General features: G+C 37.6%; 1 protein-coding gene across 5 annotated transcripts; it reads right to left on the minus strand.

Annotated features, from left to right (window-relative positions):
* Positions 1 to 509: 509 nt before the first annotated feature.
* On the minus strand, positions 510 to 114,139 carry TPP2 (tripeptidyl peptidase 2). 5 transcript variants are annotated; one of them, XM_024578811.4, is made up of 30 exons: positions 113,898 to 114,139; positions 108,534 to 108,662; positions 102,529 to 102,624; positions 100,631 to 100,735; positions 97,931 to 98,055; positions 90,396 to 90,559; positions 82,133 to 82,287; positions 81,438 to 81,514; positions 79,284 to 79,411; positions 77,109 to 77,208; positions 74,598 to 74,746; positions 71,045 to 71,160; positions 57,963 to 58,131; positions 57,119 to 57,276; positions 56,741 to 56,817; positions 54,374 to 54,480; positions 33,286 to 33,440; positions 31,994 to 32,110; positions 31,639 to 31,739; positions 30,945 to 31,041; positions 29,560 to 29,697; positions 27,958 to 28,202; positions 27,628 to 27,706; positions 25,754 to 25,792; positions 18,997 to 19,148; positions 8,730 to 8,826; positions 7,602 to 7,732; positions 5,148 to 5,355; positions 3,035 to 3,154; positions 510 to 1,030 (listed from the first exon to the last, which is right to left on the minus strand). In XM_024578811.4, exons 1-30 carry the CDS (start codon positions 114,060 to 114,062, stop codon positions 941 to 943), a joined length of 3,789 nt encoding a protein of 1,262 aa, XP_024434579.2. In that variant the 5' UTR covers positions 114,063 to 114,139; the 3' UTR covers positions 510 to 940. The 5 variants fall into 5 exon arrangements, 3 of the variants coding, with proteins under 3 accessions (XP_024434579.2, XP_024434580.2, XP_053772406.1); XR_011650737.1 differs by lacking the exon at positions 25,754 to 25,792 and having other exon boundaries at positions 7,591 to 7,732; XM_024578812.4 differs by lacking the exon at positions 25,754 to 25,792.
* Positions 114,140 to 144,179: the final 30,040 nt, after the last annotated feature.

The following is a 144,179-nucleotide window of genomic DNA, read 5'->3' on the forward strand; positions in this document are numbered from 1 at the left end:
TCACATTGAATTTTTTGTCTATGGATTTAATATTACTTTTGTTGTACTTCCAAATTTTATTTATGAAAAATTAAGACCAACTTTAAGAAGCTTCAATATTCACTTTTATTATTTATAAAAAAATTAAGGTATCAGAGTGTATATGATTTACTGTGATCTTGGTTTTGCACATTTATTCACGTGTTTACATCATTTCAACTTTAATAAACATACCATATGTGTGTCTTTACAATACTTGATAAAGATTTAGCAATCTGGCACTTATACATGTATTATTAGTTCATTGTGATGTTCTGCTCACCAAGACGACATTAAAAATGATTTGCTTGAAATTACTTTCAAAGATTTATTAAAGCAGTTATGCTTCAGCAACTGCCACGGATTTATTTGTGCCCCTTTAAGTTTTCCCCCTTAATTGAATGTAAATGTTTGCCAAAAAAAAAAAAAAAGAGAGAGAGAGAGAAAAAGAAAATCTGGAAGTGAAGTTCTGTTACTTTTTGTCCAATAAATAATTTAGCTACACTTAATGTAGCTTTTTTAAGGCCTTCATACAACTGAAAAAGAAAATAAAGTCAAGCATGTTAAAACTGTTAATTTATAAAATAAGAAATAGAATATTACAGGTTTGCAGTTAAAAGTTACTGTTCAAAACCTATCATGCATGTAATAGCTGCAACCCAAACGAAGTCCCTGGTGCTAGCAGTCAGGGCACAGCCCACTGCCAGCAATATGAGGCATTAGAAAAACACGATGATGTCAGAAGTCTAGATTTACATGTATGAAGCCACAAGCCAGCAAAGTCTCTGATAAATACACATCATTTTAATCTGTGTTTGATAGTGGATGAAAACATGCAATAGGCTAAAAATGCCACAAATTTGTTTTTATATCCATTCACTATAAAATTTTCTTTTTTTAATTTAAAGTCTTTGTTTCCACTTTAGAATACACAATAATCAGGAGGATACATGATGGGGAGCCAGTTTTCAGTAAAAGACGCACAATGGGTCCATCCAAGTAACTTCATCAGCTGTAACAAAACACGGTCATATATTAAGAACAGATTTTCAAGTTCAGTATTTAAGGTAAATCCTGCATTAAATATTTGGTAATAAAGTGGTAGCATGTAGAACTCTCCTTCCATCTAACCTACCATCAATCTGCCCACCTGAACTTTTCTACCAGCCAGCTTATCCTGGTGATTATTAGCATCCCTGCCAACCTTCCTTCTTTCCCTCCTTCCTACTCGCCTTTCTGTTTTCCTTACCAATTAACTTACTTGCTCCCTTCCTTCCGACCAATCTAGTTTCCCTTCATTCATTTTTTTCTGAGTGCCCACTCTAAGTCAAACAGTATTCTAGGCACTGAGAAAACAGCACTGAACGAACTCACTTCTCATTTTTAGAAAATTTATGTTCTACCCAGGAAAACCAAATAATAAAGCAGCAAATTAATATATGAATAAATAAGTAAATAATTAAGATATATATCAGGTATACAGTGAAAATAAATACATAATACAACGTGACTGGGAAATTAACTGGTCAAGAAAGGGATTGCTCAGGAGGTAACATTTAAGTTGAAACCCGAACAATAAAAAGAAATGTACTCTGTGTAAATCTGGGGAAGAGCTTTCCATATAGCTGGAATACCTTTAGTTAGGTACTCCTGTGGGAAAGGGCATGGCTATGTTAAGCCTAGCTGAAAGGAGGCTAGTGTGGCAGAAGTAGAGTGAATGGGAGAAGTGTATTCTGAAACACGGCTTGAAAGGAAGGTAGGAGCCAGATCACACAAGGCCTTATAGGTCACAGTAAGGAGTTTAGATATGATTTGATTTTTAAAGAGTTTATTTATTTAGTTTTAGAGAGAGGGGAAGGCCGTGAGAAAGAGAGGGAGAGAAACATGGATCAGGTGCCTCTCACATGCTTCCAACTGGGGACCTGGCCTGCAAGCCAGGCATGTGCCCTGACTGGGAATTGAACCAGTGACCCTTCTATTCACAGGCTGGTGCTCAGTCCACTGGGCCACATCAGCCAGGGCTCAATTATATTTTAAATGTGATGGAGATTCACCAGTTAGTGTCTAAAGACATCATTTCTGATTGCTGGTTAGAAAATAGGGGAGGAGAGTGGAGGAGAGACAAGTTACAAAACGTCCATGAGGTGAATGCCTAGGTGGTTCACTGGCTTTACAAATGTAAGAGTTCGCAGATTAGAGCCTACAGGACGAAACTGGACTTATTAATGATTCCAGAGTTTTCTTAACCTATTCAAGGATCTGAAGGAGCTAATTTAAAATGTCATATAACTTAAAGTGACTGGTGAAAGTACAAAAAGAGGGTCTAAAGTAAAGATAACCTATAGTTTAATAAAAAATTTTCGCAGGAACCTACTGGTCAGTTTTACATCCAAAGAATACCTTAAATATAAAGAGCAGACCCTTGGCTGCATTTGGCAGAACCAACATTTCCCAAGCTCCCAATATCCTTTAGACATAAATAAATTATGCATGTACAAAGACAAGGTGAAGCTAGAATAATTTCTGGGCAATTTAGTTTTTATACTTGACAATTAGCTTCTGCAAAAAGGATAACTACAGAATTTCTCTGCATATAATACAATATATGATAAAATCACATAATGGCCTATCATCTCAAATGAAGAATAAAATCAAATATAAAACTCTAAAAGTTCAACCATTTTAGAATTAAGCCAATATGTATTTAAAGGAATCACTTGTTTCCTTCATAAAGGAAAACTTCATCTTCTTTCTGTACAAAATTCATAATGCATTGTGCCTATGTTGAAAACACCTGAAGCTAAAGACAGGTTTTCTTGAAAGGAGTGCAAAATTTAAATAACTACTGACTGTTTTTTCATGCATTTATTTTACAGTTCAAATTACATTAATCAGTGTAAAAATAAGTAATGATCAAGTCAGTACTGTTATACCACTACCAGGAGGCTTTTTAACTATCTTGTTACTATGCAGTACTGCATTGACCCTTAATGGTGACAATTTAAACATCACTTACTTGAATGCAATTTTTCCAGTTTTCTTTTGTTGGTTTTTCTTCCACAAGTTTAGTTGCAAATTTAAGGCCTCTCCCATACATTTTATTTACTAATGCATGCTTGTAAGCAAATGTCAAAACCTATAATGTAAAATAAGATAAAGCTTATCTATGAAATATTTACATTGTAAGGCATATAGCTTTAATAATGAAAGGGTTAAAGCTTTTACAGAAGTATAATTAAAAAAATAAATGTTATATTAAGTAAATTTCAAAAAAAATTTAAAAGAACAATTTATGTCTTCAAAAGAGGTGGGTATTCCACAGAACAGATAATTTATCTCGGGGAAGAAAATTATAATAATAAATCACTAGCTGTTAAAATCCATGCCAAAATACCTCTTCATGAAAAAGGATGCAGGGCTAACCTAAATGATCGCAAAAATGTAAATTATAGTAGAAATACAAACTACAGTCATTATAAATTACCAAAATTACAAAAGAGGATAAAAGTTAAAAAAAATATATATATATCAAATTTCATAAACCTTCCACTACTTCATTTTATATAAGTTTTGTACCTTTAACTATTGTGTCTATCAAATATACTTGTGGCCATTTATTTATATTTTTGTCCTCCACTTTTAGAATGTGGAGAATGTTCTCAAAGAAAGAAATCCCATCACATTTATTGTTCTAGAGCCAAGCAAAGTGTTCAACAATTGTTGCTATAAATATAAACAGACAGGTCACTAATATAGTAATATTATGGAAAAAAATAGAATTGTTTAGAACAATTTTATTATGTTCATCAACTTTCTGTTGGACCAGGATCTTATTGGTCTTTTTTCAGCACCAATCTTTTTCTAGAGTTTGTTATAAACTAGACATGCGATAATTATTTGTAAGAACAGCAAACATTGTTGAGGTTCTCCCATATACTTAATACTCATTCATAAAAGGTTATGACAAGTAGTGTCACTGACTATCCTCACTCAACAGATAAGAAACTGAGGCATCAGAATGAGATCACATAGGTAAAGGTGGCAGAAGCAGGATTCAAACACCAGTGGTCTGATTTCAAATTCTTCACCTCTGGTGCAGCTTCCTGAATATAACCGAGTTTCCCCTACATATACGCTACTGTATTGTGGTAGAAAAATGCGAAGCACACAGGAAGAATTTTCCCCCTAATTCCAGAGTTCTTTCCTAGAAATTACCATAGTTCATCCTAAAAACAAGCATCTCTCTATTAAAACAATTGTTTATGCCAGATGAGGAGAATTCCACTGATTTCACTTACCTTTTTTTAACCTCCAGAAGAAAGAAAGATGGACAAAAACTTGTAGTTATATAATCTCTACTTTAAGAGTTATGGTAGAGAGCTAAAAGGATTCTAAAATGTTTTTAGTCCTGGCTGGGTAGCTCAGTTAGTTGGAACGTTGTTGTGTGTATCGGAAGGTTGCAAGTTCAATCCCTGGTTGGGTGTGGATGAGAGGCAACCAATCGATGTTTCTCTTTCACATCGATGGTTCCCTCTCTCTCTTTCTTTAAAATCAATGGAAATATCCTCAGGTGAAGATTAAAAAAAATGTTTTTATAACCAGAATCCAAACATTTATCAATATTAGTTTTTCCAAACTGAGTTTTAAAATTGATCAGTTGTAAATTAAGATTTTAATTATTTAGAAATCAGAGTTTTGTGAAAAATACCTAGAGTAACCAGGATGTCACCTCTCCCTGCCCCTGAGAAATTAGCACATAAATATATGTGAGAAGGCATGAAGACAATTTCTAGAAGATGTTCTTAATTTTAGTTTCATACATAATTGGCTGGCTTAGCAACCAAAAGACTACTACATACATACTCAAACTGTTTTCTACATTAGTGTGGCTAAATAGCCACTGTGCAGGCAGATTAAAATAACAGTAAAAAATAGTTTTAAAACAGGTATGACAAATATAAGTTATCACTAACATGTCTTCTTCAGAACCAAGATTAGCCTCTTCACATTTATTCTCTTCTTCTTCTGGCCAGTAAGTAGGAACAGTAAACAGTAGGCAACAGGGCAGAAGAGAAGTTTGTAAAGTAACCGCCAAAAACTGTCCAAAAAATAAGAAGCAGAAAGGTTACCTTAGTGTCAAAAAGATCAGTCCATTTTGTAGTTTCCCAAAAAGTTTCTGTTAGAGAATCCAAAGTACTTTCTCCTTCCTCCTCTCTTCCTTCTGCATCACTTGAAACAGCCCCGTCTTGATCCTGTGCTTGAAGAAGATGGTCAGCCAGGGCACATCCTTTTCTACAAAGGGCATCTACGAGGGTAGATTTTTGTTTGTCCATGTCACTGTACACCAAGTCAAAAAAATTTCACAGATCAGTAACATTTCTTTAAAAGTACAGCCTTATCTGAAATTAAATGCATGCATTCTTTTGCTTAATATTTACAACTGCAGATATCTTATGCATATATATATACATATATATATATTTTATTGTACATCAAATAAATTTCCTTATTTCTAATAAACATCAAATGAGCCACTATTTTTACACAGATTACATGAGTTAGGACAGCTGGATATTGTTGAAACAGAATGCCATAAGCAATAGAGCTGAAAATTAGTTGGTTCTAGTTTCTGTCAACTACATAACTCTTAATCAGAACAGTATTTTGTGTTTGGATTTTTGATAAATAGAAGTTATTATGTATTTGTGTCTGTACAGTTGCACAGAGGTTCTTCTAGTCATGAACTTGCATGTACAGGGCAAACAAATATAATGCTTACTCTGAGCATGCCAGGAGTAACTGTTTTACCATTTTAAAATATTAACTCACTTATACTCAAAACAATTCTATGAGTAAGATACTATTAATTATCTCCTTTTGCAAAGGAGGAAACTGAGGCACAAAGAGATTAAGCAATTTGTTCAAGATCGACAGTTAGAAAGTGGCAGATCCAGGATTCTAAGCTACTTAGTCTGTTTCTGGAATCCCTGCTCTTAATCACTGTAAACTGCCTTATTCCAGGGAAGGTATCTTTATTTTCTTCTAATGTATTCTAAAGGCCAGAACAATGCCTGGCACAAAACAGACAAGTCACTGCTGAATGAAATGTAATAACAACCTATAATCCAGGGGGCACTGTTTATCTCTAGAATGCTTGCTTATTTGAGCCATTATGCCCAACTCATGTCAGATGCTTGGGAAGACTGAGTCTGTGAGAAAAGAATGAGGCATTGTAACTGTTTCAAGATTAGGATAGGAATATTAGGAGTTGCTTATCAAGAAATGAAAGGGCACAGGCTGGGGAGAGAGATCCTCCTTTGAATACTGGCTTTGCCACTACCTAGTACTGTTGTCATAAGCAAGGCATTTAATCTCTCAGAGCATCAGTTTCTTCTTCTATAAAAATGGGGTAAATATGTCCCTACTTTACATGTCGTTTAGAGGATTATGTTTAAGTGAGACACTGTATTTCATATGTCCCAGTAATCCCTTATACCTTATTGGTACTTCATGAATAGTGGCTACACTCTTCCCTATTATTGTTATTAACAATAACAATGACAGTAACAATGACAATTTTCAAAGACTGTTCTTTTGGAAAGTGTGAAAGGGTGCTGACAATGGCCAACAACCAACTTTGAATAAATTTTATTCCCTTTGAAAAATATTATTTGTGAGATTCATAAGATCCCATAATATCAGTATAAACAATGTAATGCTAAGATTTCTAGCGGTTTAGAATGCCAGTATTCCATAAAGAAAAAAATTTCTGATGGAAGCTAATGCAAGCTTTAAGGGAAATTACAGTACTATTAGGAAGCCTGAACAGTTTCAGTTTATTAGTTATAATAACTATGAGACATTAAGGTTATCTACCCTTATAAGTCAATGACCCCCTAAGTTGAAAATAAACCAAAGTGATAGAGAAAAAACTGATATTGGGAGAATCACTATGAAGTGATAGTAAGAGTTCATGGAAGGGTGAAAGTGAAAGAATTGTTGGACTACTGGACCAACATTTGGAAACCCACTCTCATATGGAAGGAATCATACCTCTCACTAATACACCTAGCTCAGCTTCTCTTTTATCTATCACATTAGGGTGCATAAAGGCAAACTATAAACTCTCTCCTTCCCTTCTCCCCAGGTAGTACTGTAAGTCCAGTTTCATAAAAACTGAAGTTGCTAGATAATGGATTTACTCTAATTTTAATTTTCATCATTTACTTTACTAGGCATTAGAAAATAAATATGGGTTTTTTCATACTATTAGCCAATAAACAGTTTGAAAATTAATTTTATAGGGTGCTATGTGTTTGCCCTCTCCACAAAGCCAGTTCATATAAATCCCCAAGTAGCTGCATTGGTTGATCACAGCTACTCTAATCTCTCCACCAGGATAGCACCTGATGGTGAAGAAAATTATTACAAAGTATCTAAGGAAGGAGTATCTAAATATTGATAACTCTAATTATGAGGATATAACAAATACCAGGAAAAATGTTCTCAATAATATCAATCCCTAGTTTTAAAAAAGTAACTAAGAAATGAGATGCAAGAAAGATTATTTACTGGTTAGGTACTTTTTAATAGCAGCTGCATCGGGTCTGGGGTCAGTCTTCATTGCAATATAAACTGCTAGGGCTGTTTGATCTATGTGAGAAATAACAGCATTTGCAGCTTCAACAATTTCATTGAGCCTTTTCATTCGTTCCTGGAGAGGAAAGAAGGAAATAAAAAAAAAAAAAGGGTATATCAATGAGTACAATGAAGCATTTCATTTCTGTTGTCACACTGTCTCAGTGTGAGGGGGACTAGCTCAGGCAGCCCTGCGCTATTTCCTTCTATGACCTTTATAACTGTCAGCAATTCTATAAAAGCTGAGCTTAGACAGGAAAATACCTAATTCACATCCCCCACTGGCATTAAATGGTGAGAGTAAACAAAAGATAGATTTCATGAAAATGTGAAGTGTTTTCTACAAAGGCAACTCCTGTTCTGGCTATCTTTAAAAAAGATTTTGGAGACTGGCTATGTTACTTCAGTACCATGCCACGAGCCACATGAAAACATAATTAAGATCAGTATTTGTTGATGAAACAAATTCTAGTTATTATTAAAAATACAAAGATGAGAATAAACAAGGATATAACTAACAAATTCTATGATTTTCATGGTATTTGTGGTATTCTCAGCAATTTGCTTCTCTCTTGTTCAAATCTTTTAGAGGTAGGTTTCCTTTCAACATTTTCTAGTTCACTCTAAACCCTTGATAATTTTCAATTGATTATGGCTAGCACACTCCTGCTACCATGATTACTAATGAGAGCTGGTCCATGCTAAGAAAGTCTAGAACTATAGCTAATTCTTAAAAGTAAGAATCTTTAACAAATTAATGCAAAGTAGGGGTTCTTCTTTTCCCAAAGGTGTTTAGATTTGTAGCAGTCCGGCACCACCTCCTTCTGCTCCTTGCTCTGTAGGTCAATGTCAGAAAAACAACCCTTAGGTTACCTTAACTACTACTCCTCCTAGTGACCAAAGGGCAAGAATCTTAAACTTATAGTAATGACCAGGTTCCTTAATTGGCATAAATAAAAATAGCTCAATGGAACAGTTAGTCAAATATAACTTTGTTTTTTAATTCAAAATACAACTTTATCAAATATTACAAACAAAATAAGATATTCATATTAAAAATGATCACAGCCAACCTTTTCAGCATCCAACTGATGAAGTCGTGCAACATATAAAGGAAGATAATTAGGATATGTTTCTTTCAATTCATTATAAATGTCACTAGAATCCAGCCTATGTATAAGAAATAGAAAAAATTATTTTATTTCTTTTAGAAAGAAAATTTCCATCTTTCCTATTATTTAACATTGTTTTAAAGTTCCAGTCGATAACATAAGGCTTCAATTTGAAATATAAGTATACCTAATGACCAGAATTATCACTATTTGCAGGGAGCATAAATACGCTTACCTAGAAAACCAATAAGATAAAAAATGAATATTGTATCAAGTAAGAGTTCAATAGGATGGAAGATAAAACTAAGCATCAATAACTTTCCTATAAAGAGGAAAAACATTCATAAATGGCAAGAAAAAATAAAGACCTAGAAATGTCCAAGGTATAGAAGAAAAATTTAAATTTTCATGAAAAAAGCCTAAAGTCTTAAATAAATTAATGTTGGGAACTGACATGCCTGGTTTCAGAAGCTGTAACCCTGCCGACAGGCAAGAAGGCCCTCGAGACCTTGGGACCATAAGCCACTAAGGAGACAAAATTTATTCTCCCAACAGGGGCACAGCCTCTGCCCCCTTTTAGTTCACCCCGCTTGGCCCCTGGAGGATGGCTGTATAGTCAATGACAGGTAAGATTACTCAAGGAAGGAACAACCTAAGACAGACACAGTCACGAAGGCGTCATCAGGGAAGGACTTAGGGGATTGAGGAGAAGGGACAAAAAACCCTCACCCCTAGGCTTTATCATAGCCTGAGTCCTCAGTCTATCTGTCTCATAATCTCTTGGCTGCCTTGCTTCCCCCCACCTGATTCAGGTCCGAAACAATGCCAAAGGCGGGTGTAGCCCTATGCCCGAACAGGTGGTTCCCAGCAGGGGGCGATCAGGCCTAAGAAAGGATGCATACAGTCCTGCGAAACCTGCTTTGCTAAGAATGTCCTCAATTTAAATGTTAAGGGTCCAAGCACAAAGTAAGTTTGTTTCCCAATTGGTGTCACCCTGTCTACCAGACCCTGACTCAAAAGGACCCCCGTGATCCCAGAATGTTATCTGTGAACCATACCTCCTTTCTTTGATATGCATCCCTATGCAAGCTAAACTCAATAAAAGCCCATTGAGAGAGAAGCTAAACACCTTTCTCCTCTGAGAGATTGGCCAGACTTACTTCCCCAAGCAAATCATGTCTTGGTAGACTTATTCTCATTCATGGTGGCCAGTGGAATTCTATGGATAGAGCCCCCCACAAAATGAAGAGACATTCCATGTTCCTAGATGGGGAAACTGAATAAAACTAAATCGGTTCTTCCTGAATGTGTGGAATGGAAACAGTAACCCGTAGTCTTCTCGGCTTGCCTTGCCTGACATGAAACCACTGCCTCCTGAGCTGGGGCAGGGGTGAACAAGGGGGGTCTCAGCAGTGCCACAACTGAGGCAGATAAGTAGGGGCTGAGCACAGGAAAAGAGCCCCCACTTCCTGATCACATTTGCCTGGAACTTAGCCTCACGAACAGCAGCTGGGCTAATGAGAAAAGGTGAAATCCCATTCCTCCTAGGAAGAAAGTCCTCTGACTGGGAGCTGAGGGGAACCAACCTGGAATACAGTTTCTGCATCACTGTCATGCCAGAAATCAATCTCTGCAATCTCACTTTTGAATGATTTACATTGTATTTTCAACTGTTTATAACATCCTATGATCAGCCAGATACTGACCTAAAGACTTTAACTCCTGGTGGAGATGCAACCTAGTAATTTTAAGTGGCAAAGTCAGTCTGAATATGAACTGACATTATAATGGGAATTATTTTCAAAGTAAGATGTCTGCTCTCTCTGTAAGACTTCCTGACTGCAGAGGTGCACACATATTAAACTATGAGGATTCCAACAGAAAATCAGTGGTAAAATAAATATTGTATAACACAAATGGAAAAAGCAATCAATTTGACTACATAGAATAAATTTCTATGTAATAAGCAAGCTAAAGTCAAGAATAAGCTGGGAGAAAATTCTGTGACAAGTACCACAGAGCATTAACATCTTTTATATTAAAAGAAAAATCTGATGTGCCAGTGGTGAAATGGGCAAAGAACATGGTTCGACTGCCAGAAGCTATACAAAGAATGAAATAACAACATTCAAAAAGCTCAGACTGAGAGACAGCAGCAAGATGGTGGTGGAATAGGACAGTTTATCTTGCACTGCCTACCAGAACCACACTTAGAATAAAAGTAAAGAGGGGAATAGTCACCTGAAATAAACAACTGAGGACTACCTGAGGAGCAGATACTTAACCAAGGATGGGTGGAAACCACTTTGTGACTGGCAGAAAGGGCAGGGACTCGAAAGGGGCTGGCACTGCTTTTACAGGCAGTAGTTGGCACCAATTTCCCAGGTGATATGGCCCAGGAGACTGCATGGCTGAGGGATCTTCCCCTGCAAAGGAGTGAGGCCCAGACCTCAGACTGGGCTCCTAAGCACAGAGTGACAGTGTTAGGATCACTTACTCACATAGAAAGGCCATAGGATTTTTAATTTCGCCCACCAGAGAAAGATGAAGCCTGCTGAAGACAAAGTGATCCTTTTTTTCCCTTTTCTTTTGATATATGGGGCCAACACAAAGGTTTCATGTTCCTGGCCACTCACCTTTGGCTCAGTTGAAGGGTGGGAAGCATGATCTGCAGTTGTGGGAGGAAAGACAGGAGTGGAAGTCTTGGGGGAGAGGCAGGAGGGAATGGCTACTGGGTTCCTGGTGCTGGGATATATAATACCATACCAGAGCAAGCTCCTCCCAGGGCAAAAACAATAACCCCACCCTGTGGGAAAACCATTCCCTGCCCAGCCTCTGAAAGCCTCCTAGCTCCATACTCTAGAATCCCACCTGCCAACCCTTTGAAATCCTGCTTGCCCCACATAGAATCTTTCTTACTTTCCCCCAATGTGCATCTTATCCCCAGCCAGTAGACAGCAACACAGGCATATTCAGGGATGTTAGAGGCTGGCTTTAGGGCATTCCATACACTTTCCCAGGAATGAGACCAACACTTCGCCCTCACAGGAGAGCTTGGGAACCCCATCACACCCAAACACTGGGCTCTGCCTCAGAAAGTAGATGCCTCTACTATCCTACTAGAGGCGTCACCCTACTGAGTTCACGAATATAATCTGGGACCCACTCAGATGTGTGAATGCACCCACCATCTTCCCTGAAGTCTGAATAGTACTTCCAACAAGAGATTCCAGGGGTCCCATCCTCTCAATTCCACCAGAAGCCCTCTCAGAAACAGAAGGATCAGGAGTTAGCCTAATGACAACAGGCAAGTGGAGGCAGTATCTGAGGTGCTTTCAGCCACTAGTTGATTCAACAAAGGGCCTTGTGCTGATAAAAAGCCAGCAGTACAGAGTAGCAAGGACCACCCCAGATGCAGCCAAGCCTGAAGGAGAAACCCACAGACTGTGGATTGCTAATAGCTTCAAACAGGCTGCCTAGAGCTAGATGGGGAGAGCACACAACACTGGCTTACACAAGCTTCAGAACACCAGAGGCATATCCAGAAGGAGAAGCCAGCAGGCAAGCACTAAACTCTGCTGAGATGAATTCCACCTTGATCTTTTTATTATTTGTGTTATTTTTTCTTTCACATAGCTTTTGAAACATTTTTCTTCAATTTTGTTCCTATTTTCCACTATTTTTAAATTTCAAGTCTCATATTTTACTCTTCCTTTTCTTACTCCATTTTACCTTCTTCCTTCTCTCTTATTTGCATTTTAAATTTTATTTTTTCCCTTTCTTTGCCTTGTTTCTATTCCTTACTCTTATTTCTCCTCTCTCTAGCCTCTGAAAATTATTTTTCTTTCCTATAGTCATTTCATGCTGTTTTTTCCTTTGTTATAAATAAATTTCTTCTTCTCTTTCTACCTTCATTAATCTTTGTTCATTTGTCATTGATATTGCTATAGTTATTGAGGGACATTTTTGCTGGTGTGAGTTTTGCTTTCCATGTAGTTTTGTTCTGTTAGTATCTGTACAACATCATAGAATACATGGTGGGGGTTGAGACTCTCAGTCAGCCAGCTGGAGGGGAGAATATACCACCAATAAACGAGCCAACAATAAAAACCCAAATACAATGGGAGAGCACATAAACTGAATAAAGGGCATCCTTAAAGCACCCAGCTCAGGAGATCAAGGAGACTTCACCACTGAGTCCCACAGTACTCCTACCACAGAAGGCCACCCATGAAGACAGGCAGTCAAAGCAGATCAATCTAATATGTAGAAACAAACAAAGAGTCACCTAAAATGGGGAGACAAAAAACAACCCCGAATCAAAAGGAAAGGAGGAAACCCGAGAAAAAGAGCTAAATGAAATTGAGGCAAGCAATTTACCAGACCTAGAGTTCAAAGTACTGGTTGTAAGGATGCTCAAGGAACTTAGAACTACAAGGAACTTTGTGGGAGCTACAGGGAACTTAGTGGGCACTATATCAACATGAAAAAGGACATAGAAACTATGAATAAGACCCAAGTGAAAAGAAAGAATACAATACACTAGAAGGAATTAGAAGCAGGCTAAATGAAGCAGACGATTGAATCAGTGAGTTGGAACACAAGGTAGAAAAGAACACCTAGTCAGAGCAACAAAATGAAAAAAGAAAAAAAAACGAGGGTAGTTTAACGGAGCTGCAGGACAACATGAAATATAACAATATTCATATTGTAGGGATACCAGAAGGAGAAGAAAGGGATAGAAAATCTGTCTAAAATAATAATGACAGAAAACTGCCCTGCCTTGGCAAAAAAAAAAGTTGTTCAAGTTCAGGAAGCAGAGAGGCCAATCAAGATGAACCCAAAGAGGCCTACTCCAAGACACATCACAACTAAAATGGCAAAATTTAAAGACAAAGAGAGAATACTAAAGACAGGAAGGGAGAAACAGCTAGTAACATACAAGGGTGCACTGATAAAGCTATCAGCCAATTTCTCAACAAAAACACTATAAGCCAGAAGGAAATGGCATGAAATAGACCAAGTGACATAAAGCATCTACCTGCAACGGAGATTACTCTATCCATCAAGGCTCTCATTTAAAATGGAAGGCGAAATAAAGAGCTGCCAGAAATAAAAAAGGGGTTAAAAGAGTACATCTCCACCAAACCAGCATGGTAAGAGATACTAAAGGGACAACTTTAAGAAGAATATGAAATAGAGACAGGAACAAATGTACAGGAGAAAAAATGTCAATGAATAAGTACCTATAATTAATAACCTTAAATATAAATGATGTAAATCCTCCCATCAAAAGACATAGAGTAGCTGAATAATAATAAAATTGCATATATGCAGCCTACAACAGAACCACCTCAGAACAAAAGATTTACACAGGCTGAAGTGAAGGATAGAAAAAATATTCCATGCAAATGGATATTAAAAAAAAAGCTGGGATAGCAATACTTATATCAGACAAAACAAATTTCAAAACAGAAGCCGTAACCAGAGACAAAGAAAGTTACTACATACCTAAGGAAGTAGTCCAACAAGAGGCTATAACCCTTATAAACATATAAGCACCCAATATAGGAGCATGTAAATATATGAAGAAAATATTAGAGGATTTTAAGAGACTGATAGCAACACAATCATTGTAGGGCATTTTAACACCCTAGTGTCAACAATGGATAGATCTTCTAAACATAAAAAAATAAAAAAGGATATCGTGGCATTAAATGACACTCTACATCAAATGGACTTAATTGATATTTATAGAACATTTCACCCCAAAGAAACAAATACACACACTTCTCAAATGCACATGGGTCACTTTCAATGACAGACCACATGGCAGGACACAAAATATGCCTCACCAAACCCAAGAAAATTGAAATCATATCATGCATGTGCTCAGATCACAATGTCTTGAAACGAGAAACAAACATCAAGGGAAAAACTCAAAAACATTCAAATAATGGAAGCTGAATAACATGTTATTAAATAATGACTGGGTTAGCAATGAGATCAAGGAAGAAATCAAAAAGTATATGGAAACAAATGAAAAATGAACACACAACAACCCCAAACTATTGGGACATAGCGAAAATAGTCCTGAAAGGGAAATTCATACCATTACAGGACTAAATAAAGAAGACAGAAAAACCCCAAATAAGCAACCTCACCCTGTATGTGAAAGAACTAGAGGAACAACAATAAACAAAGCCCAGAGTGAGAAGAAGGAAGGAAATAATCAAGATCAGAGCAGAATTAATTGATATATAGATTAAAAACAAAACAACCCAACAATTGATCAATGAATCCAGGAGCTGGTTCTTTGAAATGATAATAAAATGTGATAAACCTTAATAAGACTCATCAAGGAAAAAGACAGGATCCAAATAAATAAAATCAGAAATGAAAGATGAGAAGTAACAACTGATACCACAGAAATACAAAGGATTGTAAGAAATTACTATAAACAACTATATGCCAAGAAATTGGACAACCTGGGTGAAATGGATAAATTTCTGGAAACACACAATCTTCCAAAACTGAATCAGAAAGAAGCAGAAAACCTGACTAGACCGATAACAACTATTAAAATTGAAGCAGTAATCAAAAAACTCCTGACACACAAAAGCTCTGGACCAGATGGCTTCAGAGTGGAATTTTACCAAACATTCAAAGAAGAGGTAAATCCTATCCTTCTCAAACTATTCAGTGAAATTCAGAAGTGTAAAGACTCCCCAACTCTTTTAATGAGGCCAGTAATATCCTAATTTCAAAACCAGGTAAAGACACAAGAAAGAAAGAAAATACAGGCCAATTTCATAGATGAACACAGATGACAAAGTCCTCAAAAAAAATATTAGCAAACTGATCCAGCAATATATTAAAAAGCTCTTATACCATGATCAGCGCAAATTATTCCAGGGATGCAAGGATGGTACAATATTGAAAATGTAAGACAAAAATCACATGATCATAACAATACATGCAGAAAAAGCCTTTGATAAAAATCCAACACCCATTTATGATAAAAACTCTCAGCAAAGTGGGAATAGAGGGAGCATACCTCAACATAACAAAGGCAGTATATGACAAACCCATTGCCAACATCATATTCAATGAGTAAAAACTAGAATTTTTCCCCTTAAGATCAGGAATAAGACAAGGGTGTCTGCTCTCACCACTCTTATTCAACATAGTACTGGAAGTTCTAGCCACAGCAATCAGACAAGAAAAAGAAATAAAAGGCATCCATATTGGAAAGGAGGAAGTAAAACTGTCATTGTTCGTAGACAACATGATAGTGTAATAGAAGCCCTAGAAGCTCCACCAAAAAACTACTTGACCTAATAAGTGAACTCAGCAAAGTAGCAGAATACAAAGTCAATATTCAGAAATCAATGGAATTTTTGTACACTAGCAATGAACTATCGAAACCAAGAAAAAAATATCCTATTTACTAAAGCAACAAGAAAAATGAAATACCTAGGAACAAATTTAACCAAGGGCTTATAAAAGATCTATACTCAGAAAACTATAGGACATCGAAGAAAGAAATTCAGAAAGATACAAATAAATGGAAGCATATACTGTGTTCATGGATAAGAAGAATTAACATTGTTAAAAGGTCCATACTTCCCAAAGCAATCTATTGATTCAATGCAATTCCTATTAAAATCTGAATTTCATAGATCTAGAACAAATACTCCAAAAAGTTACAGGGAACCAAAAAAGACCCTGTATAGTCTCAGCAATCCTGAGAAAGAAGAACAAAGTTGGAAGGATCACAATGCTGATATGTGAGTATACTACAAGGCTGCTATGATCAAAACAGTCTGGTACTGGCATAAGTAAAGCCACATATATCAACAGAATAGAACCTGAAAATAAAACCATGTCTCTATGGTCAATTAATATTTTAGAAAGGTGGCATGAGCATACAATGGAGTAAAAATAGTCTTAGACTTGGCACATGCCAAAAAATGAAACTAGACAATCAGCTTATACAATAAACCAAAATAACTCAAAATGGATATAAGACATAAATATAAATCATAACATTATAAAAGTCCTAGCAGAAAACACAGGCAGTAAAATTTCAGATAATATTTTTTGCCAATATATCTCCTAGAGCAAGGGAAATAAAGGAAAAATAAAAGCATTTACATTAAATTAAAAAGCACTGCACAGCTAAAGAAAACATCAAAATGAAGAGAACCAACTATATGGGAGAACATTTGCCAATGATACGCTGGACAAGGGTTTAATCCCCCAAATATATAAAGAGCTCAACACCAGGAAGACAAACAATTAAGTTAAAAAATGGGTAAAGGACCTAATAGACACCTCTCTAAGGAGGACCATAGACACATGAAAAACGTTCAACATCACTAGCCATCAGAGAAATGCAAAATAAAACCTTAATGAGATATCACTTCACATGTGACAAAATGATTATCATTAATAAATCAATAAACAACAAGTAGAGGCAAGGATGTAGAGAAAAGGGAACCCTGGTGCACTGTTGGTGGGAATGCAGACTGGTACAGCCACTGTGGAAAACAGTATGGAACTTCCTCAAAAAACTAAAAATGGAACTACCTTTTGACCCAGCAATTCTACTGCTGGGAATATACCCTAAGAATACCAAAAGATCAATTCAAAAGAATTCATGCACCTCTGTCTTCATAGCAGCGTTATTACAATAGCCAAGAGCTGGAAACAGCCTAAGTGACCATTAATAGATGAATGGATTAAAAAACTAGTATGTTTCCACAATGGAATACTACACTGCCAAATTAAAAAAAGAAGAAGAAGAAGGAATTCCTACCTTTTGTGACAGCATGGATGGAACTGGAGATAATTATGCTAAGTGAAATAAGTCAGTCAGTGAAAGACAAATACCATATGCTCTCACTTAGTAGAGAAATCTAAGGAACAAAATAAACTAATGAGGAAGAGAACCAGAAGCACAAATTCATGAAATAGACTGACAGTGGTAAGAAGGGAAGAAGGAACTGGGGACTTGTTTGAAAGGTGAAAGAATTCTAAAAGAACATATATGAAGAATCCATGGAAATCGACTCTGGTGTGCAGACTGAGTACAGAAGTGGGGTTGAGGGCCAGCTGGGTGGAGGGTGGTGAAGGGAGAAAAGTTGGGACAATTGTAATAGCATAAACAATAAAACATTATAAAATAAAAATAAAAATCTTGAATTTAACAACTAAAGAAATGCAATAATGGCCTTTTCAGTTTTTGCACCCAATAGTGTAGCAAGGCTTTATTTATTTATTTATTTATTTATTTATTTATTTATTTTTATTTTGTTTAAAAGAGGGGAAGTGAAACATCAATGTGTGGCTGGCTCTTGCACACCTTTCACTGAGGACATGGCCTGCAACCCAGGCATGTGCCCTGACTGGGAATTAACAGGTGACGCTTTGGTTCGCAGGACTGCACTCAATTCACCGAGCCACACCAGCCAGTGTGAGCAAGGCTTTATTTTTAATTAAATGACTCACAGTTAGCAAAGGTACAAGAAATAACACAGGCCCCACTGTACACTGCTCAATGTATATATTGTTATATTCACTCTAGAAAGCAATTTGGCAAAACACAAGATGATTTTTAAAAATTAATTTCTGATTCAATAATTGTACTTTAATGATGCTATCTGATGGAAATTTAAAATTAAACCTCCAAGTAAAAAATACCCATGGTGTATTACAAAGAAAAACTCTAAGTGTATGTATGAAATGGAGGACTTAAATAGGTTATATTTCATCCACAGGACTATTTACTACATAGTTATTAAAAATGGCATTTAAAGGACTGTTTAGATGATAGAAAATACTCATAATCAAACAGTAATTGGAAAACTAGGATACAATATCAGTACCATTCACACTGCTACATTTATAAATACAGAGATAAATAATAATAGCACAATGATTATCTTCGGAGAGTAGGCAAAGTGATTTTTTTTCTTTATACCTCCCAATAAAATTATCTTCTAACAGTAAATCAGAATAATTATTAACATAAAACTTGTAAAAATTCTTATCACAAAAGGGAATTCAAAAATAAATATAGTTAGAAGAAAATTTAAAAGCACCCATAATCCTATCACCTACAGGTAACGTTTTTGAATATAGCCAGTGCATATATACACAATATTGTTGTAAATGGGAAAATGAAAGTAAACTCTTAGAGGATTACAATCCATTAAAAACTTACTTTGTCATCCACTGAATTTTAAGATCTCGTAATGCTTCAGTAAACTCTTCTTTAAAATCTTTCTCTTTTTCTAAATCTTTTTCTTTATCTTTGCTGCCATTCTTAGTCTTTGTTGGTGGAGGTATTAGGTAGTAATGAACAGGGATTACATCCTATGAATGTGGACAGACAGTCTTAGATTAATTAGCATGCTTAACTTTACGTATTTTAAAGTCATCTTTAATAGCTGAATAAGGCATCACAATACATAAAAAAATTCCAGTCTGCAATCAAAGTAATTTTCTCCCCAACTTTAAAGCACCATTGCTTCTACTATCTCCTTTAAAATAAGGGAGAAAAGAATAAACTTTGTGTGTATTTGGTAGTCTTAGTTTTACTTGATAGACTAATTACAAAAGTATATTGAGTGTTCCACATTTTATATCTTAGAAAGGGAGAAAATAAGTCAGAACAACAAAAAAATATCCTCTTTTCTAAGTACATTTAATGAGAAATTTATTTCTTCATTAGTCAACAGGACTCATTGAGCTCCTAGATATGCCAGGTAATGCTCTGAGAGTTGAAGAACAAAGCAGACAAGGCCCTTTCTTGCTCTCAGGGAGTCTATATTATAGTGGGGGAAGACAGAAAACAAACAAATAAATAAATAAAATCATATATTGACGCATTACAAAGAAAATAAGACTGCAAGGTAAGGTAGGGGAATCACTGTAGACAAAGTCATTATGGAAAACCAATCTAAAGAGGTATCAACCAATCTAAATGAACCTAAATGACCTAAAAATACAAACTGCAAATAAATGAAGTGAAGAAGTGTTTGAAGGTAGAAGATGAGCTTGTGCAAAAACCTGAGCTTCGGTGCATAGAGAGCTCAGCATGGAGAGTACTGAGCAAATGGAGAGCAACCATATTAGGCTGAGTTTGATAAAATATGGTAAGTAATATATAGATTTCATTCTAAGTGCAATAGGAAGTCCACCAGAAGAGTTTTATGCAAGGCAGTGACATGATTTTGCTTTTTGTTTAATGAATGCTATATGAATTAAAAGTTTTGGTTTGTTTTTAGACGGCAAAAGTAGGAAAAAAAAAAGAAAAACAAGTTAGACAACAACCCTAGGCATCCCCATACTGCCTTGAACTAATATGCTGTAGAAAAAATGCTTGGATTTAAGATATCCTGTGGCAGTAGAGCCAATAGTGCTTGCTGATGACATTTAAAACTAGGGGGTGAGTAAGACTTGGTAGGGATGGGGGATGGGGAAGAGTAGGCCCAGGACTCGGACCAAAGCATTCTATCGTGTTGTCTAAAAAGTCCATTTAGTTTTTTCAGTAAAATAAAAGACACATTTTTCATTTCCACCAATAACTGTATTGATTTGGATATTTTGAGTATATTGACTATCTCCTATGTTGGACATTATAATGCTGATTGTTCTCAGCAATTAATGTCTTGATTTGATTGCTATCAACTTCAACTGGTCTACCCAACCATGGAGCATCATCCAGCAAGAAATCTCTGGCACAAAAGTTAGCAAACCACTTATGACATATTCAATCACCTTCTCCAGTGCAATATTCAAGTCACAATACCTTCTCCATACACTGCACAAATCTTTTATGCATTTCAGGTGCATTTTTACCTTTCTTGAAACAATAAAGTGTAATATGCTGAAAATGGTGCGTATTTTCTTCCATCTTCACTATTAAAAATGGCTGCACAAAAAATCACCAATTTTGATGTTTTTTTTAAATGCACACTTATATGCATTTAAAAAAACAATACAATCACAATACTGTCACAATACAATCTAACAAAATTGTTTCAAATGAAGTTAGACAACTATGCCCTACTACAGCCATCTTATGGAAAAAAACAAACAAACTTTTTGACCAACCCAATACTTTCTAGTTGCTCTGTGACTGAAGGAGACAGAATCCAGAGAAAATCTGATGTCACAGCAGCCCTGAGAAAAGCCAGTGTGAAGAAAGAGGGAGAGGTCAAGTGAGGACTGTAGCTTAGAGGTGATATAAGACAGGAGAATGAAATAACTGGAAAGCCTGGCAGCAATGGCTGCTCATCACTATGACAGGACCAGTTAAGCCTGACTAAGAAAAAGATAGAGATAAAATAAACAAGCATGAGATAGGTCTTTTGAAAAGTTTTGCTTTGTAGAGAGAAGAGAAATGTGCAATTATATCTAATTACATCTATTTCCATCTATTTTATTAAAGCACATATGTCTTTACTTATGAAAAGTAATGCATTATCTGGGAAATAAAATCATATGTTATAATTACTAGTTGTTTTTAGCACAATAACTAGGGGCCCTTAATTAAATCATTATATATTAAGTCAATTTCTCAAATTCTATCTTCAGGTTTATATTAAAAGTGCAATTAAATTAAATTCTTAAATTTGTTTTAATTTTGAAAGTTTCTAAAAAGGGAACAAATTTTGTTATCAAATAGACTTTTATACTCTAATTACAGTGAAACCAGAAAAACCTCTACACACATGGAGTTAAAAAATAGTATTACAAGCCCTTGCCTTCTCCAAAATAGGATTTTTAGTTGTAAATAACATATAACAAGCCCATTTAAAAATTTTCACAATTAAACTTTATTTTGGGGTATAGTTATAATAGTAAATATAAGGAACTACTGTTAGAGTTATGCTAATAGTATTTCAACATAAAATAATTACTATTTCAATATGATTCATTTTAAGGACAGAAAGCCACTGATGCAAAATAACCACACAAACACATTTTTAGCCATTTAGGTGTCTCTTTCTCTCTCAGGTCAGGGAGCCAGAGCCTGCAAGCAAAGATCTTGATCTTATGTGTAGTGTGAGACTGGGAAAAGAAAACAGGTATTTTGCTTGTTCTAGCTCCTCTGGACTCTACTACCCACCCTTTTCTCTTTCTTGAGGTTCATTCTCCTAGGTGGGTACTGCCTTGGGCAAAACCAAGTTAAAGTGTTTGCAAAATCTGAGCTGATAATTTACCACCCAGTTCTTACCTAAACAGACTACTCAGTGTAATTTGTATAGGATAGATAACATCACTAGGAATTGAAGGTATAAATGGTCTCCAACTATTACTCTCCCATTCTCTCTGGAATCATGGTTCTGAACTATCCAATATGCTAAAATATAAATGACACTTGCCTGGAAAAGGAAAGTTGGCAGGCCACATTGATTCTAACCTAATGTGAGCCTCCCTTAGTTTTCCATCCTTCTTGCCTGATTAAGAAGAGAGACAAACTTCCAGATGGTAAGCCTCTGTTGTGGGCCAATTCTTCCTCTGAAGTTCAGGGGTAAGTCCAGGAAGCACAGAGAGTCCCAAACAAATTGGACACAAAAAGGACCACTCGAAGACACATCATAATTAAAATGCCAGAGGTTAAAGATAAAGAGAGAATCTTAAAAGCAACAAGAGAAAAGCAGTTACCTACAGAGGAGTTCCCATAAAACTGTCAGCTGGTTTCTCAAAAGAAACTTTGCAGGATAGAAGGGACTGGCAAGAAGTATTCAAAGTGATGAAAAGCAAGACCTACAACTTAGATTACTCTATCTGGCAGAGCTATCATTAGAACTGAAGGGCAGACAAAGGGCTTCCCAGACAAGGTTAAGCTAAAGGAGTTCATCATCACCAAGTCATTATTATATGAAATGTCAAAGGGACTTATTTAAGGAAAAGTAAAGACTGACATTATGAACATTAAAATGACAATAAATTCACAACTATCAACAACTGAATCTAAAAAACAAACTAAGTAAACAAGGAAAACAGAAAAAGAATCATAGATATGGAGATCATTTGGGTGGTTACCAGTTGGTAGGGGGGTGGAAGGAAATCGGGGAAAAGGTGTAGGAATTAAGAAGTACAAATTGGCAGTTACAGAATAGGCAGGGGGATGTAAAGCATAGTATAGGAAATGGAGAAACCAAAGAACTTAGATAAATGATTTATGGACATGAACTAAGGGGTGACGATTGCTGGAGGGAATTGGAGGTGCTGAGTGGAGGCAGGCAAAGGGGAAAAATTGGGACAACTGTAATAGCATAATCAATAAAATATATTAAACATAAATTGTAAATGTTAATGTAATCCCATAATGTATATCTGGACAATAATTTTTTATTACTAAGAATTATAAGCATGGTAGTTTTAATTCCTAATCTAAATAAAAATGAAGTTATTTTTCATTTGCTTTATTATGGTCATCTGTCCTTTTGGACAATAAGCATTTTTACAACTGACTTCTAAGGTCTCAGCATAGGATCAATTTAATAGAAATGGTTTTGTACCAGTAAATCTTGAGAAATTTTGATTATGATTTTAAAGCATAGTCAAGAATAATCTTCAGAGCAGAAATGCTAAGTTTATCTATACTTACAAGTTTTTTTTAACATACTATTCCTGCTACTCGCAAAGTATCTCAACAGTGTATGCAATGAACAGTATTATTTAGAAAGTCAAATATACCCAAATAATCAGTAATGAACTATTCTTTGAGTGATATAAAATAACATCATTGAAATTTTGGTTTAAAAAACAATTTCCTTAGTTTTTAATTTTTTAACTAAATTTAAAACTGTAATACCTTCACAGAAACTAAAGTAGCTATTTGATTAATATCATATTTGAATGCTATTTATGGTCTGTTAAAAGTAACTTCTTTTCATATTACAATGAGTTAAAAAAAGGTGTAACACATTGTCAAATAAAAAGTCACTGAAACCCAAAGAACAAACCTACAGAAAAATCTAGTTGGTATTTTATTCAGGCAATTAATTAATATATTTCTGTAATGTGACTATAAAATTATAATAGTTATTATTTTTAAAATAAGAGCTTCACATGTACCTGCACTGAAGAGAAAGAGAGCAATGGGAAGAGGTAGATTTTTTTTTTTTTTTAGGTTTTGTTTTTATTGTATTTTTCCATTACCATTTACCTCCTTTACACCATCCACCCACCTCACAATCACTACACTCTTGCCCATGTCTGTGAGTCCTTTTTCCTTTTGCTCTATATCCCTCCATTTCCACCCCCTCACCATAGCTGCCATCCTGCTCTCTTTTCTGCTTGTTAGTTCAGTTTGTTCATTGGATTATTCCATATAAGTGAAATCATATGGTAAGTTCTTAAAACAAAGCTTTACTAACCATCAATAATCTTCCTATCCATTTGGAAGTTTTCTATCTCATACAACCTTATGCAAACAAAATCCACCAAAACTCCCAAAAGATCAACCAAAATATATAATAGGAAGAAAAAGCCCAGCTATGCCTTTGTGATATGCATCTTCAATTTCTTAAAGTGATTTTATTTATTTATTTTTTTAGAGAGAGGGGAAAGGAAGAAGAAAGGGAGAGAAACATCAGTGTGTGTTTGCCTCTCACGTGCCCCATACTGTACTGGGGACCTGTCCCACAACCCAGGCATGTGCCCTAAATGGGAACTGAACTGAAGCCCTCTTGGTTTGCAGACCAGCTCTCAATCCACTGAGCCATGCCAGCCAAGGCTGCAACTTCTATTTCTAATGGGCTCCTAGAATACCTTTTCCTCATTCTCTTGAGCAGTGGCTTGCAAGTTATGTTCACACTGACCCAAAGACAAACAATCTATAGATAAAATGAAAGCACAGTTTTATGAGTCTGGAGAATGAACATTTCTTACTTTCTTCTGTTTTCGTTTTAATTCTGGTTATGCTTCATTAAATGAATGTACATAGCATATCCCACAAATGGATCAAGAAGCTCAGCTGAAAAATACTGTTCATCAGAGAAGCAGATTTTTTTTTTTAACACGGGAAGGTGATTATCAGTGGTGTAATCTCTTTGAACACAGTATTTGTCTTTACATAATAATATACACATTTCAGAGGACTTTTTAATAAAGGAATTTAACCTATTATAAAATAGTGAGCCCCAGTTTTATATCACTATGAATTAAGAAACAAAAAGGTATCTTTTATTTATACCTTATATTACTAATTCCCCCACTGCAATGCTTCCTGCTTGAACACGAAAAATCACTAAACGCTAAATGATGCCAGATTTTCACCAGACAGCTCACTGATTATGTATCCATTTCTCTAAAGTACATCTGCAATAGAATTTTTCTTTTTTGAGTTAACTCTGGCTATAGTAGTCAATCAGAGATTATCAAATAAGTTGCAGGAAAATAGATCAATTACTTACTAGTTATGCTCTGAAAAATTTGTTTATGCTCTTAGTGTAAGTTTTAATTTGGGTTCAACAGTCCTTATTTCTGGCCTTGCTTTTGTCCATTGCTCTGCTTGTCTCTGCCCTTGAAGAACTATGAAGACGCAAGAGCAAGGAATAAACTTCACTTGTAATAATTTAAAAATAGTTTTTAATCAATCATCCAATTTAAAAATGTTTTTAGACTTTAAAAATAATTCTTTCACCTATATAGCTGAAAATAAATCACATTCCCTCTATAGGATTTTAGATATAAAAAATTTAGAATATTATTACTTATCTGTAGTTAAGATGAATAGCATTAAAATTTTTTATACACATATAAAACAGGGGTGCTTCAGCAATTTATGGTAAGAAAAGAAGCTTTATGTCAACATTGATAAGATAAGAGCACTATTCTGGAGAACTTAAAAGAAACTAAGGGAGAGGTTTTTTAAAAAAAGATTTATAATAGTTACAGAAAAAAAATTAATATGCAAATAAGGCTTTAAGACATCTTTTTTAAGAACCGACAATCAGTACCTGTTTAAATTTTCCTTGTCGTTTTGCTGCAGACTGCCCCTGGGAGTTAGAATGACATTCTGTAAGAAAACATGCATAATCTACACAGGATGGAGACACCACCTCCATCTAATTTTCTCCTGGTTTATGTTCCACCTATATGTGTCAGGGTACTTAGAAGGGTCAGGTCTGTGATCAATTTGGCAGGCTTTAAGAAAGCAACAATGCCACTTTCACTGAAATGTTATTCCTAAGAGTGAATGTTTTCAACTGTTTATTTCAAAAATTTAGTAGAGAAAAATTTTTTATCAAAACACTTTTGGAAACATTAAATTGAGCTGACAGTCTACAGAATCTGATTTTTGAGGACATCACAACAATCACATGTACCTATGCTCTCTTAGAAAAGGCATCATTCAAGTCTAAGAGAAGTAAAATTAACCTTCCCAACTACCAAAATAATAAGAAATATAATATTACTGAGGTAAGATTAAATAAACAATGTGTTGGGGATTATAATTAACTCTATAGTTTTAGGTTTTTGCTTGTCCTCAACAAAATCTATCCTGATTAAGTAATTACTGATTACAGTAATCCTACATGTTTGTAATTTCACAACTGCCTCTAAAAGAATGCAGCCAGGATGTAGTAACTATCTCTGAATTGCTAAAAGCATACTTTTAATAACATGCTTTTCTGTCACACACATGACAAGGAAGTAGACACTTCAGAAGGGTTACATGGTTGTGAACCTCTTAACTGAAGCCTTATTGCTGAAGCCCCACAGAGGAAGAAGCCATTCTACCCAAGAAACGAAGTCTACAAAAAAAGACTACTGAGACTTCTTAAACCAGTGCATCCATTAATCCAATACAATTAACTATTCATTCACTTCAAATCACACTAAAGGATATGTAAATAAATAGTATAGACTGAAATGAGACTCAAGAAATGGCAGGGGCAAACAACTTTTTCTAAGCACAAAATTCCTAAGTGATGCTTCTGTGATAGCAAATAAATCATTTTTGGTTCAATAGAAGAAATAAGTGTACTGGTTAAGATGTATGAGATCTACTCATTTTGATAACAGCATTTATTAATTGAAGCATTGGTGGTAGCTTAGTTTCTAAGAATTAATATTAAAGAGAAATACAAAATTGTAAGAATGACAACTTGTACTGGCATTGAGTGAAAATGATATGACAAAAGGTAATAGAGCTATATAGAGCTATATAAACACTATTCTTATAATAAATTGGTAATGAAAATAGATGGAAAAGTTAAAACAGGTACTTATAAATACTGAGCTCTAAAATATAACAACCAGAAACATGATTTTAATAAAAAACCCCAATAATTTTGAAACTCCAAAATAAAATGCATTACTAAAAGAAATCTCTTGTAATTATCAATATAGTTAGGTAAAACTCCAACAAGAAATTGTACAATGTGGAAAATTTTGTTTGTTAGTAATAATTGTTCTGACTAGTTTTTAGAGGTAACCCCTAAATATCCACTGTTATGTTGGTTAAAATTCTATAAAATGTTCTAATTTTAAACATCCCATTCATTTAAGCCAACCTTAATTTAGATGTATGTTTCACAGGAAATTCAATTATATTAGTCATGCAAGACAGGACAGGTTCAGGGCCACAGTAAGTTACACTTGGACAAATATAATACTCAATATTTTAAAATACAACTGAATATTAACTGACCTATGGTAGTAGTGGGAAAAATATATAATTAAAAAAATATTTTTTGCTAGCCAGATCTTCTCTTTTACCCATCCTGAAATGTAGAATTAATTCCCATCCTTAAAGAAAAGGACATTTTATAATAGGTAATTTCAGTGTAAAAATAAAAAAAACAAAAAATAAAAAACTAGTACTTACAGCTTTCTTCCCAAGTTCAGTCTTTGATAATGTTAAAGATCCTGCAAGGTAGCATCCAGGTCCTGCCCCTTTAGGTATTCTAGTAAGAAGATTCAAAAGAGAAAAAGAACAAAAGAGAAAGCTTCACAGAGATAATTAGGGGGGAAAACAAAACAACTACATTCTAAAATAATTCCTACAGCTAAGATTTCAAAAATCTTAGGGAGAAATAATTTCTGCATAAAATGGTAAATGACAACATACTACAAAATTAGCCTAATGTCATGAACTACCATTAACATGCTACAGTGTATAAGACAGGTATTAAGTGTAAGCAATGTTATCACTTACTTGTCATCAGGTAAGGAAGTAACAAAGAATGGCTGGTTATATTTGGGTGGTAGTGTTAAACTACTAGATTTCTTCTTTCCTAGAAGTGCAAGGCTATGATTTTCATGAATATCTAAGCTCAAGGTATTAGACAACCTATGAGAAACAATAAATGGAAGATCTTTGAGACGTTCCAAATCACTGATTTGCTCATGACGAATCTGTAGTCGAATTGTATAATCTCCTTTCTCCAGTTTCAAAGAATACTAAAAAGAGAAAACAACATTTAGAAAAAGTAAAGTTTAGCCAAGTATACAGAAATTACAGTAAGAGGGTAAACAGAAAGTTCCAACTTAGGGCTTACAATATATGAGGTACAGCGCAAGTTACTACACACACCTTTACATACACACAAAATCCCAATACTGCAGATGAGTAAGCAGGACCAGACACATCAGTGAACTGTCCAAGGTCACATACAGAGTAGTAAAGGGCAAAGGAGCTCAAGGCAGGTCTGACTCCCAAGCCCTCATTCTTCCCACAACTACAGGCTACTCCCATACTCTCAGCTACATCAGTCTATTCCAGACTGAGAAAAACTATGATTTCCTAGCTTATGGTTACTTAAGACATGCATAAAACAACATCCAAAATAGTAAAACTGAGGTGCTGTATAATATCTAAAAAGGATATACACAAATGTGTCTAAACATGACTGGAAATCTTTCTATTATAATCAATATGTCACATCCCTTTATTGCTGACAGGAAAAATAGGAAGGCAAGAGTGATCAAGGAATACAAGTCTACTATGCTCCATCTAGTTTAGTTTAGTTAGCCTGCTAGAGAGGATGGGATGCTCTTTCTGCATTGGCAGTTTCTTCTGATGAGATTTTAAAAGCAACCAAAGTAATGGCTCTACAGTAATTCAGCCTGTACTGGGGACATGTGACTGGGGCTTGCTCTGAGAATGAAAGGAAATCATTCCTTGAAAGACTAATCAAAAAAACGTCCATAATTTTTTTTCATTATTTCAATAAAATTACAAATGTTGTAGGTTTACCTTATTTCCTTGTAACAATATTCAATCAGGGATAAAATTTCTGTAAATTATGATTAAAAGTTTTTTTTCTTCAATACAACAGTGACAAGCACACTTCTTGGCATATAGGAAGGGCTCAATACACAGTTGTCCAATGAAAAAATAAATCAGAAAATTCTAATAAACGGAAGACACTGGGCACTGCTGCAGTACTCTTTATACAGTTAAGACCTAGGATCATTTCCAGGTGCTCATATACATTAGATGATTTGTTTTCAACCTTCAGATGAGAGAAAGCAGTGGGTGGAAAAGAGAAATACTAAAAATAAAAAGCTATGCTGGGCAGTGCTTATGTCATCCTTGCCCTCCTCTACTTCAGCATTTAATTCAGCTAAACTGCATGGCTGAAAAGCTGTCCCAGTCTGTTCTACAACAGACAATTGAGCTACCAGTGATGTGTCAAAGTATTAAATGTAAAACTATGATATTAAAAAAACCCAAATATTTCCATAACAAGAAATCAGGAATTAATTATTTCAAAAAACAGGTTATGCTAATTCTAAAAATCTGCCAATTTCATACCTGATGTGGATAGGCATCGCCTGAACCCATCTGTCTTTTATTCTGGTCAAATATGATCCACAGTTGGCTGTCAAATTCTGATTCATATAATAATTCACAAAGTAGTGGGCAGCTTGGAGTTACTTCCCCACTCTTAGGCTATAAAAAAAATAAGAATAATTACTTGACATGGTTTACATGATTTCTAATGTAGATTTATAATATTGTTATTGATAAGACTTTTACATTAAAAGTATTAAAATATTTTCTGGTGGCAGACTATTTTAGAAATGTAGAAATCATCTCCAGTATTTTGGCACTAGCAACAGGTACTTCTCTTTTACAATTTAAAAATACACACCCTGGCTGGTGTGGCTCAGTGGTTTGAATGCTAGCCTGTGAACCAGAAGGTTGCAAGCACAATTCCCGGTCAGGGCACATCCCTGGGTTTTGGGCCAGGTCCCGGGTTGGGTGTGTGTGACAGGCAATAGGTTGATATATCTCTCACATATCAATGTTTCTCTCCCTCTCTCTGCATCTCTCTAAAAATAAATAAACAAAATCTTAAACAAACAAACCTAGCCACTTATACTCATTAATAAACCAATACATATTTTCTTTTTTTAAGATTTAATTTTCATTCAAGAGAGTGGGGAAGGGGAGAAGAGAGAGAGAGAGAGACATATGAAAGAAAAACATTGATTGGTTGCCTCTGCTGGCACCCTGACTGGGGATCAAACCTGCAACCTAGGCCTGTGCCGACCAGGGAATCAAACTTGCGAACTTTCACAGCTACGGGATGCACCAACCAACTGAGCCACACTGGCCAGGGCAGCAATACATATTTTCTTTATAAAACTGAAATTTTACAATTCACTGAAATCAATCATCTCCTGAACATTATTACCAAATATTATGCTTTAATAAGATTTTACTGAAATCTTGTGGATCCTACATAAACTCTTTGTTCCAACACTTACCATTCATTCAACCTAGAAATTATTCTAATGTCTCATTGCTTTGATGCATGCTTTTCAGAAAATAATTATGCCAACTAGTATTGTAATCAGAAGGCATCAGGCATTCATGAGACACCTAACCAGTGGACAAGTAATACTGGATAGGTACCACTGAATAGATTCAGCAATTACAACAACTAAGGCTCAAAGGCCAGTTCACCACAAAGCAGAATTTGTAACTTCACACTTGAATGGTACTTAGATCACTGCAAATCGTAATTTTTCCAAAGAATAGTTTCAAATCAACCACTGTTGATTGGTAATCAACACTGACTCTATTTCATATACATATACACTGAATATACCATCCTTCTATTTAAAATTTTATGATTCAAAAACAAAACACAAAAGCTCATTGTAAAAGTATACTTTATTATAGACACTTACTTGATGAAAGTTATAGGTAAGGATCATCTCATAAAGTTGACGATTATTTGGCAAAATATCTCTTGATCCTAAAGGTTTTGTTTTTGCACTCAGTGGGCTGTAATTAGACAACTGCATAAATGATTTGACTCAAGAGTTCATTTAATGAGATAAACTATAATCAACAAAATCTGTAACATATCACAAATGACAAACAAGCATTCCTAAACACTGTCCTTTTCAGTGTATTTTATATTTTAATCATTAACTTAACTAATTGTTTCCTCACTTGACCACAGCAATAAATATAGTTTAAATTTTGCAATATTACAAAAGTAATCTTTTTATGATAAAAACATTTTCAAATGTCAACTAATAGTTGTTAATATAATCAGATCCCAATGCCAGGGCAACAATCACTAACAGTGTTGAAGGACAGGTTTTGACTGCAGATGGTGCTCGCTTCTCACAGCATGGGTCCTGCCAGGTGCACTGAGAATTTTATATCCATGTTATTTAATGCTTAGAAGCCACTGCTGGGCTTGCCTCTCAGAGACCTGCCAGGATTCCTAGGCTTGACTATCATATGCTGATTTTTCACTTCCAACATTTAGATGGGTTTAAGAAAATGACTTTCTCTTCAGGGTGTAAGAGATCTTCCCGCCCCCACCACATGAATACCCAACATTCATAGCCCTAAAACATTTAATGATACCGTAGTGTTTGCACCCAGCTCTTCAAAGTTATGCAGGGAGCCAGATCTTCATATTTCAAGGAGGATTGAACATCAAAACGGTTGATTCCTTCTGATGCATGCTATGAAGGACATTCATCAAATTAGTTTTTCAAACTTAATAGAAAATGAACTATTTTAAAACAATATATGGACCTAAAATAAACATCTAATGTGACGTTTATAAGCATCCATGAACAGGACTACTTTTAAGTTACCTGTGGTTATTTTTAGAACGAGAGGTAATTTCCCCAATGAAGTTTAAATCCAACAAGTGAGATTACTTTTCAAAAACACAAGTAACTGATATTAAAAATAATGAATCTGTGGTACTCACAATGTTTAACTGAGGAGCAGTACACACTATCCCATGGAAAGAAATGGTGTAATCAATATTGACATCACTAAGACTTGCCCACCAACGAGCAATGCAAAATTCAATTGCTTTCCCACTCTGCAAAGAAAATTATGTATGTGTAAATAATCTTTGTTCTCATTTTCTTTCAAATTATAGAATAAAAATAATAGGTGTGTCAAAGCGCTTCTATGCTTTCAAACGTTTCCTATTTGTACAGCAAGAAAATGCAAATAAATAACTTTTATCGGCTATGCTTGGAGTTATGCAAATTACAGCTGCATGGATACAGTGTAAGTATTTAAATATACAGTTATTTACTCATAATCCTACATTACTTGTCATAAAAGATCTGAGGCAGCTTTTGGAAACATACACAATAAATAATGGTGAGAACAAATTGGAGTAATAACCTAGGACCAAAGGAAAAACAATTAAGAACAATGACAGGAGAAAAGGTATCACAACTTTATAAGGCATATTCAATAGTCACAGCTGAGTTTCAGACTCAGAGATGCCTGGCAACCATAGCAAAATGATATTATGGTCACTTAAAGCTTTCTCCCCATTAAAATAATGAAAAACAAAAACTGTTCCTAGTGTTCAGTTTTATATTAAGTTTTCTAGAAATCAGTACATTAGAAAGTTTAAAGGTGAATCATAACACTGATACATACATGAACAGATGTGAAAGTACTCAGAATCATAAGATGTAGGAAAGATCATATGACCAACTGAAAATATAGCATAACGAGTTTAAGAAAGAACATCAGTACATTCACCTTCTCTGGGGGAAGGTCTAATCATTATTGTTAACACTACAGGTAAGAATGGAGATCTGCCATATTTAAAGTGATTTCTGTAGGAAACAGGAGCAGTTTCACCTATAAAGTAAATTATCCTCATGGATTCTTTACAACAAAGCAGTAATAAAATAACTTAAGTAACATGTAGAACCATCTTAAATAAGAAAATATTCTACTGTGGGATGAGGAAACAATACCAATCAGGCTACAAGGCACCAGTATCTATCAGACTAGAACTTTATTTTGACTAAATTATTTAAGAATTAAGAAGAGATTAATATTTACCTTGGACTTGGTCTCAAGTACCCTAATAGACTACCTATCTTCCCACTTCATTTGTTTGACATTAACAAAATATATAGAACCAATTAACTCTGAATATAAACTATAAAATCATATTCAAATACATAGTCCATACCAAAAACCAAAAAATTGTTTTAGGATTTTGAGTTGTTAATTAAAACTTACTAGGACAGGAAAAGCTTCAGTCAGTGTTCCTTTTTCTGGAAGGGAACAAAACTTATAAAATTCATGGCTTCGATACGCTCTTTGCTTCACAAGCTGTACTGCATGAAGAACAAACTTGGCCGACACCTCTGAAGAACATGAACACACTGTAACTTCTACAATAAAAAAGAAGCAAAATTTTAAACTTGTAAGATTTAAAATGGACATAAAGTGGTTTTAAGAATGCCTACTTATCAGGGAATAATATATCAATAATAAAATGATATATTCAAATGAAATCTGCATATTTCCTTAAAAACAAAGTATCAGTAGAGTATCAATAAAGCTGAGGATGAGAGATGGTGGCGAGGTGGGTGGGAGCAGAGCCCACTTCCCCCTGCACACAGCTAGAACACCTAGCTGATCGTCTGAGGAACAGAGTGAATAGCCAATGGAATCCCAGCTTATATGAATTTTTGAGGCCAAAACTGTAGAGGATGTTGAAAACCAGACAGTAAGGAGATTGTATTGGGACAGTAAGGTCCCTGGGACCAGCTCGGGGACCAAGGCTGCTGCGACACCTGCACTGAGGTTGGTGGTGGCTGCGGGAACTTTGGAGGAGAACTGGATCAGCAGCTCCCTCCCCTACCAAAGCAGGGAAGACAGCATGGCTCTAGGAGAGAGGCCTAGATGCTTGAAGTCGCTGGGGGGAATAAAGATGAAGTGGGAGATGCCCAGGGGTGGTGTTTACCCACTGGGAGTAGGATGCCGGCTGGGTCATTACCAGAGAAATTGGGGTGCTGGGTAACACCTGGAGAAGGGAGAAGAGTTGGGCCATGACGGACCCTGACTCAGATAGTCTCCAGTCTGGTTAGAAAGTTGGGCTGTGTGAAAACCTGGCTGCTTGTTAAGAACAGCAGGCTTAAACAAGAGGATTTTACTCAAAAAAAGGCTTTCAGCCACTATTTAAGGAATTCTTGTGAAGTGGCTGGCTCCCATGGCAGTGGGGTTGTGTGGCTGCAGGCTTGCATGGCAGCTGGCTACTGAAGAGGAAGGAGGCAGCAAGGCATATGGTCTGTTCAGAGGAGGGCAGCAGGGCTCAGGGAGATAGCAGTCCCCAGAGAGACTTAATTCAATGTGGGAGCTGAACGGCCCTTAAGAAACTTTGAGAGTAAGCAGACCCAGGCCAGCAAAGAAGGAGGTGTGTGAGACGCCCCTAATCAGTGCACCCCACAGGTGGCACAAGTGGTGGATTAAAGGCACTGGCCTGGCACAGATGGTCAGTGGGGGCCCAGCAGCCCAAGCAGCACATAGAGGACCTGGGCTGGAGGCTGGGTAACAGTGAATATTGCGGCCCAGGCCCCCATACTCACAAAACCACAAGAAGGGAGAAAAGCAAAGCCTAGCTGCGCTATGCCTGCAGCATCCAGGAACACCAGCAGAACTCCCTTGGCCAGTTCAAAGTAAGCAGGAGGCTTCCCTCCACCCACCCCCTGACCTTTTTTCCCAAGTGAGACAAATAAGACCTGGAGCTGTGAAAAGCCCAGAGACAGATCCAGAGAGGCAACACAAGGCTAATCTCAACAACTGAGAAACTGAGACAAATTTCACTTTGCTTGGTATTATTACTATTTTTTCATTATTTTTACTTCTTTTATTAGTATTTTTTATTTCTCTTCTTTCTGTTTAAAATCTCTTTGTTTTGTTTCTTTAATTGCATCGTTTGGTTTTCCTTGTTCTTTCATATTGTATTTTAATTGTCCTTCTTTCACTTCACTCTTGTTCCAATTACACACTACTCTTGGTCCTGTACTTCCTATTCTTCTTATTCAGATCATATATTTCTTGTCATATTATTGTTGTTCCAGTATTATTATAAATAGTTGTTCCATACAATTGTAAATACTACACAGTATCCTTCCCTGGTATTAGCCCATCTCACTATCTTCCTGAGCTTTATTACTGTTGTGGTTAACTCTATCTCTAACACTATGCCTGCCTTCTATCCTTTACACTCACCTTATCTCATCATCAAACTTTCCACAAGCGTGGTTTTCTGGATCCAGCTCACAATCCTTCTCCCCTCTAACAAGAGTCTTATCTCTTTACTTTTTATAAAAAGTGGCTAGTTGGTGAAATATCATGGTTAATGCTATATTTATCCAAAGGATCTCCTATCTCTTCCCTACTTGTTGGTACTTTAAATCCCATAGAATACTCTCCCACTGCCTTAACCCATTTTGCCTTCCCCTGCCACTGATCACATACAAGATTGGTGGGAGCTGTGAACACCAATACACCTGTTGATGGAGAGAACCCACCAACAAAGGAACCACCAAATGGTACAAACCTAATTACAACAAGAGAGCCCACACAAATAAGAAAAGGCGACCCTAGAGTATCCAGACAAGGAGATCAAAGAGACCACACCACTGAACCCCACAGGACTCCTACCACTGAAGTTCACCCTAAGAAGACAGCTATCAAAGCAGAACATGAGAAAGCACAGAAACAAACAAAGTCACCTGAAATGGGGAGACAAAAAAGAACCTGCAATCAAAAGAAGTGCAAGACTCCCCAGTAGATGGAGGTAAGCAAACTATCAGATATTGAATTCAAAATAATGGTTATAAGGATGCTCAAGGAATTCACAGACAACTACAAGGAATTGAGTGAGAACTACGACAGTATGAAAAAGGAAACAAAAACTTTAAACAAAAACCATGAAGAAATGAAAAATACAATTTCTGAAATAAAAAACACACTAGAAAAAGTTACATGCAGGCTGGATGAAGCAGAGGACTGAATTAGTGGTCTGGAAGACAAGGTGGAAAGAAACACCCAGGTAGAGCAGCTACAGGAAAAATGACTCAAAAAATATGAAGACACATTAAGGGAACTCCAAGATAACACAAAATTCAACATCATTTTGAATCATAAGAATACCAGAAGGAGAAGAAAAGGAACAAGGGATAGAAACCCTGTTTGAAAAAATAATGACAGGAAACTTTCCAAACCTGCTAAGGGAAAAAGCCATGTAAGTTCAGGAAGCACAGCAGGTCCCACTCAAGATGAACCCAAAGAGGCCTACATCAAGATCCATCATAACTAAAACGCCAAGTTTTAAAGACAAGAGAGAGAATCCTAAAAGCAGCAAGGGAGAACCAAGAAGTGAAATAAAGAGGGGCTCTGATAAGGCTAGCAGCTGACTTCTCAAAGAAACATTACAAGCCAGGAGAAAACAGCAAGAAATATTCCAAAAAGTGAAAAACAAAGGCCTGCAACCAAGACTACTCTATCTAGCAAGGCTCCCAATTAAAGGGGAAGGCCAAATAAAGAGTTTCCCAGCAAAAGAAGGCTGAAAGAATACACCTCCACCAACCTAGCACTGCAAGATATGCTGAAGGGACTGCTTTAGAAAGGAAGAAAAAGAATGAGAGAGAGGAACACAGGTACAAAGTGGGAAAAATGAATAAATACCTATCAACAACAACCTTAAATGTAAATGGATTAAATGCTCCAATCAAAAGACATAGGGTAGCTGAATGGATAAGAAATCATGACCCACACATATGCTGCTTACAAGAGACCCACCTCAGAAAAAAAGACCTACACAGACTGGAAGTGAAGGGTTGGAAAAATGTATTCAAAGCATGGACAGGAAAAAAAAGCTGGAGTAGCAATACTTATATCAGATAAAATAGACTTCAACACAAAAGCCATAAAAAGAGACACTGAAGGACACTTCACAATATTCAAGTGAAGAATCCATCAGGAAGACATGAGCATTGTAAATATATATGCACCCAACAGAGGAGCACCCAAATACATAGGGAAATTCCTGGAGGACTGCAAGAAAGATATAGATGGCAACACAATTATAAGAGGGGATTTTAATACCCCATTTTCAAAAATGGACAGATCTTCCAAACATAATATCAACAAAGATATTGCAGCATAGAACAATGCCCTACAACAAATGGACTTTAACAGATATATACAGAACCTTTCATCCCAAAGAAGCAAAGTACTCATTCTTTTCAAATGCCCATGGAATATTTTCAAAGACAGACCACATAATAGGACACAAAACAAGCTTCAACAAATTCAAGAAAACTGAAATCATATCAAGAATTTTCTCTGACCTCAAGGGACTGAAACTAGAAACCAACCGCAAGAAAAAAACTAAAAAAAAAAAAAAATCAAATTCACAGAGATTGAATAGCATGCTATTAAATAATGAATGGTTTAAGAATAAGATCAAAGAAGAAATCATAATTTTCTGGAAAAACATGAAAATGAACACACAAAAGTCCAAAACTTATAGGACACAGCAAAGGCAGTCGAGAGGAAAGTTCATAGAAATACAGACCTACCTAAAAAAGACAGAAACATTTAAAATAAATATCATAACACTACATCTACATGAACTGGAGAAACAACAAAAAAGACTGCCCAGAGCAAGTACAAGGAAGGAAAAAACTAAGATCAAAGTAGAATTAAATGACATAGAGACTAAAAAAAAACAAACCAAGTGATCAATAAATGCAGGAGCTGGTTCTTTGAAAAATTACACAAAATTGACAACCTTTTAGCAGACTCATCAAGGAAAAAAGAGAGAGGATCAAAATAAACACAACTAAAAATGAAAGAGGAGAGATTACAACTGATACCACAGAAATACAAAGGATTGAAAGAAATTACTACGAAGAACTGTATGCTAAGAAATTTGAAAACCTAGATGAAATGGACACATTTCTAGAAAAATATAATCTTCCAAAACTGAATGAAGAAGAAGCAGAAAACCTGAACAGACCAATCACAGCAGACGAAATTGAAGCAGTCATCAAAAAACTCCCAACACACAAAAGCCCTGGACCAGATGGTTTCACAGGAGAATTCTACAAAGCATTTAAGGAAGAGCTAACCCCTATCCTTCACAGACTATTCAAAAAAATCCAAACTCATGGAAGACTCACAAACTCTTTTTATGAAGCCAGCATCATCCTAATCCCAAAACCAGAGAAAGACACAACAAAGAAAGAAAACTTCAGGCCAATATCGCTGATGAACATAGACGCTAAAATTCTCAACAAAATATTTGCAAACCGCATCCAGCAATACATTAAAAAGATCATACACCATTCCCAAGTTGGATTCATTCCAGGGATGCAAGGATGGTACAATATTTGCTAATCAATAAACATAATACATCACATCAACAACAGCAAAGACAAAAATCACATGATCATGTCAATAGATGCGGAAAAAGCATTTGATAAGATACAGCACCCATTTCTGATAAAAACACTCAGCAAAGTAGAAATAGAGGGAGCATTCCTGAACATAATAAAGGCCATATATGACAGACCTACAGCCAACATCATACTCAATGGACAAAAACTTAGAGCTTTCCACTAAGATTGGGAACAAGACAAGGATGCCCTCTCTCACCACTCCTATTCAACATAGCATTGGAAGTCCTAGACACGGCAATCAGACAAGAAAAAGCAATAAAAGGCATCCAAATTGGAAAGGAGGAAATGAAACTGTCACTGTTTGCAGATGACATGATAGTGTACATGGAAAATTCTATAGACTCCACCAAAAAACTGCTCGACCAAATAAATGAATTTGGCAAAACAGCTGGTTACAAAGTCAATACTCAGAAATCAAATGCATTCCTGTATACCAACAACAAAACAGCAGAAACAGAAATCAGGAAAAAAATCCCATTTGATATAGCACCAAGAAAAATAAAGTACCTAGGAGTAAACCTAACCAAGGAGGTAAATGACCTGTACTCAGAAAACTACACAACACTGAAGAAAGAAATTAAGGAAGACACAAACAAATGGAAGCATGTACCATGCTCATGGATTGGAAGAATTAACATCATCAAAATGGACATACTACCCAAGGCGATTTATAGATATAATGCAATCCCTATTAGAGTACCCATGACATATTTCACAGATACAGAACAAACATTTCAGAAATTTATATGGAACCATAAACGACCCCGAATAGCTGCAGCAATTTTGAGAAAGAAGAACAAGGCAGGAGGGATCATAATACCTGATATCAAACTGTATTACAAGGCCATCGTAATCAAAACAGCCTGGTACTGGCATAAAAACAGGCACATAGACCAATGGAACAGAACAGACAGCCCAGAAATAAACCCAAGGTTTTATGGTCAATTAATATTTGACAAAGGAGGCAGGAGCATAAAATGGAGCCAAAACAGCCTCTTCAACAGATGGTGTTGGGAGATCTGGACAGCTACGTGCAAAAAAATGAAACTCGATCGCCAACTTACACCATACACAAAAATAAACTCAAGATGGATAAAAGACTTAAATATAAGTTGTAACACCATAAAAGTCCTTGAGGAAAAAATTGGCAAGAAAACCTCAGACATTCCACGCAGCGACATCCTCACAGACATGTCCCCTAAAGCAAGGGACATAAAGGAAATAATAAACAAATGGGAACTCATCAAAATAAAAAGCTTCTGCATGGCTAAAGAAAACAGCGCCAAATTACAAAGTGAACCAACAGTATGGGAAAACATATTTGCTAATGATACCTCAGACAAGGGCCTGATCTCCAAAATATATAAAGAACTCACACGACTCCACTCCAGGAAGACAAACAACCCAGTTAGAAAATGGGCAAAGGACTTGAACAGACACTTCTCCAAGGAGGACATACAGATGGTCCAGAGACATATGAAAAGTTGCTCAGCATCACTAGCCATCAGAGAGATGCAAATTAAAACCACAATGAGGTACCATCTCACACCAGTCAGAGTGGCCAGCATAAACAAATCCACAAACAAATGCTGGAGAGGATGCGGAGAAAAGGGAACCCTAGTGCACTGTTGGTGGGAATGCAGACTGGTGAGGCCACTGTGGAAAACAGTATGGAATTTCCTCAGAGAAAACTAAAAATGGAACTGCCCTTTGACCCAGCAATTCCGCTGCTGGGATTATACCCTAGGAATACTGAAACACCAATCCAACAGAACCTGTGCACCCCAATGTTCATAGCAGCACAATTTACAATAGCCAAGTACTGGAAGCAACCTAAGTGCCCATCAGCAAACGAGTGGATCCAAAAACTATGGTATATGTACACAATGGAATTCTATGCAGCAGAGAGAAAGAAGGAGCTTATACCCTTTGCAACAGCATGGATGGAACTGGAGAGCATTATGTTAAGTGAAATAAGCCAGGTGGTGAGGGACCAATACCATATGATCTTACCTTTAACTGGAACATAATCAATAGAAGAAAAAAGCAAACAAAATATAACCAGAGACATTGAAGTTAAGAACAATCTAGCAATAGCCAGGGGGGAGTGGGGTGGGGAGAGTGGGAAGAGGGGATTACAGGAACTACTATAAAGGACACATGGACAAAATCAAGTGGGAGGGTGCAGGTGGGGGAGGGAGGTGGGTTCAGCTGGGGTGGTGTGGAGGGATGGGGAGAAAGGGCATACAGCTGTAACTGAATAACAATAAAAATTAAAAAAAAATAAATAAATGGAAAAACAAAACAAGACAAAAAAAAATGAATGAAGAAGAAGTAGAAAGCATCATCAGACCAGTAACAGCTGATGAAATAGAAGCAGTAATCATAAAACTCCCTGCACACAAAAGCTCTGGACCAGATGGTTACACAGGAGAATTTTCCAAAACATTTAAGGAAGAGTTAACCCCTATCCTTTTCAGACAGTTCCAAAAAATAAAGAAGAGGGAAGACTCCCAAACTCTTTTTACAAAGCCATCACCACTCTAATTCCAAAACCAGATAAAGATACAACAAAGAAAGAAACCTTCAGGCTAGTATCGCTGATGAACATAGATGTTAAAATCCTCAACAAAACATTGACAAACCGTATCCAGCAATAGGTTAAAAAGATCGTACATCATGATCAAGTGGGATTCATCACACTGATGCAAGGATGGTACAACATGCACAAATCTATAAATGTAATACACCACATAAACAAAAGGAAAGACAAAAACCACATGATCATACCAATAGATGTGGAAAAAGAATTTGATAAGGTACAGCACCCATTTATGATGAAAATACTCAGCAATGTGGGAGTTGAGGGACCATTCCAGAATGTGATAAAGGAAACTTACAGCCAGCATCTTACTCAACAGGCAACAACTAAAAGTTTTCCCGCTAAGATCAGGAATAAGACAAGGATGTCTACTTTCACCATTTTTATTCAACAGAGTATTGGCAGTTCTAGCCACAGCAATCAGACAAGACGAAATAAAAGGCATCCATATTGGAAAGGAGGGAGTAAAACAGTCACTGTTTGCAGACTATATAATAGTGTATATAGAAAACCCCATAGAATCCATCCAAAAAACACTCGAGCTAATAAATGAATTTGGCAAAACAGCAGGGTTCAAAGTCAATATTCAGAAATTAAAGGCAGTTTAATACACTACCAACAAAAGATCAGAATCAGAGGTCAAGAAAAAAATCCTATTTTCAATGACAACAAGAAAAATAAAGTACCTAGGAATGAACCTAACCAAGGAGGTAAAAGATCTGTACTCATGAAAACTACACAATATTGAAGAAAGAAATGAAGGAAGACACTAACAAATGGAAGCATATACCCTGTTCATGGATTGGAAGAATCAACATCATCAAAATGTCCATACTACCCAAAGCAATGTACAGATTCAATGCAATCCCTATTAAAATACCAATGATATATTTACTGATTTAGAATAAACATTTCAAAAATTTATATACTGTAATCAAAACAGTCTGGTACTGGCATAAGAACAGATACAATAGACTAATGGAACAGAATAGAGAGCGCAGAAATAAACCCAAGTATCTATGGTCAATTAATATTTGACAAAGGGGTAGAAGCATAAAATGGGAGTAAAAATAGCCTCTTCAACAAATGGTGTTGGGAGACCTGGACAGCTACGTGCACAAAAATGAAATTTGACCATCAACTTACACCATAGACAAAAATAAACTCAAGGTGGATAAAAGGCTTAAATATAAGTCATGACACCATAAAAGTCATTGAGGAGAACTAGGTAAGGAAATCTCAGATATTCCTTGCAGAAATATTTTCTAGGGACAGCAATATTATGTCCCTAGAGCAAGGGACATAGAGGAAACAATAAACAAATGGGATCTCATCAAAATTAAAAGTTTCTTCATGGCTAAAGAAAACATCATTAAAATCAAAAGAGAACTAACTGTATGGGATATTTGCAGATGATACCTCAGACAAGGGTTTGATCTCCAAAATACATAAAGAACTCACATGACTCCACTCTGGGAACACAATCAGCCCAATTAAAAAATGGGTAAAGGAACTGAACAGACACCTCTCCAAGGAGGACATACAGAGGGTCCAGAGACATATGAACAGATGCTCAGCATCACTAGCCATCAGAGAGATGCAAATTAAAGCCACAATGAGATATGACTTCACAATGGTTAGAATGACCATCATAAACAAATCAACAAACAACAAGTGTTGGAGAGGTTGTGGAGAAAAGGGAACTCTAGTGCACTGTTGGTGGGAATGCAGACTGGTGCAGCCACTGTGGAAAAGAGTATGGAATTTCCTCAGAAAACTAAAAATGCAACTGCCTTTTGACCCAGCAATTACTCTGTTGGGATTATACCCTAAGAGCCCTGAAACACCAATTCAAAAGAACTGATGCACCCCAATGTTCATAGTTGTACAATTCACAATAGCCAAGTTCTGGAAACAACATAAGTGCCCATCAGTAAACGAGTGGATAAAAAAACTATGGTACATTTACACTTGGAATGCTATGCAGCAGAAAGAAAGAAAGAGCTCCTACCCTTCGTGATAGCATGGATGGATCTGAAGAGCATTATGCTAAGTGAAACAAGTGAAGCAGTGAACGAGAAATAGCTTATGATCTCACCAATAATTGGATCCTAATCAACAAAACAAACAAACAAGCAAAATACAACCAGAGACAAATAAAGACCAATATGACCATAATCAGAGAGCAGGATGGAGAGGGATAACAGGGGATAAAGGGAGGGTTGGGGCATCAAGGAATATGTATGAAGGACACATGGACAAAGCCAAAGGGGGCAGGTTCGAGGTTGGGAGGTGGGCATTGGTTTGACGGAGTGGGGGTGTGGTGGGGTAAAAATGGGGACAAATATATTTACTTGAACAAAAATAAAAATAATTAAAAAATAATTACCCTAAAAAAAAAAGCTGAAGAGACAGAAGTCCCAGTTATGGAAAATAAATAAATCAGTATTAAAATAAACTATGGGAGAGAAGATGATGGCAGAAGAGTGAATGAAAGTCACACTAACTTCCTCCCTGTACCAATTTGGAATTACAAATAAATTATGGAGAACTCACCCAGAACAAACAACTGAGCAATAGTGAGAGAGAATTATTATAACCTTGGACAGACAGAAGAATAAGCTTTAGCACAACCAGTCCAGTAAGGAGTGGAATAGAGACTCAAGAGGGCTGGCTGGGTGCCCACAGGCCACAGTGCCCGAGGGATAATTAAGTGGCTGGTTGCCCTGAAAAGAATGGGGTCTAAAGCCTAAGCTGGGATCCCCAGCCTAGAGCACCAGAGCCCAAAAAGTACACAGATAAGAACCAAGTGGCGAAAAGCAGCAGGGTTAATCTAGAATGACTAGATTAACAACTAAAGGAGACAGTCAGGGACAGGAGATGCCTGGAAGTCTTAAATTGGCTGCCCAAGGTCAGATGGGGTCATCATCTGACATCACCAGAGGTGGATCCAGAAATAAAAAACAGTGATAAATACTAGAGGCTACCGAGACGAAATCCTCCTTGATCTCCACGATTTGTGATATTTTTTTTCCTGCATAGCTTTTAACATTTATTTCTTGTCCATCAAGTTTGTACATATTAAGTCACTAGATTTTATACTATAGTTTATTTGAATTCAAATATTTTGCTCCTCCGCCCCCTTACCACATTTTACCTTCTTCTTTGCTCTAATTATTTTCATTTCAAATTTTGTTTTCTCTCTTGCTACAACTTGTTTCCATTCCACATTCTTACTATTTCTCCTCCATTCAGACACACAAAAGCAATTTTCTTGTCAATGATCATCTCATATCCTTTCTCTTGCTCTTAAAATACCGGTGTTCTCTCTCCACCTTTAGCAATCTTTGCTAGTTGGTTGTGGTAGAGTAGATATTGTTATACTTTTTTCAGTTTTATCTCTAGATCTTCACTAATTTTGTATTTCAAATATCAAATTTTACTGGTCCCCTCTCCTATTCCTTTTTTTTATCTCAAGTTGTTAATTTTACCCTTAGCCTGTTTTTTTCTTTTTGTTCTTTCTTCTATTTCTCTTTCATCCTCCCCTTTTATTTTTCTTTATTCTCCTTTGTTTTTCCTTTTTTATTTTTCCTTTCATCTGAAATTCTAATTTTTCCCTGTCTTAGCCTGGTTTTTGTTCCTCACTCTTACTATTCCCTCTTGTTCTATCACTTCAAAATCCCTCCCGATTCCTCAAGACATCTCTTAAGCTTTTCCTTGTTTCTTTTCTTCCTCTAATTCTCATACCACCTATATTAATTTTAGCTTGTTCGTTGTTGATAGTATTGTGGTGGATCTTTCTCTGCAATTTGGCTCCTATATTGTTATTATTTACTATTTTTCCAACCTTTTTCTTTCTCTCTCACCTTATTTTACCTTATTTTAATTTCTGTTTAAACCTAATACTATATGCTTTCCTCCTCGTACTCCACTCCACATTCCTCATTCCCTTTTCTATTCATGATGTAAATTTTACATTCTCTTTTCACGTTGCTCCAACTCCCAACACTTATTAGGTCACCTCCCTCTACATTCTCAAAATCATTTTTCTTTCAGTAGGCCATGTCATATCTGCTCTCCTTCCTCATAACAGTCTTAATCTCCTTACACCCATATTAATACTGGTTCATTTCCTGTTGATAGTGGGACTGTGCGGGGAGTTATTTTTGAGGGAGTGGGTTTGTTTCCTGGGTTTTGTGGTTTTGTTCTGGCAGCACTTGCACAACAGAATATGAGATGTGGTGGTTGGAGTGACCCCCAGTAAAACAGCTGAAGGGAAAGACCCAACAAAGAAAGATACAACAACAATCAATCATACAATTAAACAATCAATTATACCCAATTTTATCCAGAGAACCAACATAAATGGCATAAAGGGCATCCCAAGAGCATCAAGTTCAGGAGATCAAGGAGACCACATCACTGAATCTCAGAGGTTGCCTACCATAGAAGATCACACCACAAATGCAGGAAATTAGAACAGATTAAGTTAAGATGCAGAAGCAAACAAGAAGAGTCTCACAAATAATGGTAAGACAAAGAAACAATCCCCAAGTGAAAGGAAAGCAGGGAGCTTCAGAAAGAATGCTAAATGAAACAGAAGCAAGTCAACTATCAGATATTGAGTTCAAAACATGGTTATAAGGAAGCTCAATGAGCTCATTGAGAATTATCAATGAGCTCATTGAGAAAACTACAGGGAAACAACAAGGAACTTACTGCAAACTTTATAAGCATGAAAGAGGACAGAGAAACAATTGACAAAGGCCAAGAGGAAATGAAGAACACAATTTCTGAATTGAAAAACACAGTAGAAGGAATCAAAAGCAGGCTAGGAGAAGCAGAGGACTGAATCAGTGAGCTGGAGGACAAGGTAGAAAATAATTGCCAGTAACAGCAAGAAAATGAAAAAAGACTGAAAAAAAAATGAAGAGGGGTTGAGGGAACTGCAGGACAACATGAAACGTAATAATATCCATATGATAGGGATACCAGAAGGAGAAGAAGAGCAACGAATAGAAAACCTGTTTGAAAAGGTAATAATGGAAAATTTCCCTTGTTTGATGAGAGAAAAAGTCACACAAATCCAAAGGGTCCTCATCAAGAGGAACCCAAAGAGGCCCACTTCAAAACACATCATGAGTAAAATGGCAAGATTTAAAGACAAAGAGAAAATCCTAAAGTCAGCAAGACAGAAACAAAAAGTAGCATACAAGGGAGCCCCAATAAGGCTAGCAGCTGACTTCTCAACATAAATACTATAAGCCAGAAGGGAATGGCAAGAAATACTCCAAGTAATGAAAATGAAAGGCGTGCTACCAAGACTACTTTATACAGCAAGGCTCTCAATGAAAATGGAAGGCGAAATAAGGAGTTGTCCCGACAAAACGAGGATGAAATAATACACTTCCAACAAAACAGCACTGAAAGAGATGCTAAAGGGACTGTTTTAAGAAAATGAAGAAAAAGAGTGAGAGAGAGAACAGCAGCAGTACAAAGGGGGTGAAATGGCAATGAGTAAGTACCTATCAGTAATAACCTTAAATGTAAATGGATTGAATGTTCCAATCAAAAGACACAATATAGCACAATGGATAAGAAAACATGACCTGCACATAGGCTGCCTACAAGAGACCCACCTCAGAACAAAAGACCTACACAGAGTGAAAGTGAATGGTTGGAAAAAAGTATTCCAAGTAAACGGACAGGGAAAAAAAGCCAGGGTAGCCATATTTACATCAGACAAAATAGACTTCAAAACAAAGGCCATAAAAAGAGTCACAGAAGGACACTTCTCAATAAGAGAAAAATCCATCAAGAAGACATACATATTGTATACATATATGCACCCAACCAGCACCCAAATATATAAGGAAAATCTTGAAGGGATTCAAGAAAGATATAAACAGCAACACATTTATACTACAGGATTTTAATACCCCAGTGTCAACAATGGATAGGTCTTCCAAGCAAAATATCAAAAAGGATATTGTGGAACTGAATGAGGCCTTAGATCAAATGAGGTTAACTGATATATATAGGACCTTACATCCCAAATAAGCAAAATACACATTATTTTCAGATGCATGTGGAACATTTCAAAGATAGCCCACATGACTGCACAGAAAACAAGCCTCAATGAATTCAAGAGAATTGACATCATATCAAGCGACTTCTGGCCAACATGGAGGCGTAGGTAGATACACTGTGCCTCCTCCACAATGCAAAGAAGGACGACAACAATTTAAAAACAAAAAACCAACCAGAATTGACAGAAAATCAAATTGTATGGAAGTCCAACAACCAAGGAGATAAAGAAGAAACATTCATACAGACCAGTAGGAGGGTCTGAGACAGGAAGCTTGGCGGGGAGGACTCGCGGGCAAGGTATCGGCTGGTGGACCCAGCGAGGTGGCAGACCGTGGAATGGGGCAGGCCAGGCTGCAGCTAGCAGACCCCACAAGGTGGTGGCTGGCAGACCCTGCAGCCCCACACTTACACATAGATAAACCTGGAGGAACAGCGGGGGAGCAGGGCAGACCATGCAACCCAGGGCTCCAGCACGGGGAAATAAAGCCTCAAACCTCTGATTGAAAACACCCGTGGGGGTTGAGGCAGCAGCAGGAGAAACTCCCAGCCTCAAAGGACAGTTCGTTGAAGAGACCCACAGGGGCCTAGAGTGTGCACAAGCCCACCCACTCAGGAATCAGCACCAGAGGGGCCCAATTTGATTGTGGGTAGCAGAGAGAGTGACTGAAATCCGGCAGAGAGTGAAGCAAGCGCCACTGCTCCCTCTAGGCCTCTCCCCCACATACAGCATCACAGCACAGCGACCAGCGTTACCCCACCCTGGTGAATACCTAAGGCTCTACCCCTTTACATAACAGGCACACCGAGACAAAAAAAATGGCCCAAATGAAAGAACAGATCAAAGCTCCAGAAAAAACACAACTAAGCAACAAAGAGATAGCCAACCTATCAGATGCACAGTTCAAAACACTGGTAATCAGGAAGCTCACAGAATTGGTTGAACTTGGTCGAAAACTAGATGAAAACATGAAGGCTATGCTAAGAGGAACAAAGGAAAACATACAGGGAACCAATAGTGATGGGAAGGAAACTAGAACTCAAATCAACGGTGTGGACCAGAAGGAAGAAAGAAACATCCAACCAGAAAAGAATGAAGAAACAAGAATTCAAAAACATGAGGAGAGGCTTAGCAACCTCCAGGACATCTTGAAACGTTCTCACATCCGAATTATAAGGGTACCAGAAGAAGAGGAAGAACAAAAAATTGAAAACTTATTTGAAAACATAATGAAGGAGCACTTCCCTAATCTGGCAAAGGAAATAGACATCCAGGAAGTCCAGGAAGCTCAGAGTCCCAAAGAAGCTGGACCCAAGGAGGAACACACCAAAGCACATCATAATTACATTACCCAAGGTTAAAGACAAGGAGAGAATCTTAGAAGCAGCAAGAGAAAAGGACACAGTTACCTACAAAGGAGTTCCCATAAGACTGTCAGCTGATTTCTCAAAAGAGACCTACAGGCAAGAAGTGGCTGTAAAGAAGTATTCAAAGTCATGAAAGCCAAGGACCTACATCCAAGATTATTCTATCCAGCAAAGCTTTCATTTAGAATGGGAGGGCAGATAAAGTGCTTCTCAGATAAGGTCAAGTTAAAGGAGTTCATCATCACCAAGCCCTTATTATATGAAATGTTAAAGGGATTTATCTAAGAAAAAGAAGATAAAAAATAGGAACAGTAAAAATGACAGCAAACTCACAGTTATTAACAACCACATCTAAAACAAAAACAAAAGCAAACTAAGGAAACAACTAGAACAGGAACAGAACCACAGAAATGTATATCACATGGAGGGTTATGGACAGGGGAGTGGGAGGGAGATTGAGGGGGGAAAGGTACAGAGGGGGGAAAGGTACAGAGAATAAGTAGCATAAATGGTAGGTAGAAAATAGACAGGGGGAATCTAAGAATAGTATAGGAAATGTAGAAGCCAAAGAACTTACAAGTATGACCCATGGACATGAACTATGGGGGGTGAATGTGGGAGGGAGGGGGTGGGCAGGATGGAGTGGAGTGAAGGGAGGGGAAATGGGACAACTGTAATAGCATAGTCAATAAATATATTTTAAAAAAGAAATCGTATCAAGCATTTCCTTGGATCCCAAGGGGCTGAAACTAGAAACCAACCTCAAGGAAAAAAATTAAAAAATACTCAATCTCATGGAGATTGAATAGCATGCCATTAAACAATGAATACATAGATAATGAAATCAAGGAAGAAATCAAAAAGTTTCTATTAATAAATGAAAATGAACACACAACAGTCTAAAATTTATGAGACATAGCAAAGGCAGTCTTGAGAGGGAAGTTCATAGCAATACAGGCCTACCTAAAAAATATAGAATCATTTCAAATAAACAGTCTAACCCTGCATCTACAAAAATAGGAGGAACAGCAAAAAACAAAGCCCAGAATGAGTAGAAGAAAGGAAAAAATCAAGATCGGAGCAGAATTAAATGACGCAGAGACTAAAAGAACAATTCAAAGGATCAATAAATCCAGGAGCTGGTTCTCTAAAAGTAAACAAAATCAATAAGCCTTTATGTAGATTCATCAAGAAAAAAAGGGAGTGACTGAAATAAATAAATCAGAAATGAAAGATCAGAATTTATAACTGATACCACAGAAATACAAAGGATTGTAAGAAATTACTATGAACCAATATATGCCAAGAAATTTGATAACCTGGGTAAAATGGACAAACATTTAATCTTCGAAAACTGAATCAAGAAGAAGCAGAAAGCCTGAAAAGATCCATAACAGTTGGTGAAACTGAAGCTCAAATAAATCCCAGTACACAAAAGCCCTGGACTGGACTATTTCACAGGAGTATTTTATAAAACATTTAAGGAAGAGCTAACCCCTGTCCTTCACAGACTATTCCAAATAATCCACAAAAGGGAAGGCTCCCAAATTCTTTGTATGAGACCAGCATCACCCTAATCACCAAACCAAAGACAAAACAAAGAAAGAAAACTACAGGCCAATATCACTGAGGAACATAGATGATAAAATCCTCAACAAAGTACTGGCAAGCCGCATCCAGCAATGCATCAAAAAGATCATATACCATGATGAAACGGGATTCATCCCATGGGTGCATGGATGGTATAATATTCACAAATCAATAAACATGATACACCACATAAACAAAATGAAGGACAAAAATCACATGATCATATCAATAGATGAGGAAAAAGCATTCGATAAGGCACAGCATTCATTTATGACCAAAACATTCAGCAAAGTGGGAATAGAGGGAGCATTCCTAACATAATAAAGGCCATATATGAGAGACCTACAGCCAACATCATACTCAATGGGCAAAAACTAAAAGCTTTCCCACTAAGATCAGGAATAAGACAAGAATGTGTACTTTCACCATTTCTATTCAACAAGGTATTAGAAATTCTAGCCACAGCCATTAGAGAAGAAGAAATAAAAGGAATCCAAATTGGAAAGGAAGAAGTAAATTGTCACTATTTGCAGATGATATGATAGTGTACATAGAAAATCTTACAGATATCACCAAAAAACTAGTCAACCTAATAAATGAATCTGGCAAAGCAGCGGGATACAAAGTCAATGTTCAGAAATCGAAGGCATTTTTGTATGCCAACGAACTACCAGAAACAGATACCAGGAAAAAAAACCCTATTTGCTATAGCAACAAGTTAAACAAAGCACCTGGGAATAAACCTAACAAAGGAGGTAAAAGACCTGTACTCAGAAAACTGAACAATATCGAAGAAAGAAATTAAGGAAGACACAAACAAATGGAAGCATACACCATGTTCATGGATTGGAAGAATCAACATCATCAAAATGTCCATACTACCCAAAGCAATTTATAGATTCAACGCAATCCCTATTAAAATATGAATGACATATTTAGTGATATAGAACATTTCAAAAATTTATACCCAACCATAAACGACACTGAATAGCCTCAGCAATTTTGAGAAAGAAGAACTAAGTAGGAGTAATCACAATACCTGACATCAAACAATATTACAAGGCCACAGTAATCTAAACAGTCTGGTACTGGCATAAAAACAGACACATAGATCAATGGAACAGAATACAGAGCCCAGAAATAAGCCCAAGTCTCTATGATCAATTAATATTTGACAAAGAGGTATAAGCATAAAATGGAATAAAAACAGCCTTTTCTACAAATGGTGTTGGGAGATCTGGACAGCTACATGCAAAAAAATGAAACTCAATCACCAACTTACACCATATACAAAAATAATTTGAAGGTGGATAAAAGACTTAATATAAGCTGTGATAACATAAAGGTCCTAGAGGAGAACACAGGCAGAAAATCTCAGGTATTCCATGCAGCAATATTTTCACTGATATTTCCCCTAGAGCAAGGGAAATAAAGAAAAGAAAAAACAAATGGGACCTCATCAAAATAAAAAGCTTCTTCACGGCTAAAGAAAACTTCAGCAAAATGAAAAGGAAACAAACTGTATGGGAAAATATATTTGCCAATGATACCTCAGACAAGGGTTTGATCTTCAAAACATATAAAGAACTCACACAACTCCACTGCAGGAAGACAATCAACCCAATTAAAAAACCGGCAAAGGAACTGAACATACACTTCTCCAAGGAGGACATACAGAGGGTCAGAGGCATATAAAAAGATGCTCAGCATCATTAGCCATCAGAGAGTTGCAAGTTAAAACCACAATGAGATACCACTTCACACCAGTGAGAATGGCCATCATAAACAAATCCATAAATAATAAGTGCTGGTGAGGATACGGAGAAGAGGGCACCCTAGTACATTGTTGGTGGGAATGCAGACTGGTACAGCCACTGTGGGAAACAGTATGGAATTTCCTCAGAAAACTAAAAATGGAACTGCCTTTTGATCTGGCAATTCCACACTGGGATTATATCCTGAAACACCAATGCAAAAGAACCTATGCACCCCAATGTTCATAGCAGCACAATTTACGATGGCCGAGTGCTGGAAGTGCCCTAGGTGCCCATCAGTAAATGAGTGGATCAAACTGCTGTGGTACATTTACACAATGGAATACTACACAGCAGAAAGGAAGAAGGAGCTCCTACCCTTTGCAACAGCTGGATGGATCTAGAGAGCATTATGCTAAAAGTGAAATAAGCCAGGTGGTGAAAGACGAACAACATATGATTTCACCTATAAGTGGAACCTCATCAACTAAACAGCAAGCAAGCAAAATACAGAGAAATTGAAATAAAGAAGAAACTGACAGTAACCATAGGAGCAGGGGAGGGGAATACAGGTGAAAGATGGGAAAGGGTCATCAAGGAACATTGTATAAAGGACCCATGGACAAAGTCACAGGGGGAAGGATTGAGGGTGGTGGTAGGGGTGAGTGGGGTGGGAGAAAGTAGTGGTAGGAAAATGGAGACAACTGCAGTTGACCAGTAATAAAAAAAATTTTGCTACATAAAAAAATAAAATAAAATAAGCTATGCTGCTAACACCATGAAACAGCAAGCTTTTTGATAATTACACACACAATTATCCTAATCAGGTACCTTTTAAAATCCCTCTCTCTGCTGCTAAGCTCAACCTTTCCTCATGTTTTAGTCAAAAGCCAAGCAAATCCTGTTAAAGAGGATTGTAATTCAGAAACCTGTATTTGTCATCATGCTTAAATTCTATTAGTATCTATTTCTTCAATTTCATTGATAACTTTTCCTAGTTTCTGCCTCTTGGTTTATTTATGTCCTGTTTGCTTCTAGATGGTATAATGTCAGGGCTACATATGCTTAGCTTCATTCTGAGGCAGAAGTGGAGGTAAGCCCAAATCACTGTAAAGCAAGATCAACAGCTTATCTACTGAATATCCATTCTAACAGAGAGAACTAAGCAAGGCTTAATTCTCTGGTTCACAAGGTCAAGTTGGCACAGAGCTCTCTGAATCTAATCAATTGCTAAGAATACAAAATTTGGTGTTCTAATAATATTTTTAATTATTTGAAATAGGAATCAACTGTAGTACTTTCCTCCCTCCCTTTCCTTTCTTCCTTCCTTTTTATCCCCCCATCCCAGCCTGACTGAGATAAAAATGACCAATAACGTTGTGTAAGTTTTAAGGTATACAACATGATGACTTGATAAATGCATATATTGTGAAATGTTTATCACAATCAGGTCAGTTAACACATACATTGCCTCACAGTTACCAATTCTTTTGGTAGTGAGAACATTTAAAATCTATGCTCTTAGTAAATTTCAAGTATACAATACAGTACTGTACACTATAGTCACCATGTTAGACACTAAATCCCTCAAACTTACTCATAACTCAAAGTCTGACCACTTTGACCAACATCTCCTCATTTCCTCCGCCCCCCACAATCCCCTGTAATAGATTTCTAATCAATGACTGTTAAATGCTCTGATCTACTTCCATGCTAGATCATCTGATCAATTTTTATTTAAAGCAAAAACAAAAAACTATTTTCAAAACCAACTGAAACAAATGTTAATTAGGGCATTATAATCACTGGCATTTACCATTAAAAAGATTTCAGATTCAATATTAACTGTAGATTTTTATTCTTTAAAATGATTAGAGTACATTTTATCAGTCTAATGTTAGATAACTGAAAGGGGCTTTATGCACATGCATGGCAGCCCAGAGTTGTTCAACATTGCAACTAATCATTAACAGATAAGGCATTATTCTAAACTGAGTTAAAATCTTGAATATTAAAACATCTTAAGATGGCCAGATGATTGGATGTATAAGCCAATGCAAAATAGTACTAGATCTTTAAAACATTTTAAACCTAGCCCTGGTTGGTGTGGCTCAGTGGATTGTGTGTCAACTTGTAAACCAAAGGGTCACCTGTTCGATTCCCAGTCAGGGCACATGCCTTCATTGCAGGCCAAGCCCCCAGGATGGGGCATGTGAGAGGCAACCACACATTGCTGTTTCTCTCCCTCTTTTTCCCTCCCCCTCTCTCTAAAAATAAACTAAAATATTTTTAAAAACTTTTAAACCTAATAGTAATTCTAGAGTGCCAGATATAGTGTTGTTATGAGAAAAATAGCATTACAAATATATGAACTCTATGTAATCATAATAATAAAAGAGGTAGGATGTACATAAAAATAAGAGTTCAATGGAGACTTTATTTTTACTTACCAGCCCATGTTGCACCCTCAGGAACCTCAATAAAATGCCTTCGAATTTGACCAGGTTTAAAATGTACATCTGTAAAGGCTAGATCATAATGTGATGATTCATTTACTCTGAAAATACAAATTAATGATTAAATGTGATACTCTCATAAAAAGGTTATATATTAATTATAAGCACACTGGGAATCTAGATTTTTAAGCTGGTTACAAAACAGTATACTTAATACAATCTCATTTTTGCTACATGTTAGCAGAAATAAGCTCTAGCTAGGCCAGTATAGATGATTTTTCTACTTTTTACTTGTCTACTTTGTAATCTGTAAAACACACACAGGCTCACATATATGCACACACAAAATAAGAAAGCTCACTTTTTTTATTAAAGGAATTGTGCAACATTCAGTATTTTCCAATTAAAGAGAATCTGGGCTATAATGAGTTCTAAATATTAAAATCAAAGGAAATGTTTCATGTAATTGATACTGATTGTAGCTCTGAGACTACTATTAAATAAATCCCTTTTTTTGTTTCAAAATGCTTATATACCATAATGACACAGTAAAGAAACTACTTTTAGAGCATTTTTGTAAGAAGTCAATGAAACATAAAGGTCCATGTATAATACCTACTATAATAACCTCAGGTACATGCTAAGACAAATTCTAGTCAGTGTGACAAAAATATAATGAGAGCCTACTATGTTATATACAGGCACTGTTAGGAGTTACAAATACAACAATGAAAAAAATATTTTCCTTTGTCATAGACAATCTAAAGGGGACAGAAAAACCACCTGAGACATTTAATGTAATATGCTTTAGGTAGAAAAGAGATTTACTTCATGCAAAGGGACCAGGGAAAACTTCCTGAAGGAGATAATGTCTCAGCTGATTTCCGAATCACATACATTACTGTCTCTAAGCTTGTACTGAACTAGGAAACACTAAGGCTAAGAATTAATTTAACTGTCCTACAATTTTTCATGCACATGTCACTTTTTATCTCCTCAGTGTTATCATGTTTCTTATGGGTTAAGACTTATTGGGTATTTAATATTTACCAGTGTAACTAACTCTAGAGAAATTGTTAACTTAGAACTTTGTTGTTTCCAATGCTCGAGTAATCTTGTTCTTCACCTACTAAATAATGTTTTGTTTTGTAAACACTGTATAATGGGTTCCATATAGAAATATGTAAGATAAAGCCCGTGTCTTCAGTGGGTAAATTAAAGAAATAAATGACAATATATTCACTGAAGTCCATACCACAGGCATGTAAAAAGCACTAGGAAGCAGCAAGAAGAGACTCACTTCACTTGGGTATGACCAGGAATACGCCTGTTCATTAAGTTAAGAGACAGGAAACTGAAGCAAAGAAATCAGCTGTGCAAATACACCCAGTCAGCATCTGTAAACTCTTGAAAATGTGTAATTCACTGTACAAATGACAGAAAACACTGGCTTATACAGGATCATTGTTTGCTATTTTAAGGAGCATCACTTAATCCTTGAATGTGCCACTGATGTATTTAGGCAGGAAGCAATATGATCAGAATTGCTTGGTTCCAGGTGGAAGACAAGATGAAAAGTGAAGAGTCTGGAAACAGCAGGTGACTGGAAAAGTGGAAGAACCAAGAAAAAATAACCCCCTTGTCTCTGATCCCAGAGACAAGGGGGTTAAAATGGAGTGGAAGTAGAGAGGATGAAGTCATATATCAAATATTGCAGAAGGACTGGGCAAAATGAAGGCTAAAATGCTTCTGAATTGGGCAATTAGAAGGGCATCAGCACCTTAGGGGAAAGCAGTTTCAGTGCAGGGCCTGCCTTCAGTTCAGGGCAAAGAACAGATGCTATCACTTATTCTCATAGTGAACAAGAAATAACATGACTGACTGTGTCACCTTGAATGTTGAGCAAGAAACAGAACTACAGCCTGGTTATCTGGTTCTTGACTGTTAATCCTTTAGAAATTTACATTATTTCCATAAATGGCTATTAAAAAATTAAAGTTGACCCTTGAACAATGTGGGGGTTAGGGACACTAACTCTATAAGCAGTTGAAAATCCATGTGTAACTTTTGACTCCCCCAAAACTTAGTTGTCCCTTGGTATCTATGGAAGATTGGTTCCAGGACAACCCGTGGATACCAAAATCTGCAGATGCTTAAGCCCCCTGTATAAAAAGGGTATAGTTCAATGTGGACTCGTCAGCCCTCTGCATCTGTGGACTCCCAACTGCAGATTAGAAACAGTATAGGCATTTATTGAAAAAATCCACCTATAAGTGGATGCATGCAGTTCAAACCTGTGTTGTTCAAGGGTCAACTGTTACTGTACAAGTAACAGTGAGCTGTTGATAACTTGTTACTTACTTTGCTGCTATAATTGCAGTTATTGGAACTCTGAACAGAGGACCCGCATTAGGGGATGCTATATCATAGCCACATACCTTAAAAACAAATGATGTTAATTTCAGTATCCATAAACAAACTTTTAACAGAGAAAAAAGAAAAAGAAGTGTAATCTATTCACAGAATAAATTAATCTAATATTTAAATTTAAAGGTCCTAAGCACAAGCTGACATCAATTTTCTGATGTCTAGGTCACATAATTAATGGCAAATAGCCTAAACAAATACATGCAGAACAACCCTTACTAATTCAGACTAAAGGGAGAAAGGACTGCCACACAAAGTACTTTTAAACTTTTTAATGGTAAAGTAAGTAAAAAAGTGAAGAAACACCAATACCTCTGTATAATGTAATCCTTCTCTTAAGCCCCTGGGATCCACACGTATGTTTATGTGTCTGCATTGATTCATGAGTTCCAAATGGCTAGGACATTGAACCCAAGATGAGTTTGAAGTTAAAGCTAAATGAAGCTGAAGGGATATTTTTTCAGAGTTTTCTGGCATTAAAAAGACCAAAAATTAAAGATTAGTCCTTTCTTTCATTTAAAAAAATTCTAGCTTCTCTCAAGAATATTTAGTAAATTTATAAAAGGCACTAGGAATGAGCTTCCAAAACAAACCTTAAATAAAAATCACAGAATCTTCCTTATGCTTTAGTATATTTGTGATACATTCCTACTCTGACCCAGCACTACTATAACCTTAATACAAGGAGTTTTTGTGGCTATTTTTCATTACTGCATGTGGATAACAGCATCTCACCAACATGATGACTGCCAAATATATGGTGATGATGACTCTTTTGTTTACACCTCATTAAGCTGAGGTTCTCTTGGCTGCTTCTACTTTCTGCTCTCCAACTGGCAACTCTGTCTTACAGTAGTAGAAGTGGGAAAGAAAAGGAAGGTGGTATCTTATTATCCACAATTTAATAAAAATATAGGTCACTGAAGGCCCATTCTATTATTTTCCTTGGTTGTTAGAATGCTAACTGAATTGTCATAGTATCAGAATCCCTAAATGCCATCATCTTTTCCCTCAAATCTATAAATTTTAAATAATAATATTGCCAATTTATGGTTTCTGTTTAGAACACTAGCCCAAACAGCATTTTTATATTATGATACTATTCATTCAAACCATAAATGTGAGCACTTCAGCTTACCATGCATTTATTACTTACCAGTATTTTCTGGAAATACAGGTTCAATGCCAACACCATGATCTGAAGGTGCAGCCACCTGAATAGGATCTCTGAGGTAGATGCCACGGTTATTTCCAACAGTAACAGTGAAACCTAATTTATTAGCAAATGATGTATTCTGAACGAGGTAGTCATAGGCTTTATCAACCTAATTAAAAGAACACAAAGAGTAAAATGTAAATGGTTAGGTCAAGAAAATATTTTGTTGAGATAGGTGGGAGCGGAGTCCACTTCCCCCTGCACATGGGTGAAACATCTACCCGATCTACTGAGGAACAAAGAGAACAGCCAACAGTACCCCAGCATTTATGAAGATAGGAGACCAAAAAGTATAGAGGACACTGAAAAAAACAGACGGTAAGGGGATTGCTTCAGGCCAAAAAGGTCCCTGGGACCAGCTGTGGGGACCAGGGCAACTGCAGCCCCAGGCCCATGCCTGCTGGGCATGCCGCAGGACTTCTGGGAGAGAGCCAAGTTAACAGCTCCCTCCCCTGCCAAACAAGGCTTGAGCAGCCCCGAGAGAGACCTGGCTGCTTGAAGTCACAGGGAGGGGAATAAGGACAAAGTGGTAAACCCACGGAGACTGTGGGCACTGGATGGGGAGAGTTGAGAGTTGGGCCATGTTGGGCCCTCACCCGGAAAGTCCTCAGTCTAGCTGGAGAGGTGGGCTGTTTGAGAGGACAGGCCCTTCCTTGTATGGAGTGGCAGGATTGAGCAGGAGGATTTTCTCAAAAAGAAAAGGACCCTCAGGGGCACTTTGGAGAATTCTCCTGCAGCAACAGCTTCAGTCTCCTCTCCACCAGGCTGCACAGAGCTCCCACAGGGCTGTGGGGGGTATCGAGCCCAAATCCAAAGCACCGAGGGGAGAGTGCATATCTGGTGGGGGTGGCCTGAGACCACAGGCACCAACCTGGGAGAGTGCAACTCCAAAGAGACCTTTCACCACAGGCACTGGGGAGAGTGCGCATCACAGAAGGACCCCTATGCGCACACCCATAGCACCAAGCATGTGAGACAATAAAACCTGGAACTGTGAAAAGACCAAAGTTGGACCCAAAGAGGGACATCCCAACAGCTGAGACAGTGAAACAAATTTCACTTTGCTACTCCAGAGAACTTGCAAGTTATTGTGTATTTGTATTATTGTTTTTTTCATTATTCTTACATCACTCATTTTATTAGGATATTTGTATCTCTCTTCTTTCTGTTTAGACTTCTTCACTTGACTGGTTAATTTGCATTGTTTGACTGGTTTCCCCTTGTTCTCTCTTTCACACTGTATTGTTAATTAACTGTCTTTCACTTCACTTGTGTTCCATTAGCACACTACTCTAGGACCTATACTCCCTATTCTCATTATTCAGATCACACAGATTCTGTCATATGATTGTTGCTCCATTACTATTGTAAATAATAGCCGTTCCATACAGCTGCAAATACTACACAGAACCCCTCCCAGATCTCAGCCCATTTCACTGTTTCATGAACTTTATTACTGGTGAGGTTAACGCTATTCTCTCACACATTACGCCTATTTTCTACCCTTTATTCTCACTTTACTTCATAATCTGACCTTCCACAAGCACACACCTTTCTAGATCAAACTCACAATCCTTCCCCCCGCAACAAGAGTCTTATCTTCTTTCCACCCTTTCTAAAAAGTGGCTAGGTGGGTGAATTATCACGGTCAACACTATATATATCCAAAGGATCTCCTATCTCTTCTTAAGGGCTGGTAATTTAAATCTCATAGAATGTACTCCTGCTCTCTTAAACCATTTTGCCTTCCCCCTATATAAACCTAGCATAAAAAAGAATAGGTAGAAGCTGTGAACATGAGGATACCTCCTGGAAGACAAAAACCACCAACAAAGGAAACACCAAGAGCTAAGAACAGAAGAAGGTGAAGGAGGGAGTGGAAGTCACACTAACTCAACACAGGATCTATCTGGAAATACAACTAAGTAGTAGAGAAATTGCGAAGAACAAACAACTGAACAAGAGCAAGAGAAAAGCCTCAAAACCTTGTACACACAGAAGAACCAGCTCCAACACAACCTGCCCAAACCTGCACAACAGAAAACAAGAGGTGGGGGACAGACTGACCCTCAGAAAGCCAGCTGGTAGAAAAGATCCAACAAAGAAAGACCAAACAAGAATCAAAAACCAAACATAAACAGAGCTAACATAAACCACCAGCTAAGATGAGTAAGATTGGGAGATCAAGGAGACTGTACCACTGAATTTCACAGGTATTCTACCACAGAAGTTTTCACCATAAACCCAGGGGGTCAGAACAGAGCAATGTAAGAAGCAGAGGCTAACAGGAAGAGTCTCACAAACAATGGGAAGACAAAGAAATAATCCCCAAATGAAAGGAAAGGAGGAAGTCTCAGAAACAATGCTAAATGAAAAAGAGACAAGTCAACTATCAGATATTAAGTCCAAAGAACTGGCTATAAGGAAGCTCAATGAGCTCACAGAGAATTACCAAAAACTAAAGGGAAAGTACAATGAACTAACTGCAAACTATATCAACATGAAAAAGGAAATAGAAACTATCAACAAGGGCCAAGAGGAAATGAAGAATACAATTTCTAAACTGAAGAACACAGGAGAAGGAGTGAAAAGCAGGCTCGATGAAGCAGAGGATCAGATCAGCAAACTGGAGGACATGGTAGAAAAAACACCCAGAATGAGCAAGAAAAAGAAAAGTGGTTCAGAAAGAATGAAGAGGGGTTAAGGAAAATGCAGGACAACATGAAATGTAATAATATCCATATAATAGGAATACCAGAAGGAGAAGACAAAGAGCAAGGGATAGGAAACCTGTTTGAAAAAGTAATGATGGAATATTTCCCTAATTTGATGAGGAAAAAATCACACAAATCCAGGAATCACAGAGAGTCCCAATGAAGAGGAACCCAAAGAGGCCCACTTCAAGACACATAATAGTTAAAATGGCAAAATTCCAAGACAAAGAAAGAATCTTAAAGGCAGCAAGGGAGAAACAGGAAGTAACATACAAGGGAGCCCTAATGAGGCTAGGAGCTGACTTCTCAATGAAAACGCTCTAAGCCAGAAAAGAATGGCAAAAAATATTCCAAGTAATGAGAACCAGACTCCTGCAACCAAGACTACTTTACCAAGCAAGGCTCTCAATCAAGATAGAAGGCCAAATAAGGATTTCCCCAGACAAAAGAAGTCGAAAAGAATACACATCCACCAAACCAGCTCTGTAAGGCATGCTAAATGAACTGCTTTAAGGAAAGGAAGGAAAAGAGAGAGAGAGAAGAACACAGATACAAAAGAACAGCAATGAATAAGTACTTATCAATACTAACCTTAAAGGTAAATGGATTAAATGCTCCAATCAAAAGACAGAATAGGTGAATGCATAAGAAACCATGACCCACATATGTTGCCGACAAGAGACCCATCTCAGGACAAAAGACCTACACAGACTGAAAGTGAAGGGCTGGAAACAAATTTTCCAAGCAAATGGACAGGAAAAAAAAAAAGCAGGGGTAGCACTACTCATATCGGACAAAACAGACTTCAAAAAAAGGGCCATAAAGAGAGACCCAGAAGGTCACTTCATAATGCTCAAAGGAAGAATCCACCAAGACGACATAAATATTGCAAATATATATGCTCGCAATAAAGGAGCACCCAAATACATAAAGAAAATCTTGGAGGACTTTAAGAAAGATATTGACAGCGACACAATTATACTAGGGGATTTTAACACCCCACTGTCAAAGATGGACAGATCTTCCAAAGAAAGTATCAACAAAGATATTGTGGCATTGAACAATGCCCTAGATGACATGGACTTAACTGATATATAGAGAGCCTTTCATCCCAAAGAAGCAAAATACACATTCTCTTCAAATGCACATGGAACATTTTCAAAGATAGGCTACATGATAGGACACAAGGCAAGCCTCAACAAATTCAAGAAAATTGAAATCATAGCAAGCATTTTCTCTGACCACAAGGGACTGAAACTAGAACAAATGTCAAGGAAAAAACCCCAAAACACTCAAAAACATGGAGATTGAATAGCATGCTATTAAACAATGAATGGGTCAAGAATGAGATTAAGGAAGAAATCAAAAACTTTCTGGAAACAAATGAAAATGACCTCATAACAATCCAAAACCTATAGGAAACAGGAAAGGCAGTCCTGAGAGGGAAGTTCATAGCAATACAGGCCTACCTTAAAAAGATAGAAACATTTCAAGCGAACAACCTAACCCTATGCCTACAAGAACTCAAGGAACAACAACAAAGACAACCCAGAGTGAGTACAAGGAAGGAAATAACCAAGATCACAGCAGAGTTAAATGACATACAGACTAAAAGCACAATTGTAAAATCAATGAATCAGGAGCTGGTTCTTTGAAAAGATAAACAAAATGGACAAGACCTTAAGCAAGCTCATCAAGAAAATTAGAGAGGACCCAAATAAACACGATTAGAAATGAAAGAGGAGAGACTACAACTGTTAGCACTGAAATACAAAGGATTGTAAGAAATTACTATGAAGAACTATATGAAGAACCAGAAATGTGAAAACTAACTGAAATGGAGAAATTTCTAGAAAAATATAACCTTCCAAAACTCAATGAAGAAGCAGAAAGCCTGAAAAGACCCATAGCCCCTGATCAAATTGAAACAGTAATCAAAAACCTTATGACAAACAAAAGCCCTGGACCAGACGGTTTCACAAAAGAATTCTACACAGCATTTAAGGTAGAGCTAACACTCTTCTTCCACAGATTATTTCAAAAAATTCAACAAGATGGAAGACACCCAAACTAGTTTTATGAAACCAACATCATCCTAATCCCAAAACCAGATAAAGACATAACAAAGAAAGAAAACTTCAGGCCAATATCGCTGATGAACATAGATGCTAAAATTCTCAACAAAATATTGGCAAACTGCATCCAGCAATACTTTAAAAAGATCATACACCATGATCAAGTGTGATTTATTTCAGGGATGCAAGGATAGTACAATACTCGCAAATCAGTAAATATAATACACCACATAAACAAAAGCAAAGATAAAAACTACATGATCATAACAATATATGTGGAAAAAGCATTTGATAAGGAACAGCACCCATTTCTGATAAAAACCCTCAGCAAAGTAGAAATAGAGGGAGCATTCCTGAACATAATAAAGGCCATATATGACAGACCTACAGCCAACATCATACTCAATGGACAAAAACTTAGAGCTTTCCCACTAAGATCAGGAACAAGACAAGGATGCCCTCTCTCAGCACTCCTATTCAACATAATATTGGAAGTCCTAGCCACAGCAATGAGCCGAGAAGAAGAAATAAAAGATATCCAAATTGGAAAGGAGGAAATGAAACTGTCACTGTTTGCAGATGACATGATAGTGTACACAGAAAATCCTACTGACTCCACCAAAAAATTACTCGACCTAATAAGTTGAGAAAACAGCTGGACACAAAGTCAACACTCAGAAATCAAAGGCATCATTGTACACCAACAATGATACATGAGAAACAGAAATCAAGGGAAAAAATATCATGTGATATAGCAACAAGAAAAATAAAGTACCCAGGAATAAATCTAACCAATGAGGTAAAAGACCTGTACTAAAAAAACTACACAACACTGAAGAAAGAAATTAAGGAAGACACAAACAAATGGAAGCATGTACCATGCTCATGGATTGGAAGAATTAACATCATCAAAATGGACATACTACCCAAGGCGATTTATAGATTCAATACAATCCCTATTAGAGTACCCATGACATATTTCACAGATATAGAACATTTCAGAAATTTATATGGAACCATAAAAGACCCCGAATAGCTGCAGCAATTTGGAGAAAGAAGAACAAAGCAGGAGGGATCACAATACCTAATATCAAACTGTATTACAAAGCCACTGTAATCAAAACAGCCTGGTACTGGCATTAAAGCAGGCACATAGAACAATGGAACACAACAGAGACCCCAGAAATAAACCCAAGGCTTTATGGTCAATTAATCTTACCTTTTCTCCCCATCCCTCCACCCCACCCCAGCTGAACCCACCTCCCTCCCCCACCTTCACCCACCCCCTTGATTTTGTCCATGTGTCCTTTATAGTAGTTCCTGTAATTCCCTCTTCCCACTGTCCCCACTCCACTCCCCTCTGGCTATTGTTAGATTGTTCTTAACTTCAATGTCTCTGGTTATGTTTTGTTTTCTTTTTTCTTCTATTGATTATGTTCCAGTTAAAGGTGAGATCATATGGTATTTGTCCCTCACTGCCTGGCTTATTTCACTTAGCATAATGCTCTCCAGTTCCATCCATGCTGTTGCAAAGGGTATAAGCTCCTTCTTTCTCTCTGCTGCATAGAATTCAATTGTGTAAATATACCATAGTTTTTGGATCCACTTGTTTCCTGATGGGCACTTAGGTTGCTTCCAGTACTTGGCTATTGTAAACTGTGCTGCTATGAACATTGGGTGCACAGGTTCTTTTGGATTGGTGTTTCAGGATTCTTAGGGTATAATCCCAGCAGCGGAATTGCTGGGTCAAAGGGCACTTCCATTTTTAGTTTTCTGAGGAAATTCTATACTGTTTTCCACAGTGGCCTCACCAGTCTGCATTCCCACCAACAGTGCACTAGGGTTCCCTTTTCTCCGCATCCTCTCCAATATTTGTTTGTGAATTTGTTTATTAGGGCCACTCTGACTGGTGTGAGACCGTACCTCATTGTGGTTTTAATTTGCATCTCTCTGATGGCTAGTGATGTTGAGCATTTTTTCATATGTCTCTGGGCCCTCTGTATGTCTTCCTTGGAGAAGTGTCTGTTCAAGTCCTTTGCCCATTTTTTTATTGGGTTGTTTGTCTTCCTGGAGTGGAGTTGTGTGAGTTCTTTATATATTTTGGAGATCAGGCCCTTGTCTGAGGTATCATTAGCAAATATGTTTTCCCATAGTGTTGGTTCTCTTTGTAATTTGGCGCTGTTTTCTTTAGCCATGCAGAAGCTTTTTATTTTGATGAGTTCCCATTTGTTTATTATTTCCTTTATGTCCCTTGCTTTAGGGGACATGTCTGTGAGGATGTCGCTGCGTGGAATGTCTGAGATTTTCTTTCCAATGTTTTCCTCAAGGACTTTTATGGTGTTACGACTTATATTTAACTCTTTTATCCATCTTGAGTTTATTTTCGTGTATGGTGTAACTTGGTGATCGAGTTTCATTTCTTTGCACGTAGCTGTCCAGATCTCCCAACACCATCTGTTGAAGAGGCTGTTTTGGCTCCATTTTATGCTCCTGCCTCCTTTGTCAAATATTAATTGATCGTAAAGACTTGAGTTTATTTCTGTGCTCTCTGTTCTGTTCCATTGGTCTATGTGCCTGTTTTTATGCTAGTACCAGGCTGTTTTGATTACAGTGGCCTTGTAATACAGTTTGATATCAGGTATTGTGATCCCTCGTGCTTTGTTCTTCTTTCTCAAAATCGCTGCAGCTATTTGGGGTCGTTTATGGTTCCATATAAATTTCTGAAATGTTTGTTCTATATCTGTGAAATATGTCATGGGTACTCTAATAGGGCTTGCATTGAATATATAAATTGCTTTGGGTAGTATGTCCATTTTGATGATGTTAATTCTTCCAATCCATGAGCATGGTACATGCTTCCATTTGTTTGTGTCTTCCTTAATTTCTTTCTTCAGTGTTGTGTAGTTTTCTGAGTACAGGTCATTCACCTCCTTGGTTAGGTTTATACCTAGGTACTTGATTTTTCTTGTTGCTATATCAAATGGGATTTTTTTCCTGATTTCTCTTTTTGAAGTTTCGTTGTTGTTATACAGGAATGCCTTTGATTTCTGAGTATTGACATTGTATCCATCTGTTTTGCCAAATACATTTTTTAGGTTGAGTAGTTTTTTGGTGGAGTCTATAGAATTTTCCATGTGCACTATCATGTCATCTGCAAACAGTGAGAGTTTCATTTCCTCCTTTCCAATTTGGATATCTTTTATTTCTTCTTCTCGGCTCATTGCTGTGGCTAGGACTTCCAATATTATGTTGAATAGGAGTGCTGAGAGAGGGCATCCTTGTCTTGTCCCTGATCTTAGTGGGAAAGCTTTAAGTTTTTGTCCATTGAGTATGATGTTGGCTGTAGGTCTGTCATATATGGCCTTTATTATGTTCAGGAATGCTCCCTCTATTTCTACTTTGCTGAGGGTTGTTATCAGAAATGGGTACTGTATCTTATCCAATGCTTTTTCTGCATCTATTGACATGATCATGTGATTTTTCTCTTTGCAGTCATTGATGTGATGTATTATGTTTATTGATTAGCAAATATTGTACCATCCTTGCATCCCTGGAATGAATCCAACTTGGGAATGGTGTATGATCTTTTTAATGTATTGCTGGATGCGGTTTGCAAATATTTTGTTGAGAATTTTAGCGTCTATGTTCATCAGCGATATTGGCCTGAAGTTTTCTTTCTTTGTTGTGTCTTTCTCTGGTTTTGGGATTAGGATGATGCTGGCTTCATAAAAAGAGTTTGTGAGTCTTCCATGAGTTTGGATTTTTTTGAATAGTCTGTGAAGGATAGGGGTTAGCTCTTCCTTAAATGCTTTGTAGAATTCTCCTGTGAAACCATCTGGTCCAGGGCTTTTGTGTGTTGGGAGTTTTTTGATGACTGCTTCAATTTCATCTGCTGTGATTGGTCTGTTCAGGTTTTCTGCTTCTTCTTCATTCAGTTTTGGAAGATTCTATTTTTCTAGAAATGTGTCCATTTTATCTAGGTTTTCAAATTTCTTAGCATACAGTTCTTCGTAGTAATTTCTTTCAATCCTTTGTATTTCTGTGGTATCAGTTGTAATCTCTCCTCTTTCATTTTTAGTTGTGTTTATTTGGATCCTCTCTCTTTTCTTCAGATGAGCCTACTTAAAGGCTTGTCGATTTTATATTTTCAAATAACCAGCTCCTGGATTCACTGATCCTTGGAATTGTGCTTTTAGTCTCTATGTCATTTAACTCTGCTCTGATCTTGGTTATTTCCTTCCTTCTGCTTGCTCTGGGCTGTCTTTGTTGTTGTTCCCCCAGTTCTTGTAGGCGTAGGGTTAGGTTGTTTGCTTGAAATGTTTCGATCTTTTTAAGGTAGGCCTGTATTGCTATGAACTTTCCTCTCAGGACTGCCTTTGCTGTGTCCCATATGTTTTGGGTTGCTGTGAGGTCATTTTCATTTGTTTCCAGAAAGTTTTTGATCTCTTCCCTAATCATGTTCTTGACCCTTTCATTGTTTAATAGCATGCTATTCAGTATCCATGTTTTTGAGCGTTTGGGCTTTTTTCCTTTGGGGTTGGTCTCTAGTTTTAGTCCCTTGTGGTCAGAGAAAATGCTTGATATGATTTCAATTTCCTTGAATTTGTTGAGGCTTCCTTTGTGCCCTTATCATGTTGTCTATCTTTGAAAAACTTCCATGTACACTTGAAAAGAATGTGTATTTTGATTCTTTGGGATGAAAAGCTCTATACATATCAGTTAAGTCCATTTCCTCTAGGGTATTGTTAAGTGACACAATATCCTTGTTGATATTTTGTTTGGAAGACCTGTCCGTTTTTGATAGTGGGGTGTTAAAGTCCCCTACTATAATTGTGCTGCTGTCAATATCTTTCTTGAAATCCTCCAGGATTTTCTTTATGTATTTGGGTGCTCCTATGTTGGGTGAGTATATATTTACAATGTTTATGTTTTCTTGGTGGATTCTTCCTGTGAGTATTATGAAGTGACCTTCTGGGTCTTTCTTTATGGCCCTTCTTTGGAAGTCTATTATGTCTGATATGAGTATTGCTACCCCTGCTTTTTTTTCCTGTCCGTTTGCTTGGAAAATTTGTTTCCAGCCCTTCACTTTCAGTTTGTGTAAGTATTTTGTCCTGAGATGGGTCTCTTGTAGGCAGCATATGTGTGGGTCATGTTTTCTTATCCCTTCAGCTATTCTGTGTCTTTTGATTGAAGCATTTAATCCCTTTACTTTTAAGGTTATTATCAATAGGTAGTTGTTCATTGTCATTTTTTTCTACCTGTGTTCCTCTCTCTTTCTCTTTTCCTTCCTTTTCTTAAAGCAGTACCTTTAGCATCTCTTGCAGAGCTGGTTTGGTGGAGCTGTATTCTTTTAGACTTCTTGTGTCTGGGAAACTCTTTATTTGGCCTTCTGTCTTGATTGAGAGCCTTGCTGGGTAAAGTAGCCTTGGTTGCAGGAGTCTGGTTCTCATTACTTGGAATATTTTTTGCCATTCTCTTCTGGCTTGGAGCGTTTCCATTGAGAAGTCAGTTGCTAACCTTATTGGGGCTCCCTTGTATGTTACTTCCCGTTTCTCCCTTGCTGTCTTTAAGATCCTCTCTTTGTCTTGGAAATTTGCCATTTTAATTATGATGTGTCTTGCAGTCGGTCTCTTTGGGTTCCTCTTTCTTGGGACTCTTTGTGTTTCCTGGATTTGGGTGACTTTTTATCTCCTCAGATTAGGGAAATTTTCCATCATACTTTTTCAAACAGGTTTTCTATCCCTTGCTTTTCTTCTTCTCCTCCTTCTGGTATTCCTATTGTACAGATATTGTTACGTTTCATGTTGTCCTGCATTTCCCTGAATCCCTCTTCATTCTTTCTGAGCCTCTTTTACTTTTCTTGCTCTTTCTGGGTGTTTTTCTCTACTTTTTCCTCCAGCTCACTGATCCGATCCTCTGTTTCATCAAGTCTGGTTTTCATTCCTTCTCCTGTGTTCTTCAATTCAGAAATTGTATTCTTCATTTCCTCTTGGCCCTTGTTGATAGTTTCTCTTTCCTTTTTCATGTTGATATAGTTTGCAGTTAGTTCATTGTACTTTCCCTGTAGTTTTTGGTAATTCTCTGTGAGCTTCCTGATGACCACTGCTTTGAACTCAGTATCTGATAGTTGACTTGCCTCTTTTTCAGTTAGCATTCTTTCTGAGGCTTCGTCCTTTCCTTTCATTTGGGGATTGTTTCTTTGTCTTCCCATTGTTTGTGAGACTCTTCTTGTTAGCCTCTGCTTCTTAAATTGATCTATTTTGACTCCCTGGGTTTATGGTATGAACTTGTATGGTAGAATGCCAATGGGATTCAGTGGTGCTGTCTCCTTAACCTCCTGTGCTCACTGGTCTTGAGCTGACATTTATGGGTGTAACACGGTCTAACTCTGGTCTTTTCAGCACTCCAAGTTTTGTTGTCTCACCTGTGGGAAAAAGAGGAATGGGGGGGGGAAAAAAAAGGGAAGGATGGAAATAGGGAATAGAAAAGGAAAGGAAGGAATAAATAGAAGGACTAAAGAAAGATTGGAGGCAAGAATAGAAGGAATTTTAACAAAAATTAAAACAACAGCATAAGTAAAAGAAGGCAGGAAGAAGGAATAAGAACGGTAAAGGATGGTAGGAAGAAGGAATAAAAAAAAATAAAGAAGGACAGAAAGGCAGAAGGAATTCATGGGGAAAGGAGGAAAGAAAAAAAAAAGTCTTCTGCTGGCTTTGAACCGGTCCGGTTAGTTCTGCTTGTCTTCCTGTCTGTGTAACGGGAAGGGGTGGTTGGAAGGATTGGTTTCACTCTTCTCCCTTCTTGAGCCACACTCTTCGCTGTTGTTCAGCCTTCAGTCTAGTAAGATGGCGGCGAGATAGGTGGGAGCGGAGTCCACTTCCCCTCAACGCCAGTGAAATACCTAGCTGATTTGAGGAGCAGAGCGAACAGCCAACAGTATCCAGCATATATGAAGATCAGAGACCAAAGATAGAGGACATTGAAAGATCAGACGGTAAGAAGAGTGCTTAAGGACAGTAAGGTCCCTGGGACCAGCGTGGGGACCAGGGCAGCTGAAGCCCCCGCCTGGGCGCAGGGTCTGCTGCAGGATTCTTAGGAGAGAGCCAGGCTGGGCTGTGGGAGCAGCCAGGTGCTTGTTTGGACCAGGGGGGCTTGAATAGAAAGAATTTCTCAAAAAGAAAAAGAAAATAGAGGTACTCGGTTGCTAGCTAGAGAACTCTAGGCAGCAGCCGCGGTCTCTGGCGCCCCTCCCCGCTCTGCCCCCGGACTGTGAACGCGGGATAAGCAGCCCTGGCGCTCACCTGAAGCCTGGTTGCGCGCTCCTAGATTAGCGGACTGGGGACCCACACCTGAAACTCCGGGTGAGCGCATGCCCTGATAAGCTGCCTGGCTGCCTGGGTGCCAGACCCAAAGTGACCCAGTGGGTGCGTACCCCAATATGTGGCCTGGGGCCCACACCTGAAACCCTGGGTGGGCGAGCGCCCTGATAAGCGGCCCGGCTGCCTGGGCGCACAGACAAAAATGCTCCTATGTTGGCACGCAACTGGATCAGTGGCTGGCTGCCCCGGCGCACAGACCCAAAGCAGGGGATCGGCAGCCAACCCAAGTCCCAAGCGGAGATGGGCCACACAACCCGATCAACGGCCTGGATGCTTGCAGGCGACCACACCCAAAAGCACCGGTTCTGAAAAAGTCCTACCCAGCCCCTGCGCACAGAACTCTGCAGGGCCTACTGGCTCTCTAGGAGGAAGGGAGAACGTCCAGCAGAGGGGAGCTGCAGGGCTAGGGGAGACTGCATTCCCCGGAAAGACTTGACCCAGTAGGGGGCTAAATTACCCCACAGCAGCATCGAGAGCCCCTAGCATCTAAGACAGCAAAGAGCAAGAAGGTGGAATGTGAGTTGTCCCTAATTGGTGTAACTCAAGGACAGCACACCTGGGGAACTAAAGGCCTACTGGGGTGCAGAAGGACCTGGAGTTTTTGCACTTTAACTCTACTTTGAATTTCTACCCTCTGTGTCTTACATATGTTATATTTCTCTACTTTACTATAACAAATTTGTCTTAATTAAAAAAGTTGTTTTCACATCTTCTTTGCTTACAGTTCAGAGACCACTGTGATTATATAATCTAGAATTAGATATAGTCAGTCATCATTATAACAGGAAATATTATTCCAAATAGGTAAGAGATTACGTTAGTGATTTACAACACATTTTTCATACAAACAATACCTGAATAATACCATGTCCTTGGGCAAACACTTCTATATTGTCAGCTTTCACTGCAGTGTTCTCTAGAGCCCTTCTGACTGAATGAACTGTATAGTTAACATTATTAGCCTTCAGACCTAAAATTTAAAAAACAGAAACAAGAAAAAAGTGTTAGGGACCTCACTACTTGAAACCTTTCTCCCTTCACCAGTATAGATAATATGTATATTCCCTGGCTTTAATGTCCTGTGCTTCAACACTCATTTTTAAATCCTAAACAAAACAAAACAAAACAAAATTGAACTAAATAGTCTTGACAAAAACCCCTGGCATCACACAAAGACTTATTTAAGAAAAATTACTGTGTGTCCATTATGCAATGGCACTAATGTAGGCTATTCAGAAATAATGTAAATGTAGGAACCAGATAGACACCTAAAGGCATTGGAATGACATTTGCTTTAAGACACTGCTGGTCAAACAATACAAGGTAGGGCAAAAGTAGGTTTACAGTTGTGAGTATGTGAAACCCAGTTTATTGTTGTATCATTATTTATTAATTATTGTATTATTTTCCATATGGACAACTGTAAACCTATTTGTGCCCACCCAGTATTTTTTCAACCTGGTTGCTTGTTATATAAACACCAGGGGAGCTTAACCAAGCCAAAAAGATGCTGAGGCATCACCATAAACTAATTAAATTAGCATCTTTGAGTCTAGATCCCATGCACTGATATGGATTAAAAGCTTCCCCAGTAATGCTAGGGAGCACCTAGGCTGGGAATGACAGTTCCGTGGGAAGGATATGGAGGCCACCAATCTGTGAACCCTGCATTAATGCCTGTTGTTAAAGCTCAAAGACAAGTAATATAGTATTCTTGCCTTCTCCAGAGCTCAACAAACATGTAAACACTTATGGTATTTAAGAAATGAGCAAAACAAACCTAGAAATAGCATGCTGCTATAAGAGCAAATAAGGTGAAGCTCTAGTAGATGAACAAATACATGAGTTGGGTTTTTAAAATGCACAGGAGTTTGCAAGGCCAAAATATGGTAGAAGGAATTCTAGGCAGAGAGAGCAGTATGACCAAAGACAGGAGGCATGCGCAACCTTGAAATATTTGGTAAATATTTAAAAACATAAATCTCTCAACCATACATATTCCTCCAATTTTGATATCTCATTATAATTCAGTATCTCAGTATACTTGTCTACATAAATATTCTCAAAACATTTTAAAAGAATTCTGAGGAACTTCATATCCCCTGCCACATGTTTCAATTAACTTTTATTTCTTTCCATTATAAGCATAAATACTTTCAAAAAATAAAATATTTGATTTTAAAATAAATCATCAGTAATTAGACATATTGACATTATGTGCTTCCTCATATGATGCCCTGAGTAGGACACAATAGGGAATTCTGTTGTATTTTTGCCCAAAATGCATAACCTAAATTTAATTATGAGGAAATATCATATAAACCAAAACTGAAAGACACTTTACAAAATAAGTATCTAGTGGTCATCAGTAGTTTTAAGATTATGAAACACAAGAAAAAACTGAGGAATGCTCTTACATGAAAAGTGACTAGGGACACATGATAACTGAATGCAACATGTGATCAAGAACTGGATCCTGGACCAGGGAAAGGACATAAGTAAAACAGTTGGAGGCTACCTGAATAAGCTATTGATTACTATTTAATCAACGTTAATTTCTTAATTTTTTTCTATTACATTTGTGGTTATGTATGAGATTAACATTTGGGAATGCTGAAAGAAGTGTGTGTAGGATTTATATTTACTATTTGTAATTATTTTTTCAAATGATTTCAAAATAAAATGTTAAAATTAAAAAATTCTTAATAATTTTTAGTTCAGTGAACATTTGCACATAATTGACTAACAACTGTAATATGTTAGCAGTTTTGATAAATATATATTAAACGGTATTTGAAATGCACCTCTAATTAGACAAAAAGATTTTTTCAATTAGTTTGTGTATTTATCAGTAGCTATTACTCAAATCTAAAAGATTAATTTAGTATCAGCTTTGCTTTTTTGTTTTGTTTTTATTTTGTTATCTAAAAATGAAAGCAGTGAAATATTCTGTTTAAATAAAGAGAAAGATGGAAAGGAAAAAAAGAAGGATCTGGTGAGGTTGAATAGGATTAGAAATAAGGGTAGAGAGTTCAGAAAATTAGATTAGATTCAGGGACACTTCTAAGGTGAAACTGTCAACTGTCACCATAGTCTGGGTACCTTAACTCTGAGTCCTAGCCAATTTCAATGCCACCCTATTCAATACTGTAAGCCCCCTGCACACCACCCTAGAAATTCATACTTTCCTTTCCATTTCATTTTGTTCCATATCAACATTCATTACCTTACTACATATAATATAAACTGCTTCTCATTTTGTTCATGGTCTGTCTCCCCCAACTATCGAGGGGGGAATCCAAAAAAACCCTGGAATTTACTTATTTAAAAACTGTATATTTATTCTTACATGTTTAAACATCAAGCATCTTCAAGATACTCTCCATTTGATTCTATACACCTATCGAGACTTTTTTCCACTGCTCAAAACAATTTTTGAACTCTTTGCTTTTGATGTCTTTTAGTGCTTCTGCCATTTTTTTTGTTTCACCTCTTCCACATTGGCAAAATGTATCCCTTTGAATACTTTTTTAATCCGGGGAAACAAACAAAAAGTCACTTGGGGTAAGATTGGGTGAATAGGGAAGGTGGGACATGTGGGTCATGCCGATTTTGGTCAAAAACTGCTGAATAATAAGCGTGATGTGGGCAGGTGCACTTGTAAATCACCCATCATGAAATGGGCAAATGCACTGAAAGAGTCTTCAAAAAAAAAAAAAAAATCACTGAAGCCAAATATAGCCTCTCACAACACGCCAGCTGGTACGGTGATACAGACGGGTTCCCAGAACACTCACATAGGGGAAGAAGCCTGTGCTACATGGGCCCATCCCCCAAAGATAACTCCAGGTTTTTTTGGTTCTCCCCTTGTAATATAAACTCTACATGGACAGGTATTTTTCATGTTCTGTTGACTAATTTAGCCCCAGTGCTAAAATAATGCTTGACATTAACAGCCAATAAATAAATGTATTTGTTGAATGAATACACATCCAAATGATTATTATCACATAAATTATTCTCTACCTTAAACTGTACTTTACAATTTTACCACATTTTCTCACCGCAAGAACTTCAGAAAATGAAAACATCTGTTTGCAATAAGGTAAGATAAAATTATTAAATTGTTTTTTATTGCTACTAACTTTTTTTATGCTAAAAATAAAAAGCTGTCTACTTAACACCTACTTACCTAACCTTATAAATAAATTGTAGATTTGTAGAACTAGGACGAAGGTAAATTATAAAATGATAACATTTAAAATCCGTTTTACAATGCTACTTCTATCTAATTAAGAAAAGTAATTAAATTCTAATTGAAATATATGTGGAATAGCCAACAATTCACCATTACTTTATAGGAAATTTAGAACTAATACCATGTAGAGCACTAAGAAACATCCTTACCTGAAAGTATCAGGGCAATACCTCCACATGCATTGGGAGAAGACATTGAGGTCCCATTCATTAGCTGAGTTCCTCTCAATGTCCAGTTAGGAACAGAAGCAATGGCTCCTCCTGGTGCACTGATACTCACTCCAAGGGCCCCATCAGCACTGAACAAAAAGCCATTAGTTTGCTTACAGTGGTTAAAACTGGATAAACACGGGCATTTACAACAAGGTCACTGGTCAAACACAATACCATGGACTATTTGCAGTCATTTGAATCAGTGGGGGAAATACCCAGCACAACTATTTCCCCATTAAGCAGCACTTTTTTCCCTTCTACGTGAAAAAATCTGTGTGTGTATTGGGTTTAGGTATAAAAGGTTATCAGGTATATTCATAGAGGAAAAATAAATAAATGTCATATATAAATAAATAAAATCTTAAAAAAAAAAACAAACCCAAAACCCTTATATGCCCTGGCCAGGTGGCTCAGTTCGTTGGATCATTGTCCAGTACACCAAAAGGTTGTCTGTGGGTTTGATCCCTGGTCTGGGCATGTATGGGAGGCAAATTTTTGATGTTTATGTCTCACATAGTCATTTCTCTCTCTCCCTCTCTCTCTCCCCTCCCCCCCATCCTCTGCCTCTTTCTCTCTCTCTAAAATCAATAAACATATCCTCAGGTGAGGATTTAAAAAATCCTTATATAAACTTTATATAAAAGTTACCTTTAAATAAAAAAGTGATATTTTTCTTCAAAAATATAATATGTAACAAAAATTCAAAACATGTTTATGTAGACATTATTTGGTAATCTACCTTTAAGATAAATGCTATACTTGAAAACAGTATGACATGAAGTCAATATTTTGAGTGTTTCCTGATAAAGAGGACTTATATAATATACACATTTAGTCATCATTAGTCAATGTTTTATATTTCATGACCCGTCAATAATTAAAACCATGTATTTGCAACAGTAAACACGAAACCAATTCTCTCAATTCTTAGAAAAACTGGTTTGCGAACCATTATCTGTTCAACCCAAGCTTCCCTCAAAATTCATGAACTCATTTTCTTAAAATAATTATTTAACTGTTCTACTAAGTGCAAAGAAGACCAACAAAGGCTGGTTTAAATATTCTCTACTACTTTGTTTTTACGCTGATTGTAAGATTAAACAACATTTTAAAATCAATGTTAGAAAAGAACAAGTTTAATAATTAATACATTTATTAACTAAATACAAAGATGCAAACCTTTGCCAACTTTGACTTAGTATTATTCCTAGCCACTCTTATTCAGTGATGTGGAGTTTTAGGTCAGTTAGTTGGGCTGATGAGAGCAGGCTATGGACCACATGGATATTCATTACTTTTATTGACAATTACAATAAACTACTGAAATAAGTTTGTTTTTTTAAAAAAACTTACCTAGACAAGGCTAGGAAGATATCTGTAACTCAGAGAATTAAATTTAGCACTACCACATTTGATATAATCCCAACCAATTGTTCTTATCTTCCAATATTCCCTTTAATATGTTTTATACTTTAGACAAATCCAACTAGTAGTTATTTTCCCCAAACCATTATACTAAAACCTGCACGTCCTTGGGTTCATGCTATTCTTGCCATGTAAAACCTCCTTCTTCTCTGAAAATCCTATCCATCCTTCAAGGCCAACTATAATACCATCTCCTCCTTGAGGAGTTCCACTCAAAGGAAAATGATTGCTTCCGCCTATGTAATCCCATTGTCCTACAAAGGAATTTTGAACTCAGATCACAACCTGTTCATGTATGCCTTGACTTCTGCCGGCAATAGGTATTTGCTGAAATAAATTCAAAGTCGATTTTCTTCTTAAAAAAAAAAAAGACTCCAAAGAGGTAAAGACATGAATTAGGCTTTATTTTCCAGAAGGTACCCACTGATGTCATAATGAGGGATGATATAAATTAGGACTTAACATAACTCTTGAGAAAGATAATCGATTTCTTGCAGCAGGTAAGTATAGTTCACAGAGGGGGTTCAGGGAACCAAAATAGATGAACTTCATTTATCAAAAAGAACTTGCCTACTATGGATTGTACCTAAAATTGTTTAAATAGGTTATAACTTCAAAAACATAAACACAGGGTATGCAGGCCTGTAACTGTGACACATTACAAAAGCTTAGGGCTCTTGTTTTACCTAAGTTCAAATGTGAAAAGTATCACAATCCAGGCCTTCGCTTCTGTAGATCATCTAGTTCTCACTTTGTATTTGGATCCTCATAAATGAAGGATTTGAGTACAGGCCTAAGAATTTACAGTCAGAATAGTTATATACATCTAATAATAAAATAACAGCATTTTTATTACTTTAATGATCAGTTTCCCTGAGATGAAATTCTTAATCAAAATAAAAATGCTACAAAAGTAAAAACTAACAGAAAAAATCGGTAAAAGTACCAAAACTCTGCCTTACCCCACCATGTTAAGTTTGACCAAATATTTTTAATAGTCCACATGTCCTACTCTCAACCTACCTGGGGCCTCTAGAAGACCATGTATATTGATTTGCAGGTAATTTCTCTCGCAGAGAATACTCAGCAACCATCATATCAGGTGAAACATAAGCACCAACACCTGTGGGATGGATTTCATCATTAACAAAAGGACACAAAATATGAATCTTAACTTTTATCCACTATTCATTCAGCTGTGTGACCTTGGGTAAATTGCTTGATTCTCCTATGCCACAGCTCTGTCAGAAAAAAGATTAAAAAAAAACTTTACAAAGAAAAGCTTACTATATGTACCAGACATTACATACCACATGCCTTATTTTGGGATATAAAAATATCTATCAGGATTATTATGTGAATTAAAAATAGTAACATACCTGAAAGTGTGTAGACGTATAAAAGAAAAAGAGGAAAGTGTTTTAAACTTTAAAATATAACACTAGAAAAATAAAGGAATTAGTTGACTGTCATTTTTAAATGACCATTCTATGCAAAATTCTACCCATAAAGTTGGTAGTATCCCTCTCCTCAAAAATGGCTAAAGAGCAAAAAACAAAGACATAACATGCTAGTCTTCAGAAATATACACAAAATAGGTCTAGTAAGACTCTGAAACACAATACAGAGATCAAACTTGGTTCTTTCATTTTAGAAATGGAAACATGGCCTACAGAGATTGAAAAAAGGTACAAAATACACATGTATGACCAGAAGAGAAAAGATTTAGAATCCAGGTCTACCAGCTTCTAATTCCTCTTTACAACATACACATATTCAGAATAGAAGACTGGGTAAAATGTGTGAGTTAAGATGACTTAGGTTACCAATACTATCACATAACACTGCAATTATTTTGTAAAATTTAGTTGAAAATTTTCAGTGACTATGGGGATAAGAAAACAACAAAAACACTGAGTATTATAGCAGAGTAGTAAACTTTGATCTTTACCTTTCAGATCTATTTTTTGTTTCATTTTTGTGTGTACTTAAAATATCTAGAACACTGAAATACACTGTGAATATATCACTGGTAGGCACTGTTGTCTCAACACATGATTTAACAAAATTACTTAAGCAAGAAAAATTTTTTTTTCTAGCAAGAAAATTTTAATATAAAGAAATGTAGAAGCTATGAATAAATACATGACAGATTTATATTTATCTTATATCTGTAAGATCACTGTTATTTTAAAACAAAATTTTTAAAAGGACCAATTTTGAAACTTTGATACCCAAATATTATTATATATACATCTATAGTATCTGCATACCAATAATATATATAATATGTATATATCTATGCAATTATTGATATATACACCAGAAACATTATTTGGGACCAAACATTTTTTATAGTCATATACCCAATGACAAATGTCAAGAAGCCTTATTATGATCTCAAATAAACAAAGTTTTTAGGCATCATTTACTACATACATATTTCTTTTAATTCATCTTCCTCATACTGCATATTTAAAAAGAACAGGAGGTAGGGTTTATATTTTGTGGGTTTTTCTGCAAAAGTTGGCAGCCACTGTATGTTATGTAAGCTAACTTTATTATTCTCATACTATGACTACAACTCTTGATTTAGATTTCCCATGAAGTCTTGGTGATGGGCATTTTTTCCATTAGAGTACATTGGAATAGACAACACCGCATCATATCTAAAGACCAAAAAGTCATAGAAAAGCCACATTCATGGAACAAATGTGTTTCAACTGCTTTTCTCATTAATAAAGCTCCCTTCCTCCACACCTGGTTCTTTCTGCATGTCCCAAGAGAAATTAAAGGAGGAAACTATACTATAAATAAGTAGTCATACACTATAAAAAAAAAGTAAAGCAAGTGTATTTATGTTGTTCACTTAGTCTGAAAAGCTCTTTCCTTGATCATTTCTACTGACTGAAACCCTCGTTCTCACATTCTTTTGGAAAGTCTCACCTAAATTCTCAAATCAGAAGTGGCTGCACTCTTGAATCCCACAACACTGTATCTACACTTTCATTAAACCATTTACTGCAGTCAACTGTAAATTCAAGATCAGCAGGCCCCTGCCAGATTTCAGTTTCTTGGGGGTATATTTAAGGTTTACGGTGTCTTGCATACCTAGAGGTCCAATTAACATTGAATTAACTAAGGGGTTTTTTGTTTGCTTATTTTGAAACAAGTCCATTTCTAAAGCAGGAAACTAACCTATTACACTTGATGTAGTTCCACCTGGACAACCAACTGTAGAAAGGCATGGGCCATTATTTCCAGCACTTGAAACATAAATTATATTATGTTTCCACACTGCTTCATTAATTACTTCACAAATTCTCCTGAAAGAGACAGAATTTCTTTGAACATAAAAAACAGACTTGCTTTTTAAGAACTTTATTATTATTATCATGTGAAAATATTTCCAAATATGGTTTATAAAAAAAGACTAAAATATGGTTCCATGTAGCAGAACTAAAGCAGTGGCTATAAATAAGGAAGTGTGCATTAGAATCACTCAGAGGACATTCTAAAACTATAAATGCTTAGCCTCTATTCCCAAAGTATTTATAATACCAAAATATTGTTGAAATACATGGTTAAGTAACTTTTGGCACCACCCACCATTGGTGGGACATGATACAGCCATTCCAGGAGATATACCCTAGTTGGGTTTTAGTGTTGGGAAAGTTATGAGGTCAGGTGAAATGCTAGATACAAACTGAATATATATGAGGAAAACTACAAAAGGCCTGGAAGCAAATACTGAATGATTAGCAGTGACTGGGCAGGGAGACAATAGGGAGTTTCACTTCCATCCCCCACTTGAAATAACATATTCAGAAACAACTCCTCAGGGGTTTCCTATATGTACATATTTATGATTAGTGACAAAGGTGAAAGGAAAGTGAGCCAGTAGGGAGAACCTAAGATTTAAAATACAAGAAATCTGGTTAGAGCTTGGTAGCAAACAAGAAAACATAGTGCTATTAATTAACGGAGATGAAGTTAGACCATGAAGAAAATAGAGTCAGCATAACAAAGGTATGGAGCCAAGGGCACTCCCAGTGTAAAAGAAGGGAATAAGGGAAAGATGACTTTAAAAGGATGAATATTTAAAAAAAAGAAGAGAAAGTAAAACACTAAGGTAAATAAAATACTGAAGCAAAGGAGGGGCAAGACTTCATTCACAAATGAAACAACTGAAGATGACAGGGTGCTTGTTAGAAGGGCAGAAAAGGGATGTATCACAAGAAACCTAGTAGCACTAGTCATCTGGTACTATTGGTAAATTTAATTAAAAAATTAAATTATTTGATAACAGCAAACTAAAGGGTCTGGGCTTGGTAAAATTTTGATTTTAGCAGGAGTTTATCAAAGAATTTCACACACTGGATAGGAGGTATATGAATGGCTTGGTGGTGGTCAGGGAAATGATAAGGTAATTTCAAAGTTATTACTATGAAGGCAAAGTAACAGGAGGTCAAGACTAAGCCACTAGATTTGGCAGCAGGAAGATAATGATACAGGGAGGAGGGGTCGGGAAGAGACTCAGAAAGTGAACATACACAATTAAGTCTTGCTGGAAAAGTGAGTGAAAGCAGTATGAAATGAAGAGGGTTTGTGTCTGTTTTAAAGCTGGTGACTGTAGAAAATGTATGTGTAGTGATAATAATCCAGGATAGGAGAGAGGAAACAGGAACCAGATCACAAGCGCTCGAGTAACTTCTGATCCATCCACTTCTTTCATTACCCAATAGGGAAGGCAGAGAAGATTGAGCTTGAGTAGTTCACAGGAAGGGAATTGGTCCCCTGCTGAGTGCTTTTATTTTCTCTGAGAAAGTAACAGGTGAGGGCTTTACTGAGGGAAGAAAAGTAAGGACAATGAAGGTTTTTGAGAAGGGAAGGTGTAAATTGGTCATGTAGGAGTCAAAGGGTAAATGCAGTGTGATTAAAGACAATGCTGTGTAAACATTTGACATCTGTGGTCATAAACTTAAAATGGATCAGTGTGTGTCTCCTGCAAAGTCTGGCAGATCAGGTGCATGATCATTGAAGGGAATGACAAGGTTTCCACAAGTCTAGAGTTTTTCAGGTAGTTATACCTCGAAGAGTTCAGGCTACTTGTGGATGAGGAATTCTAGTGATGGATGGGGCGCAGGGCCTCCCTGGGTAGGAAGAAATAAGGACATCAAGGAGAAAATAAGGACTACTGGAATGAGAACCAGAGATCTGGCAGGCATACAGTTATCATCTAACCACAGCAACTGCTTTTTCCAATCGTGATTTTCAATCCAGTTATGAAAAGCATTACATACTCTTCATCAGCTAAGTTTCTATGGCTAATGAGTGTCAAAGAACACTTACCCAGAATTTGGCCAGTGAGTTGCTTCTCCATAGCTGTAGTTGACAAGATCACACTTATGATTTATAACTTCTATCATCTATTAAAAAAATGAAGAGCCTAACTTAGGCAGCAATGTACAGAAGCAATTAGGCAGGAAAATAAAGGCACAGAATCCCATAGTTAATTAACCAATCATATTCTACTTCAAATCTAAATATGTAAGTTACTTCTAGGCATGTGGTTAATAAATTTTTAAAGAGGCAGATGTAGACAGAATATAGTCTATAGTCAGAACATAGTATTTAGAATATAGTAAGTAATCTATAAAAAACAAAACTAGTATTTGCAGAATGGAGTAGGGGAGAGGAAGAAGAAAAGGAATGGTTCTTACTAAATTCTAAAATAACTAAAGTAAAATATAATTGATATGTTAAAATAAAATGTAGAATATTAGTTAAATTCTTCTTAGGCTGAAGGAGCAAGCTGTCTAAGGGGCTGTTTTTGTTTTTTTAAAGTATCTCAAAATAGCTTGCTAGAAGACTTACTAGAAATGAGAAGTATAACATAAGTAATATTTTTATATTTTCCAATCCTAGTAATTTTAATAAAAACAACTAAAAATTATTCTTGGTAAGCCCAGAATACCTTATAAAACTAAAAATATCCAAAATCATCAATTATTAACCCTCTAAATCAACACCTCACAAACACTCACAGCTCTTATAAGGCCTGTGCCTGTTTCCATAGTGCTCAGTCTTGTATCGCCAATCTTGATTGAAAGAATTTGGGCACCTGGAGCTACACCATTCCGTTCAGGTTCTTCTGGAAAATGTCCAGCAGCTATACTAGCTACATGTGTTCCATGAGCACCTAGAGGAAAAAAGAAGGGAATATGAAAAAATAGCCTCACAGATTCAAATTTTTAATCATTCAATTTGTATATTAATCATGGTAAAAATGATCAAATAAAATATACCTTAACCTTAATATTTAATAATATATTATTACCTTAATTCTCTTATCAATAATTCACAAAAATTGAAATTCATTGAACTCCATATACTATTCTGCTACCTGGAACTCTAGCTTTTTAACTGAGCAAAAATGAAGGTTACAAGGATGAGAAGGTATTTGCAATATATACAAAAGAGCTTATATCCAAAATATAATCTTTCAAATCCAATGGAAAAGACAAAGATGGATGCGTAAACAAGCCTCTTGGTAGAGTTAGCTACAAAGGAGTTCCTGGAAGACTGACAGCTGATTTCTCAAAAGAAACTTTGCAGGTAAGAAGGGACTAGCAAGAAGTATTCAAAGCGATGAAAAGCAAAGACCTTCAACCTATTATTACTCTGTCCAGCAAAGCTATCATTAGAATTGAAGGGCAGATAAAGGGCTTCCAAACAAGGTATAGCTAAAGGAGTTTATCATCACCAAGCTGTTATTACAGGAAATGTTAAAGGGAGTATTTTAAGAAAGAAGAAGGCTTTTCATAAAGATGAAGGAAGGCAATGTGGGAAAAATTAGGACAACTGTAATAGCATAATCAATAAAATACATTTTTTAAAAAGGAAAAGAGAGAGTGTGAAAGAAAAATGGGTAAAACATTTTGAGATCATTTCACAAAAGAGGACAAATGATACATAAAAATGAGATGCTCAACTTCACTGGCCTGTCTGGGAAATGCATATCAAAGCCACATAACTTTCAGATTAGCTTAAACTTTAAGGTCCGCAACAGCAACTGTGAATGGGGATGTGTACTCACACACTACTATTGGGAGAGCAGACTGCCATTTGGGAAAGGTGAATATAGGAATACCCTACAAGTTAGCAATTTCACCTCTAGCAATACATCCAAGAGAAATGTGCACACATGTACACTACAAGACAAATGTAAAAATGTTCATGGCAGCATTGTTTGAAAATTCAAAAACTAGAATGGATACAGTACATTCATAAAATTGAAATTATACAGCAATATACATAGCGTACATGTCTATATACTATGAGATGAAGCACACGAAAATAAGACTGACTTAAAGAAGTCAACATTCAAACACATGGATACTGAATAACATGTTATTAAATAAGGAATGAGTCAACAATGATATCAAGGGAAGAAATCAAAAAGTTTCTGGAAACAAATGAAAATGAACATATAACAACCGAAAACCTATGGGACACATCGAAGACAGTCCTGGGAAGGGTGTTCATAGCAATACAGGCCTACCTAAAGAAGACAGAAAGATCCCAAATAAACGACCTAATCCTACATCTAAAAGAAATAGAGGAACAAAAACAAACAATGCCCACAGCAAGTAGAAGGAAGGAAATAATCAAGATCAGGGCAGAATTAAATTACATAGACACAAAAAGAACAAAATTCAAAAGATAAATAAATCCAGGATCTGGTTCTTTGAAAAGTTAAACAAAATTGACATGCCTTTAGTAAGACTCATCAAGAAAAAAACAGAGATGACCCAAATATTATTTCAGAAATGAAACAGAAGTTACAACCAAACCACAGAAATACAAAGGATTATAAGAAATTACTATGAACAACTCTATGCCAAGAAATTTGACAAACTAGGCCGGGGTGTCAAACTCATTTTCACCGGGGGCACATCAGCCTCGAGGTTGCCTTCAAAGGGCCAAATGTAATTTTAGGACTGTATAATGTAACTACTTAACAGTTAAGCAAGAGCTCAGCACTGCTGCCGGGTAGAAACAAGGTACCAGGCCAGATAAACCAAGGTGGAGGGCCGGATTCGGCCTATGGGCCTTGTGTTTGCCGCCTGTGACCTAGGCAAAGGACAAATTTCTTGAAACACACACAATCTGCCAAAACTGAATCAAGAAGAAGCAGAAAGCCTGAACAGACCTATAACAGCTAGTGAAATTGAAGAAGTAATTAAAAAACTCCTCGCATACAAAAGCCCTGGACTCTATGGCTTCACAGGTGAATTTTACCAAACATTTGAGGAAGAGCTAACTCCTTTCATTCTCAAACTATTCCAAAAAATTCAAGAAAAGGGAGGACTCCCAAACACTTTTAAAGAGGTTAGTATCACCCCAATTTCAAAACCAGGTCAAGACACAACAAAGAAAGAAAACTACAGGCCAATATATCTGATGAACATATATTCTAAAATCCTCAACAAAATACTGGCAATCTGCATTCAGAAACACATTAAAAAGATCATACACTATGATCAAGTGGGATTCATCCCAGAGATGCAAGGATGGTATAATATTCACAAATCAATAAGTGTAATACACCACATGAACAAAATGAGGGACAAAAATCACATAATCATAGCAACAGATGCAGAAAAAGCATTTGATAAAATCTTACACCCATTTATGATAAAAACACCCAGCAAAGTAAGAATAGAGAGAGCATACCTCAACTAAAATGGCCATATATGAGAAACCTATAGCTAATATCATACTTATTGGGCAAAAACTACAAGCTTTCCTCTTAATATCAGGAACAAGATGAGGGTGTCCACTGTGACCTTTTCAATATAGTACTGAAAGTTTTAGCCACATCAGACCAAAAAAAAAAAAAAAAAAAAAGAAAAGAAAAGTCATCCAAATTGGAAAGGAGAAAGTACGCCTGTCATTATTTGCAGATGACATGCTAGTGTACATAGAAAACCCGATAGGCTCCACAAAAAACTATTTGACCTAATCAGTAAATTTGGCTAACTAGCAAAATACAAAGTCAACATTCAGAATTCAATGGCAATTTTGTGCACCAATAATGAAGTATCAGAAATAGAACTAGGAAAAACATCTCATTTACTACAGCAGCAAGAAAAATAAAGTACCTAGAAATAAATTTAACCAAGGAGGTAAAGACCTGTACTCAGAAAATTACACAACACTGAAGAAAGAAATTAAGGAAGACACAAATAAATGGAAGCATATATCATGTACACGGATTGGAAGAATCAACATCATTAAAATATATACACTACCTAAAGCAATCTACAGATTCAATGCAATTTCTATTAAAATACCAATGGCCTATTTCACAGATCTAGAACAAATTTTTTTCAAAAATATACATGGAACAAAAAAAGACTCCAAATATCCTCAGCAATCTTAAGAAAGAATAAAGTAGGAGGGATAACAAGACCTGATATCAAACTATACTACAAAGACACTGTAATCAAAACAGTCTGGTACTGGCATAAGAACAGACACATAGATCATGAAACAGAACAGAGAAATAAACCCAATTCTCCACAGCCAATTAACACTTGACAAAGGGGGCATGAACACACAATGGAGTAAAAATAGCCTCTTCTATAAATGGTGTTGGGAGAACTGGACAGCTACATGCGAAAAAAATGAAACTAGATCTCCAACTTATACCATACATGAGAATACATTCAAAAATGGATAAAAGACTTAAATATAAGTTGTGACACTATAAAAGTCCCAAAGGAAAACATTGGCAGGAAAATTTCAGATATCCCACAGAGCAATATTTTTGCTGATACATATGTCCTAAGGCAAGGGAAATAAAGGAAAAAGTAAACTAATGGGATTACATCAAATTAAAAAGTTTCTTCACATCAAAAGAAACCATTATCAAAATGAAAAGGGAACCAACACTATGGGAAAACATATTTGCCAATGAAACACAGACAAGGGTTTGATCTCTGAAATATACAAAGAATTCACACAACTCCATACCAGGAAGACAAACAATTTAATTAAAAAATGGGCAAAGGACCTGAACAGACACTTTGCTAAGGACATACAGATGACCCAGAGACATATGAAAGGATGCTCAGCGTCACTAGCCCTCAGAGAGATGCACATTAAAACCACAGTGAGGTACCACTTCACACCAGTAAGAATGGCCATCATAAACAAATCAACAAACAAGTGTCGGAGAGGATGTGCAGAAAAGGGAACCCTTGTACACTGTTGGTGGGAATGCAGACTGGTGAAGCCACTGTGAAAAATGGTATGGAACTTCCTCAAAAAACTAAATATGCAACTGCCTTTTGACCCAGCAATTCCACTGCTGGGATTATACCCTAACAATCCTGAAATACTAGTTCAAAAGATCCTGTGCACCCAAATGTATATAGCAGCTCAATTTACAATAGCCAAGTACTGGAAGTAACCTAAGTGCCCATCAGCAAACGAGTGGATAAATAAAACTATGGTACATTTGGACATGGAATACTATGCAGCAGAAAGAAAGAAGGAGCTTATACCCTTTGCAACAGCATGGATGATATGGAGGGCATTATGCTAAATAAAATAAGCCAGGCGGTGAAAGACAAGTACCATATGATCTCACCTGTAAGTGGAACCTAATCAAAAAAACAAACAAGCAAGCAAAATATAACTAGAGACATTGAAGAACAATAAAGAACAAACTGACAGTAACCAGAGGGAAGGGGGAGGGGATAACAGGGAAAAAAGGGGAAGGCTCGTGAAGGAACATGTAGAAAGGACACATGGACCAAGCTAAAGGGCATAGTATCAAGGGTTGGAGGTGGGGATGGGTGGGTTAGAGGGAAAATGGAGACAACTGTACTTGAACAACGATAAAAAAATAACAAATAAAAAAATTAAAAAAAAGAATTTCATAATTAAAAAAACAAAACACACACATTGAGCTCTGGCTGGTGTGGCTCAGTGAATTAAGAGCTGGCCTGCGAACCAAAATGTCTCCGGTCGAATTCCCAGTCAGAGCACATGCCTGGGTTATGCCAGGTCCCCAGTTGGGACCATGCATGAGGCCACCAATCAGTGTATCTTTCACACATCAATGTTTCTCTCCCTCTCTTTCTTCTTTCCCTCTCCTCTCTCTAAAAATAAATAAATAAGAAAATCTTAAAAACAATTTTACTCCACTTTCTTAAGCAATCTTAAGAAAGAATAAAGTAGGAGGGATAACAAGACCTGATATCAAACTATACTACAAAGACACTGTAATCAAAACAGTCTGGTACTGGCATAAGAACAGACACATAGATCATGAAACAGAATAGAGAAATAAACCCAATTCTCCACAGCCAATTAACACTTGACAAAGGGGGCATGAACACACAATGGAGTAAAAAAATCTTAAAAACCACATTGAGATATCACCTCACACTTGCCAGAATGGTCATCATTAGTAAATAAACAAACAAGTTCTGGCACAGATGTGGAGAAAAGGGAACACTAGTGCACTGTTAGTGGAAATGCAGACTGGTGCAGCCACTGTGGAAACCAGTATGGAATTTCATTAAAAAATTAAAAAAGGAACTGCCTTTTGACCCAGTGATTGTGCTACTGGGAATATACCCTAAGAATCCCCAGTGGCAATTCAAAAGAACTTATGCCCCTCTATCCTATGTTCATAGCATTGCTATTTACAATAGCCAAGTGTTGGAAATAGCCTAAGTGCCCATCAGTAAATGAGTGGATCAAAAAACTGTGGTACATTTTACACAATGGAATACTACACAGCAGAAGGAAAGAAGGAACTCCTACCCTTTGCAACATCATGGATAGAACTGGAGAATATTATGCTAAGTGAAATAAGCCAGTTGGTGAAAGACAAATACCATATGACCTCTTCTATAACAGGAATCTAGTGAACAACATAAACTAACAAACCAAACAGAACCACAGGCAAGGAAACATGGGTCAGATTGAAGGTGACCAGAGGGGAGAAGGCAGGGGGATAATGGTGGAAAGAAGGGGAAGGGACTAGACAAAGAACATGTATGAATGATGCACTGACATGGACAACAGGTATAGGTATTGACTGTGGGAGTAGGGGGTGGGATGAGCAGAAGAGGGCAAAGGGGGGAAAATTGAGACAACTGTAATAAAAAAACAATAAAAATGATTAAAAAGTCACACACAAAAGAATACACACACATATATCTATATCTAGATATAGATATATATAAACCTTTTACATACATGGGAAAATCACCACAGTAGGTTGAACCATGTAGAATTACCACTATTTAATCATTTCTGACCTATAAAAACAGCAATGCCAGATGGTTCAAACCAATGTGCTAATAGAAATAAGGACAGTAGTTAACTTTGGGAGTAGGGAGGGGAGGGGAGGGTAGGTTGGTAGTTAGGAAGAGACACATCAGGGACTTTGACAATGCTTTATTCCTTGACTTGGGTGGTGGTTAAACAGAAGTGTCCACTCTGTCATAATTCAATGCATGTACAATTTGTGATTTGTATACTTTTCTCTACATGTTATGTACCAATGAAGTAAACAAACAACTACCCATGTCTTTTAAGAAGCTTTTTTAAAAAAAGTAGAGAGAAATATCCACTACTGTCAGATATACAACACCACAAACATAATGACAAATGACAACCAGCATTGGGCCTTAATGTTTGCGTTACATTAGAGTAGTTGGAACTCCTTGAGAAATGAGAGCATATGACTCTTCCAGCTGAGCTTCCTACAATGCTGAGACTTCTCTGCTCTAGGCAACTGTGGTCATGTAAGAATATGGACCCAATATTACCAATTCTTCCTTTCTTATTTTTTTCCAATAAAAATAGGAAAGCTGGATTTTAATGTAACCACTTCCCCTCAAACAAAAACCACTTTGCCACCACCACCTACTTACTAGAGCAGCTAAAACTAAGCAGACTGACCACGGTGTGAGTGGATAGGAATGTGGAGATCCTAGAACAGTCACCCTCTACTCTGCTCGTGGGACGCAGAAGGGTGCCACCACTATGAAAAACAGCTTGCAAGTCTCTTAAAACAGTTAAATACATACCTACTATGACTTACCAGTTGTCTTAGATATCATTCCAAATTAAACCAAAACATATTTCCACAAAGAGATTTGAACACAAATGTTGGAATAATCAAAATGTCCATCAAGAGGTGAATAAATAAATAAATCATGATTTATTCATACCATGAAATAACACTCATTAATAAGGAATAAGCTATTTATAATTATAATATAAGTGAATTTCAAACCATTACTCTGGAATAAGGCAGGCAAAAATACACTTTTATTCCACTTACACAAAATTCTAGATACTGTAAAATAATCTAGAGTGACAAAAAGCAGTTCAGTGGCTACCTGAGGATGTGGGTGGAGACAAGGCTGATTTACAAAGGAAGACAAGCAAACTTGTGGGGGTTATGGGTTTGATCATTATCTTGACAGTGGTGATAGTTTCCTGGGAGTACGCATCTAACAAGACATATCAAGTTCATAAACACACACAGAGTATACATTACTGTACTTCAGTTATTCAGCTATGCTTTAATAAAGTTGAGGGGTGATAAAGAGTTAAAGTTTTCCTATTTCATTTTCCTTGCTCCCACACCATGAGCAACCACTATCCAGAAGCTGGTGTGTATATTCTTCTCATCTACATTTTTACCAAACACATATAAATAAATATTGGATAGTATTATTTTGCATATTTTACACAAATGTTTTATAATTAATATTTTAATCATAAATTTATGCACTTGAGATAAGCATATGCATATGTACTTGTTCTGAATACTGTATAATATTCCACAGTGTGAATAACACACAATTTTTTAAAACATATTCTTTTGTTGATGGCTATTTAGATCGTTTCACCCAAGAGTATAAAGAGTCAGGTAAAAAGACCTTCACTATAGCATTCACTTTGTGTAATTTCAAAAAAATGGAATTTCTCAAAATTAATATTTGGAAGTAAAATTACTATTCACTAGATGAATTATGCTGATGGATTTTTTTTGTGGTTGGACCACGCTTGTACTCTTGGAATGCATCTTACATGACTATGACTTTAAGAAATACCACCTTGCCAGGGAACCAAATCACATTTATTATTCCAGACCTAGTTCTTCATTTGGAACCTCTAGATCAATTCTCTATAAAGCTGCTTTTGGCTATAGGAATTTATCATCTTGCACTTTGTAAATTTAACTCTAATTAACAAATATGAACAGAATACCTCCACTGGTCACAATAGAAAGCAGGTTTCCATCGTCATATATATTAACAGAGTAATTCAACATCTCAGCTGTGCCAAAAGAGCCGTATTCTTGTGCTTCTTTGTAGTTTCTCAATACAGTAGATTTACTCAAGTCCCCGTCTTCATTCGAATCAATGCAGGCTCTGTAAATTCAGAATATAGAATAGTCGATGAAATCTATTTTCTTACCTCACTTCAAATCCTGTAATATTGCTTCTCAGGTCTTACTACCAGATCCACTTCTACCACAGCAAACACAGTAACTGCCTGGCTTATATTTCTCTGTTTTATAGTCATCAGTAAATATTAAGTAACACAGCTTCACAAAACTCCAGGCAGAAATCCTTACAGCCACTTAAGAAATTAGACCAAAGCTTAACCTAGAGATTTAGAATGTTTAGGATGATTTTTGAACATAGCATAGGCCTTACTTCCTGCTTCATCTAGATCTGGCTTCATGAATCCAACAACATATGCAAGCTCCTTGAAGCAAAAACTATTATCAAGCCTCCATCCCACAGTTGTAGCAACTTTAGGCAAACATTTATTTTTTACAAAAATAGTTTCATGGCTGTCCTCCTGTCTGCTCTTTCACCATCTTAGCTTTTTGATGGTACAGAGGGCATTATAAATACTAAGGAATATATACCTTATACTTAACATGTTCCATGAACAAACTAAAATAAATTGGAAAGAAGGATCTATAAAACTGTTTTTATGTATACAAGGGTGAACCCCCTCAAAAAAATGGAATTCATTTATAAGAAATTGTGTATTCTTACGTGTTTAAACTTCAGTCACCTTCAAAGTACTCTCTATTTCATGCAATACACCTACCGAGACATTTTTTTCCACTACTTAAAACAAGTTTTGAACTCATCGATTTTGACGCCTTTTAATGCTTCTACCATTTTTTGTTTCACCTCTTCCACACTGACAAAATATTTCCCTTTGAGGATTTTTTCATCCAGGGAAACAAACAAACAAAAGTTTCTTGGGGTGAGATCCAGTGAATAGGGAGGGTAGGGCTCAGGGGTCATACCGTTTTTGGTCAAAAACTGCTGAACACTCAGTGCAATGTGGGCAGGGGCCGCTCATAAATCATGAAATGGGCAAATGCATTGAAAGAGTCTTCAGAAAAATTAACTGAAGCCAAACTCAGCCTCTCACAACACCAGCTGGTACACTGATACAGATGGATTCCTAGAACATTCATCTAGTGGGAGAAGCCTATACTACAAAGGGACCCCTCCAGAAGATAATTCTGGGTTTTTTGGGGTCCCCCTTCATACACCTCAATGTATAGCTAAAAGGTTCTACAACATTTCAAAAAGACATATAATATAGCAAGATACTGAAGGCGAAACACTTAGGAGGAAAATTAGGCAAAGAGAAAACAAGTAGCATTATCAACTAGAGGGAGGACTCAAGTTCAAAGGTAAAATGCATGCCATCAAATCCTCCATGTTTGCTAGATAGAGTGGCACTTTTGGTTCCAAAACGGATGGCCAGTATCCATCCTGGAAATAATCTCTCAAGTCCTCATCCAGCCATTACTTTCATCTAGCCCATAATATACTCTAAACTTCTAATGGTTTCTCTGTTGTCTTCTGGATCTTTCCCCTCTCACCTTCAGCCTCCTTTTTCTACCCACTTAGCTAACTCTAGCTAATCCTTCAATGAAATCTTTCTTGATGCTTCTCAGATGGGTTCAGATGTTCCTAATACTTGCTTCCACAGGGTCTACAGTCCTGTGGAGTAGCTTCTAGAGAGTCTACATGGTACAAAGAAGCTACTCAAATATTCACCAAATGAAGAAAGAATGAATGAATCAACACTTTAACAACATTCTCATAGCAAGGGTAGTCAAGATGGTGGTATAGGTAAATATGGTACTTGCACCCTCCCACAACCACATCGGAATTACAACTAAACTACATAGCCATCAATCAGAACTGCCTGAAATCCAGCTGAACAGAAGTCTTACAACTAAGGATATAAAGAAGCAGCCTCATCAAGACTGGTAGGAGGGGCAGAGACACAAAACAAGCTGGTCCTACAACTACATGTGGTAGATAAAAATCAGGAGGCATATCTTGGTTTATGAGGACCTCCCAAAGAGCGAGAGATCCCAGCCCTCCCACCAAGCACCCCCCACCGTCCTGCCCAGGGTTCCAGTGCCAGGAAGAGATGTCACCATAACTTCTAGCTGTAAAAACCAGTCAGGACTGATTGAGAGTGAGTCAATCACTTGAGGGTGGCTGAGTGAGATGGAGGGTGGCTAGAGTCCCCAGTGTTCCTCTTAAAGGGCGTGCACACAGACTTACTCGGACTGGCTCACTCTGAGCTTCAGCACTGGGGCAGCAACTCCATAGGCACCATAGACATACAGGGAGGAAATGAATAATTGTCTGTGTAACACCAGGGTGAGAGCTGCAGAGGCAGCTTTCTCCCAGACAGAAGTGCTGGCAGAGGCCACTGTTCCTTTTCTGAGGAGCCCACAACTGGGAGTCATTCCTAGGATTCCATCAACCTGGCTAACATCATTTGCCCCACCCTAGTGACTCCATGAGACCCTGCCACATCCAACTTACAAGCCCACCCAAATTGTTTCCAGTTATTTTTCCATGAGAATGGCCTGTCTTGGCTCATGCTTCAGACTCTCCTAACATCTCCCAAACAAGCAGCATCTGGCCTCAGTGGGCCACGTATTGCTCACTAAGTGGCTCCAGGCCTGGCACTAGTGGCAGCCAGCCTTGTTTCACAGCTTGGACTCTTCTGGGTACCTTCAAGGCCAGCACAAGTAGTAGCCATCTGCAGATCACTTTGCAGTTCATGCCAGGTGGCCCTGGACAGAACAAAGGTGGTGACAGACCTTGGCCTGCACTATTCAAAGACCCCAGAGTACCTGGTAGACATCTTCAGACCATGTTGAAGCACACTATCCAACCACCTTCACAGGTGACACTCAAGGGGCACAATCAGTGGGTACCAGAGCCTAGCTGACATAAGTCTTATTCTTTGGGGTGGGCCCCTGCACAGCTGATCCACCATGCTTGTCAAAGAGAGTCCTTGAAGCTGAATCGACCTATGAGTAAATCTCTCCCACTGATGTGCACACAGCCCACATGGTAGGAGGCACACTGAAGTGCCCAGCTGTGTGAACAAGGAGGCTGTACTACTGGATCCTACAAGATGCTACTACATTAGGCCACTCTACCCAGTCAAGAAGACATAGCAACTCTACCTGATACATAGAAACAAAAATAGGGAGGCCATCAAAATGAGGAGACTCAGAAACATGTCCCAAATTTAAAAACAGAACAAAACTCCAGAAAAAGAACTAAACAAAATGGAGACAAGCAATTTACTAGATGCAGAGTTCAAAACAATGGTTTATAAAGACACTCGATGAACTTAAGGGAAGAGTCAGTGAACTTAGAACTCCAACAGCATAAAAAAGGACATGGAAACCACAGAAAAAGAACCAGTCAGAAATGAAGGATATACTAACTGAAATGATGAATAATTTACAGCAGGGGTGTCAAACTCATTTTCACCAGGGGCCACAACAGCCTTGTGGTTGCCTTCAAAGGGCTGAAATAGTTTTAGGACTGTAAAAATGTAACAACTCTTTAACTGTTAAGGAGTTGAAATTATATTCGGCTCTTTGGAGGCAACCACAAGGCTGATGTTGCCCCTGGTGAAAATGAGTTTGACACCCCTGATTTACAGGGACTCAACAGTAGAGTAGACGAAGCCAAAAATTAAATAAGCAATTTGGAATATAAGGAAGCAAAAACCACCTGACCAGAAGTGCAAAAAAGAAAAAGAACACACAAAAAAAACAAACAAAAAAATGAGGATAGTGTAAGGTGCCTCTGGGACAACTTCAAGTGGCCAACATTTGAATCATGGGGGTGCTAGAGGAAATGACAGAGAGCAGGAAATTGAAAACCTATTTGAAAAAATGACAGAAAACGCCCCTAACCTGACAAAGGAAATAGACATACAAGTCTGGGAAGAGCAGAAAGTCCCAAACAAGATGAACTCAAAAGTCCCAAAACAAGACACATAATTAAAATGGAAAAGGTTAAAGACAAATAGAATCTTAATAGCAGTAAGAGAAGAGCAGTTACCTACAAGGGAGATCCCATAAACTGTCAGCAGATTTCTTAACAGAAACTTTGTGGGCCAAATATTCAAAGTGATTAAAGCAAGGATCTACAACCAAGATGACTCTACCCAGCAAAGCTATCATTTAGAATCAAAGAACATATAAAGAGCTTCCCACACAAGAAAAAGCTAAAGGCATTCATCACTTCCAAACCAGTAATACATGAAATGTTAAAGGGTTTAAAAAGAAAATGTTAAATGTTAAATGTTTAAGAAGAAGAAAAAGATTAAAAATATGAACAATAAAATGGGAATAAACACATGTCCATCAACAGCGGGATCTAAAAAACCCAAAATAAATGAACAAGAACAGAAATGGACTCATAGATACAGAGGACGTTTTAATGGTTGCCAGATGGAAGCAGGGAAAGGAGGATGGGTGAAAAAAGTGAAGGGATTAAAAAGTACAAATTGGTAGTTACAGAATAGTCATGGTGATGTAAAGTACAGCACAAGGAATTTAGTCAATAATATTCTAATAACTATGTACGGTGTCAGATGAGTATGAGATTTATGGGATTATCAGTAAGTTTATGTAATGTACAATCACTTGGTGGTATATCTGTAATATAATACTGAATGTCAACTGTGATTGAAAAATAAAAAAAAATGATTAAAAAATTCTCACAGCAAATGCAGTGGTGCATTTCACAGTTTCTTTTAACCACTATCAATATAAAGTGACTGAACAATTCAAGCATGCTATCAAAATAACTATAAAATTTAGTGACTTCATTATAACTCCAGAGACGGCAAACGTGAATGTAATCAAGGTTATAACTTTCTGACGGTCTGCTTAGCTTAATTCAAGGAACATTTGTTAGAATACAGAGAAAAGGAATGTGAAAATGAGGTTGATGGAAAGAATTAGAGTATATGTGTGATGAAAATGGAAGATAGAAGAAACAGAGTTTGGGGGTTGTAAATTTCTGAACACTTTACATACATTTCTTCAATATTCTATGGAAAAAATCTATAGCTTTCATCAAATCTAAAACAAACAAACAAACAAACAACCAAACACAACAAACCTGAGATGGCAGGATCTAAAACCAGCAAAAAGAAAATAATGTCTTTCCTTTATGTAATCCTCTATAAATACTCATAGTACTGTTTTTCTCCACCAGTTTTTGCTCCATAAGGAGTGATGGTCAGTTTGACATTATACATCCTGGTGAATATTTAAGAATATTGTTAGAGTAGGTTACTTACTAATTGCAGAGATGTGGGTTTAACAATTGCTACAAATGTGGCAGGGGGAGGGCAGATGTGACATTCTTTGTGAAACAAAAACAAAAGAAACACATGATCCTTAAGGTCACTTTACCCTTTCTCAGAAATGGCTGGCATTTCTGAGATGACAGTGCCTACCTAGATCTGCCTCAGGTAATGTGGAGTCTTTAAGATTCTCCTAAAAAAAAGTCTGGATCTCACTCTGAGATAAGATGGGGAAATTAAAGTCCTATGTGATATATTATGATGCAAAAAAGTTATTTCTAGTAGTACCTGAAGCATAATTCTGCTGTACTTTTCACTTATTATAACATTTTCTAAAATGTTTCTTTAGTGATTTCAGATATTTCATTTAATGTTTGATTAAATATCATTTCCAACAGAAAAATTCTAAAAGTGTCTTAGAATGCTGCCGACAAACTGTTACAGTATAGCACTTTGTCAACTGCCTTAAGGATCAAATGAAACTCTTGGAAACATATACTGACACCTGGGATATCCTGATCCCAAATTCCTTTCTCTTAGAACAAAACGCGGCAGTTCTCAGTCATGCATGGAAAACACTTTAATTGAAACCGCTTATTGCTCCACTACCCAATCCTCACTGATATTATAATATTTCTTTAAGTCCTTTTGTAATATATTTTACAGTACATTTTCACCACATATACTCAGTTTTGTATCTAGTATTTTTTTCAATTTTAACCTTGCCTTCTCTCTCCCACACTAATACTCACCTAAGTCTTATCACTGGGAATGACTTTATCATGTTACACTACATGGTAGATGTAGCAAAATTGGCTAAACAATATGTTTGAACACTTTATATTATCAACACTGTGATCAAAGCTTTCTGTATAGCTTTTAGAAAAAAAACTGTTCACAAATGTGTGCACACTTTTAACATGTGTACACATACCCAAACAACATACCTGAATACATGCAGAAACTGTATTATTTAAAAACATCTGATGGAAAAATGCAAATATTTTATTAACACTTTCAGTCCCAAAGGGAGCAGGAATTTCTCATTCAATTAAAAATTTATACCCACTGTCAGAGATGAGTTAGTACCCACATCCAAGGGAGGAAAGCCCTCCTTTAAGACTGGTATATTGTAATGTAAACCATCTGAGAAAAGTAATCAGTCATTATATCTTGCTCTGTATCTTGGGAAATGATTCTCTGAATATGAAGAGGGACTCAAACTATAAGCCCATATTTAATTTCAAGTTTTAGGGATAAAAAAAGTGAAATATAATTCTATCAAAAGCAAAAATAAGTCTTAAAGAAAGGTTCTTGGTTTACTGCACGTACCTTAAAATACACATATGCCTAAATATCTGTATTAAGAACATATTCCTATTTCCATGCAGATAGAATTCAAAAAGTCATACCACCCAATTCCAAGAAACACATCTTCAGTGTATAATTCAGTAAGAAAGAATCTGTAACTTGGTATAAATCACCAAGATTACTATTATCACTAGTAGCAGCAGAATAGCTTACATTTCTTGAGTAAATATCAAAATGAAGTTTTACAAAATCCCTTAGGAAGCTAGTATTATCATCTCAATCAACAGATAAGGAAACAGGCTTAGAGAGGTGGAAAGCACTCAAGGTTACATAGCTAGGATTCCATCTCAGAGACTGAGTTCTGTGTCATAGTGCTTGTACAATACCGCCTTGCCTCACTTCAACTTAGCTACCTTATCTCTACTGAGATATCTTCATTCAACTTTCCTCCTTTGCTCAAAGTAGATGCTTTGCAACAATCTTTTGCAGTTACTTTCCAAATTGCTTAGCTTTAATCAGAAACATTGATATATATATCAACAATTAACCTGCTAAAATCAGGTTAATGATAACTATCTGCTTAGTGAAATAACTTCTTTAAAACACATAAGAGTCAGGTTTATTATTTATAGTGGTAAAAAGTTCAAAAGGCTTGTTTAAAACTACCCAAAAGCCAATCTGGCTTTCAAACAGTTTTGCTTAGTGATGTCAATGTTATTATAAACCAAATCTCTGACAGTTCAGTGGGTTTAATGTCCTTTAGAGTAGATAAAAATATTCTGCAGAGCTATAAAATACATAAAGTTTACCTCCAGACTTCACCATCGTGCCATACCAAACAGTCATATACAGGGCCAGGATCACTATATTTTTTCTCAAAAGAATTTAGCAATTCCACTTGACTTTGAAGCTCCTCCTTGATTAATTTATTTGCCTAATCAATTAGAACATATATTAATATTAGTACATTTTGTAATCTTGAAAAGTTATATTAACATATAACCAAAGACATAGTATGACCCAATAGTAAAGTCATTTTACCCTGGAAAAATGTAAGAAAATTTTCTTTTTATATCTATGTACCTTGTAGTTCAATTTAATGATGCAGGTATCAATTAATATTAAACATTAAAAAAATACTTCTTTTATTCAATTTCTCATTCAGTCACTCACTCTGCCCACTTTGAGAAAGACACTACGTTATATGTTGGTGATATCTTTTGGTCAAAACATGTGTTGGTCACATATCTATAATTTGTATAACTCATTTCTAAAATTAATTCTAAAATTGCTATAAAATAGGTTACCTGTACTGACTATTTTAGATTTTTGTATCAGGGCTGTTTCCATTTAAAACTTTTTCTTAAGAAGCCAAATAAATAAGAAAAATCATGAACTATCTTACCTCTTTTAGAATGTGCTAAGTTAAATAACTACTATATTCATGACCATGTACATATAAGCTTCTATTTAACCATTCTGATGTATAGAAATGAGAATTTAAAATGTTTCAACCTAAGTATTTTTTTAACTACATACTACATTAGACTGCGCTAAAGTCACGCCAATAACCCTCGTAAGTAAAAATTTAATTTTCACATGTTCCAAAAATCTTAAGCTAGGCTTTGTTTTTAATTATTTAACATATTGAACATTTACTCCCCCTTAAAGAAAAAAGACAATTATATAGACATGTTTGGCCTACAATAAGATATTAAATCCAGCTCCCTCTTTTATAAAGTTATCCATTTACATGTAGCACCTGAAATACTACATTTGTTGTGTCCAATAAAAGGATGAGTCAGGACAAATGCTGACCTAACAGAAAATTACACAGCTGTTCGGAAAAGAATGCTATACACAGATTAATATAAATTAAATGTGTATATAGATCTATACAGGCCAGTGGTCTTCAACACTAGCTGTATGTTAATTAAAGCTCATGGGGAGCATATAAAATGCCTGCCTCCCTGCAAGGTTTTGATTTAATTCCTCTCTAAGGCACAAGCACTGGCAGTTTTAAAGTTCTTCATATGATTCTAATATGCAGCCAAGATGGAGAACCACTAATATGATTCCATTTTTGATTAAGAAAAGGTACATTCATGCATTAAAAGAAAAATTCAGAAGGATAAACATAGAGTTGTTGTTACCATCCCTGAAGGGTGGCATTTTGGAGGCTTTCACTCGCCACTTTATATGCCTGTGTTGTCCAAAAGTTTCTGCAACTAGCAAATATTTTCTACATAATAAATCAAGACATTATTTTTATTTTATAAATTGATTCAAAAAACGTACTGGCTATTTAAGTATGGAGAACACTGGGAACACTCATACGAGGGGGTGACCCCCAAAAACCCCTGGAATTATCTTCTGGAGGCTGGGCCCCCTTTGGCACAGGCTTCTCCTGCTAGGTGAGTGTTCTAGGACCCATCCTTACCAGTGTGCCAGCTGGCATTGTAAGAGGCTGCATTTGGCTTCAGTGAATTGTTTTTGAAGACTCTTTCAACTTGTTTGCCCATTTCATGATGGGTGATTTATGAGTGCTCCTGCCCACATTGCGCTGAGTGTTCAGCAGTTTTTGACCAAAAACGGTATGACCCCTGTGTCCTATCCTCCCTATTCACTGGATCTCACCCTGAGCAATCTTTTTTTGTTTCCCTGGATGAAAAAATCCTCAAAGGGAAGTATTTTGCTGATGTGGAAGAGATGAAACAAAAAACAGAAGCACTAAAAGGCATCAAAATCGGTGAGTTCAAAAACTGTTTTGAGCAGTGGGAAAACATCCCAATACATCTATTGCATCAAATGGAGAATACTTTGAAGGTGACTGAAGTTTTAAACATTTAAGTATGAATATCCAAGTTTTTACTAAATAAATTCAAGATTTTTTCAGGTTCCCTCCTCATATGTTTCTTGTGGGCATGTGAATTAGAATGGCCAATTATGACCCCCTTAAATGCACAAGAATGTTCAAAATAATATTTTTAATAATAGCCAAAAATTAAAAACAAAGAAAATATCAATATGCAGAATGGATATATAAATAGCAAGGGATGTGAACAACTATTTCAACACTCCAAATATAGATGAATCTCACCAACATACTGAGAGGAGCTACACATAAAAGAATGCACACTGTATGATTCCATTTTAAAAAACTGGAAATAGACATAATCATTCAGTAGATTTAGAAGTTAGGATGGTGATTGCCTTTAGGGAGGAAGAGGGAGGAAGTAGGGAGACGCATGAGATGATGCAGCTAATATGAGAGTGTTCACTTTGTGATCATTCATGACTACACACTTATGATTTAAGCACTTTTACATGTTGAATAATAAGTTCTAAAAATTATACATATAAATTGATTTCAGATAAATAATAAAGGAAAAATGAGTAAAACTAAACAACTTAAAACTTGTGGAAAAAAAAGTCTATTAATAATTATCTCAGAACTGTATGGTACACGGTCCTACAGTAATGTGTAAATAAAAATGATGAGCACCAACTTGAGAAGGGCAATTGTTGCCAACATCAAATTCTTCCTGTTTTCTACAAGCTTCTGCCAGGGCCACTCTGTGAATAGGGTCCCAGATTTTTTCCTTCCGTTCTTTCTGTAAAGACAGAAAATGTATCTCACAATGAGGCTGAAAAACATTGAGAGGTAAACCTAGACAGTCATTTATACGTAGACCTAGTTATTATCAGCTGTGATGCTACATGATTCTCACACAAATGCTAAAAAAAACCCATTTATAATCAAGTTCATAAAGCAATGAATCAATGATTAAAAACTGTTTAGTTCACTCGCTGCACCCAGGTTTTAAGAGAACAACTTTACCAAGGTAAACAAAATATATATATATATTTTTGGTAAACATATTTAAAAAAATGTATTGTTATTCAATTAAACCAAATATATTTTTATATATCGTATGCCCCAATTTAAATCCTTGAAGAGGATATAAATAATACTATGTCAGATAACTAAATTCCCAGTAATTTAAAGTAAAAGAAAATACTGTATTTTGGGAACTTACAGAGCTGATTAAGCACAAGCAAAGGACAAGAGTAAGATTGCAGCTGCATTTTGATGGACATGCAGGCTTCCTCAATTTCCATACCCCTAGCTTATTTTTTTCTGATTTTCTTTGACTTCATAGGTTTCTTTGTTACTGAAATTGATCTTACCTTCATCTCCACTGTCTTTAACACAGAGTACCTCCCTACAGAAAAATCCTTTCTAGTAAAATTATCAGTTTGGCTGACTTAAGGCAGCGGATGGGAGTCAACTTTAACTTAACATATTTGCATGTTAATTTGTACCTTAGCAACACAGATTAAATTTAACATAGTGTATAAAAATACTGTGCTATATATGTGTATTTCGGCTTAAAATTTAAAAATAAAATAGTATCCAATAAAAGTCATGTGCATTACTCTTTTGTAATAATGATTGGAATCTAATAAGTAATGGTTATTATATATGTAATATAACTTCTTATGGCTTATAATAAGTTATGACCCCCTAGAGAAGCAGATAATATTATGATTAGATAAAAGGGTCCACAGGTCCTTCCCCTCGGGCTCATTTTCAAGGATCACATCTCATTTTACAGTTGAAACCCTAAACCTGTCTACATCAGCAACTAGTGTCATAGCAATCTTCTAAAGTGGCGCTGTCAAATACAGGAGCCACTAGTTCCGTTTTGTTATTTAAAGTGAATTCTAAAATATTTCATCAATTAAAATTTCAATTATTTAGTCATCCTAGTCACATTTCAAGTTTGCAATAACTACCTGTGGCTAGTGACTACCATAATGGATAGATATCAAACATTTTGAACATTTCCATCATCACTGAAAGGTCTATTGAATAGTGCTGCTTTAAAGCAGGCCACGTATCACTTAATTTACAACTGTACTTTTCTAATGACAGATTTGTGTTTCATATACTGCAGTTGCTTTGTATGAGTAACCCTTTCCTTAATAGTGAATGATAACTAACTGAGACCAAGTAAGAAAAATAGGACAAATTATCATAAAAGCTATAAAGTCTAGACTTTAAATCAACTGTCTTTAGCCTTTTTGAGGTTAAAAAGTAAAGTCCTTCGATAATCCAATGAAAGCTATATCTCAGTTCCCAGAAAAACACAAATATCCAAAGATTTGAAATTAATTTTAGTGTATTCACAAATTCCCTAAGTCTATGCAAGTATTCAAGATTAAGAACCATGACTTTAAATAGGTAACATTCCATTGTACAGCATCTTCCTTTAAGCAGTCACTGATTGATAGTCTCTGATCAACCAAAATAATTAAGTGTTAGTGAGATTTTATGAATTTTTCTTCAGTAGGAATAAAATTTGAGAAAGAAAATAAGTCAGTGATATAGACTGATCATTACCTGTATCCTTTCCTTGAGGGCCTTTGGATAAAAGTCATAGCCATTTTTTATGCCAATATGATATTTGCCTGAGGGATTTGTCCAACTCACAGGAATCTATAGAAAAATAAATAAATTACTGATTCACTAAATGCTTCCCATTTCCAACAATTTACTACTGAAGAAAAAGGTATTTCACTTCTATCCTAATGGCTCAATGTAGATGAGCAGGTTCATGTATTAGAGCACTATTTTTAATGTTCTAAGGTGCCACTTAATATCTCTTTGGTTTCTTTTATCTCAACCATAAATAAAATGGTTCAACTAGAATACCTTTCATTTACACAATACTTCATAGTTTATAAAGTGCTTTCAACATATGCAACCTAATTAAAACACTAAGATCTTTAGTTCTTAAGCATCAATAACACCTTGCCTCTCCCTTCACCACCCTATAGCCCATCAACTAGGGGAAAGGAATTTACAGAACCTCCTACCCTTAGAATTCTTGTTAATAAGAAGAACTTTAATGTCTAGAAACTAAGAGCTCTTGAGTTTGTAAGAAAAAAGTTCCATAAAATCATTACATGTAACATTTTATAATAGTCTTTTCAACTATCTCAAAGTATTCAAAAATAACACAAAGTTTTTCATTAACAGAATGATGTAAAGAGGATGCCCAGTTTACAAATGGAGAAAGCAAAGAAGCAAAAGGAAATTAAATAACTTGCCCAAACAACAGAGAGGCAGAAAAGAAAATTAGAATCTGGTTCTATCATGGAGACCAAAAAACTCAGTGTAAATGATATGCAATTTAAAGTCATACAGAAACACTTCCAGTCAAGATGGAGGCATACCTAAACATGCCTTGCCTCCTTGAACTAGACTACAAAACTAGACTACAAAACAAGTATCACCCAGAATAGTAAAAAAAAAAAAAAAATGAGTTGTATGGAAGTCTGACAACCAAGGATTTAAAGAAGGCACATTCATCCAGATGGGCAGGTGGGGCGAGAGGTGGGGAGACATGAAAGGGGCAGTCCCACATCCATATGTGGTGGATAAAAATCAGGAGGGATATACCTCAGGAGCCAGGAATCCCAGTCCCACACCAGAATACCCTGCGCAGGGTTCTACCACCAAGAAGCTAAACCCCATAACTTCTGACTGTAAAAAACCCTGGGGGTTGGGGCAGTAGAACAAATAGCAGGATTCTTATGAGACTCTTCTTAAAGGGCCTCCTCTTAGGAGACTCCTCTTAAACAGACTTAGGACTTTCATTCCTTCTGGGATTCGGCACCAGGGCAACACCTAGAAGAGCACCAAAGGCATGTGGGGAGAAATTGAAGGGACTGGCATCAGGGCAAGGACCAGGAGACAGCTTCCTCCCCAGCAAAACTCCAGAGGCCAGTCAGAGGCACTGTCCCCTGAGGCCTCCTCCACACAGAGCTACAGAGTGGTGACACGGGTTACCCTGCCCTGGTGATTGCCTAAGGCTCCGCACCATACAACTTATAGGTGCGCTTTTCTACAATAGGTCACAATACTAAGACAGGAAGTCAAAGGAGCTCTACCTAAAACACAGAAACAAACACAGGCAGGCTACCAAAATGAGACAAAGAAATACGGGCCAAATGAAAAAACTGAACAAAACTCCAGAAAAAGAACTGAACAAAAAGGAGATAAGCAAAATATCAGATGCAGAGTTCAAAACACTGGTTATCAGGATGTTCAAGGAACTCAAAGTGTACTTCAACAGCATAAAAAAGACCCAGGCAAAAAAAGGAGGTTACATTAAGTGAAATAAAGAAAAATCTATAGGGAACCAACAGTGGGGGGATGAAGCCAAGAATCAAATCAATGATTTGGAACATCAGGAAGAAAAAAATATTCAATTAGAACAGCAAGAAGAAAAAAAAAAGAATCAAAAACAATGATAGGCTAAGGAGTCTCTGGGACATCTTCAAATGTACCAACACCTGAATCACTGGGGTGCCAGAAGGAGAAGAGGAAGAGCAAGAAATTAAAAACTTATTTGAACAAATAATAAAAGAAAACTTCCCTAATTTGGTGAAGGAAACAGACATACAAGAAAACACAGAGTTCCAAACAAGATGGACACAAAGAGAACCACAAGACACATCATAATTAAAATGCCAAAGGTTAAAGATAAAAAGAGAACCCTGGCTGGTGTGGCTCAGTGGATTGAGTACCAGCCTGTGAACCAAAGGGTCACCAATTCGATTCCTAGTCAGAGCACATGCCTGAGTTGTGGAGCAGGTCTTCATTGAGGGGTGTGCGTGAAGCAATCACACACTGATGTTTCTCTCCCTCTCTTTCTCCCTCCCTTCCCCCTCTCTCTAAAAATAAATAAATTTTTAAAAAATCTTAAAAAATTTATTAAAAAATAATAAAGAAAGAAAGAATCTTAAAAGCAGCAAGAGTAAAGAAGAGAGTTACCTACAAAGGAGTTCCCATAAGACTGTCAGCTGATTTCTCAAAAGAAACTTTGCAGTCTAGAAGGGGCTAGCAAGAAGTATTCAAAGTGATGAAAAGCAAGACCTACAACCTATATTACTCTATCCGGAAGAGCTATCATTTAGAATGGAAGGGCAGAAAGACTGCTTCCCAGACAAGGTAAAGTTGAAGGTATTCACACCACCAAGCCATTATTATATGAAATGTTAAAGGGAATCACATAAGAAAAAAAAGATCAAACTATGAACATTAAAATGGCAATAAATTCACAACTATTAACAACTGAATCTAAAAAACAAACTAAGCAAACAAAGCAGAACAGATATGGAGATCATTTGGAGAGTTATCAGCTGGGAGAGAGAAGGGGGAGAATGGAGGGGAAAAGGTGCAGGGATTAAGAAGTACAAATGAGACAGGGGGAAGTTAAGAACAATATAGAAAATGGAGAAGCCAAAGAACTTAATGTATGCCCCATGGACATGAACTAAAGGGGAGGGCCATTAGTGAAAAATGGGGGTAGCAGGGGAGGGGGAAAAAAGGGGGAATAATTGGGACAACTGTAATAGCAAAATAAATAAAATGTATTTAAATAAAATAGTCATATAAAACTGGCTATAAATCCAAACTCCTCTATTAACTAGGTGGAATTGATCCACTGGCTCTTCACACGTAAGAGGAAAAAAATAATCCCTACCTTATGATTCTCATGAATAACAAAATGCACTAGACATCAACTAACTTGAAATGTCAATAAAGAAAATGCAGAGGTATAGCCAAGTAGCTCAGATGGTTAGAACACTGTCCCAGTACACCAAAGTTGTGGGTTCATCCCCAGTCAGGGACATTCAAGGAGCAAATGATGAATGCAAAAATAAATAGAACATATCTATGTTTCTCTCTGTCAAATCAATCAATAAAAATAAAGACAATGTGAAGGATTCACACTCTTCATAAGCATAGGACCTATAATCATTAAGAACAGCTTTTAAATGTGTATAAATTATGAAGCTGAATTATCAACCACTCAGAGTTGGTTCACTCATCAAACCTCCCTTGTGCAACATCTTTAACCAACTGGCCCCCAGGTACCTCATCAAATCATTCACCAGGTAGGAAACTTTTGGATGAAATTTTCTCACAAAAAAATGGAAGAAAATGATCATTCACAGAAGTTCAAAGATTTACTAACTTTTTAAAAGCCTGCATATCACTAATCATTTCTGAATGAAATGGATGTCTAGAGTATGTGAAACTTCAACTATGTTGGCATACGAACTAGTGCTTTTCATTCAAAACTTAATCCACCTTCTTTAGAGAACAGTTTCTTAACTCACATCAATGTTCCTCTCCCTTTCTCCCTCCCTTCATCCCCCTCTAAAAATAAATAAAATCTTTTAAGAAAATGGGGATAACCTGTAAAGAACAATCAGAAAATAAACCATGGTTCTGCTATCTAATTTTAACCAAGTTAGAATAAAGTTAACTTTTCTCTATGAGGCAATTTTGGAAAATGTCATTGTATCTACTTGAGAATTCTTTACAAATGAAGATACATTTAGTCTCTTTAAGAATGAAAACTTTGTATTTTGACCACTTTAAGTTGTTATCTTTAAAGTGGCTTTAATTACATGGCAACTACAATGTAATAACACTGTCTGTCACAAGAGAAACACAATCTCTTTCATTACCCACTACCCTTCTTTTCCCTGAGTCTTTTATAAATGCCTAGCAGGGAATTGAACATTTTCTTAAACAACCCAAGTGCCATCCTTAGTGTTAATGTTCCATGCAGTAGAATCCTGTCAAAGAGGTCTTTTTTTGCCTCCAAACCTCATCACATTGGGTGTTAGAGCTTCAATGTATGAATTTTGGGGGCACACATTCAGTCCATAACACATGAAAAAGGCAGCAAAATATTAGTGCCTGCTGTCTGCCTATAGTAGGTAGATTCTAAGATGACTGATGCCTTTATATAGTCCTCTCCGCTAATGAAGACAGGATCTGTGAATATCACTCCTATGATATGTTAACTAAAATGGCAAAGGTGAAGGATATTGCAGATACAATTTTGGTCTCTCATCAGGTGACTGAGTTAATCAAAGGGGAAATTAGCTTTGTGTATGTGACCTAATAAGGTGAGCTCTCTAAAAGACAGACTGAGGTCATCTTTAAGGTCAGAGAGATTCTTTTGTTGGCCTTCCATAAACAAGCTGTCAGGACAAAAAAAAATTATGCCAACAACCATGTTAACGTAGAAGAGGAGCCTCAGATGAGACTGCAATTCCAACCAACACTTGATTGTAACCTGGTTAAAACCCTGAGCTGAGAGCCACAAAGAGCCATGCCTGGACTTCTGACCCACGGAAACAGTAAGATAATAAATGTAGGAATGTATGTGATGTGATTTTAAGCCATAAAGTTTTTGTTACTTTGTTAGATAGCAGAGAAAACTACTCCATTGCCACAGCAATCTTATCTAGTAGACAATGCTTAAACATAATTCAGACACGGTAAAAGATGGAAAAAGTTAAATGTAGCTCTTTATACATATAAAGAACCACAAATTTATTTTCCAAACTAATTCTGTTTATTGGTTTAAAAGGTGAGAATGGAATCACAAATTCTTGCCATCTAACAAACTCATTAGCCAATTTCTCATGAACTGTACTGTTTGTTTTCTAATTATTTTTCATGTTCGCTTAATCTAGCCTTTCTACCAAGTACAAGGAATAAGACAATGCTAATCACTTAAGTCCATAATTATTAAATCCTAAATATTTCATGTTCAAGTTTCCAGAAAGGCCAGAAAAAGATGAAGGCAAAACTGTCATCTTGTCACTTTTCCCACCTTTCCATTCAAAACTTAAAATTTTTAGTATTTGGCAACCACACTGAAAAACAGAACAACCCAATTTTAAGCCTACTATCAAACAACAAAACAACGACTTCCTCTAAGATGGCCCCTAATGAACCCCACATCCTCGTATTCATGCCCTTGTAAAATCCCCACTGCTTAAGTGTGTGCTGGATTTAATGACTCATCTCTCAATGAAAAGAATATAGCAGAAGTAATAGAATGTCACTTCCAAGATTAATTTATAAAAAGACCATGGCCTGTATCTTGGGCACACTCTCTTGGATTCCTGCTCCCACCAGCAGGGTGTAAGAAGCTGCATGTTGTGAAGCATCCTGGTGGAGTGATCTTAGTAGCAAGGAACCAGAGCCTGCCAATAACCACTTGAGGGAGCTTGGAAACAGACTCCCCTTCCCCGCCAAGTTGAGCTTTCAGATGAAACTGCAACCTTGACTAACAACAAGCTGAGAAGAGATCTTGAACAAGAGGCACTCGACTAACTCACACACAGATTCCTGACTCAAACTGCGGTAATAAATGTTGTTTTAAGCCATGAAATTTTACAGTAATTTGTTATACAGTAACAGCTACTAATACTCACCATGCCATCAAATGTAAGCTAAAAACATTAGATGGTTTGAGATAACAATACAAAAAAAAGAAAAAAATTAATTAAAAATATAAAAGCTCCAACCTTAAGCACTCTCCCTGAAAGGCCAACAATTTCACCATCCTTTGGCTCTACTACTATAGTAGTATTCACATCACCACTTCCTGTTGTGTCAACGATATCAACGATTTTTGGTTTTCCATCAGATGTAACCTAAAAATTAAAAGAAATTAAAATGAGTTATAGATTTAACTTTTTCTGCTTAAAAGCAAGCAATGTCAATCCCCATGTGTGCATATGTACACATATATAAAACGTCCTATAAAATCTGCTTTCATTATAGAAAAAGAACTGAATTGTTTTAAGCAAAAGCCTGACAATCCTAAAAAGAAAATTTAATCATGGAAAACACCATAGAATCCTTCAAGTGGTTTCATATATTCAGTTAACAAATATTTACTAAGCATTTACTATAGGTCACACTCTGTTTTAGGTATAGGGGACATAGTAATGATTAATACACAAAAATCCCTGACCTCACAGATCTTGCATTATATAGTCAATAAACAAATAAGTAAAAAGTATAAATGTCAGACAGTGATAATTACTACTGAGAAAAATTAAGCAGGGAAAGGAGACAAGAGGTATAGGGCTTTTGATTTAAACCAAGATGGTCAATAAAGTTCTCACTGAAGAGGAAACACTTGAGAAAAGATCTGAAGAACGTGAGCTTGGGGCTAGACAAGTACAAAATGTTAGGGGGAAAATGTTTAATAATATTTCATTATTGGATGCCACAATAAGCACTCAAACTTCATGTAAGTCCAAATTCAAACTTAACACTAAAACTTGTCTCTCTCTATGCTTTGCCACCTCAGGAAATCAACACAGAGCCGGTTGCTCAAGCCAGAAACTTAAAAGTCCTTCTCTCTTTAGTTTACCCCTCATATCAAATCTGTCAGAAGTCCTCTTACTTCTACTTCTAAAATATAGTTCAAATCTATCTTCTTTTTTGATTTTTACTACTAGTGCTCTCTACCACAATCCTCTCTTGCCTTCATGATGTGATGATGCCAGTGTCTCCCAGTGTCCATTCCTGGCCTCCACAGAAATCAGTAACAAAACAAACTGTATTATGCCAGCCCTCCACTTAACATCCCGCCAGGGATTTACTGAGTGCTCAATATAAAAAACCTTTGCCAGATATGACCCGTTACTCTCAGCCGCTCATAACTCTAACCACTCTGGCCTCTTTACAATTCTTGGAATGTTCCAAACTTTCACCTGCTTCACAACTTATTTGCACAGGGTCCTTATGCTTAGAATTCTGTCCCTTCAGTCTTTCCACAGGAATTTCAATACTATCTTAGTTTTCTACTAAAATGTTATCCCTCAGAAAGCCTTCCCTGTAACTTCCTTTAAGTGGCTGCCATCCTAAACCTGATTATTCTTTCTCAGTGTGCCTTGTTTCCTTCATTGAACTCAGTATGTAATTATACAGTTATGTGACTCCTCTATTTCCACTATCAGAAGATAAGGTCCATAGAGCTAGTACTATGACTATTTTATTCACCAAACCTAGCAGTGCCTGTAGGTATGCAGTATGTATTTAATTACTGGATGACCTGATACTAATTACTCAGTATTAAGATTTTCCTAAGGTCTAGTTTCTTGCCCAGCTCATAAACTTTCATTTGGGCCATGCTGACTGGTACAGGTAACAGTACTGGATTTTCATATTGCTTTCGTGAGAAAAATCACTTCTGGGATCTTCCTGGACTAAGGAATCTGTAGCATTCAACATGTATGTACTGAATTCCCAGCAAGAATCATGGGCTGATACAAAGAGACTGAAAAAAGAAGATGCTTTAGCCTCAAGAAAAAAAAAAGAATATAAAAAAATGGCAAGTGTGACAAGAGCACAAGGCCTTGAAGCTCCTTTTCCACCTGGAGAATTCATGCTCTTTAAGATAAAGCTTACTGTCCCTTTCAGAGTCACCTGCCTCCCTCCCCAATACCAACTGCTCTGTCCTTAAAGCTCTTTAGTTAAGGCATACCTGAAAGGAGGAGAGGGAAAATCACTATATGGAGGAAACAAGGGCACACATTTTTTTTTCTTTGTAAGGCAAAGCAAAGGGTGGTTGGTGGACTCCAAATTTCACTCCAATCCCGTTGCCATCAAACACGCAGGGGCTGATAGCTTTGTTATGGGCTGCACAGCTGTGATTTTTATGTATGGTAGTTCTTAATCTGGATGCTTACTCTTTGGGGGCTGTCTATACAAGTACTTTAATAGCACTAGGAACACAAATCACACCTATCATTCTCATTCAATGAGTAAACAACTTCAGTGACTTGAGATCAAGTAATCACAAGAGATCACTAACAAGCCAGACACAGATCCCTCTCATTAGCAACCTCATTATCAGGACGGGAGCAAAGAAAGCCTAATGGGATTTAGTGGCTTACTTACCATCTACAGTACTACTGACACAGCTTTACTTACTAGGACCTCTCTCTCTTTCATTTCTTATATATGCAATTTTCTATCTATACTTCTTTCTTCACCATTAGGAGAAGGCAACCACTGTACTGTAGATAATAAGACAAAAGAGGAAATTTAGAGTTAGGAAGAAAGGAGGGTGGAGCTGAATCAAATCAGTAGATATCCCAAAAGGCAATGGGGTCAAGACCCAGCTGGGTTTCCAAGTATGAAGCAAGAGTGTACAGGCGATGGTAGAAGGCTTGCAGGCAGATTAAACTCCATGTGCAAAGGAAGATATGTATTGCAGAAAGACCTGAAATATTTGGGTAAAAAAACAGAGTGACATGTTCCAGGTCAGAGCACAGGGTAAATGTGGGTATGGACAGAAAAAATGGTGAGATGAGAACTGAGGCTACATGAGGTGGAGTTGGATGGTGAAGGGCAATACACATGGTTCAAATTTTTGGATTTTTATGCAAAGGCAATTAGGATGCCAAAACAGCTTTATTTTATATTAGACAAGAGTGAATGGAATTTTGTGGGTTTTTTTGATAAAGGAAAATAACTTAGGCAATGTGATGGATGGATCCATGTAAAGCAACACTGCTGGCCAGGGAGACACATTGGCTATTGCATATTCATTTCCAGGTCTAGTCCAAGAACCATCTCTCATCTGTGAAGTCTGATTGGTCTAGCTTTCATTGGTCCTCTCTGATCAATCTCTGTAAGAGAGTCTAAAGGACTACATTATTTTTTAACACATTAAGCGCCTACCAGGTGCCTGAATATTTGCTGAGGAAAGATTTAATCATTTATGTGATTATTACTCTTGTCATGCTGTCCACCCTCCCAACAAGCCCACACAACTGTTGAAGAAAAGACAACTGGGCCCAAGGCAGTTACCACAGAATAAGAAGAGTCCACTGTGTTCTTGAAAGTTTTCACTTGTGCCTCTAGTCCTCTATTTAGACCCCACTTGGCTTTCCAAACTTCCACTTTGGCCTCTTCCTCCCCTATTTCACTCTTTCCCTCCTTTTTACTTCCATCTACTTTATCTTAATGAGGTAGGAATACATAGATATACAAAATTAATTTGTTAAAGATAAGGTGAAAAAAACATAAAAAGTCAGTATGTTTGCAAGCCATGAATCTCTTAACTAGCCACATTTAGGTCAATCTCTCAAGAGTTAAAAGCTCTCAGAAGAATTATGTTTTATTTTACTTCAATATTTCATTGTTTAAACACTTGCTATTACATGCATATTTATCTTTCAGATAGTTGGGTGATAAGACCCAGCATAAACTCCTTTAACTAAATATCTTTGCTTTAAAAAAGTAGTGTTTAACACTTTTCTTGAGCACTTAAAAGAGTCCATATAATTAATCTCAATCAATTTTCATAACGACACTGTGGGATGAGAATTACTGTTACATTAAAGAAAGTTAAGAAAATAATTTGATAAGCAGACCTGGGAAATTCTACAAAAGTATTTTTTCTAAGACAGTACTCCTCCAAATTCTTCTGATTCTCTTATTATCCTAACAAAAGACCCAGTGAACCACTTACCCCAGCTGTACTCCTCCTTATCCCTATAAAAAGTAAACATACAGCACAACAGAATGGAAACTATTACTAATCTGTAATAAAGCCTCAGTTATATGAGAGCTGTCATTGTTTTTAAGTCTTTAGAGTTTTTAATACAACTGTACCACTAGAGCTACCTGGAGGGAACTCATCACCTGCTCTTCTTATGATTCACCAAAGATGCCTGGCAGGACCACCATAGGATGTATTGTACTCCAGAATGCTGCTGAAGAATTAACAGGAGGCATCAGAGAGTCAGACTAGTTCCCTTTCCCCCTTAATTACATCCTAACTTCCAAAATGCTACCTCAAATATTAGAGAGCACAATAGAGGGTCCAGAGGCAGGAGAAGCGTGGGGGAGGGAGGGGAGATAATTATTAAATTTCAGCGTTTAGTGTAGAAAGGAGGGTAAGATACATAGATGATGCGCTGAAATGAGAGGTCAGCACACAGGAGTTGATCTTGAACAAGATCAATGAAATTTTATTACTGAATTTCAGTAACAGGCTAAGGCTAAATTTACAAAAGTCAAACTTTGGATCCTTTAAACAGAATGTTTCAGAGGAACATCCTTTAAAATTATTTTTTAGTACGGTTCCTTGATCTAAAGGTGACTAAGGCAAGACTAAGCAATTTTTTAAATTGTAAATAGAGTACGTTGCCTTATTTTTGGAGGTGAAAAATTTACAGAAGTATAATTTAATGAAGTCTGAAGTTCGCCAAAACCAAACTAAAAGACTAAGACATGCGTTTCAATGACCCTAAATAAGTACATTGCAGAAGATGGTTTAAAAGTAGAATACATAAACTACCAAAGGAAGTAATTCCGGAAGTTGACCGAGTTATCTACATGAAACCCGGCTTTCGTGTTTAAAAATAAACAATTCTTTCCAAAACTAAATATTCCTAACTCAGCAACAAAAATAAGTTCTGATAGGTCATTTGCCCCCCACCCCCCGCAATGTGTAATAAAAATTGTAAAATCCTCATTTGAAAATAGGCACGGGCCGGTGTCCGGGACACGAGGGATAAGTGGAGGAAGACAGTGTGACGGGAAGGAGCCCGAGGGCCCTGGCCTGGCAGCGCCTAGGTAGGTAGGGGCTTCCTGGGTGAAAGGCAGATCCAGACACCCGACCAGCCGCGCCCACCGCTTTTGTCTGGGCCGGGATCACTTCCCAGCCTGGGTGCCCGGGCTGGAGGCCCCGCGCCCCTGGCACCCCGCCCGGCCTCCGCGCACGCTCTGCCCTCTGCCTCCCTCTAGCACCCGGGTCTCGCTCGGCCTCAGAGCGGGCTTCGACCTCCAGGCTCGGAAGCTGCTCCTCTAAGACTCCAGGGCCCGCCGGCCGCCCGCGCCCAAGCGCGCCGCGGCTACCGCACCTGCATGCCCGGGGCACCGGGGTCAACCCCCGTGTCCAGGACGGCGATGAGCACCCCTCGCCCGTCATACTCCGGGTAGCGACAGAGAAAGGAGGCGGCCCCGGTCTCTTTCTTGGGCAGAAGGCCGTGGAAAGGGAAGGGCTCCTCAGTGGCGGCGGTGGCCATGAACGCAGGCTGGAGGACGACGAAGAGGCAAACTGCCAGGCTGCGCGCGGACTAGCAGCGCGAGGACACCGGGCTGCCACGGGCCTGGGCGGGGGCGAGGGGCGGGACCGGCTGGCCGCCAATCCCAGCCCGCCAGGGAGAGGTGGCCAATCAGGCTCTGTACGTAAGCTAACGGCGCTGCTCTAGGAGCGGTGCGGAGTGTTGCCCTGGCCGCAGTGAAGGGGGCGGAGTCGGAGACGTCGCTGGAGGATTTGGTTCTGGAACCTGGACCCTTAAAGAGGCTCGCACTGGGAATTTTTAGGATGGGACCGGCCTCCAAGCAAGGGGTTCGTGATTCCCAGGCTGAAGCCCTCCCCTAACGACGGGGAAAGAAATAGGCCAACATCCTGGAGTAGTGGAACGCTCTCCCACGTCCCACGCTGCAAGCGATGGTTTCCAAACTTGAGGATGTGGAAGAAACTTTTCTGTCGAGGGCTGAAGAAGCGCAAGCTAACCCAAAGAAAGAGGGCCAACTCACGCCAGTAGTAGTCGTAGGGCATCAGCAAAATGCCTGGACATAAATTTTGAAAGAGAGTTCTTTGATTCAGAGGTGTATATTCATTCACACCGGCAGGTGTTCAGTGTAGCCCTTTGGTCAGGGCAAGGGAAGAATAGGGTGGGATATAGGTCTTAGCTTCAGGCACCGGGTAGTGGGTTGTTGACCCTTCATTCCTTGCAGCCTGTAACAAAATATGAAATTGAAGTAGGGTCCTGGTTGGTGTGACTTGGTGGATTCCGATCCACGTTTCTCACCCTCTCTTTGTGCCTCCCTTCCCCATTCTCTAAAAGTAAACAAATAAAATCTTAAAAAAGAAATAAAAAGAAACTGAAGTGGTCCCTTCTGTCCTCATTGCTCACCCGTGGCCTTTGGGATTTCTGAAAAACATTTTTTTCCTCTTAAAATTTCAGTTCTTGGTTGCTCCTTAAGTTTCTCCACTCAATTACTGAGCCATAATTTGCAGTTTTTCAGATTTACAGTGGCACTATCAGTCGTTCCATGATGTACTAGTGGCTCTTTAATGGTCTTTACGTCTGTATTCATTGCAGGATAGTCTTAGTCTTTGTGTGTGTGTGTGTGTGTGTGTGTGTGTGTGTCCATGTATGCCAAAGACTTCTTTGACAACCCGGTGAGGTTTATGGATTCCTTCTCAGACCAATGTTTTTTTTGTGTTTTTTTCAAAGATTATTTGTTTATTTCTTTTTAGACTGAGGGGAAGGGAGGGAGAAAGAGAGAGAGAAACATCAGTGTGTGGTTGCCTCTCTCCTGCCCCCTACTGGGGACCTGGCCTGCAACCCAGGCATGTGCTCTGACTGGGAATAGAACTGGTGACCCTTTTGTTTGCAGCCCAGCACTCAATCCTCTGAGCCACACCAGCCAGAGCTCAGAGCAATGTTTTTAAACACATGAAATAAAATATATGATAACAAAGGAAATTATGTTGATATATAGTTATCAAAATATTAAAACCATTTTTGTTAATGGCAATAGTTTTATATGTGTGTGTATAGTTATATGTGTGCTTCAAATAACAGGAGCTAGAGCCAAATCTAATAAACTCCCATAACTTCAAAATAGTGAAGAGCATAAATCACATTTTGAGACATCTGTAATAACCGTGATATAAGAAACTGATTTTTATTTGTAACAGAGTAACAATAACTGCTAATACTCTGGTCATTACCTACATTACTAACTGAAGGAAACTAATTCAGAGGTTAGTGAAAACAAAGATGTATTTTTTTCCTACACAGGCTTTTGAACCCCTTGGATTCTATCATGGATCCTAAGTATAAAGGGAAGCCCTATGTATGTCTGTTGCCAATACACAGGATTTAGGAGATCTTCCATGAAGCCTCAGAAATTACTGTAATAACTGTGCAATTGTTTTAATTTAATCCTTGACCATTTATCCATTTCATAAGTCTTAGAGAATCATGTTCTCTTTAGTGGACAGGAAAAGGAAAATAAGAGTACTTAATGTTTTCCTTTCTATCTCCAACTGCTTGTGTTACCTCTAGAAAAGAACTTCAAACTAACAGGAAAGAAAAGAGAAACTCTTAGAAGATATTTAAAGAGAGCTTACAGTGGCAGAATAGAATAGCTCCCACTTTCAAATGAACCATATTCCAATCATTTCATTTTACATATGAGGAAACAAAGCTAGGCAGGTTAACTGTCATGGGTTACAAAATGAGTTAATGAAAAAGCTGTATTTCTGTTCTCACAGTCTGTCCCAAATATTTTCTACCATACCAATTGTGCTCTGCCGCCAGAGTATCACCCAATAAGTGCATGAGGAACTGTTCATTATGAAACCAAAGTGGCAGGCTTTTTTCATTTGACTCCTGTAACAGTGTTGTTCTTTTTTTTTTTTTTTTTCTGTGGATCCCAGAAAAACGTTTTAGAAAAGTTTTGGATTGACTCCATAAAAGACTCAATAGTCATGAGTCTACAGGAGCTGAGCAGGACTGTTCAGAACTGAACATTGTGGACATCAGTCATTTATTGGGTTGCCAGGAGTTGAGCTGACTCAATTGCACAGGACACACACATTTTATATAACCCCTGAAATTGCTTGATATATTCAGCCCTCAGTTATTTGTCAGCAAGCCGCTGTATTTTCTACATTATGTATTTATAGTTTTTACTTCTTTGATTTAATGACATTCCCAGCTAAATGCTAAGTCAGTTTGTGCTCATTGAGAAACAGCTTAATAGGTCATTGGATGTTGGAAGGAAACAAGAGGATACTTGGAGTAAACAATGAAGATAGACAAATAAAACAAGGGTTTAGGAATTCCAAGCGGAGGAAGGGGAGGACAGGACACAATAGGGTTAGTCACCCTATTGACTAATAGGCTAGATGTAAAGTAATAGACTAGATGCACTGAAACCTCCCACATTGCATAGTCAAAGCAGGAAGTGCTGAGAGAGCTGTTCTTGATGTCCACTTCCCTTTCCCATCACCTGCCAGGTTTGAGGCTGCAAGCCAATACAGACTTAAGGAGGGCAAAATCTTTCCAGGAGTCACCTTTGTCACTATTACTGCACCATATCATTTGGAGAATATTTTTAAATAAAGTTCCCAAACCATGTAGAGATTATGAAAGTATCCTGTCCCAGCAGCTGGGCGATGAAATCTTATCCAGAGTTTGCAGCAAGGCCGCTCCTCCCAGGGGCAGCTCCCAGGCAATGATTGAATGAAGTAGAAAAATGAGGGCAAGTATGTTCCTGGGAGATGTGGAACTTCTTTGACAGCAAATTTAGGCAGGTGGACTCCCCACTGGATTTGCTAAGCTTTTCCTACACTTTGCGTTTTAGTCTAGGACACTTCCACCCAACCTTCACTTCTGTCTTCTTTACTCAGGATCAGACTTGCATAGTGGCCTGATGGCTCTCCCAGCATTTTGTGGACCCTTGACTATTTTTCCTTGCGCAGACAGTTCTCCTAATAGAATACTTGCTCATTTAAACTGCTCTTGACATCTGCTTCTCAAAGGACCTGGACTAAAATAGCTCACACCAAAGAAATGGAGGTTCAGATGCTTATAGCTTCACCACTGTTAACCCTTGAAGGCAAGCCATTATTAGTGTTCCTACCATTTCTTCAGTGCAGAGCCAGATGGGCAACCATATTTAGCAAAATATAAGTCACATGCCTGTATCTAGCTGTAAAGGAGGCTGGAGGATTAAGTTCTGACTTCTTGAATGGACAAGTGGAACTGATATAATGTGGGAAATTCTATAAACATAGGAAGACTTTTCAAAAGATGCCTGTTAATTAAAAAGATTTGTTAATCATGAAAAATATACATACGTACATACATACATACACACATACATACACATATACACACATACTATATATAATTACTTAGGTATTATATATATTATTTATACATGTGAGATACATAATATATTTTACCCAGGAATATATATACCTAATACAAGTATACAAGGTCTGTCCAGAAGGTATCCAGCCATGTAATATGAAAAAGAGACATTTATTGAAGAAGGTACAAGATACAAGAAACACTGTCCATAGAACAATGACACCTCAGTCCCCTTCAAAGTATTTGGCACCTTGGGACCTCACACAGCTCTCCCAATTGCCATCAGCTGTCCCGTTGTATTTTCCTGAATGTCATCAATGGTCTGAACTATCTTCTCTTTCAAAGATGTTTTTAGTTCTGGGAAAAGCCAGAAGTCATGAGGCACCAAATCTGGGTTGTAGGGGGCCTGAGTCACCTGGGTGATTTGATCTTTCACCAAAAAACTCTGCCCAAGATGTGGTGGATGAGCAAGTGTGTTGTTGTGATGAAGCTGCCAATCACCAGTTGCTCATAGCTGTAGCCTTCTGGATCATTCAAATAGTTTCCATGGAGGAATGTTCAAACTTAACCTAAAATTTGATGCAGATCTGTTGCTCTACTTGCTCAGTCATTTTGAATGCGATGGCCACACAGTACACAAGGCCACTCAACAGCATCTACCACCCCCACTGACTGATACAGTGAAGTTGTCATTGTTCATGCATGCACATTCCAGTCCACTCTCCTTGGCTGCCAGGTTACATTACTGTTGTGCAAACCATTCTCATTATATTAGCAATGGCTGGACTTTTTCTGGACATGCCTCCTATAACCTCTTGGTAACATACTGCATTGTCCTGCACCTTGTTTTGTTTGTTTGTTTGATTTATTTTGTGCTTTTTTTACTTCAGAATATTTCCTGATAGGCATTAGTATATAGAATTATTCTTATTTCTTTTTAATACCTGCATACTATTTATTTGTTTGGGCATATCATCATTCCCTTAACCATGTGAGTTTGTTTTAAAATCTCTTCTTTGTGAAGTTGGAAATGGATACTTCCTTGCAATTATAGTTGTTTCCAAAACATAAACCTGTTTGGCTACAAAGTGCTTCATTTTCTTTAGTTCTGACAAAATCAGCTTTCTCTATATATATCTTATGTCAGCCTCACTTCCATCTTTGGAGAAATGCAGCCCCCACTTCCTAAGTGGGCAGGGAGGATGTAAAGCACATACACTACTTATTTGTTTCACCCCAAATCCTGACATACATTAGTTAGCAAAAACATACTCCCACTGAATTCTAGGATAGTAAATCATGCTTATGTTGACAGACATGAATTAAATGGTGCAATGCAGGAATTGTTCAGGGAGTGGTTCCTGCTTGCTATTACTTCACTGACATAGAGTTGTGGGTCTCTGGATGGATACAGGCCTAGGTCAGCCTGACTGTTGTTATCTGCAGCACTGGCATGGGATTTCATAAGTCCCACTCATCTGCCCAAACTTGAAGTACCAGAAAAACATGTCAGATGTAGGATTCCAATTCAAGTCTAATGCTAATGATGATCCTGAATACATTGACTTGAACAAAGCAGCAGAGAATATGCTAATAAAATCACTTAGAAATTAAGGAATCTCATCTTCTAGGACTAGTTCTGCCACTAATTAGCTTCATGACCTTTAACAAGACCTCAGTGTCCTTAACTACAAATTAGAGGGTTTTAACAGAGTTAAAGGGGAAAGGTAACTTCCTCAATGGCAATAAATAATTGGTATTACTATAATGTGTCTGGTAGGTACTAGAAATTCAATGAACCGAGGCTGCTCGTATCATTTGGCATTAGGTAGTGGGCTACTTAAAGTTAGGACTTAAAGTAGGCAAACCAATTTAAATTAACTTCTTTTTTTTAGTTTTCAAGAAATCATTTAAAAAATCAATTCAGGGATATATTAATAAGACCATATTAGCCTATTTCCTTGAGGTAAGTAGATCAAACAATTTACTCCATAATTTGTGAAACATAATACGGACAGATAAGGTTTTAAATGTTCTAGAACTTAATTTTTAAAAACAAGATACATCTCCAATGTCATGGAACTCTTCTTTCTTCCTTTAATGGAAGAATGACAAATGGAGGACAGGTTATAAAATTCACTTCTCTGTGTGTGTGTGTCCATATATACTGGGGTGGCATTTGGGATGACAAACAGAATTCTCTGAAGTCTTCTGAAACTGACTTTAAGTATTTGCTTACAAATAACCAATTTCTATAAATTCAGAAAGTTTTTTGGGGTGTTGAGGGGGTGGGTTCAGGAATGTAGAAGACATTGAGGAGAAGGCAGGAATGAAAGAGAAAAGAGTTCATTAAAATAAAGTCTTTATTAATTAATTGAGTATTTGAATATATGTGTCAATTTAAAACAAACAGTTTAACAAAAATTTCATTGTGTGTCCATGTATAATATACATATACACATTGAGAATCAAGAAGTAGTTATCACTTGAATACTGAGGAAAATATTTCCTCAAACAATATCTCCATACTAGCCCAGTGATCTGAATCACCCAGTGCTCTATGTAAAAATACAGATAACTTGGGGCTCTACTTCTGACCTACTGAATCAGAATCTTTATGGGAGGTTCATGAGAATCTTTTAATACTTTTTAATATTTTTAACAAAGATCCAGGTGATTCTTCTCCTTTGGACATTTCTAAAACTGCTCAACTGAACTGATTTGCTGTACTCCACTCTAAAATAGCTCTGTAGTATAGAAAATTAAAATTGAAATATTTCTTTTTTTAAAATATATTTTAATGGTTATGCTACTACAGTTGTCCCATTTCCCTCCTTCACTCTACTCCATCCTGCACAACCCCTCCTACCCACATTCCCCCCCTATAGTTCATGTCCATGGGTCATACATATAAGTTCTTTGGCTTCTATATTTCCTATACTATTCTTACCCTCCCCCTGTCCATTTTCCACCTACCATTTATGCTACTTATTCTCTGTACCTTTCCCCCCCCTCCCCCTACCACTCCCCTATTGCCAACCCTCCATGTGATCTCCATCTCTATGGTTCTGTTCCTCTTCTAGTTGTTTGCCTAGTTTGCTCTTGTTTTTGTTTTAGGTGTGGTCGCTAATAACTGTGAGTTTGCTGTCATTTTTACTGTTCCTATTTTTGATCTTCTTTTTCTTAGGTAACTCCCTTCAACATTTCATATAATAAGGGCTTGGTGATGATGAACTTCTTTAAGTTGACCTTACCTAAGAAGCACTTTATCTGCCCTTCCATTCTAAATGATAGCTTTGCTGGATACAGTAATCTTGGATGTAGGTCCTTGCGTTTAATCTTGGGTAATGTAATGATGATGTGTCTTGGTGTGTTCCTCCTTGGGTCCAGCTTCTTTGGGGCTCTCTGAGCTTCCTGGACTTCCTGGATGTCTATTTCCTTTGCCAGATTAGGGAAGTTCTCCTTCATTATTTGTTCAAATAAGTTTTCAATTTTTTGTTCTTCCTCTTCTCCTTCTGGCACCCCTATAATTCGGATGTTGGAATGTTTCGAGATGTCCTGGAGGTTCCTAAGCCTCTCCTCATTTTTCTGAATTCTTGTTTCTTTGTTCTTTTCTGGTTGGATGTTTCTTTCTTCCTTCTGGTCCACACTGTTGATCTGAGTCCCAGTTTCCTTGGCATCACTATTGGTTCCCTGTACATTTTCCTTTGTTTCTCTTAGCATAGGATTCATTTTTTCATCTGGTTTTCGAACAGATTCAACCAATTCTGTGAGCATCTTGATAACCAGTGTTTTGAACTGTGCATCCAATAGATTGGCTATCTCTTCCTCGCTTAGTTGTATTTTTTCTGGAGCTTTGAACTGTTCTGTCATTTGGGCCAATTTTTTTTGTGTGTGTCTTGGCCGGTCTGTTACTTTAAGGGGAGGAGCCTTAGGTGTTCACCAGGGCGGGGTAACGCTGGTTGCTGGGCTGTGATGCTGTACTTGGGGGAGGGGCAGAAAGGGACCAATGGCCCCTGCCTCACTCTCCTCCGGATTTCAATCTTTCACTCCGATACCCACAATCAAGCTGGGCCCCTCTGGTGCTGGTTCCCGAGTGGGTGGGCCTGTGCACACTCTAGGCCCCTGTGGGTCTCTCCAACGACCTCTCCCGTGAGGCTGGGAGTCTCTCCTGCTGCCGCCCCAACCCCCACGGGCGTTTTCAATTAGAGGTTTGAGGCTTTATTTTCCTGAGCTGGAGCCCTGGGTTGCATGGTCTGCTTCACTCCCCGCTGTTCGCCCGGTTTATCTATGCACCAATGTGGGGCCTCGGAGTTCTACCCACTGCTCAGCCTGCCCCGCTCTCCGCCACTCTGAGTCCGGCCCTCTCGGTTTATTTGTGTGCCAATGTGGGGCCACGGGGTCCGCTAGTGGTCAGACTGCCTACGCCATTTGTCCCACACTCTGCCAGTCTCAGTCCCGCCACAGCCACGCGAGTCCTCTCCACCTTGGTGCCGTCTCCACCCCTCCTACCAGTCTGGATGAATGTTTATTTTGTATTTCCTTGGTGTCGGACCCCCTTGACATTTGATTTTCTGTCAGTTCTGGTTGTGCGAGGAGGCGCAGTGTGTGTACCTACGCCGCCATCTTGGTTCTCCAATTTTTGGTTTTCTGCTCCCTGTCTTCCTGTTTCACTGCTTCAGTCTCCCTTTCTGGTTCCCCCTTTTCTCTTGCTTTCTGAATTGGAGCAAGCTTTATGACTCAGTTCTTGGAGTTCTCTTTTTTCATCTACACTTAATTCCCAGATGATGAAATCTTGGTGAATGGCCTTTAGTATCATCTGCATCCTAAAGATTCCAAAATTTGAATCTCAAACTTGTCTCTCTTTCCCAAATTCCATCTATCTGTTTGATACCTAGTATATGATATCTATTCGTGTACTTAATAGGAATATCAAATTTACAAGCTCCAAAACTTAATTGCTGATCTTCTTCCAGTGATCCCCTTCTCAGTTATTGGAAACTTATATTTCTAGTCCCTTAAGCCAAAAATGTTGGAATCTTCCTGTCTCCTCACTCTTTTATCATGAATTAGTTCATTAGAAAAATCTAGACTTGGGAAGATGGCAGCGAGATAGCTGGGAGCAGAGTCCACTTCCCCTCAATACCAGTGAAACACCTACCTGATCTGAGGAACAGAGCGAACAGCTAATGGTATTGCAGCATATATGAAGATCGGAGACCAAAGATAGAGTACATGGAAAGATCTGACAGTAAGAAGAGTGCTTAAGGACAATAAAATCCATGGGACCTGCGCGGGGACCAGGGCAGATGAAGCCCCAGCCCAGGCGCAGGGTCTGCTGCTGGATTCTTGGGAGAGAGCCAGGCTGGGCTGTGTGAACAGACAGGTGCTTGTTTGGATCAGGGGGGCTTTAATAGGAACAATTTCTCAAAAAGAAAAAGAGAAAATAGAGGCACTCAGGGGGTAGTTAGAGAACTCTCCACAGCAGCCAGCCTCTGGTGCTCCTCCCCCCTCAGCCCCTGTACTGTGAGCACAGGATAAGCAGTCCCAGCTCTCACCTGATGCCGGGTTGCATGCACCCAGATTAGCGGACTGGGGGCCCACACCTGAAACCTCAGATGGCTGCCAACACCTGAAACCTCCCGTGGGTGAACGACGGGAGCAGAGGCTAGCTGCCCCACCCACAGGCCCAAAGCCTCGGACCCGCCGGCCACGTGACCCATGCCCAAAGCGGCGGATCAGCTGATCTACAGCCTGGCTGCCTGAGAGCAACCACACCTAAAAACACCGGTTCTGAACAACTCGTACCTAGTCCCTGTGCACAGAGCCCTGCAGGGCCTACTGGCTCTCTAGGATGAAGGCAGAACACGAGCAGAGGGGAGCTGCAGGGCTGGGGGAGACTGCCTTCCCTGGAAAGACTTGACCCACTAGGGGGCTGAACTACCCCATAGCAGCACCGAGAGCCCCTAGCATCTAAGACAGCAAAGAGCAAGAAGGGGGAGTATGAGTTGCCCCTAATTGGTGCAACTCAGGGACAGCACAACTGGTGAACTAAAGGCCTGGTGGGGAGCAGAAGGACCCTGAGGAACTGGACTGGAGGCTGAACAACAGCGAAGAGTGTGGCTCAGGAAGGGAGACAAGTGAAACCAATCTTTCCAACCACTCCCTCCTGTTCCACACACAGGACGACCAGCAGAACTAACCTGACCGGTTTAAAGCCAGCACAAGACTTTGTTTTCTTCTTCTTCTTCTTTCCTCCTTTCCCCCTGAATTCCTTCTTCCTTTCTATCCTTCTGTCTTTTTTTATTCCTTCTTCCTTCCATCCTTTACCTTTTTTATTCCTTCTTCCTGCCTTCTTTTACTTATTCTTTTGTTTTAATTTTTATTAAAATCCCTTCTTATCTTGCCTCCAATCTTTCTTTATTCCTTCTTCCTTCCATCCTTTCCTTTTCTATTCCCTTTTTCCCTCCTTCCCTTCTCTCTTTTTTTTCCTGCTTTCTCTTTTTCCCACAGGTGAGACAATAAAACCTGGAGTCCTCAAAAGACCAGAGTTAGACCCTGTTAGACCCATAAACGTCAGGTCAAGACCAGTGAGCACAGGAGATTAAGGAGACGGCAGCACTGAATCCCATTGGCATTCTACCATAGAAGTTCATACCATAAACGCAGGGAGTCAGAATAGATCAATTTAAGAAGCAGAGGCTAACAAGAAGAGTCTCACAAACAATGGGAAGACAAAGAGACAATCCCCAAATGAAAGGAAAGGAGGAAGCCCCAGAAAGAATGCTAACTGAAAAAGAGGCAAGTCAACTATCAGATACTGAGTTCAAAGCAATGGTCATCAAGAAGCTCACTGAGAATACAGAGAACAACCAGAAACTACAGGGAAACTACAATGAACTCACTGCAAACTATATCCACATGAAAAAGGAAATAGAAACTATCACCAAGTGCCAAGAAAAAAATGAAGATTACAATTTCTGAATAGAAGATACTGTAGAAGGAATCAAAAGCAGACTTGATGAAGCAGAGGAGCGGATCAGCGAGCTTGAGGACAAAGTAGAAAAAAACACCCAGAAAGAGCAAGAAAAGGAAAAGAGGCTCAGAAAGAATGAAGAGGGATTCAGGGAAATGCAGGACAACATGAAACGTAACAATATCCGTACAATAGGAATACCAGAAGGAGGAGAAGAAGAAGAAGAGGAAGGGATAGAAAACCTCTTTGAAAAAGTAATGATGGAAAATTTCCCTAATCTGATGAGAGAAAAAGAAACCCAAATCCAGGAAACACAGAGAGTCCCAAAGAAAAGGAACCCAAAGAAGCCCAGTGCAAGACACATCATAATAAAAATGGCAAAATTCCAAGACAAAGAGGATCTTAAAGGCACCAAGGGAGAAACAGGAAGTAACATACAAGGAAGCCCCAATAAGGTTAGCAACTGACTTCTCAATGAAAATGCTCCAAGCCAGAAGAGAATGGCAAAAAATATTCCAAGTAATGAGAACCAGAGGCCTGCAACCAAGGCTACTTTACCCAGCAAGGCTCTCAATCAAGATAGAAGGTCAAATAAAGAGTTTCCCAGACAAAACAAGTCTAAAAGAATACACTTCCACCAAACCAGCTCTGCAAGAGATGCTAAAGGGACTGCTTTAAGGAAAGGAAGGAAAAGAGAAAGACAGAGGAACACAGGCAGGAAAAAATGGCAATGAATAACTACCTATCGATAATAACCTTAAAAGTAAATGGATTAAATGTTCCAATCAAAAGACATAGAATAATGAATGAATAAGAAAACATGACCCACACATATGCTGCCTACAAGAGACCCATCTCAGAACAAAAGACCTATAGAGACTGAAAGTGAAGGGCTGGGAACAAATTTTCCAAGCTAACGGACAGGAAAAAAAAGCAGGGGTAGCAATACTCATATCAGACAAAATAGACTTCCAAAGAAGGGCCATAAAGAGAGACCCAGAACCAAGATGGCGGCGTAGGTAGACACACTGAGCCTCCTCGCACAACCAGAACTGCCAGAAAATCGAACGGCTAGGAAATCTGACACCAAGGAAATAAAAGAATAAACATTCATCCAGACTGGTGGGAGGGGTGGAGACGGGCAGCAGGTTGGAGAGGACTCGAGTTGCTGAGGCGGGACTGAGACTGCCGGAGTGTGGGATGAACGGGGCAGGCATTCTGACCACTAGCTGACCCTGCGGCCCCGCATTCCCGCAGATAAGCTGAGAGGGCCGGACTCAGAGTGGCGGAGAATGGGGCAGGCAGAGCAGCTAGTAGCACCCCGGGGCCCCATATTCCCACACAGATAAACCGGACAAACGGCAGGGAGCAAAGCAGACCACGCAACCCAGGGCTCCAGAGCGGGGAAATAAAGTCTCGAACCTCTGATTGGAAATGCCCGTGGGGGTTGGGGAAGCAGCAGGAGAGACTCCCAGCCTCACAGGAGAGGTCATTGGAGAGACCCACAGGGGCCCAGAGTGTGCACAAGTGCACCCACTTGGGAACCAGCACCAGAGGGGCCCAGTTTGACTGTGAGTAGCGGAGTGAAGGATTGGAGTCGAGTGGAGAGTGGAACAGGTGCCATTGATCCCTCTCTGCCCCTCCACCAAGTATAGCGTCACAGCGCAGTGACCAGCGTACCCCGCCCTGGTGAACACCTAAGGTAACCCCTTAAAGTAACAGACCGGCCAAGACAAAAAAAAAAAAATTGGCCCAAATGACAGAACACTTCAAAGCTCCAGAAAAAATACAACTACGCGAGGAAGAGATAGCCAACCTATCAGATGCACAGTTCAAGACACTGTTTATCAAGATGTTTACAGAATTGGTGGAATCTGTTCGAAAAGCACATGAAAAAATGAAGCCTATGCTAAGAGAAACAAAGGAAAATGTACAGGAAACCGATAGTGATGCCAAGGAAACTGGGAATCAAATCAACGGTTCGGACCAGAAGGAAGAAAGAAACATCCAACCAGAAAAGAACGAAGAAACAAGAATTCGGAAAAATGAGGAGAGGCTTAGCAACCTCCAGGACATCTTGAAACGTTCCAATATCTGAATTATAGGGGTACCAGAAGGAGAAGAGGAAGAACAAAAAATTGAAAACTTATTTGAACAAATAATGAAGGAGAACTTCCCTAATCTGGCAAAGGAAATAGACATCCAGGAAGTCCAGGAAGCTCAGAGAGCCCCAAAGAAGCTGGACCCAAGGAGGAACACACCAAGGCACATCATCATTACATTACCTAAGATTAAAGAGAAAGAGAGAATCTTAGAAGGACCAAGAGGAAAGGAAAGAGTTACCTACAAAGGTGTTCCCGTAAGACTGTCAGCTGATTTCTCAAAAGAGACCTTATAGGCAAGAAGGGGCTGGTAAGAAGTATTCCAAGTTATGAAAGGCAAGGACCTACATCCAAGATTACTGTATCCAGGAAAGCTATCATTTAGAATGGAAGGGAAGATAAAGTGTTTCTCAGATAAGGTCAAGCTAAAGAAGTTCATCATTACCAAGCCCTTATTATATGAAATGTTAAAGGGATTTATCTAAGAAAAAGAAGATAAAAAGTAAGAACAGTAAAAATCACAGCAAACTCACAGTTATTAACAACTACACCTAAAACCAAAACAAAAGAAAACTAAGCAAACAACTAGAACAGAAACAGAACCACAGAAATGGAGATCACAAGAAGGGTTATGAATAGGGGATTGGGAGGGGGAGAGAGGGGGGAAAGGTACAGAGAATAAATAGCATAAATGATAGGTGGAAAATAGACAGGGGGAGGGTAAGAATATTGTAGGAAATATAGAAGCCAAACAACTTATAAGTTTGACCCATGGACATGAAGTATAGGGGGGAATGTGGGAGGGAGGGGGTGCGCAGGGTGGAGTGGAATGAGGGGGGGAATGGGACAACTATAATAGAATAATCAATAAATATATTAACAAATAAATAAATAAATAAAAAAGAGAGACCCAGAAGGTCACTTTATAATACTCAAAGGAAAAATCTACCAGAAAGACATCAACATTGTAAATATATATGCACCCAACATAGGAGCAACCAAATACATAAAGAAAAACTTGGAGGACTTCAATAAAGATATTGACAGCAACACAATTATAGTAGGGGACTTTAACACCACACTGTCAAAATGGACAGGTCTTCCAAACAAAATATCAACAAGGATATTGTGTCACTTAACAATACCCTAGAGAAAATGGACTTAACTGATATATATAGAGCTATTCATCCCAAAGAAGCAAAATACACATTCTTATCAAGTGTACATGGAACTTTTTCAAAGATAGACTCCATGATAGGAAATAAAGCAAGCCTCAACAAATTCAAGAAAATTGAAATCATAGCAAGCATTTTCTCTGACCACAAGGGACTGAAACTAGAAACCAACCCCAAAGGAAAAAACCCAAAACACTCAAAATCATGGAGAATGAAGAGCATGCTATTAAACAATGAATGGGTCAAGAACGAGATTAGGGAAGAAATCAAAAACTTTCTGGAAACTAATGAAAATGAACTCACAACAACCCAAAACCTATGGGACACAGAAAAGGCAGTCCTGAGAGGGAAGTTCATAGCAATACAGGCCTACCTTAAAAAGATAGAAACATTTCAAGCAAACAACCTAACCCTATGCCTACAAGAGCTCGAGGAACAACAACAAAGACAGCCCAGAGCAAGCAGAAGGAAGGAAATAACCAAGATCAGAGCAGAGTTAAATGACATAGAGACTAAAGGCACAATTCTAAGGATCAATGAATCCAGGAGCTGGTTCTCTGAAAAGATAAACAAAATCAACAAGTCTTTAAGTAGGCTCATCATGAAAAAAAGAGAGAGGATCCAAATAAACACGATTAGAAATGAAAGAGGAGAGACTACAACTGTTAGCACTGAAATACAAAGGATTGTAAGAAATTACTACGAAGAACTGTATGCCAAGAAATTTGAAAACCTAGGTGAAATGGACAGATTTCTAGAAAAATAGAATCTTCCAAAACTGAATGAAGAAGCAGCAGAAAACTTGAACAGACCAATGACAGCAGACGAAATTGAAGCAGTCAGCACAAAACTCCCAACACACAAAAGCCCTGGACGAGATGGTTTCACAGGAGAATTCTACAAAGCAATTAAGGAAGAGCTAACCCCTATCCTTCACAGACTATTTGGAAAAATCCAAACTGATGGAAGACTCCCAAACTCTTTTTATGAAGCCAGCATCATCCTAATCCCCAAACCAGATAAAGACACAACAAAGAAAGTAAATTTCAGGCCACTATCACTGATGAGCATAGATGCTAAAATTCTCAACAAAATATTGTCAAACCACATCCAGCAATACATTAAAAAGATCATCCACCATGACCAAGTGGGATTCATCTCAGGGATGCAGGGATGGTACAATATTCGCAAATCAATAAACATAATACATCACATCAACAACAGCAAAGACAAAAATCACATGATCATATCAATAGATGTGGAAAAACCATTTGATAACATACAGCACCCATTTCTGATAAAAAAAGCAAAGTGGGAATAGAGGGAGCATTCCTCAACATAATAAAGGCCATATATGAGAGACCTACAGCCAACATCACACTCAATGGACAAAAACTTAGAGCTTTCCCACTAAGATCAGGAACAAGACAAGGATGCCCTCTCTCACCACTCCTATTCAACATAATATTGGAAGCCCTAGCCACAGCAATCAGACAAGAAAAAGAAATAAATGGCATCCAAATTCGAAAGGAGGAAATGAAAATGTCTCTGTTTGCAGATGACATAATAGTGTACATGGAAAATCCTATAGACTCCACCAAAAAACTGCTCGACCTAATAAATGAATTTGGCAAAACAGCCGGATACAACGTCAATACTGAGAATTCAAAGGAATTCCTGTACACCAACAACGAAACAGCAGAAAGAGAAATCAGGAAAAAAATCCCATTCGACATAGCAACAAGAAAAATAAAGTACCTAGGAATCAACCTAACCAAGGAGGTGAATGACCTGTACTCAGAAAACTACACAACACTGAAGAAAGAAATTAAGGAAGACACAAACAAATGGAAGCATGTACCATGCTCATGGATTGGAAGAATTAACATCATCAAAATGGCCATAATACCAAAGCAATTTATAGATTCAATGCAATCCCTATTAGAGTACCCCTGACATATTTCACAGATACAGAACAAATTCTTCAGAAATTTATATGGAACCATAAGTGATGCCGAATAGCTGCAGCAATTTGGAGAAAGAAGAACAAAGCAGGAGGGATCACAATACCTGATATCAAACTGTATTACAAGGCCACTGTAATCAAAACAGCCTGGTACTGGCATAAAAACAGGCACATAGACCAATGGAACAGAACAGAGAGCCCAGAAATAAACTCAAGTCTTTACGATCAATTAATATTTGACAAAGGAGGCAGGAGCATAAAATGGAGCAAAAATAGTCTCTTCAACAAATGGTGTTGGGAGATCTGGACAGTTACGTGCAAAAAAATGAAACTCGATCACCAACTTACACCATACACAAAAATAAACTCAAGATGGATAAAAGAGTTAAATATAAGTCGTAACACCATAAAAGTCCTTGAGGAAAACATTGGCAGGAAAATCTCAGATATTCCACGCAGCAACATCCTCACAGACATTCCCCCTAAAGCAAGGGACATAAAGGAAAGAATAAACAAATGGGGCCTCATCAAAATAAAAAGCTCCTGCATGGCTAAAGAAAACAGCACCAAATTACAAAGTGAACCAACAGTATGGGAAAACATATTTGCCAATGATACCTCAGACAAGGGCCTGATCTCCAAAATATATAAAGAACTCACTCGACTCCACTCCAGGAAGACAAACAACCCAATTAAAAAATGGGCAAAGGACTTGAACAGACACTTCTCCAAGGAAGACATACAGAGGGCCCAAAGACATATGAAAAGATGCTCAGCATCACTAGCCATCAGAGAGATGCCAATTAAAACCACAGTGAGGTACTATCTCACACCAGTCAGAGTGGCCAACATAAACAAATCCACAAACAAATGTTGGAGAGGATGTGGAGAAAAGGGAACCCTAGTGCACTGTTGGTGGGAATGCAGACTGGTGAGGCCACTGTGGAAAACAGTATGGAATTTCTCAGAAAACTAAAATTGGAACTGCCCTTTGACCCAGCAATTCCACTGCTGGGATTATACCCTAAGAATCCTGAAACACCAATCCAAAAAAACCTGTGCACCCCAGTGTTCATAGCAGCACAATTTACAATAGCCAAGTACTGGAAGCAACCTAAGTGCCCATCAGCAAACGAGTGGATCCAAAACAATGGTATATTTACACAATGGAATTCTATGCAGCAGAGAGAAAGAAGGAGCTTATACCCTTTGCAACAGCATGCATGGAACTGGAGAGCATTATGCTAAATGAAATAAGCCAGGTGGTGAAGGACAAATACCGTATGATCTCACCTTTAACTGGAACATAATAAATAGAAGAAAAAAGGAAGCAAAATATAACCAGAGACATTGAAATTAAGAACAATCTAACAATGGTCTGGGGAGAGTGGGGAGGGGACAGTGAGGAGAGGGGATTATAGGAACTACTATAAAGGACACATGGACAAAATCAAGGGTGAGGGTGGAGGTATGGGAGGGAGGGGTTTCAGCTGGGGTGAGGTGGAGGGATGGGGAGAAAAGGCACACAACTGTAATTGAATAACAATAAAAAATTAAAAAAAATAATGACAGCTTAAAAAAAAAAGAAAAATCTATTGGCTTTGTCTTCAAAATAAACCCATAATTGATCACTTTCCATAACCTCTACTGCTCTTTCACCCAGGCCAACAGTATGTTTTTTGTGGATTATACAGTGGCTTCCTCTTTCAGGATAGGCTAGTTTATGTTGTCACCAAAATCACCTTCTGTCTCCACCTATTTAGGATTCTATAACGAAATATCAAAATACTGTAGATTGATGGCAAAATGGCAGTGGCTTCAAAGCTAAAGCAGTGATGTCATACTTATTTGATGCTTAGAGTTCATGTCACTACTGCCGTTGTCACTCTCCTTTAACAGGGCATTCCAGTACTAACAGAAAATGCTTTATGCTAACAAAGGTGCTGCCCATAAAGCAAGGACAAAGTACTTGGTACATAGTAAATGCTCAGCAAATGGCAGTTATTACTAGTCACAAAGTTGGAACTGAAATCAAGACTGTTAGTTTTCTTTATTATCACTTCATTGTGGGGCATCCTGAACATCTCATTTACAGCTATTCACAGTGTCAGACCTTTTGATAACTGTTTTGGTTGTCTGTTATCTCTACCAAAAACTAAGCATTAACTACATAAATTCCTCCAAAAATTGGTTATTTGGGAATAGACAGTCAAGAGAAAAAGCTGTAAAATATATTTTCTTTGTTCTATTCCAATATAATATATTTTATTCCATTTTCAATAGAATTTATTAGGCATAGAAATAATATTTTCACAATAAAAATACAGATAAACAAATAATGAAAAGTAGATTTTGGTGGTGCAAACTTCCAATTAGATAATCAATTAAGTTATGGGGATAAAATGTTCAGCATGGTGACTATAATTAATAATACTATATTACATATTTGAAAGTTGCTAAGAGATAGATCTTAAAAATTCTCATCACAAGGAAAATATTGTGTAAACATGTATGGTGAAATATTTACTAGACTTCCTGTGGTGATCATTTTGCAACATATATAAATATTGAATGCTTATGTTGTACAATCAAAACTAATAAAATGTTACATGTCAATTATATCTTAATTAAAAACAGTATATCTTTCTATTTCCTCTTTGGCTGTTATCACACCACTTTATGACTTATATTGAGTGTCTGGTACCTTAAAGTCCCTTTTTTCAGCTTTCTTGAACTATAATTGGTGTACAAAAACTGCATATATTTAATATATACAGTTTGGTAGGTTTGGAAATATGTATACACATATGTTACCATCACCACAATACACATAATAAACATACCTATTACCTCCAAAAGTTGCCTTGTGTCCTTTTTGTGTGTGTGGGTATTAAGAATACTAACATGAGATCTACCCTCTTACCAAATTTATAAATACAGAATAACTTACTGTTAACCACAGGCACTATGTTGTACAGTAGATCTCTTGAATTTATTTATCTCGTATATGTCAGGATGGGCAGGGTAGGACAAAATGGCAGCCGCACTATAACCCAGAAGACACGGCTGACGTCAAACCAGGGAACCACCAATGATAGATTGCCGCTTTGTTTAAGGAGACCAATCCCTAGCCCCCACGAAGAGAGCCAACCAGAATTTGGTGCATAAAACCCTGCCATATATCCTGCTTGGGCGCGACTTCCTCCGCCTGCTCTGTGGACCAGAGAATCTCACCCGGGTGCGCAAACCCCAGTAAAGCTCTGTACTGCCTAATTTTGTGGCTGATTGGCATTTCTTCCTCGGCAGAGCCTAAGAAAACCTTTAAATATAATTGTAACTTTATAGGACTCATGTCTTCTTCCCCCATCCTCTGGTAACCACCATTTCATTGTCTATGTTTATGCCTTTGATACTTTAAATGTCTATATAAGATAATCCATGCAGTATTTGTCCTTCTGTGACTGACTTACTTCTCTCAGCATAGTACCTTTCAGGTCCATCCATGTTGTCAAAAATGTAGAATTTCCTTGTATTTTAAGGCTGAATAATATTCCATTGTATTCATATACTCAATTTTCTTTATTCATTTATCTATTGATGGACATTTGGGTTATTTCCCTATCTTGGCTATTATGAATAATGCTGCAGTAAACATGGGAGTGTAGATATCTCTTAGAGATCCTGATTTCAAATCTTCTGGATATATACCTAGAAGTGGGATTGCTGGAGTACAGGGTAGTTCTATTTTTATTTGTTTAATCCTCACCCAAGAGTATGTTTATTTGTTTAGAGAGAGAAGAAAAGGGAGAGAGGGAGGGAGAGAGAAACATCAATGTGTTGCCTCCTGCATGTGACCTGACCAGGAATCGAACCCCTAATCCTTTTGTGTATGGGACGATGCTCCAAACAACTGAGCCACCTAGCCAGGGCTATTTTTATTTTTCTTTAAATTATATTTTATTGATTATGTTATTACCATAGTCTTGATTTTTCTGCTCTTGCCCCCCCCTCCATGCAGCATCCCCCACTCTCTCAGGCAATCCCCCACACCATTGTTCATGTCCATGGGTCAGGCAATAAGTTCTTTGAATACTCCATTTCCTATACATCCCCAGGGATACTTTATATCCCCGGGGCTATTCAGTAACTATCTATTTGTACTTCTTAATCTCCTCACATCCTCACCCATTCCCCCACATGCCCCTCCCAACTGGCAACCAACAAAATGCTCTTTGTATCCATGATTCTGTCTCTGTTCTATTTGCTTAGTTTGTTTTTTAGATTCAATTGTTGGTAGATTTTTTTTTTTGTCATTTTACTGTTCATAGTTTTGATCTTTTTTTAAGTAAGTCCCTTTAACTTTCCATATAATAATGGTTTGGTGATGCTGAACTCCTTTAGTTTTTTCTTGTCTGGGAAGCTCTTTATCTGCCTTTCAATTCTAAATGACAGCTTTGCTGGGTAGAGCAATCTTGGCTGTAGGTCCCTGCTTTTCATGACTTTGAATATTTCTTGCCAATCCCTTCTAACTTACAAAGTTCCTTCAGCTGACAGTCTTATGGGAACTCCCCTGTAGGTAACTAACTCCTTTTCTCTTGCTGCTTTTAAGAACCTCTCTTTATCTTTAACCTTTGACATTTTAATTATGATGTGTCTTGGAGTGGGCCTCTTTGCATCCAACTTGTTTGGGATTCTCTGAGCTTCCTGGACTTGCATGTCATTTCATTCGTCAAATTAAGGAAGTTTTCTTTCATTATTTTTTCAAATAGATTTCCAATTTCTTGCTCTTTCTCATCTCCTTCTAGAACCCTTATGATGTGAATGTTGGACCTCTGAAGTTATCCCAGAGGCTGCTTATACTAACCTCATATTTTGGGATTCTCTTGTCTTGTTGTCCTGATTGGTTGTTTTTTTGGCTCCTTATGTTCCAAATCATTGATTTGAATCACAGCTTTATCTGCTCTACAGTTGTTTCCCTGTAAATTGTTCTTTATTTTAATTAGTCTATCCTTCATTTCTGAATGGATCTTTTTATGCTGTTGAGGGCCTCAGTGAGTTCCTTGAGCATCCTTATACCAGATATTTTGAACCCTGCATCTGGTAGATTGCTTATCTCCATTTCATTTAGCTTTTTTTTCTGGAGTTTTTATCTGTTCTTTCATTTGGGCCATGTTTCATTTGTTTCCTCATTTTGGCAGCCTCCCTGTGTTTGTTTCTATGTATTAGGTAAAGCTGCTTTGACTCTGTATCTTGGTAGTGTGGCCTAATGTAGTAGGTGTTCTATATGTTCCTGTGGCACAGCCTCCCCTATCACCCAAGCTGGGTACTTTGTGTGGGCTGAGTACACCCTCTTCTAATAGTAGAGCCTTGGTTGCTGTTGGCCGATCAAGGTGAAAGGATAAAGTCAGCCCCATTTGCTATTGTGGCACCATTTGCTGAGTAGGCTGTGACCTTGTTAAACATGACTGTCATTTTACTTTTCTGAGTTTATGTCCCCAGGACTGGAAATTACTAGAAAGCAAGAACAGAACTAATCACTCCCTATAGGCAGAAGATAACATTGGAACAAACTGTAGACTTGTGTTACAAGTCTCAACAGCCCAGGGGCCACACACCAGCATCCCCCCACCCTTTTTAAATCCAATTATAATCCAATAAAAGCTCAAAGGCACCACCCCTCGAGGTATATCTCTTTACACCATGACCCTTTCCTTTCTTGGAGAGTGAATAAAAACTTTATCCCCTACACTTTCTACTTTTTGTGAATTCTTTCACAGCCCAAGTCACTGACCACCCTAACAAATGGGAGGGATTTACCCAGGCCAGTCAGCTGCAAAGATTGGCTGTGACAACTTACCACCAGCTTCTGCCTTCTGTGGAGGATCAGCTGCGCCAGGGCAGGGTAGTGGTGCTTTGATGTGGTCTATAGCTGTCCACTGGGAGTGCTGACCTGGGTTTTCCTGGGTGATACAGGTCAAGGTCAGCCCCCACCTGTGTTTTGCCTGGGGCCACCCTTCCTAAGGTATAAAGCAATCTGAGATGGCTGCTCCTTGTGCTGGGCTTGTAAATTCCCAGGCAAAGCCAAGCTGTGAATCAGTACATACCTGGGGGTCACTGAGGTCAGCTGTTGATTGTTTGGTAGGATTTAGGAAGTTGTGAAGCATGAGCCAAAAGTGGCCATTCATGTGGAAAAGCAGCTTGGGTGGGCCGGTAAATTGGGTTGGGTGGAACAGTTTGATCCCCCCTTGGAGATCAAACTGTTAGCCAGGTTGATGGACTCTCAGATATGGCACCTGCTTACTGGCTCTGTTGGTGGAGAATTTAGAAAAGGGACAATCTGCTCGCCTTTATGCCAGATACCTCAGTTTCTCCCTTTATGCCACTGGCGCCTTTAAGCTGCTACCCCAGTGCTGCACCTCAAAGGGACTGAGTCTGAGTAGGTTAGTCCATGTGTGGGTTCTTCTAAGATCAGACGAGATGGGGTGCGTTCAGGGTGGTATGGCTGTAGACCATGTGCAAGTTCATTAAAAGGAACTGTTTGGGACTCCAGAAGTTTTTTCTATTGACTCAATCCCCACTGGCTTTTTTAGCTAGAAGTTGTGGGGACTAATTTTCCTGGCATTGGAACCTTGGACTGGCAATCTGATTTGGGGTTAGGACCTCTCGCTCCTGAGATATCCCTCCCAAATTTTTGTTCTCGACACGTGGATGTGGGACCACCCCAATCCATGTCTGCGCCCCTCCTACCAGTCTCAATGGATATAGTTTCTTTAATTTTGTAGTTGTCAGACTTCCATTCAACTCGATTTCTGATGGTTCTCAGTGATGGTTTTCTATATTTTAGTTGTAATTTTGGTATGGTTGTGTGAAGAGGGGAGCTGTGTCTGTCATCTTGACCAGAAGTCTGGCCAGGTCTATTTTTAATTTTTTGAATGACATCCTTAATGTTTTCCATAGCACCTGCAACATTTAACATTCCATCAAAAGTGTGTAAGGTTTCCTATTTCTCCACATCCTTTCAACACTTAAAAAAATATATTAGCCATCTTAACAGGTGAGATGGTATCTCATTGTGATTTTGATTATAATTAAAAACATCCTAATTCCACTGTTCTGAAATAGAGAACAATATCCAAGTTCACACATAAATGTATTTTTTATTTAACTTTATATCTGTCACATTTTCAGTGTTTAAAAACTTTATAAATGTGATATATACATAGTTTAATGGATATATCATTTTTTGAAACATTTCAAATCTTTGAACCATTTCAAATCTTTGAACAAGTTAAATTGTTTCTAAGGTTTTGCTTTTATAAGCAATGTTATGACAAACTTCCTTACAAACCCAAATCTTGATTTTATCTCTGATTATTCTCTTAGAACAATTCCCCTAAGTTTGGAACTTCTCAGTAAAAGTATATGAAATTTTAGAGGGTTTTAGTCCTAATGCATGAAAAAAATTTAGATTTGAATTCTGAAAACCTAAACTTGTGGAAAATAACTGTTCATGAACTGACAAGGAATAAATAAGACTATGTAAGCAAAGAGATTCTAATTAGGTGACTTTCTCAAAAGAAGCTAAGTGGCTAGCTTTTTGAGAGAATTTCAAGGCAAATGACCCAAGGGCATTTTCAGGTACTAGAATATAGCTCAGCAAATATAGAGTGGAGCACTTGGTAGAGAACAGTTAAAGAGGGTTCTCACACAAAGCCTCTGAAAGGAGTGTTCTATGAAGTGGTCCATCCTAAAGATGCATTGACTTTGTGTAAAATACTTTGAACTATTCCTGACACAGCATGAGGGATAGGAAAGTGTTTGCTGTTTCATTACATGGTTGTAATATTTATAACTGAAAATTGACTACAGTGGGAAATGAAGTCCAAGTCTACATGCTGCTGAAAAGCATGCTAGTGTGGTCAAAACTTAAAATATGTTCAGTTTTTAAATTAGAATCCCATTATAATTATCTTTCTAAATTATTTTATCTATGTAAACTTTCATTTAACATCTATTTGTGTGTGAGTAAATCCTAGAAAATGTAGATAATGAAAAACATTAGAGGTTTTTATCTCAGCATTGGTTTTGCAACAGTGTCACCTTCTGGTTGGAGCTTGCCTTTACAAGCTGGCGTGTCCAGATTCATTCCACACAAAGATTTCCCTCAAAGAACAAAGACCTGAACAGTGTTCCAAACAAGGAAAAGTATATAGGCACTACAGGTTCACCTGCTATATTTGGACCTGTGAGATCATTAGACAGCTGCATTATTCAAATCCTACACAAAAGTATATCAAGTCTGTGGGAGTCTTCCCCAGCTAAGGTTGATCAATCTTTATTACTTTCAGTTTATAGCTTCCCAAATGTTCAAGTTGGAGAAAACTTTTTAAAGACAAATGAGTTCCTTGATTATAGTTAATAACACTGTATTTTGTACTTGAAAGTTGCTAAGAAAGTAGATCTTGAATGATCCCACCATGAAAAATTATGTGATGTGATGCAGATGTTAACCAACTCTAAGGTGGTAATAATTTTGCAATATATAAGTGTATCAGATCAACACATTGTACAACTTAAAGTTACACAGTGTTATGTGTCAATTAAAAAAAAGAGAAAATCAAGTTCCTATTTGCCCTCCTTTAACTATTTTCAATGACTTGAATTCACATGGCTATTAAAAATGAAAAATACAGAGACTTGAGATTTTCTTTGAAGTCTCTGAGAGCTTCTACAGCATAGCATAGCATGATAAAATAAGAGTGAGGGGCAAGTGTTAAGAGGTTTAGGCTTTTAAACTCATATTGCTTCCTGGCTCTAGAGAGAGATGAAGGGAGAGAGAGAAACATCAATGCAAAAGAGAAGAATTGATCAGTTGCCATTTGTACATAACTGGGCTGGGGAATTCTGTCCCTGCTCCTGGACCAGGGACAGAAACCACAGCCTAGTTATGTGCCCTGACCAGGAACTGAACCTGCAATCCTTTGGTTACAGGACAACATTCCAACCAATTGAGCCACACTGGCCGGGGCCAGACTTTATATTTTTAAATTGAGAACCACAATTTAATTCATTTAGTTAAATAATTATTTATAAGGGTGGAGATATTTTGTGCTAAGCTCTAATTTACCATAAAACAATGAACCATATTTCATATAATTGTGATTCTGCTTGAAATAAGATCTCCCTATAAATTCTACCTTAAAAATGAATTATTAGGCTAGTCCCTGGGCGTCTATGTGACTGTGGCTTGTTCCAAGGGCTCCACATCACTAAATTGGATTTCTTTTCTGTCACTGCAAATCTGATTTCCTCAGCTGGCATTGTTATTCTCAAACATTACCTCTGCCAATATTTTCTTCTCTATTTCCCACCAACAAATGGTGCAAATTCTTTTGAGTGATAAAATAAACCATCCCACCAATGGTTCTTAGACAGATCCTTCCATAGGGCATTGTGGCTTTGATTGGTTGGTTGTTTTTTATCTCCACCTGTGCTGTTGGCTTCCTGCTCTGGCTGTGGCTGTATCATGCCATTGTGTCTTCTCTCCCACTTTGTCCAATCCTGTTTCTAGCAGGTCTTTTTTTGGATCCTTTCTCTGTTATTAGCCAAGAAGGGCAGCAGAGGAATATCAACTTTGATATCTTTGTATTCACTGTAATTCCTTTTTGCAGCCAGCCATGGATTTGCCTTAATTTAATTTCTATATTTATGTACTTAAATTTTTCTCAAAATTCACTACTTATATAAGTATTTGCATTTGTTCTTCCAATCAACCAATACCCCACAAATCTGGCTCTCAAAGCCCCTTGCAAATGCAATTTAATTTTAGCAAGGGTTTTTAACACACCATCTCAAAAGACCCAGTGGTAGAATCTTATAGAATTGAGGCATCCATGTAGCCTACACTACAAGTTCTCTACTATGAAGACTGTTCAATACTATTGGATTGAAAAAAAATACTGTATGCATATAGTGGTTCTTTTGAAGGACTGTTAAAGAAAAATGAATAGATAATATTTTGAAGAAATTAGCTTCAAGACTCAATTGAGGGTGGTGATCATGGGGAGATACTTTTTTTCTGATACAGTAAATAGGCCGAAAAAATGTTATTTGTAGGAACATTTTTTCCTTCCAAAAATAAGACACTCAGGTGCTTGTAAAGTAGTTACATATGTTAGGGTTAGGGGATCAGATGGAGAAATAATGGAAGCAGGATGTAGAGAGACTCTATTATTTTCATTTTAGTATTTAACAAGTAGGATGCTGCTTGCAGGGGAGGGGGGCAGGTGCACAGAGTGTGAGGCCATCAGCAGAATGCAGCATGCAGTCCAGCAGGCTGAGTAGAGGGGAGCCACGCAGTGTAGGAACTGCTGGAATGGTGCAGTCCTTGAACCATAGAAGGACAGCCATGAAATGAAACCACAGGTCTAACTTTTGCTCATGTTCTTTTGCGGACTGTCATCCACAGTTCTTATGTCTTTTTCATATATTATGGGAGTATTGTCCTCCCTGTCCTTCAAATGTCACCATTTCCCTGAATTTCCCAGGATGTACAGTCCCCTTACTTGAAGATTGAGGAAGGTGCCCACATTGGGAGAATACCTTCCATAGCAGATATCATGCATAGTACAGACTCTTCTTCACTGTTAGGCAAAGCTATGCACTGAGTAAAACTACCCTGTGTTGAAAGAAGTCTTTGATGTAACTGACTTTTAGGGTTTGTTTTTTTTTGAGCAAAGTGCCTTGAGTACAATGTGTACTTCATAAATATTTATGACTAATGGTTTTTAGGACTTGCATTATGGGTGCTATCTTATTAGGCCACCATTCTGGATGGAGAAATGGAAATTCTGAGAAAACAAGTCAGTCCTGTGTTTCTAAGTATGAATATACCTAAGGAAACAGTCAAATGTTATACATTTCCTGCCACACTGCAATGTTCCAATCGTTTTTAATGCTGAATTCTGTTGAGCATACATATGTGATGACTTCTCAGATGATTCCCCGTGACACCCCTTCAAATGCGAAAGCCTTTGTTTGGTCTCAATTGGGAAAGAATGCTAAAAACATCTTCACTTTGACATTCAACCAGCTTATTGGAAGAGTGTACACTCCAAAGTAGATGTATCTTACTTTTCTTTTTTAGTAAAGTATTTCAGATTTATAATCTAGTTCTGGAGGAACCAGGAACTTTACATGTTGCATTTAACTTAAATTTGAAGGTGAAGACATGGTTTTGCTAGCTAAATAAAGTAATTGTTTTAATTACTTTATTAAAGTGACCAATGTAAAGTGACCAGAGAGGAGAATTTTCTTAACATGTAAAAGAATTGGCTCCTGATGTAAAAATAATGAGTGTACAGGGATATATTAACTTATCAGAAAAATTACCTCCCATCCCAAGAAAAAATTTGCCTTCTAACAAATTTTTTCACGGCTGGTTTTGACAATAAGCTACAAATTTACTTCTAAGCAATGGAGACTGATTCAAGCTCTTCATATCTTCGTAGAGTAACTAATTCACTTAACTAGTTAGAATATGTAACATTGTTAATAAAGGGAGCATTAACAAGTCACTTTTTTAAATTTTAATTTTTTATTGTTATTCAATTATAGTTGTGTGCCTTTTCTCCCCATCCCTCCACCCCACCCCAGCCAAACCCCCCTCCCTCCCCCCTCCCCTTGATTTTGTCCATGTGTCTTTTATAGTAGTTCCTGTAATCCCCTCTCCTCACTGTCCCCTAACAAGTCACTTTTTAATGCTGTAGTGATATGTGAAAATTTATTCCTAATTGGTATGTGTAACAGTAATCCTTGAGTTTAGAGCTAGATGAGAGCTATTCAATGTGACAAGATGAGTGTACATGACCTAGTAATTGGTGACATCATCATAGGTGTTGGAACCAAGGATGTCTTGATAGTGGAAGGTCTCTCTCCCAAGATAGTACTGGTAGTCCTCTGTTTTTTGTTTGTTTGCTATTATGAAGAAATACTGACAGAACTGTGACTTACATTTCATAATGTGGTAGGCGATTTCACTCATGTTTGGACTTTCTGCCAGATTTTGGACAGTTATGATTTTTCCCCATTGGGGATCTATGTTCCCTCCATACCAGATGAGCACCACCCTTCATAGAGTTGAGATGAAGAGACCATTTGCAGCAGTAAAAGAAGGGTCCGGGGAAAGAACCAGAATGTTATCTCTAGGGGAGAGAGAATGTGTCAAGGAGGGGAAGCAGTGGCTGGAGACTGTGGAAGGACCCATCAAAGGCAGGCTAATTTGTCCGGTACAGATGTACCAGAGTACAAACAACCTTTGCAATTTGTGATGCCCTTGACCACTTCTGATTTTCCCATCTTCCCTGGGGATGTCACAATAATAGGGAGATACCCACAAACATGCCTCTCTTTACTGAGGTGCGCACAACAGGACTCTGTGTTATTTAGGAGTCTATTAGATTAAAGATGAAATGGCTTTCTGTTAGACTCCCCCAAGGAAGCTAAGGAAGTGTTAACCCTACAAGACTCTACAGGAGAAAAGATGCAGCAGAGCCTGAGAACAACTAGAAACAGGGACACAAAATGTCACTAGGGACATTTTTTTTCCAATTCTTTTTTTAAATTATATTTTATTGATTATGCTGTTACAGTTTTCCCAATTTCCCTCCCTTTATACCCTCTCTACCCTGCACACCCCAGCCCTCCAGCATCCCCCCCGCTTTAGTTCATGTCCAGGGATTGTATATATAAGTTCTTTCAGTTCTCTGTTTCCTATGACATTTTTTACCTCTCCCTGACTACCAATGTCTACCAATTATGCTTCTTCTTCCCTGTGCATTTCCCTCCCATTCCTCCCTTGCCCCTCCCCACTGAAAACCCTCCATGTGATGTCCATTTCTCTGATTCTATTCCTGTTATAGTTGTTTGCTTAGTTTTTGGTTTTGTTGTTTTTCTTTCTTTTCTTTTTTTTTGTTAGGTTCATTTGTTGATAGTTGTGACTTTGCTGTCATTTTACTGTTCATAGTTTTGATCTTCCTTTTCTTAGATAACTACCTTTAACATTTCATGTAACAATGGCTTGGTGATGATGAACTCCTTTAACTTGACCTTATCTGGGAAGCATTTTATCTGCCTTTCCATTTTAAATGATAGCTTTGCTGGATAGAGTATTCTTGGATGTAGGTCCTTGCTATTCATGACTTTGAATACTTCTTTCCAGCCCCTTCTTGCCTTTCAGATTTCTTTCGAGAAATCAGCTGATAGCCTTATGGGCACTCCTTTGTAGGTAACTCTTTCCTTTCCTCTTGCTACTTTTAAGATTCCCTCTTTGTCTTTAACCTTGGGTAACTTAATGGTAATGTGCCTTGGTGTATTCCTCTTTGGGTCCAACTTCTTTGGGACTCTCTGAGCTTCCTGGACTTCCTGAAAGTCTATTTGCTGTGCCAGATTGGGGAAGTTTTCCTTCATTATTTGTTCAAACAAGTTTTCAATTTCTTGCTGTTGTTCTTCTCCTTCTGGAACCCCTATAATTCAGATATTGGAATGTTTCAAGTTGTCCCAGAGGTTCCTAAGTCTCTCTTCATTTTTTTGAATTCTTGTTTCTTCATTCTGTTCTGGTTGGATGTTTATTTCTTCCTTTTGTTCCAAATCGTTGCTTTGAGTCCTGGTTTCCTTCCTATCAGTGTTAGTTCCCTGAATGTTTTGCTTTATTTCATTTTGGGTATCTTTCATTTGCTCTTTCATTTTTCGACCAAGCTCAATCAGTTCTGTGAGCATTTTGATTACCAGGGCTTTAAATTCTCTATCAGATAGGTTGGCTCTCTCCTCATTGCTTAGCTCTCTTTCTGAGGTTTTGCTCTGTTCTTTCATTTGGGCCATATTTCTTTGTTTGGGGCCCCTGTTAAGTTGTAAGGGGGCAGGGCTTTAGGTATTCACCCCAGCAGGACAACCCTCCTTGCTGTGCTGTGGCGCTGCTTGTGAGGGAGGGGTCAGAGAGGGAATAGTGCAGCTTGCTTGTCTCTAGCC

Source organism: Desmodus rotundus, chromosome 13, assembly GCF_022682495.2.
Source record: "Desmodus rotundus isolate HL8 chromosome 13, HLdesRot8A.1, whole genome shotgun sequence".
NCBI lineage: Eukaryota > Metazoa > Chordata > Mammalia > Chiroptera > Phyllostomidae > Desmodus > Desmodus rotundus.

Bases quoted from the DNA above. Each gene is read 5' to 3' on its own strand.
- TPP2 (XM_024578811.4), bottom strand. From the start codon at position 114,062: ATGGCCACCGCCGCCACTGAGGAGCCCTTCCCTTTCCACGGCCTTCTG. The intron at 102,625-108,533 runs GTTGGAGCTTTT...ATTTTTCTATAG, and splicing joins TTTCAGGGAGAGTGCTTAAG to ATTCCTGTGAGTTGGACAAA. The intron at 58,132-71,044 runs GTATTGTTTGTA...TCTTTTAATTAG, and splicing joins AAGGACATGGTATTATTCAG to GTTGATAAAGCCTATGACTA.